Source organism: Asterias rubens, chromosome 16, assembly GCF_902459465.1.
Source record: "Asterias rubens chromosome 16, eAstRub1.3, whole genome shotgun sequence".
NCBI lineage: Eukaryota > Metazoa > Echinodermata > Asteroidea > Forcipulatida > Asteriidae > Asterias > Asterias rubens.
Genome location: NC_047077.1, coordinates 13,397,191 through 13,539,987, shown reverse-complemented (window position 1 = coordinate 13,539,987; position 142,797 = coordinate 13,397,191). Strand labels below are relative to the sequence as shown.

The following is a 142,797-nucleotide window of genomic DNA, read 5'->3' as shown; positions in this document are numbered from 1 at the left end:
TTAATCCATCCCAATCTACTGCCTTCTCAGATAACGCCTACGAGAAGCATTGCCTGTAAGTTTATAGCTTTCCTTGCCTTGTTTTTGGACTTCAAAGGGTGTTTTTGTGGGTATTTAGGCCTCGTTAATTCATGGGATTTGTGTTCACATTTAGCTTACATATCGTTTCTGGTTAAGGGGATATGCATGTGGGTTTTTACTGCACGGGTCACGCCCAATTTTCCATTTGTGTGAGGTCTAGTTCTGTGTATTATTGCATTTTGGCTTCAGCATTCTTTTAGCCATTCGTTACAACATGTAGTCATTATAGTTTTCCTATTCTTGTATTACAGTTTTACTCCTTGTTCATCACTGACGTCATATACCCCCAGCTTGAATAAATCACTACAGGAGCTTGGAGGCTATTTCCTGACTCTCATGTCGGTTATTAATGGAGTTTGGCTGGCTGTCTAATTTTGGTTTCAAACACCTCAAGGAGGACAGTACATGTCCATTGTCTTTAAACCTCTGCATTTCTAGGATGCGCAAGAGTTCCTCTGTCAGTGCCTGGATCAACTCAAAGACGACACCGAAAGGGCCAACAAGAGGGCGCTAAACTCCCCCTTGGACGAGACCCCAGGGACGGATGATGATAAAATGAAACTGAGGTCTCGCTATCCGCACGACTGCCCGATTGTCAAGAACTTTGAATTTGAAGTCATGCACTCTATCACCTGCAAGCAGTGCAGGGAGGTCGTGACCAAGGCGGAACAATTCTACGATCTCTCGCTGGACATGCCCAGAAGGAGGTTTGGCAATCATTTTTACTCTCTTGAGAATACTCTTTTTTTTTTTTTTACTTTCGGCTCTGGCTCAACAAAGTTCTAAAATATTTTTTCCGTTTTGTATTCCTCCCCGTTTTGTGGCCACATAACATTCAGTTGGGAGGGTTCTGATATTATGCTATGATATTATACTAGAACTCTTGTATATAAGATACTTTCGCATCTTGTATATAAACCTTTATGTTATTCCTGAGACGATGTGATTTGTTGGGCTGCTTCTAGTGCGGGTGTTGTGCTGACATTTGTTTCCTTTAGTCTTTAAGTGACTGTTTTATTGTGTCCTGTATTGTGCATTGTATTTTTATAATTGTGTGCTATGTTACTGGAGTGTTAAAAACAGTACAGGAGATCTTGTTAATGTCATAATGTATTCCCTAATTTTGAACGATATATTGTGTATTTTGAATGTCTTTTTAAGCACGAGATCCAAGGCAATATATCTATTGTAATCTGTACATGTATTGAGAATGTTCTCCTTTTTGGATTACTTTCGGCTCTGCCTCAAAGTTCTCAAATGTCAGAATTTTTTTCCCCACATGACAAGGTAAACTGGACTTCACTCAGACTCGACTGCACCTCAATAATTCTGTGTTAGCGAATGCATTTAATATATCTATCGCTTTTTCTATAATTTTTAATTGTTAATGACTAATGTTTTATCTTTAAATTATTCTAATATACATCATAAACTCTTGATGTCACTTTTTGTAAACTGAAAAATTGTTACCGGACTTGTTGTTTGGTATTTTTTAAAAAACCAAAAGGAAACAAAACTAATGTGATTTTTGGAGAAGTTTCCTTCTCTATAAAAGTAAATTCATTGCCATACTTTTTAAATTTTAAAATGTTAATTGTCACAATTCAATATTTGTATCAATTGTTTTAAACTTTTCCATATTTCAGTATTTCTAACCCTATCGGGTCGATCCAGGTTGAGGTATAAGGCCGTGTCCAAATTGGCGACTTTGGCTACAGCTACGGCTAGATCAGCGCGTCTGTCAGTGTTGAAGAATGGCCGTAGCCGAAGTCGCCAATTCGAACACGGCCTAACTTAGAGAGGTTTGCGGTGACAACATGTGAATATCTCTATGTGACTAGTGTTGGTTCCGAAAAGAACCGGTGGTTAGGGACTCCTATTAACGATTGTTATTATTGGTCCATGTTTCAGTCATTCTAACCCGATCGGGTCGATCCAGACGGCGCTGGAGCAGTTCTTCAGAGAGGAGGGTATAGAGTATGCCTGCGGAGAATGTGACTGCAAGCAGGCTATAGTCACGCATAAGTTCACTAAGCTACCAAGGTAATAGAAGTTTTTGTTGGGATGTGTTTTTTGTGATGCTGATTGGAAGCTGTTTGTTGCTGTTTTCTTAACAACTAGGCAGTGCACTCAGCTGAACTTTGACATGTGACTTATAGTGTATCAGACCTGCCAACCTGTACGCATTTTGCGTACCATGCACGCATTTTCACCCCTGATTACGGTGGTACGAGATATGCTGCAGAATGTACGCAAAAGGCTAAATCTAAATCGCGGTGTTTTAAAACTGCAGCACGAACGGACAATTTTGTTCTCAATTTAATCAACTGTTATTCGTTCAACCCCAAGTGCAAAAACAACAGATCAAAAACACCCCACATCTGAGTGATCATTATGCGCTTCGATAAAAAAGAGGTTGTGCTTAGAATTATTTTTAAAATTCTTACTCCCGCTGGAAAACTAATGAACCAATGCGTAACAGAGGGGGTGGGAATGGCGCATACCAGTTCGGTCAACCTGGTATAGTACATGTACAGCCTTATGCATGGATGTACATGTACGTGCACACAACTCGGCTCGAATTCGTTCGGCGTCGCCGTGTGTTTATATCTAGGGACTTTTCGTTTTCGACGACGGATGGTTCTGCGACGGTTGTTCACCTAAACGTTGTCGTTTTCAGCACAACGAAGAATCATCCAAAGTACTGTTGTAGAAATTGAGGGACGACCGTCCTCAAAGCCGACGCATGCGCAGATGACGCCAAATGTCATCTTACCCGTCGCAGAACCATCCGTCGTCAAAACGAAAAGTCCCTACTATGCAACATGGACGCCGATCGAAGGCGAAGTGTCAGTGATGGGGGAAAAAGTACTCCTTCACCCGGAAAAAAAGAGAATGCACGCGTGCACATGCAGTCGGCAGTCCACACACTTAATTTGATTTAGACATCTCACTCAAAGAGCGGCAGCAGTTTAGGTCAGGAGGTAGTCATGTTATTATTTGCGTCACGATTTTTCCCAACTCCCGAGAATTTGGGGAGAATAATGGGAAATTAATGGCCTGTAATCTTTGTATAAGCCTGATAAGGGAAACAAATGATGAATTGAAGCATGCCTGAATTGAAGTGGAACTGGAAAACTCTACGGTGGGCTTTCGTTTGTCCGCTTACTGGGCAACCAAAGCTGGATACCAAGTTATAATATTTGCATGCCGAGTTTAAGTTACTACTAATTTAGGAACATTGTTCAACAGAGCTTGTCAATGAAATTAATATATGTTATGGATCAGAAATATGTGAAAATGGGCTCACCGCCCATAGGGAAACCCCTGGCCAATTTTTTTGTGATATTAAAAAAAAAAAAAAAAAAAAAAAATATTTGCCCCTTCAGTTTTAAATCCTTGATCTAGGCATTTGGAACATAGTTTCCAGTCAACTGGTTATTTCTTTTTCATTTTTTTCCAGACTTTTAAGGTCACGAGCACAAAAAGTCAGAAAAGGCCACACAAACCACCCTAAGATAAACACTGATATCATGATACACCTTTTTTAATTTTATGAAGTAGCCTGTATTTTGTGTGAATATGATATATAATTACATTAAATGAATGGTTCATCTAAATGACGTGGTCCATGGTTTTTGCTGACTGACCGTAAGCATTGTGCCATATGCCGACGTGCACTGTTTGTTGCTGTTTTCTTAACAACTAGGCAGTGCATTCAGCTGAACTTTTACATGTGACTTATAATGTATATTTCTTTATAATTTTGCCTATAAATCAGCATTTAATGGACAAAACCCAATATGAGTGCCAGTGTCTTTAAAGATTGATAATATTGAAGAATTATTTATTTTTGTCATTTACAAAATATTGTTTTTATATTGGGTTATAGTAGCCCTATTTTGTACCTAGATTGAGGATTTATGTATATATATGTCTTGCCTTTTAAATACCTTTGTTCATTGGTGTTTGTGCATGTTTTTTCATGCCCTGATGTCCATCTGTGTACTGTTTTTTTTCACCAACTGTTACCACTGTGCAATTATCCTAGTATAATCCTAGGTAATCGAAGTAACAGAACAGCAAACCCTGTTTTTTTTACCTTCATTTTCCTCCTTGCTGAGAATTTCATGTTGTCAATAGTAATGATAAATTGGTATAAGAGTTGTCTTCAGAAAACCTTTTTCAATTTATCATCAATTGCAAAGCTTTTGATGGCAAATTGGTCCAATGGTGCTCAATCAAAGGTAGTGCTGTCTTTCATTTTCACCTTTTTTTCTAAAGAATTGATAAATTTGTCTTCGTAAACCTGTTTAAATTCATCATTGTCACTTACAAAGCTTTCAAATGCAAATTGGTCCAATGGTTTTCAATCAGACATGTTATGTCTTTCATTCTCGCCTTTCCAAAAACCGCAACCTTACAAGCGGACACTGAAGATCGCAAGAACTATGTTCGAGTCATTCTTAATTTCTGCAACCGTTATAAATTATAAGTGGTGACTGATTGTTTTCCAATAAATCGCAGAGCAAACCAATCAGCTTACAGAAAACATTTTCCCAACATGTATTCTCCTGTCCTTGTTTGATTATTTGATCATTCATCACCTCTGTCCGACCTGTCAAACCAAATGAGTTTTCTGGACTTGATAGTGGGGCAATTTATCTTGTTCTTTCAGGGTAATTATCATTCATCTTAAGCGCTACAAATTTGACGCCTGACGCCTTCCAGTACTCCAAGCTCCGTCGCCGCATCCTCATACCCAGGTACTTGTCCGTCCACTACCACTGCACCAAGGAAACCCAGAGTCCAACCTCTCTCCCAAAGTCATTAGTCAACGGGACGTCATCTCCAAGGCCACAACAACTCAATGCCGAGAGAACTCAAAGGTTGTCCCTCACAGCCCCGTCGACGAGGGAATCTAATTGGTCTTCAAGGAGCGAGTCGTTTAAGCCCTCGCGCTTCAGTTTTGCGCCCTCAAGAAAGAGGCTGAACTATGACGACAACAGGTACTTAAATATTTTCTCATCATCGATGTGATTTCATGTCACTCAATAACTATTTATCTACCAGCCTAATCAAGTCAATGAGGTTAGGTTGGGTTTTTGTTTTTGGTGTTGCCATGCAAAGTTCAGAATGTAACTTTTGCACTTACCGTATGCGAAGCGTGATACATTGACACTCACAGTACTCAGAGTGCAATATAAAAAACTGTGATTGGGTTATCGCCTGATATCACATTCTGGTTTGATTGGATTATTAGTGCATACTGGAAGGTAATATAGTAGAAACAATAATACATGGCACCCTGAACTAAGATATTGACAAAATGGAGAGCCCGCCAACACAGGGTTAGCAGGCCTGTATGCTTTGTTTGTGAAAGGGCACCGGCACCAAGGCATTTTTCCCTTGGTAATGGTGCACCTTATGTGGAAATTGTAAATTACTGGAGCATTTCAAAGGCAATGACCAGAGGGGCAATCGCCCTCGTTACCTTTCGTGAAGTATAAGGCCTTGAGTGCTGGCACGTTAATTTGGAGTTCGTTGGTTCAAATCCTGCTCCCGGAATCATTAAAAAATTTACCTGATCGGTTTCCCTTGTGGTTTATTATTTGATATTATACATGTACATTACAAGACTTAAAATTGTGGTTTTAATTGATCGTTGTTCATATTGTATACTTTTGTTTGAATATTGTTGAACGTTGATAAGACATTAATTTATGTAAAGTGCATGTCACATGTCATTTGATTTCTTGTTTATGAAATGTTTCTTATTTTGGTTTGTAAATTTATAGACATATTTTTCCCTCAATACTATTTAAATGGATGCTTTTATCTGTCACCCTCATATTGAAATATGTTTTTTTCATTCATTGTTATCTTCCAGATGATTTTTTGTAATTCAAAACCCATTGCAGACTTCTTATATGTTTAAGTTTTGTCCTTTCAGATGACTTCCTCTTTTTGGGTTTTGATTTTCCTCCTTTTTATTTCACTTTCTGTGTACAAAAGTACAGGAATATTATCTTTTCCTCTGTTTTTCTTGCCTGGTTTTCTCTTTTCCTCATTTTTGTCATGGATAGTTAATACTAACATGCCTGGGGTTGATTTCACAAAGAGTTAGGACTCGTCTTATCTCGAGTTAGTACGAAACTCGTCCTAACTTAGGATAAATGTAAAGGTCTGCATGCTACAGTGCAGGTTTGGGACTCGTCCTAAGTCCTAGGATTAGTCTTAAGTTAGGAAGAGTTTTGTGAATTCGACAGCTGGTATGTCTCGTGCCTCTTTATCAATGTTGTTTTGAGACTCGTATACGTAGTTTGCTTTCTATTGTAACAATTGCTTTGTGTATATTTGTTTATTGTTTTATGTTTTGAGTTGCGCAAATGTTGCCATATAAATGTCTCGTATTATTATTGATACTATAGTTTGGGTGTATTAGCTCATCAATTAGATTAGAATAGGAGCTTTTACATCATTATCCCCCAATTAGGCCTAGTTAGAGTGTAAGGTTAGACGTCACATTACATTGATACCACTGCTTATTAAGTTTTCTTCACTTTTAATACCTTTATACTATATCCGATTTTTGTTTTTGGCCTGTGGTGTCACTGTTGGTGAATTTATTGCCGCTTTGTAAATGATAAATAGGTTAAATATGTATTATGGAGTTTAATATATTTGTTTTCAACCCTTACCTGACAATATGCAAACAATTGCGATAGTAGAATATATAGCAAGACAAGTTCTCAACTTAATGTAATCATGTAACCAGTAAGTAGATTGTACACATGGTGTTACGGTAACCAAATATAAATTGAGAACAAAACATGTGACAATTTGTTAATTGATTATTTTCTCCACACTCTTTGTGGCAGTAAACAACCAAGCCAAACCATTCTCCTGGAAAGTAACACAGACTCAGACGGTGACGAGAACAAAAAAGTCTTAGAGATGAGTAAAAAAGAGTCGGAGAGAAAAAAGCGAGAAGCAGATGAGAGGTTGCGGCTTGAGGAAGAAGAATTGAAAAAGGTTTGATGTCCCCCCACCCCCCTCCAAGTTTATTTTTTGTGTTAGCAAGGCAGGTTTAATACCTTGAATAGGAAGAAAGTATCTGTTTTAGAAAGTCAGAATGTTTTTATGTGGACATTCATTTTTTGCCAGCAACCCGCTTGGGCTTGGGATAAGGCTCTGTTACTTGAAAAACATTTTACTAATATTTGAGATTGCCAAAAATTTCAACTAATATTAGTAATGAAAATGAGTATTTGACCCACTGCATCATTGTCATTTAAGGCTGCTGATTGCAGCATTTGCCATTATGGGAGTAAAATTGCATATGACTTTTATGGTAGGCATTTAAAAATCTGTTTAATGGATTGAGTGTCACCTAATATGTTCACTAACTGCACAATCATGGAGAAATTCATTGTACAACACTCTCAAAATGGCGCAACAAAGATTTTCCTGATCATCAAATTTAAGTTCTGGTGGTTAGGTCATCGGAGTGTGTATTCAAATTTCGGTCGCGACACTATAAGTGGGTACCAGCTAGGGTAGAGGTTGATACTGTGTATGAAAAGCCCTTAGAGCATAGGGTTGCCCAGGTTGTATACCCCCAAGGGAGCTGAGACAGATTAAAAGAATGTTATGGCCAATTGACCAATGCAATAATGTAAAGCGCCTTGCTCTATATAAGAACTAGTTATTACTACAAATATTATTATGACATCATGTCGTTTGGCTCAATAAGTTGTTTTATCATGTGTTGTATTCTTCATTTATTTTACTTATCAAATAATAAACCTTAAGGTAAACAGACTGGGCATTTTTTTTTTTTGCTTGTAGGAATCCATGAGAAGATGACACTCATGGTAAGTTGCAGTCAAGTTTGTTGTTATTCTATCTTTAAATAAATTAGCTTATGACAGGGCCCAATTTTATGGCTCTGCTTACCGTAAGGACAGAATCAAGGTTACGGAGGTTACGACACGCGTATTTCACGGGTTAGCGGTGAATTTTGGCTTCTGCGCGTGCGTACTCCCTGTTACTAGGCATTCTACACTTACAAGGCTAGGGCAGAAACTCGGCGCTTGCTCGTAAGCAGAGAATCATGATCGTTAGCACAGAATTCTGCAGTAAGTAGAGCCATGAAATTGGGCCCAGTACCGCTAACAAAAAAGTTTTACTGAACTCCTGTATTTGAGATTTGCGTCCAGAATTAAAACAGTTTTCATTTTAATGATTTTGTTGTGGCATTATACATGTATGGCCACGTTTCTGCGACTGCCTAGTGCCCAACTTTATGGTGTGTGCCAACCAATAATGTCTGTAGGTATGCATGAATATATTCAGGGTGTTTCATTGTCACCAATTGAATGATTTCACTGTTTTTCTTTATCAGAATGCCTTGTGCGATCATAACCCCAGCGGTGCGTTTTGGCGGTTGTAACCAATAATTTTTTGGGTTGAATTAGCCAACGGTTAATCACAGGCCAATAATCAAAATTTGTATTGGTTACTGTCGCCAAAACACACCCCTTGAAGTGTAACTTTGAAATATCCTATATTGCATATTTAAGTTAATCCTGTGATCGATCCATCTTATGGTGAAGACTATACAGAGCGTACTGTAAAAAGATGCATCAAGATAGAGCTACTGGTCCCCTCTCAATGTTTTTCGATCTTGCGGAATGCTAATTGCATACAGTTTTAGGTCATCATGTAAAAGCATGATTCATTTGAAATGTTTTGCATCGAAACACAGGAAATTTGACACCCATGTACTTTAAACATAAATGTTTTTAATAAATGGATTAAAGGAGCACGTTGCCTTGGATCGGTCAAGCTGGTTTTTGAAAAGTGTTGTAACCGTTTGTTATAAAATGCATTGATCAGAAAGATGTTTTAAAAGTAGAATATAATGATCCACACAAAGTTGCCTCGAAATTTCGTAGTTTTCTTCATACCTCGTCACACTTGTGTCCCTGAGCAAGACACTTAACTATAATTGCTTCTCTCCACCCAGGGGTAAATGGGTACCTGTGAGGGCAGAGATGGTTCTTGTGATTGATTTAGCCGAGTAGCGCATATTAATGTTGCACAGGCTGCATACTCCCCACCAGGGAGTTGAGATGGTTTAAGGAGTGAATTAAGGCCCAGTGACCAGGGGTAATAATGTGAAGTGCTTTGGGACGCCCTCCGGGTGTGAAAAGCGCTATATAAAAACGGGTTATTATTATTATTATTAAACACCATCGGCCATTTATGGGAGTCAAATTTTGGACTCCCATAAATGGCCGACCGTGTAAGTTCACAAAGTAAAAGGAAAACCATGCAACTTCGACGCAAATATGTGTGGATCATTGTATTCTACTTTTAAAACATCTTTCCAACAATATGCATTTTATAACGAATGGTTACAAACGCTTTTTATAGACCCACTCGTCCGATCAAAGGCAACGTGTTCCTTTAATGTGACAGCACTCTATACCAACTGAGCTATCTAGACCTATGTCGGTGTCCCTGTTTTGTACATACATCGTTTTAAACTGTCTTGTAGCCAGGGATCATATATGACACAGTTGGTAGAAATGTCTACACGTTAATCTGGAGGTGGTTAGTTCGAGTCCCACTCTACTCAATTTTGTTTTTCAACCCAAAATTGTTTTCTTTACAGGTCTAAAAGAGAAATGACAAGACAAGCACATAAGAAAATGAGATGATGGAAAACCTCTTTAGTTGTTTGTGTTCTGCTCAGATGTTGCCTAGCGACAAGGGATGCTCAGGTAATACTGCTCAGAATTATTATCACAACAAATCCTTATGTAAAAGATAAATCGAACATTGAAAGGGGCAGCAGTGTAGACCGACTCATGAGCAGGCCTGGAATTTCATGTTGGAAGGGCAAGGCCATTTGCATTTTGCAAAGGGCACTTCAGTGGGAAACTTTTGAAGGCACCAAGGCCAATACTTTGGGCAATGGAGACCGATGGTCTCCGTAGCAAGCATGTTATTCCAGGCCTGAGTGCAGATGCTATAGGGAAGGTATTTTGATGGTGTTTATATAAAACTTTTGATCAAAGTTAATTGCATCAGAACAACCATGTCAAATCTGCAATTAGATCCTGCAAATATTACGAAAGTGCCCCATGCCAAAACTGTGCAATTTTGTCCATACATTCTCATTATTTTAACCATGTCTGATGGTGTATAAAAAAAAAAGTAAAATCTTATTCAAACTAGCTTATGTTGGCCAACTTACAAATGCCCGGAACAACTCAGAGTATCCATTTTTTGTATGGTCAGTTGACCATATTATTTGAACCGGGAAATCTATTGTGCTGCATGCATAGGCTAGGCAGGCACCTATACCGTGCTATGCTTTGAATCCCTCATGAAAATATATGGAGGGTACTTTAATCTCCCTTTCTGGGGGATATTGTGTAATTCCGGATTCCAGACCTTTTGTCCTTAATTTACAAATGATGGAGCAGGTTGCCATCACTGTATTTGGCTCAATGAGAGGTTGTCCGAATGGTAAATTATTAGTATTAGATTATCATCCTTAGCCTTGGCCAAGGTTTTACGATTAAGAGTGAACTCATAGCTTTTTTTTAAAACACAAAACAGAAGTAAGTTCATTATGTTTCCATAATAAAGCTGAGGGGGTGGAAAGTCTCGATTACCTACAGAGGTGAGGTAACCAATAATTATTTCTACTAGTTATTTGTTTTTCTTTGATTTTTTTATTATCTTGCAGTACTTTGATAACATCTTCTCCACATTGGGGAGATTGAAAGAGAACAGGTGATGAGGAGGGTGACTCCAGGAATGCGGCCCCATTACAATGTGAGCATGAGGCAACCACGGACACATGTTTATGCCAGACTGCAACACTGTACTAATGAAACTCAATGCATGCATCAAGGACATTCACCAAAGAGCCACTGCAAACAAGATGATGCTTAATGCTGCAAAGCATTGGTTCTTCATTTTACATCAAGATTTTCACAACAGCCACTTCCAGTCATTTCCATCACGGTTGGTGATGTGAAACCACTCAACAAAAGCCAGAAATCTCTGTGCAGTCATGGATGAACATCTACATGTATCACTGAAGGCCCATGTCTCTACCCTATATGCCGCTCTTAAATTACTGTCATCCAAAGATGTTTTAAATTTAGAAAATAATGATCCACACAAATACACCTGGAAATTGTTTAGTTTTCCTTGGCCGTCTTGAACTAACATGATCTGCCATTTTGTTGAAGCAGTAGTTTGACTCCCCAAAATGGCAGACCATCATAGTTCACAAAGTATTTGGAAAACCTCACTGTTTTTAGGATCACTTCTTCCCTGACATGTAAAAAATTCCGAGATTAAATTTTGAATAGTCTACCAACTAGTAGTTTCAAAACTAGCTAAACTTAAAACGTGGTTTTCTCAAAAAAGACATATTTAGCTGCTTTTTTGGCCCTTCGTGAAATTGCTGACAATATGATTGAAATTAGAAAATAATTTTCCACAAAAATATACCTGGAAATCGTTTGTATTTTCTTGTAACCCTCCTGAACTATAACACAACCTGCCATTTTTGTTGAAGCAAATTCATGACTCCTCAAAATGGCAGACTATTTTAGTGCACAGTATAAGTATTATGGAATTTTTGACTCCACAAAACACAAAGTAAAAGGAAAACCACACAGTTTTGAGGCACCTTGGTGTTGATAATTACACACAAATCTAAAAGCAATGTGTCTCTTGAAGAAGGTTTTGATGACTATGTGATTGAAATTGTTGAAATTTGAGATGTGATGAATTTTCAACAAGGTTTGATAAAAAGTACCGAGTACGACTTTTTATTGTTGAATTATCCCACATGCCTAAAGGGGACACGTCGCTTTCGAGTTGGGTGTTACTGTTTTGGGCTTTAGAAAGTGCTTGCTGTGAAATGGATATGGTTAAAAATATGTTTTAAAATAAATAAATAAATGATCCACACAGATAAACATGTACCTGGAAATTGTTTGGTTTTCTTTTTATACTCTCTTGAAGTAACATAGTCTGTCATTTTGTTGAAGCAAATTATGGACTCCTAAAAATGGCGGACTATTTTAGTTAACAAAGTAAAAATAATTTTTGACTCCACAAAACCCTGTGGAGGGTGTGTCTTGTTAATTCTCGTTATTGTCACGAACCAAAAGGTCAGACACTTTTAAAGTGACTTTTTGTCGCTATTGGCTTTCCCTGCCAGGGTTCTTGTCTTTTGTTTTGTCTGTAGTGTTTTGTGTTCCACCCCCACTGGAGGTGTTTCCTACATAATCCTTATATCTGCCCGCGGCCAGGCCAGGTTTCTCAGTAATTTGCTAGTGTTTTTGCATATTTTTAGCTGTTCTCTTTTTATTGCCATTGTATTGCTTTTTCTTGTAAATCTTTGATGTGCAATTTTTTAATACATGTTTGTGTTTTTTCTTGTTTGCTGGCAAATAAAATGAAATGAAATGAAATGAAAGTATAAGGAAAACCACACAGATTTGAGGCACCTTTTAGTGTTGATAATTAAACACTACTTCCAAAACATGTTTCCAACCAAGGCCCTATTTCATAAAGCTGTTATTAGGCATGCAGAAAACACTTCTTGACAAACTTATTTGCTATGTTATTTTGGGTGGAAACCTGTTTCTGTTAAGCAATACTTTGCTGTGCTGAGCAAGTTGTTTTGCTTTTATGCTTTATTTAACTGGGCCCATATTCATATCATACATGTGGGCAATTCCACGATAATGGACCAAAGGGATAACTTTGTAAGACAGGCATCTTTTTTGTTAACCACAATCCTCATCTGCTTCTGAATGTACACAGACCAAAATACATGACAACATACTTAATTTTGTGACTATCCAACATTCCCTTTCCATGTCGCACTTTTTTGCCCATTAGTGTGGATATAATTGCCCATGTACATGTAACAAATAATGTCATAGTCCAAAGCGTTAAATCTAAAAGCAATGTTTCTCTTGGAGGTTTTGATGACAATGTGATCGAAATTTGAGATGTGATGAATTTTCAACAAGGTTTGATAATAAGTACTGAGCCTGACCTTTTAATGTTGAATTACCTCACATGCTTAAAGGGACATGTTGCATTTGGGTTTGGTGTTTTGTGCTATAGGAAGTTCTTGCTATGGAAAGAATAGGCCTACATGGTTGGAAAGATTTTTCAATTTTTGAAAAAAAATGACCCACACATAAATATACCTTAAAATTGTTTGGTTTTCTTGTTATGCCCTTCTTGGGCTAACAGTACAGTCTGCCATTTTGTTGAAGATTATTCTGGACTCCTCAAATTAGCAGACATTTTAGTTCACAAAGTAAATGGAAAACTTTGCAGTTTTGAGGCAAATAGTGTAAATGATAGTTTTAAAACATGTTTCCCAATTAGATTTATGTCCACAAACACTTCACAGTCCAAAGAGCCAAATATAAAAGCAATGTGTTTCTTAAAGGTTTTAATAAATAATATTATTGTTGAAAATTGAGATGTGATGAATTTTTACCAAGACAAATTTTGATTTGTGTACTGAGCCTGACCTTCTAATTGAATTGGGTACATTATACAGTTGTTGCAAGCTGTGACGGGTCCATGGCGTTTTGTACACCCGAGGGGGGAAATGGAATCCGAGGCGAAGCCAATCAAGTAAAGCAATACTTATAATGAGAAATATTTCATAAAAATTAAGAACCATAAAAATATGTTTGGGCTATCATTATATTTAAAAAAGAGGTATGATAAGATACAAGTAAAATTCCCCTATAATAAATAGTAGAAATTTTCTTACACAAACTGCAAAGGAAAGTTCATTTTCTAAAATTTTTTTGTTTCAGTTCAGCTGAATTATGCTTTAGAAAGATGTCTTTTTGAAACGGTGATTATTATTAACTTCTGAGATAATGTCCAAAAATCATTCTCATTGTTATTTTAGTTTTGCACTTAGAAACTCATTATTAAGCTTTCCACCAAGTATCCACTATAGAAACAGTTAGTCTACGATTTGTTGTAAAATGTTACATCTGTAATTCAGTGATTGCTATTTAGCCTATTAATATTATTTGTTAAAAAAACCAAAACAGATTTTTGTTTGGTGTTAAAATTTAAATTGAGCTACGTTAATAAAATAATTTACCAAAAATTTGAACTTTGTGCATGAAGTTTATTATTCTTGATGACTTTTTTCCTCAAGCAGACTTTAACTTATATTCTTTCCAATACAATAATTAAGCCATTACCGAAAGAACATTAATTTCCACAAAGTATCCACCATAGAAACAGTTAGTCTTACGATTTTTTTAAAATGTTACATCTGTAATTCAGTAGTTGCTAATTAGCCTATTAATATTATTTGTTAACTAGAGGTACATGTACAGTTTTTGTTTACTACAAAAACAAGGTGTTCGTGGTGAGTGAGTGAATGAATTGGTGACAACATTTTACCTCATCAATGCAATGACTGGTTACGGAGTTATGATTTTTTTACAAATTAAACACCAACTTCCTGTTTGCATCGGATAAAAGGTCAAATAGGGGTTACTTTTTATGTAGCGCGTGATAAGTTTATTAAGACCTTTTAAATGATGGATGGGTTGTAAAAATCCAATATTTGGTTTAGAAGTTATGATTTTTTCAAATATAAAGTTTCAACTTCCGTTTTGAACCGGAAGGTACTGTCAAATGAGGTCACACTTGGTAGCGTTGGTGATGTCTTTTGAGTTCTTTCTTTTGACGTATAGATGATAAAAAATATATCAATTTCCAACTTTAACTGGAAGTCAAGGTCAAACGGGGTCGCATATTGTATAGCACGTGATAGGTCTTTTAAGACCTTTCAGATGATGCATAGATTGAAAAAATCCAATGTATGGTTCAGATGTTATGATTTTTTTCAAATATAAAATTTAAACATCCGGTTCGAACCGGAAGACAATTTATTCAGGTCACAAATTATAGCGTTAGTAATGTTTTTCAAAGCCTTATCTGACGACGTTCAGATAATAAACAACTAATTTCTGGTTCTGGAGTAATATTTTTTCAAATAATTAACTGCATCTTCCTGTTTAACTGGAGGTCAAGGTTTAATAGTCAATGTTGTGTATCGTTTCTTAAGTTGTTACATACCTACCCAATGACGTATATAAATATATAAAAAATCATATGTGTGGTTGTGAAATTATTTTTCTTTGACCAATTATTTTTAACCTCTTGTTTGAACAAGAAGCCAAGTTTAAACTGATTTCATTTGTGTAGATCCTGACTAGTTCATTAAAACCTTTCAGCTGATGTATGACTTGTAAACATGTTATAATTATGTGATGGACTATCTGAAGGTGTATAATGTTTCTCATAACATCAATGCAAATGTATTCCTACTTGTAGTTTTGGTGCGAGACGTTGTTCATTATTACTCAACTATTGCGATTCACCGCGATTCACTCAGCGCTCGATGTACTAAAAACGTTACAGCGCCCTCTTTCGCTGGACTAAAGAGAGCACTTTTGGGAATTCCCCAAAAAACTCGGCGCTTCATGCACTGCATAGCGTACATAGCGTGCGTTGTTGATCAAAATGGGGTAAACGCGTGGGTCAGCAGGTGCTTTGACGTCCCTTTTCGACTGATGTACAGGTCAAAATTTTGTTATTTCTGTGCAAAAGATTGAGCGGGATTGCTGTTTTACAATCTGAAACAAAAATTACGTTGAAATGATCAATAGTTTTAAAAACATGAATACGATAAGATTTTATGAAATTTTCAAATTTCGTTTTGCACTAGAAGTATTAAAAATATTTTACGTGTTCTGTGAAGCATTTGTCCAGCTTTTAATGATCTATCCGATGATGTGTAGATTGTCAAAATCCGAATCATAGTTTTTGAGTTATGATTTTTACAAATATTAAACTTTGATCTAACGTAATTCAATTCCCGATGACGTCATAATGACGTAATTAAGTATGTGTTGTCTTGATACTGAGGTTCAACTATCTCTTGAGTTTCAACATTCCATTCAATCTCAATCTTGAGTTATTCCGTAGAAAAGCTCGAAAGTTGTTTTTTGACGAAAAAAAACCGAAGGTGAACTTCGACCCAGATGCTAAGGTCGTACGATTTTGGCGTTAACTCTTCAAATGTTGCCCCAGTCTTGGTCTATCAGATGCGAAAACTTTGAACATCATAGCTTTCATATTCGTTGAGATACAGCAAAACGAAAATGGTCCCTTTTCAACTTTAAAAACCTTGTAATTTGACACCTAATGACGTCATCATGACGTAATGAAAACTGTGCCGCTTCGTATTGAGGTTCAATTGTCTGGTGAGTTTCAAGGTTCAGTTTGGCTTGAATCTTGAGTTATTCTGTAGATAAGAGTTGACGGTGAAGAAGAAGAAGAAGATGGAGAAGAATAAAAAACAGAGCATAACAATAGGTGTTCGTGCTGAAATGCACGAACACCTAATTATTTTCTGGGGGCGACTTCGTAAGGGGGCGTCATTGGCCGGGGGTGACATTGTCAGTAGGCTCTACTTTATATTCTTTCCAATACAATATTAATTGAATACACACTGTGTACTACCGCAAGAATCCTTACTTATTTTCTGGGGAGACTTTGTCAGGGGGCGACATTGTTTGGGGCGACATTGTCAGGGGGCAACTTTGTAACGACCCGTGCGATGAGCCAGTTAGGGGGCGACTTTGCAGGGGGCGGTGGCGAGCTTGCTGGGTGGCGAGATGATGACCAGCATTCCTGAAGGTATACCTGCAGTCTACTATACACAGTATCAAATCCATGACAAACCATAATACACCATTTTTTATTTGCTTTTGAATTAATTGTGGCCATGGAATTGATGAAGTTTTAATCAATAAAGATTAATAAATACAATGTCAAAGACTTTATTTATGATGTGCTTATTCATAGAGCTGATTAAGCAGAAAATAATATTGCTTCAAAATTTACTGCTTAGCAAAACTGAACAGGGTCAGTACTTGTCACAAATTGTACACGTCTTTGGCATACAATTTTAGCTGGTAACCTTGTCTAGTAAGCTTATTTGTTTGTGCTTGGCTACTTTTTGTGCTTATCAGCTGCTTCAAGAAATTGGGCCAGGGTCAAACCAACAGAAGCAAAGACACCGCAGTCTACCCGCAGATGGTACGTGAGCAAATACCAATGCGCAAGCGCAGACTGTTGAATGAGGTGCATTGTGGGATAGATTTGGATCAAATTTGGATACCAGCAAGACCACAATGCACCTAATTCCAAGCTTTACGCGCGCGCCCCGGTATTTGCGAAAAGGTCTATAGACCTTATTGCAGATAGCAATTTTGAACAACTGCGCATGTGCGCGCAAAGGACTGTGGGAAAAATTTGGCACCTCGCTCAAAAAAGTAAACAACGTTCAACGTTCGTACACGATCGATCGGTTTGCAAAATGGATGTGGCAGGAGTGACAGAGAAAGAGCTGGTTGATAGAATTAATAGTTCTGGCATAGACAAACTAAGGTAATCTTTAGCTAAAGTGAATGTGACAAGACACAGTAGTTAAAGACAAACTCCAAAGGCGACATTTTTTCGCGATAAAATTACTGTTTTTAGGTTTGCCCGTCTAGGTCTGTAGGGCGTCGGAAGAAGACTGACATTGACAAGGTCAATGGCGAGAAGTTGCAACACGGATCAGTGACCCTCCCGCAACCATCAGTCACCCTCGAAGGATCGGAAATAACAACCAAAACTTCCCACCAGTGACTCCGATTTGTGCTGATAAATACTTCGACAAAAGCATGGACGACCTCAATGACAAAAGTAAGACATTTTTTTCTGTTACAAAACAGAGAAACATTGCCAAGGTCATGATGATCGAGGACTGTCATGACTGTTTTACAAAAAATAAAAACATTTCTTATTCCTGGTCTAGATAGAGTCTAGATATAGCTCTATGGATAAAGCCCATCAATGGTTACATTGTCTTGATTCGATTGTATCTGTAATACTGATCAGCAATGACGTGGACGTAAATAGAATAGCTTTCAATCATGGTAGTTGTACATTTTTAAAACTTTATGTGGCAGATGATACTTTTTCCTTATTTCTCACACCATCAACTTTTTAGGTCTACCACTGATATGGTTCAAAATTAAAGTGACCAAAAGTGACTAAGTAATTGTGGTTTATGTTTATATTTATTAATATAAATCTATTTCTACCTCCATGGTTATACCGTAGATCATGACATGACAAGTACGACAAGGTTCTGGTGTAGGTCCTAGCATACTTCTAGTTTCTAGAACTTAGAAGTAGTCCTAGCATAAACATGTTTTTATCAAGGGTTCAGTTTATACAAGTTTGATGTACACGTATTGTACGAACATGATTCTGTGCATAATATAATTACATACTTTGTGCTTTGTTTTGTGCATGTATTACAAAAATGATACTTTTAGTACACTGTACCATAAAGCATCAAGTTGTAAGCTTTATTGTTAGACCCTACTGGTACTGTAATAATGGTATGTTTGTTATGCCTATAATTTTATCATATGATATGAGACTATGAGTTTTTGTAGGTTTGTAATTCGAAAAGCAAGGACTAGGTCACATGAGCGAAACCCTTCTTAAGGTAGGAATTTGAAAAAAGAATATAATTTCTTTTTAATTTTTGTTTTCAAATAAGTTTGATTTATTCAACAACAAAAATAGATTCTGCATTGGGCATCCTCAAAAAATAAATCCTTTTGGTTTTACTTGGAAATTGTTACCATTTAACTTTATTATTTTGGGGGCAACTATCCCAATTAATACATTTTTGATTCTAAACGATTCTAAACTAATTATACTGATAGGTCTCATTTTGTAGTTTAAGTGGGTGAAAAGTCATTTCAAACCTTGCCATCAAAGAAGAAGTATTGTGAGCACTTAAATGTGATTCTCTGCAAACTCTGCATCTTAAAAATTTGGATTTAAATTAACAAGTAAGTTGACTGGCACTGTGGTCAGGTGGTTCAGGGCCCACTAATAATGGGTTCAGTACTGCCAGAGGCAATTTGTAATGTATTAAGCTGTCTCATGACTTCACAAAGCCAACATTAAAACAATTGATATTTATTAAGCTGCAGCCACCTTTGGCAAACACGGCATGCATGTCAGAGTCCTTGTTCACAAAAAGACTCTAGAAGAGGGATCAGACTATCTTCTACACCCACAGGTTGGAATGCAATCTAAAGATGACTGTGCCATGATAAAACTGCAGCTATGTATAAAACCTATGACAAACTCTAGTTTGTGAATGCTACATCATGCATGTTGTGAGTTTAACTCCCGAGGTTGGTGTGAAAACAATTGTTCACAATCTAACAAGCATCTGTAATTATTTGACCCATTTTATGGTGAGAGTTTAAAGGTTTCATTGATAACTGTGGGTACACATAATTTAACTCTTGCTGAAAATAAATCCAAACCTGTCACACTTTTTGTTCAATATATTTGTTTACAAACACTTTTATTTTATAATTTCCATCCTTTAATTTTGTTCTTCAAATATCTAAATTGGTAATATTAACTTTATAACACACTTGGTATTTTCATGGCCCCTTAAAAACACTTACATTGCAGTTTACTTCACTCAATTATTATCTACCCTTGTTTGCCTCAGGTATTGTTCATGTTGACTGTACTGAGGCGGTTAACTACAACCCTCTAGATCTTTGCAATTGCAACCCTTGGTATTATTTAAATCTTTGCATTATGAAGTATTATTGTATGATTTAAGTAACCAGAATAAATGAAGCTTTAAACTCTTCAAGACAGTGGAAATGGACGTTTGGACAGTGTTATTGTTTGTATTGTATTGTATTATTCTACTTTCTCTGAGAATTGTAGCCTACAACCGCAGGACGCCACACACAGGCATATTAAGAAGCATTTGCGATACCTTCGCTTGCGTCACAGTTCACTCTGCAATTAACATTTATCTTTTCATCGCCAATTTACGTGTCATCAGTCAAAAATGGCCTCAAGAGCATGAAGACACACATACACACACACAGCCTTTAGTCAATTCAGAAGATGGTCAATGAGCTCTCCTGCAGCAAAAGAAGTAGGATGTGGTTGGTCGAGTCCACAAAACAACAGTACAGATCACATCTTTGGAGTGAACACAGAACTGGGAGAATAACTGCTTCCAATATGAGTCCTGTCACGAAGCATGTTGATGCACAAGTAATTATCTGAAAGATAAAGCAGACAAAAACTAAGGGAATAAATGAGTGGTTACAAGTTCTTAAAAGGGCGTTTAAAACAGGCAGGGTCGTGGTCGTTCAGCCCTTGTTTCCTCTTTTACGTATCTTATTTGATGACCTGACATGTGTTGCATTTTAATGACTGAGACAGTTTTCGGATGCATTGTGTGGTGTGTGCGTAGTTAGTCTTGGTGCAAGACGTTTCTTGTTTTGCTTTCACACCCAGCGCGGCCAACTCACAAACATCACCCGTATCGGTGAAACATCGAGCACCAAGACCAGCACATATTATGCATCTAACCATATCAAAAACAACCGGTTATAAACATCTCCAGCTGGTCTTTATCACTCGTTAACTTTAAACACCCTGACCCCACGTGAAGCGCTCTCCACCACAACAGGAATGCAGATAGCGAAACTGATTGAGGCATTTATGAATGATCTTTTGCCTTGTAAATCATAACCAAACACTCTGCCCTGAAAGTCAGTCATGACTAATATGACTATGAGCTAATTAATGAGCAGTATCATTATCAGAATATTGATATTATATTCTGAATATAATATCAATATCTGTCATCTCTAAAAAATGTTGAGGAATATATAATTGAATAGGCCTATGTATGTTTCTTTTTTAGTTTCTACCACAAATCACACATAAATCTAGCCTATACAATACTCAAATTGTAGCCTACAGCTTGTTGGGTTTGACATGCTTGATGATTTAATCATGACCCGGTCATGATTAAATCATAAACAAGCTTTATTGATATTTTATTAAACTATTTTGTGTTCAATCAATCAAAGTCAAAAGAACATGCATGGACCTACCTACGTATGTACATACATGTACAGTCCCTCGTTCTTCCGTTGAGTCGCAAAGCACACACTGGCCTATGGCATTATTGTCGTAGTTTTTTATATTAATATTACACATCTGACTTGGCTAAATAAAGCATGGAGGTACACACATTCGTGGGTGAAACTGTCTTCCGGCACAGAAGCATGACCGTCCACAAAGAACAATGTCAATGTTTACAAACTTATTGTTTACAAAAAAACTTTGTAGAACACGTTACGTGACGACCGTATAACTGGAGGTGCAAAATATTTCCCACAATCCTTTGCGGGACGTCGGATTTTTGCTATCTGCAATAAGGTCTAGATCCGGAAATCAGAGCGCCCGCTAGCGTTCGTTCATTACAAGCGTGTACAGTTTTTGCCGTGCATAATCGGAACGTTGGTTGTGTGTGACCGACCGCGCAACACCAATGGTCTAGGAACCAAGACTACGCTCTATACAATGTCGGGGTTAATCCACAGTCAGTCACTTCTCTTAAAATCGGGTAGAAAATCACGAACCAAGTCTATACGCGACAGCATGTTGTTTACATTTTTGGTAGTGTGTACTATTATTACACAACTGAAGTGCAACGAAGTGAGACTGACTGACTGAGACTGACTGAGACTGCGACCGCTTCTTCCTTGCCCTGCAAACATTTCGCAGGTTCTTTCAACAACAAAGGTGAAACATCATAATGTAAGTTAAAGGAATTGTGTTTTGTAATGCCAAAAATGCATGGTAAATGAAAATGGGTTACTCCGAAAATGGTATTGATTTAGTCTGTCATTTTAGTTAGGACTGTGGATGAGTCAACTGTGTGTACTCCTAAAGTCCTAGCTAGATGTAGAACTAGTGTAGAACTTCTAAGAAACTATACTTAGTGAAGAATAATTAATTTCTGCATAGCAAGTGAAGTGTGCTTCGCTGGTTGACTTTACTCGTTTTAATCTTAGTTAGTCTTAGATTTAGAACTGTGACTGAGGTTCGTTCCGCTATCGTCTTTACGAACGAGACGATAATTGAACGATCGAACCTCATCAGAACCACCTAGTATGATGAGTTTTGTTCCGCTATCGTGTCGTTTGTGGAGACAATAGTGGAACTAACCTCATTGTTCTGACATGTCTAAATTATTCTTCACTAGACCACGCATTTGGTTCGCTCTGTCTTTTCCTTTGATAAGAAGTCTATACTTTCATGTACATTTTACAAACCATGACAAACCATTATTATTATTGATATTATTATAATTATTAATATAAAAAGATATTAAAAAACACACATGAACAGGACTGGTGGAATACAAACAATGATGAACTGCAATAATACAAAAAAGCACAATAAAAACAGTTAATTACAATATAGGATTTGAGGCATTGCATGGTGGGGTATCAATGTATATTTGGTTTGCGGTAACACCATGTGTGTATCTGCCAGGTAGAGTTTGTTCTTAGAGATCTGTCTTGCAGGACAGTTCTTTTCACAACTGAGAAGTCTCCCGAACCTCTGATTATCTACTCTGCGAGACAGTTCTCTAAGTAGATACATGTACACCTATGGTGTAACCGCAAACCAAATATAATTACAGTTTCAAAATCTGAGCAAACATCAAACGACCCTAGTGACTTATGTGGACAAGTTGTTACTAGTCTGTGTCGCAGGAGTCGCGGATTGAGTCAGAACGTTATATCACTGCCACAAGTGATCTAGTACTGTAAATAACCCATGTGTATTTTTTATGTTACCCTCATTTATTTTATTGGTCAAGAGTTTAGAGATCCAATGAATATTCAGTTAGTTCTGTGATGCAGTCAGTGAACTACAATTGAGTGAACAAGTCCTTATTTGGGAAGACACGAGTGGGCTGATGTAGGGTGTATGTGTGTGCATTGAGAGGTGACTATTGTTCTGTAGAGTGGGTGCCATGGTTGGGTGAGTTTTAGAATTCCTTGCAGCCTTAGATTAGGGTGTGGTTGGTCATTCCAAGATCTGCTATCAGGGAGATCAGACATACTGCAGGACCTTCATGCAGAATCTTTTTTGATGAATTGTATCATTGCGACAAGTTGAAGATTTTGCTGTTTCCACAGAAATCTATTGCAAGCAGACACCGTTTAAGTTTTAAAGGGAACTCCTAACCGTAAGTTGTGAAATACTTTGTGAACAAATATTGCTTTGAAATTCATTCTAAGTTTAGCACGAAAATGTACAGTTTGATAGTTTATGATTATAGTGCAAACCAAGTGTAGAAATTATTTGATTATAAGCATTTCCAGACAGAACTGTTCAATCATCATTGTGGTAAATCTGTGTGGTTGGTATTGATTTTGTAGATGGCACTGGTTCCGGGGTAAACATTTGCGACAGACATTAATCTGGATACTTCATTTTCCTACCACCCTACACTGGATGAACCATGATTGCGCTAACCATTTGAACTGTGGAATTTCGTCAAGAATGAAGACTGGGTATAGCTTCAAGCTTTTTATCCTCTGAACGGATTCCGTCGAAAGAACAGCTCGCCCGCTAATTTTGGAACACTGGTTCTGTATATAAAAAACTCTATGCTTATATAAATATATTTATCATAGGAAGATGGGAGCAATTTATTAAGTAATTTTTGTCTTCCATGAGAGTAAAGACACTTTTTGTAGATAGTCAGTAAAAGCCAGGTTGGAGTGCAATTTTGTATTTGCTGACATTATACATTTAACATTTGGGAGAATAATTTTCTTCTTCCATAGCCATAAATTTTGGTGAAGACATTTTGGATTTTGAGAAAAGGGAGTTGTTTATTCTCCAGTTGTGAAAAAGAAGTTGGGAAGAAATTTTGGATTTTGAGAAAAGGGAGTTGTTTATTCTCCAGTTGTGAAAAAGAAGTTGGGAAGAAATTTTGCTATTTGAGAAAAGGGAGTTGTTTATTCTCCAGTTGTGAAAAAGAAGTTGGGAAGAAATTTTGCTATTTGAGAAAAGGGAGTTGTTTATTCTCCAGTTGTAAAAAAGAAGTTGGGAAGAAATTTTGCTATTTGAGAAAAGGGAGTTGTTTATTCTCCAGTTGTGAAAAAGAAGTTGGGAAGAAATTTTGCTATTTGAGAAAAGGGAGTTGTTTATTCTCCAGTTGTGAAAAAGAAGTTGGGAAGAAATTTTGCTATTTGCGAAAAGGGAGTTGTTTATTCTCCAGTTGTGAAAAAGAAGTTGGGAAGAAATTTTGCTATTTGAGAAAAGGGAGTTGTTTATTCTCCAGTTGTGAAAAAGAAGTTGGGAAGAAATTTTGCTATTTGCGAAAAGGGAGTTGTTTATTCTCCAGTTGTGAAAAAGAAGTTGGGAAGAAATTTTGCTATTTGAGAAAAGGGAGTTGTTTATTCTCCAGTTGTGAAAAAGAAGTTGGGAAGAAATTTTGCTATTTGAGAAAAGGGAGTTGTTTATTCTCCAGTTGTGAAAAAGAAGTTGGGAAGAAATTTTGCCATTTGAGAAAAGGGAGTTGTTTATTCTCCAGTTGTGAAAAAGAAGTTGGGAAGAAATTTTGCTATTTGAGAAAAGGGAGTTGTTTGTTCTCCAGTTGTGAAAAAGAAGTTGGGAAGAAATATTGTTATTTGAGATTAAGGGAGTTGTTATACACTCCAGTTGTGAGCAGAAGTTGGGATAAGAAGTTGTTCTAAGACGTAATTTAGATTTGAAGTGAAGTGGAGGGTTTCTACTAGCCCAAGTTATTATATTGACATTTGAAGAAGTTTGTGGAGTTTGAGAACAGTATAGTTTTTCTTTATTGAATTTCATTGAATGAAGATAGTAAGTTGAAGTGAAGTTCACAACTTTTTGAGATTTGAAGTTTCAATTAGTAAGGATAGATACATCATTTTGGTTTAATTTTGGAGGAGATTTTATTTGAATCAAGGAATTGTAATTAGAGCCAAAGAATATTGGACATACATTTTGATTGATAGAGTTCGATGAGGAATTTCATAATTAAATATTGATGTATATAGTAAATTAGAAGTGTTTCTTTCACTGTTCATTTATTTCATGAGTGCATGGCTTGTTTGTCTTTCTTACATTTGTTGTATGGAGCCACCTCCCGTGGTTATGTGACAAATTTATGGGGGCTTGTCCGGGAATCGAAAACGAACATGCCAAGTATGTAAACTCAGGAAATGAATGGAAAGTGAATAGACCGAGTTATAGATTACCAGGGATCTGTTTGTTATTGGCTGCTTTATTATGCTTTTTGCTAGCGACAAAAATTGGACAGACATTTAACGACTTGTCAACAAGTATATAGTGAATTTTTGTGGATAAATTAAAACAACAATATTGAGGAAGCTTCAGCCAGCTATGTTGGGACCATCTGTATCAAAATATTAAGTCACCTAAAGGATTTAGATACTTGCAGCCATGTTTGGGTTAGGGTAGATACAGTATGCAGACCTTTAGAGCCACTGAGTTTAGTTAAGTGTGCTCCAGTGGTTAGACTGCAGGAATTGCGCCACTGAGTTTAGTTAACTGTGTGCTCCAGTGGTTAGACTGCAGGAATTGCAATCACAATATTGTGGGTTCGAATCCCAAAGCAAACTGTTGATTTCACAATGACCACTATGTAGAATCAATAAATTGTCGTTTAGTTACTGAATCGCATTGTATTTATTTGTGCGTTTCATAATCAGTGTTAAATGCAGTGGACACTATTGGTAACTACTCAAAATAATTTATTCGCATAAAACCTTACTTGGTAATGAGTAATAGGGAGAGGTGATAGTATAAAACATTGTGAGGAACGGCTCCCTCTGATGTGATGTAGTTTTCGAGACAGAAGTAATTTTCCCTAAATTTGATTTCGATCACTCAGATTTAGAATTTGAGGTCTCGAAATCAAGCATCTCAAAGCACACAACTTCGTGTGACAATGGTATTTTTTCTTTCATTATTATCCTGCAACTTCGATGACCAATTGAGCTCAATTTTTCACAGGTTTGATATTTTATGCATATTATGTTGAGATACACCAAGTGAGAAGACTGGTCTTTGACAATTACCAATAGTGTCCAGTGTCTTTAAAGGGTCTACTTCTTGTAGGACCAAAAACACAATGTCCACTGATTTACATTAAACATAGGTTTATACACACCCATGTGACGCGCTCTCCACCAATAGGAAGAGTGAAACTGTCTGAGCTATTTATGAATAATAACTTAAGGTACGCTTTCTACTATCATTATCTTTAAACAGTGTAAGTTTAATGTAAATCTGTGGACATCGTGTTTTTTGTACAAAAAGTACCCAAATTCTGATGTTTGTATTTATGCAAGAGAGACTGGCTGTTGTCTCCTCGTGGGAGTTTGCCAAGTTCCCTTGATTGAAGATTTTCCAAGCAAACAAAGAAACAAACACCCCAACAAACAAACAAATAAACAAACAAACAAACACCCCAACAAACAAACAAACAAAGAAAACAAACCAAAACAAAACAAACAAAAGTAAACAAAAAAGGGCCTTGATGTCAATAGCAAGCAAACACGGAGAACAAAGAAATATATTTTTGCCTCCAGCATTTAGGGAGAGGCTGAATGTAGTACGCCCACATGTTTCTTTGAGGTGCGATCAACCATGGCGGTTACGACCTGTTACTGTAATATAAACGCTGGCTGAATCTGTTTCATTCTCTCACTTACATCTAACACTAACAGCCAGCGGCACTATTTAGCCGTTTGTGAAGAATTCAATGAGTATTCCAGCACGTTAACTTGAGCTTTAGTTTCGTCACACAGTGGTGTTTCCATTTGGCAGTAGAGCTGATACAAGTAATAAGTGTACCACATAGTGGCCTACTTTTGTCACTTTTAAGAACCTGCCCTCTAAAAACACATTAAAGGCAGTGGACACTGTTGGTAATTACTCAAAATAATTATTAGCATAAAACCTTTCTTGGTGACAAGTAATGGGGAGAGGTTGATGGTATAAAACATTGTGAGAAACGGCTTCCTCTAAAGTGCCATAGTTGTTGAGAAAGAAGTAATGTTCCACGAATTTGATTTCGAGACCTCAGATTTAGAACTTGAGGTCTCGAAAGCAACCATCTAAACACACACAACTTCGTGTGCCAAGAGTGTTTATTTCTTTCTTTATTATCTCGCAAGTTTGATGACCGATTGAGCTAAGATTTTCACAGGTTTGTCTTTTTATGCATATGTTGAGATACACCAACTGTGAAGGCTAGTCTTTGACAATTACCAATAGTGTCCACTGCCTTTAAGGAAGGAAATGTTAATTTTTAATTGATTGTTTTAAAGGGCACCATAAGCACAGTGCAACACAATTATTGAAGGCCTGCCAGTTTTTACAGATGGAATTTGTTAAATTATTTTTCTGTTTTTTTGTGTTGCTTTTATATGAAAGAACTATGGATAGAACTGCCAATGGTGTTGGAGCTGTGAACAATATACAGGTTATCGAGAAAGATTCATCGAATATTCATGACACAGAGGTAACATTCAGCCAACCAGATGATGCTAATTCTAAAGCTCCGCCCTCTTCATCTGCCAATCAAAGGACAGTCATCGGTTCGACCAATCATTTGGAGGAAACAGCTGTCAATCACTCTATTGAGGATAAGGCTACTCCTTCCAAGATGACCTGGAATCAGAAAGTCACATTTTTAAGTGCTACTCTTGCAGCGTTAGCAGATAGTACTTCATTCTCCATAATGGCGCCGTTCTTCCCCCTTGAGGTAAGTTTAGACACCTTGCATGTTTAAAAGGTGTCATGGCCGATTGGTTGAGAGCATCAAATTCAAATTCTGGTGGTTAAGTCACCTGAGTGTGGGTTGGAATCCCGGTCATGTCACTTGTGTCCTTGCACAAGATACTTTACTATGATTGCTTCTATTCACCCAGGGGTATAAATGGGTACCAATGAGGTTAGAGGTTGATATTGTGAATGAAAAAGTCTTGGGAGCACTATAAACAAGCTAGGTTGTACTCCCCATATGGAGCTGATAAAGGGATGTTATTGGCCCAATGACCAGGGCCAAACTTCATAGTGCTGCTTAACGGTAATCAGATTTGCGAATACTGTAGCAGAAAAATTTGCTTAAGCCTTAGCATAGAAATCAGAGGTTAGCAGAAAAATTGGTCGCCCATATTGCGCATTTTCCATGGACTTGCATTGTGACGTGATTTATTTTCGTTTCGGTAAGCGCCGGTAGGTTAGCATGCCTTTTCGTGCGCTAACGGTTAGCAGCACTCTGAAATGGAAATCGGACAGTAAGCACAAAATCGGCCGCTAAGCAGCTCTATGAAATTGGGCCCTGGTGACTAATGTAAAGCGCATTGAGACAGTTATTGTGAAATGCGCTAAGAACTTGTTATTGTTGTTATTATTGCATGTGACAACAAACGCTCAAAGAAGTGCCCTCACTAGGCTCACTGGGGTCAAAAAGCACCCTAATTGGGGTCAAAGGAGGCAAGCGATTGGACGATAGCTGGTTTTTGTGCGTACAAATGTGCCTGTGAGCTCAGTATCCATGTAGCATTTCGCGTTAAATGCAAAGGAGTCTGTCTGTCAAGCTGTCTGTATCTTAATATTAAAAATTATTGTGAGAAATGGCTCCCTCTGAAGTAACATGGTTTTGAGAAAGAGGTAAGTTCTAACTCAAATAATAAAAGACTTCAGACCTGAAGCCTTTTATTAGGCATCAGAAAGCACACACTTTTGTTCAACAAGGGTGTTTTTTCCTTTAATTATTTCCTTGCAAATTCGATGACCAGGTGAGCCCAAAATTTCACAGGTTTGTTATTTCATGCATACATGTACGTTGGGATACACCCCAAGTGAGAATACATAACAAAGGTGTCCAGTGCTTATAAGTGAACCATGCCATGCATGTTAAAGCCATTGGACACTTTCGGTAAACAGTAAGGCCCACACTTCGTGTATCACAACTTCTAAATAAAATAACAAACCTGTGAAAATTTAGGCGGGAGAAAATAACGGGAAAACCCACCCTTGTTTCCGCGCGTTTCGCCGTGTCATGACATGTGTTTAAAATAAAGCCGTAATTCTTGATAATGAGAATTGCTATTGTTTTAATGTTTTCTCAAAAAGTAAAGCATTTCATGGAATAATATTTCAAGAGAAGTCTTTCACTATTACCTACTGTAAACCCTGTAAGTTATTTGTAAATCTGTGAACTTTTAATTTGTTTTTCTGTAACGAAAGTGTCCAATGGCTTTAACACCCTTTAACAGTCTTTATATTTTCCCCCAGGCTGAACAGAGAGGTTTGTCTTCATCTACTGTAGGCTTCATCTTTAGTATCTTCTCGCTGTCAGCTTTTCTTTTTTCCCCGCTTTTCGGCAAAATTGTAAGTACATCCTACTTCTTTACAAAACTCACATGCAATATACAGGCCAATCAAACCAAGAACCCCGGCGGTAGTCTGGCTCATTGTCTGGTTCACTGTCTTTATCCGCCAGGATAAGAACAAGTGCTTACTAACAGAACCGTTGATTTTATTTGACTCATCATTGGATAAATGTGCAATGACATTTTAAGCTTTCTATCTTAAAAAGTTTTTTTGTGGTATAATATACATTGTGATTTGCTTGTTGCAAATTATTTAAATGGCAACTAAATAATTTTTGAACATCTGCTGTCTTTTTGTCCCCAGTCTTTGCTACTGTGCATTGCATTTGTATTCAATGTTTTACATATTATTTCCATTGATATGGGGTGGGGGGGGCAACTAGGCAATAACCTTTGTTACCTTTGGAAGTATCAGACCAGGTCTTGAAGAAAGCAATTGGTATGGCTTAGCAGATTTGAGTTGGTAAGCAGTTCCAAATTTCTAATTTGAGATGGTTTTGCTTTTATTCCAGCTACCTCTTGTTCGAGCTCGATTCATGTTCTTGGCAGGGTCCTTTCTGGCAGGAGGGTGTAACATATTATACGGGTGAGCAGAACCAGTGGCCTAAAGCAGTCTAAGCTGCTTAGCGAAAACATCTATTAACGCTAAGCTTGAAAAAGTGGGAACCAGTTCCCAATTTCATAAAGTTTGTAAGCAAAATAAATGGTGGCTTGTGCGCGTGTGTATTTCACGTTACTAGGCATTCTACATTTACACAGCCAAATAGTGCAGAAATTTGGCACCTGCACGTAAGCGGAGAACGGTGATCATAAGTGCAGAATTTGGCGATAAGCAGAGCCATGAAATCGGGCCCATGTCTTTTACAAGTTATCAAATTGGTCCATTAATGCCATTTTTTTTATAACCCAACTTTGTAGGCTGTTAGATGAAATGCCCACCAAAGAGACGTTTGTTGCTTTTTCCTTTATTCTTCGTGCCTTCGAGGGTATAGGAGCTGCTGCCAGTATCACAGCATCTACGGCCATTGTTGCTCACGCCTTCCCTGACAATGTGGGAACGGCAACGGTAAGTTACCTTTTCGATAAACTGTTATGTCTGCACTGGACATCTTTATGTCGTGTATATTTATGGACCAAATTCTTCGCCCGGCTTATTGGTGAGCAACTTTCCAGGATTTCTGTAGCATAAAAGTTTGCTAAAGTTTTCAGGTTAGCAAAAAAATTAGGCGGCCATTTTGTGCATTCACCATGGGTTTGTATTGTTATATGTAATTCAATTTCGTGCTGTAAGCACCGGAAGTTTAGCATGCCTTTTTGTGTGCTCGCAGTTGAAATGGAATGGAAATTGTACAGTATAAGCACAACATTTGCCGTTAAGCAGCTCCATATGAAATAAGGCCCGATGTCCACTGGTCGTCTTTGTTTCATCTGATTATATATTACTAGTCATCCCCCTGACAAGCAGATCTTAGGGGGATGCTTTTCCAGGGGTAAAATTTGACACTGGAGCCCGAGCCCCAAGGCGAGTGTTTTTAGCATCATGCCAGTAAATTCATGACCAGTCACAAGTCCGGTGGTCTTGTGTTTTTCCCTTCAATTACAAACCAAATGCGCTCTGCTCTAGCAGCGAGGGTCCCTAAAGTGGATGATACCAATGCTTACATTCGTCGTAGACTGAAAGGGGTAAACCTGTTACAGCCTTGGCAGTAGGTTACAACGTGCCCCTGGTGGCAGTTGGTTGGTACATTGAGAGAAGCCCTTACCGTGATAAAAATCGCTTGCTCATTATAAAAAAATTTAAAAAAATGATAAAATATTTATGGAGATTGCTCAGATGGTTTAAGGCAGTGGACACTACTCAAAATACTTATCAGCATAAAACCTCAATTGGTAACGAGTAATGGGGAGAGGTTGGTAGTATAAAACATTGTGAGAAATGACTCCCTCTGAAGTGATGTAGTTTTCGAGAAAGAAGTAGTTTTCAACAAATTTTATTTCGAGACCTCAATTTTAGAATTTGAGGTCTCGAAATCAAGCATCTGAAAGCACACAACTACGTGTGACAAGGGTGTTTTTTTTTTCATAGTTATCTCTTAACTTCGATGACCACAATTGAGCTCAAATTTTTGCAGGTTTGTTATTTTGCGCATATGTTGAGATCCACCAAGTGAGAAGACTGGGCCCAATTTCATAGAGCTGCTTAAGCACAAAAATTTTGCTGAAGCAAAAAAAATCCTTGCTTAGTAAAATCAGATTCCTGTAAAGACTCCACTCGATTGTTATGCTAAGTAAACAACAACTAAATACCAGCCACAAGCAATGTACACGTATATGGCATGAAATGTTGGCCGGTAACATGTGTAAAATAAGCGAGCTATTTTCATGCTTTATGAGCAACTTTTTTGCTTAAGCAGCTCTATGAAATTGGCCCCTGGTCTTTGACAATTACCAATAGTGTCCACTGTCTTTAAGCAAAAGTCCTGAAAATAATACTTTGTTCATTCCAAAATAATATAATAGGTACACTATCAGTTTTCTTAATTGTTTATTACTTGTCGATATGGTTAGATGTCGTTATTTTTTCAATTTTTTTTTTCTTTTCAGAGTATAATTGAAATGATGTCTGGCATTGGTCTCATGTTAGGACCTGCCCTGGGTGGACTTTTATATTCAGTAAGTATCAGCTACACATGTACTAATCGTTCTTTGTGGGGTTTCCGTTGGACTGGAGGAGGCTGCACTAGCAAACTGATTAAAGGCAGTGGACACTATTGGTAATTGTCAAAGACTAGCCTTCACAGTTAGTGTATCTCAACATAAGCATAAAATAACAAACCTGTGAAAGTTTGAGCTCAATGGGTCATCAAATTTGCAAATTAACAATGAAAGAAAAAAACACCCTAGACACACGAAGTTGTGTGCTTTCAGATGCTTGATTTCGAGACCTCAAATTCTAAACTTGAGGTCTCGAAATCAAATTCGTAGAAAATTACTTCTTTCTCGAAAACAACGTTTCTTCAGAGGGAGCCGTTTCTCACAATGTTTTATACTATCAACCTCTCCCCATTACTTGCCATCAAGTAAGGTTTTATGCTGATAATTATTTTGAGTAATTACCAATGGTGTCCACTGCCTTTAACTGAAACTGATTGAAATGTGTTTGAAATGTCAATACCAAATAAACCAACTCGTTTCTAAAGAGAATTTGCATGGTTGTACACGCAAGTTAACTCTCATTTATAGTTTATTTCTAGTTTCGTGAAGATGGATATTCTATCATTTCAACTTATGTTAGGATTTGTATTCATTACAGTTTATCCATTCTGATTGGTCGAGAGGGCATCACGTGGGATTGTTTGAACGGATGATATAATTATAACACCAGTAAAAAGTGTTGAAACATGGACGTGACACGCACGCTTGCACCTGTGCTTATACGTAAGACAGTTTTTCATTTCTGTTGGTCGAGAGCATGTGGCTGAAACAGTTGTTTACCCAAGGGCCTTACCATTTCATAGCTGGAGGGGTGTTTGTGTTGAAGGAACTCATTAAACAATTATAATTTTGCATTTATTTTACCTTTTGACCAAAAAGTATTGGTGTTTTGTTTACCAAAAAGGTGTTTATGAATGGGAATCAAAGTGTGTTGAATCGGTTTTCAACTGGTGGTTTAAACCCGCCAAGGCCTAGTTCTTGTTAATTTACCTTGAACCAGGCCTCATTGGGTTTAAACCACTAGTTGAAAACCTTTTCACCACACATTGATTCCCTTACTGTAACCCAGTTTCAGACTTTTTTGTTACCATTAATAACTCTCACCCCTGGGTTCTACATGCATGCCCTCTAGGTATGCGTCTACAGGCATGATGCTAAATTTTTCAAGGCTATTGCTGGTGCACCATAAAAATCCAGTTAGCTTTGTTGACCCCTGGAGAAAGACTACAATATGCTTTGCACCACTTCACAATTAAAGCGAACATTGGCTTCGATCGCGAGATTTGGTCCATGAAAGGCCTTTGAAACCGTTTGTTTAAAAATTGCATTGTTTGGAGAGATGTTTTAAATTTAGAATATAATGATCCACACAAACATGCCTCGAAATTGCATGGTTTTCTTTATACCACGCCATGCCATTTTATGGAGTCAAACTTTTTACTCCACTAAATGGCCGACCGTGTTGGTTCGCAAAGTAACTGAAAAATTGCAACTTCGAATCACAATTGTGTGGATCATTATATTCTAATTTTAAAACATCTTTCTACCCATATGCATTTTATAACAAATGGTTCTAAATGTTCTTCATAGACCAACTCGCCCGATCCAAGGCAACTTGTCCCTTTAATCACATTAAAATAGTTTTAACTTTTTGTTCACTTGTTCTCACAGGGCCATTATAAGCGTGTATGTCCCATTGGAAATGCGCTTACAAGATATCAGAATACCTATTGTAAAAAAATTAGGGGTTAACCTTAGCCCTGGCAGGCTTACACTTTCGTATTGTACTACAGTGATGTCCTGGATATCAGGGTCCATTTCTGGGGCTGAAAATTTTCAAAGCTTCATAACTCAAATCTTACCTGCATGAAACCACAAATTTCAACAGATTCACAGTCCATGGCAGCATATATTTTTCTGAGGTGGGCTTTGGTCGTCATGTTATATTGTTCACAAACTCATAATTTTCATGAAATAATGCAGCTCCCAACGTAAAGAAATTCCCATTTTTGTTAATTCTCACAGGCTGCCGTGTTGACTCAAAACACACAACGCGCAAATCTTGCGGTTGCGTGTTAACACTGTGCAGTCAAGATATGGTGACCAATAATTCATGCGTCTTGCATCTTGCGTCTTGCACACGAATGTATACGCATACGCACAGCAGCAGACAACACTGTGAGAAAGCGATCAAAACAGGAATTTTTTAACGTTGGGAGCGCTGCATTATTTCATGAAAATGACGGATTTGTGTGGAATATATGAGGACCAAAACCCACCGCAGAAAAAAGTATGTCGCCATGGAAGGTAAATCTGTTGAAATTAGTTGCATGTTGCAGGTAATATTTGAGTTATGAAGCTTTGAAAATTTTCCGCCCCAGAAATGGGCCTTAATAGTTAGGACTCTGTAACTGTGTACAGAGGAAGAGTCCTATATAGGGTTAACCTCAGTGTCTTGGTCACATATAATAAGCAAGCAGAATTGTTAACAGGTTTCCTCAGGCTTGCGAGCTACAGTTATTATATTTATATAATCTTTTAAAGTTGTATTCTTCTATATAGTTTCCTTTTAACTGTTAATTGTATCAAATTTTCACTGGCTGGTCCAGATTTTTAAAACTGCCTTTAGGATTCGAACTGCCTCTATAGCTACCAGGCAATCTTGGTGGTCTAGTTCGTAAGACACTGCTCTAGAATTGCAAGGGTCATGGGTTCGAATCCCACCCGAGTAATATGCCTGTGATTTTGTTCACAAAGTTTGGGAAAGTACCGAGTATACAGTGCTAACACACATTGATGTGTATGGGTAAAACCAAAATTAATATTACTTATATTATCCTCAAAACTTTCATCAATTAAATCAATGTGGTACCCGCTGCTCAAAATATAGGGTTTGAACTGCCTCTAGCTACTGGGCAATACACAGTGGTCTAGTTGGTAAGACACTGCTTTAGAATTACAATGTACAAAGGTTCGAATCCCAACCGAGAAATATGCCAGTAATGTTTTTCACACAGAGCTCAAGGTACTGAATATATAGTGCTAACACACATTGGTGTGTATGGGTAAAACCCAAAATGAATATTCTTTATATGTAATAATAGAAATGTTATTATTTCAGTCAACAATTTTCCTGTTTGTTTTGATCTTCTCCAGGCTGGTGGGTTCAAACTTCCATTTCTACTGCTGGGCGGAATAGACTTGGCAATAGTGGCCGTTAATTACTTCATAATGCCTGAGCATGGTAGGTACTTGATATAAACAATACATTTGTATACATTTCATCAAGATACATTGCAAAAGAAACATGGGAACGTTACTGTTACAAAAATTATTATTAAAATCATAAACAACCAAACAATCGTTGTGAGAATTACATTGCTCTGTGATATTCACTAATTGTTAGCATGGAAACTTACTTGGTAATGAGCACTGGGGACAGCTTTTTTGTGACCAACGAAAGACTGTCAACAAGCTTGTATATGAGTCTAAGAGGACCTACTTTCTTGGTCTAATCGACGACTGCGGGACTGACAGTAAACGGCTATTTACTGTGAGCAACCAGCTACTTAACCGCACAAAGTCATCCCCCCTTCCTTCAAACAACACTTGTGAGGCCTTGGCTCATCTTTTTGGCACGTTTTTCATACTGTTGGTACCAGTGTGTAACCATGATTGCACAACAGTTTGATGTTCCCCAACAGTAAAGAAACAGTTCCCACTCCTGAAAATATTCCAAGTCCCCCAAAACAGGAATGAAACGGTGTCAACACTCGTCAAAATATTCTAAGTCCCCCAAAACAGCAAAGAAACAGTGAAACCACTCTTCAAAATACTCTATGTTCAGAAAAACAGTAAAAAAAACAGTCAACCAGTCTTCAAATTACTCTATGTCAAGAAAAAAACAGAAAAAAAACAGGTTTTTCCCTGTTTTTTGAGTTTAAAACGGGTAAAAAACATGCTTCTAGCAGGATAAAAACAGGTTTTTCTTTAAGAATTTTGGTGAGGGAAGACATGACAAGCCAGGCTCAAGAAGGCAACTTCTTAGTATACCAGCTATCTGGATTGTGATGCTAGCTGCGTTGTCGACTCAGTGTCATTTGGATTCATGTTTTTTGTTTGTCAAATAAATAGTAACAATAATAACAACCCATACTTTCTACTTTATGTAGGAACAAGACATGACAAGCCAGGCTCAATGAGGCAACTTCTACGTATACCAGCTATCTGGGTTGTGATGCTAGCTGTGTTAGTCGGCTCAGTGTCGCTGGGATTTATGGACCCAACTCTCTCACCTCACCTCAAAAAGGTATGAACTTTAGCCGAGTTTTGTAGTGTGTCGTGGCCGGGCGGTTTTTAGAGCACCAGACTCAAGCTCTGGTATTTCTGATCAGCAGAGTGTTAGTCCCGGTGTCCTTGAGAGAGAGAGTGTGATTGGTACTCACTGTCACCTCAAGCAATGTGGATTGGCTTAGATGTATTTGATGAAAATACCCAGGCAATTTGTTACTGTTTTCCAAACAAGTAGACAACTGTATTAAACTGAAATTTTCACCATGTTCACTGTTGAATTTTATTGTATCGTCTTGATAAATTTGCCTTTAAATCAGCATTACCTTTTTGTCTGTTGGAGTGTTGTTGCTGTTTAAAAAAAAAATTATGTGTCTGTTTTTTTGTTTGGTTGGTTGATTGCATGGTTTTGTAATTTTTTTTTTTTGAGATACATTTATTTCATGTCAACTCAACATCAATCAATACATTGTGATAACCTTTTTTAGAAAAAATAGAATAACTTGTACTAATAAGGAAACTTAATGTAAAGAGAGACGGGAAGGCGACAGAGCCGGTCCTGTAACTTAATAAAGGACGAACATTCGCCAAAATACATTTCAATAATGGTACAGTCAATAAGCCAGTGACGTTTCTATGAAAATCTCTTCTATACAGGTTTTAATACTTCAAACCTATAGAAAACATCCAAAATTGTTTAACACTACAGTATTCACTACATGTAGCCTACATAATACAGTGCACGAAGTTCACAAAAAGGTCAGCGCACACAGAGGCTAAAACGGACGCACATGTGTGACGGTGCTGCCTGGCATACACACATGGTTTTACAAATAAAATGATCCAAATGGAGAGCTACAAAATCACAATAACTTGGGCATTAATGAGGGTAAAAACACAAAATAATACTCACAAATATCTCTACAACTCTATTGATCCCATATAAATAGGTTTTTGGAGCATGGCCAGAGCCATGCTCCCTATAAAAATAAAGAGAATCACCGACCAAATAAATTAGTTACTCTTCCAAGTCGAAGCTATAGAAAAAGAGGGTGATTGTCAAGCGACAAAACCAAAAGTTAACTTTGAACAAGTCCAACAATGAGGGCGCACTTTGGATTCCTACATTAATTCAGTTTACAATAAATAGAAAATAGTTTGACATTGACATGTAGGAAAAAGAAGAAGCTAAAGCTTTTTTTTTCTCTCCTCCCTGAAGACAAAGACAAGTTACACAAAAACGTACACAAACAAACAAAAGGGATGCATGAGTGAGACTGGGCAATAGATAAATTATTACTAAAAAATATCTCTGTGACATAATAATAATATTTGAGTTTATATAGCGCTTTTTCACTCCCGAACGGGTGTCTCAAAGCACTTCAAATTATTACCCCTGGTCACGATGGGCCTTAATTCACTCCTTAAACCATCTTAGCTCCCTGGGGAGTATGGTAAGCTGTTGATATAATAATATTGATATCATTATAATATTGACAAACTTCAAATAATCATCCTACTGTTCCTCTCCTTTACAGCTAGGCTTAACGGTAGATCAAATTGGTCTGGTGTTCCTCAGCTATGGGGCAACCTATGGAATCTCTGCAGTATTATGGGGTTATGTCGCTGACAAGAAGGTAAAAACCAATTTGATGTAATAATAACAATAAATGGATTTACCAAAGGATGCCAGGAGTTTAAAGGCTAGTGGACACTATATTGGTAATTACTTATGGCCGAGTGGTTCAGACCGCGAACTTAAGCTCTGGTGTTTCTGACCAGAGTTTTCTACTCTGATGGTCGAGCTTCCTGTACTTTTAAATATTGATGTGCTGTCTTATATATCTTGTATTTTTATCATTGTGAATTGTCTGCTATATTTTTTATTAAGTATTGTTGCTTTCCTTGATTCTTTTTAATATTGTTAAGCGCTCAGTGACTGGTTTTATGTTGGGCGCTGTATAAATCCTGCTAACTATTATTATTATTGTATCCTTAAAGGCAGTGGACACTATTGGTAATTATACTCAAAGTAATTATTAGCATAAAACCTTACTTGGTGACGAGTAATGGGGAGAGGTTCCTGGTCCGATCGGCAGCAAATTGCGCCACAGCACCTTGTAAAAACATTACAAGGTGCTATCAGAATTAGGTCTCATAATTCAATATAGTCCCACATCTTCCTGGAAATACTGAATGTTACAGCGCCAGGAGCGTCACTGAGTGACGGATATGTGAGCTTTATAAGAAGCCACAATTATTATTTTTATAATTATTATTATTTTTATTTTTTTGAAAAAAAAATATAAATATTTTGTTCTTTCTTTTGTTGTTTGCTGAAACCTTTATCATCTCTCTGTCTTTGGCGTTTTATTAGCTTTTGTCTTTCTTATTTTTCTAAAGTGTACCCCTTTTCACTGTACTTTTTTCCCTTCTATTTCACCTAGAAATGTACCAGACTCATGATTGTGATAGGAAGCTATGGAGGCGCAGTGTCTTTCTTAATGATCGGTCCATCTCCGTACCTTAAGATCCCGGAAGCTTAGTAAGTCATGCCAGCTTTTACATGTAGGAATTTGAGAAAAATATTGCTTCATTATTATTATTAAATTTGTGTACTTGCTTGCTTTCCTCACACACTCCGAATTGTCATTAGGGAGGTTTAGCTGCACGTTACGTGAACATGAGCAAAAACGTGAACGTGAATGTCAGATTTGTTGTAAAAAAACTCACGTTTTAAGCATACATGAAGTTAACATTACTCACGTCAGGTATGAACGTGCAGAAGTCATAATTGAGCATGAGCCCAAAGTGGTGGCGTCGTCTAGAAATGACACAATTTTTGTGACGTTCACGTTCACGTATTTACTTGCGTTATGTGCTGCTACACCTCCCTATTGTTCTAGCTGCTCACGTGTCATCATAATTTCTAACTTTTACCGATCAGTCTGTTTTAGGGCTACGCCTGTACTTACATGTATGTATTGGCTTTTTTTTCTGTTTTGATTTTATAATTCATCATTACGCCTTGTGTTGTTGTTTTCATTGCCTGTTGTTGGTGAGCGCCATGATCAAGATGGAATGTCGCTATACAAATCTGGTTACTATTATTATTTTATTGTTTTCTTGAAGTCGAATGAATAGTTAAAGTATTCAATATAACAAAATTCATCTTCTTTTGGGTATGAAACTCGTAGTATTTTATAAACACTTAACCCTAGTTTTGATTGTTGTTCTTCTTTCTTATAAGATTCCGTGACAATCGTTACCCTCTTTGTTTGTTTTTGTAGCCATACTGTGGTAGTCCTCAGCGCGTGTCCAGTGGGGGCAGTATCCATGGCAATGGTCATAATGCCTACCTTCATTGATATGCTCAACTCCGCAGAGTAAGTAAACTTTACACCTCGGTCGATTTGTAGGATTTGAAAACTTTGTATGGTGGGAAAGTCATGTTTGTGGTAGCACCATGTGTAAGTCTTTTTTATTCAGTAGTGTTGCTAGAAGCAAGCTAAGCCAAGCCAACCAGTTAATCTCCAAGGTTGATAAACAAAAACACATGGGTCGGCATGGCCAGCCGAAGGTTCACAAAACATTCAATCGTGTTTGCTAACGGATATTTTGACTCTCCCATGATTGGTTGATTAGTTTCGAACAATTTGAATGCTGTATTTTGAATAGTTGTGTGACATTGTTACAAACTTTAGCCATCTGCCAAGCCCTTCCCTATTGTTGTTTCTGAGTTCATTGTGTGTGTTGGTCATGTGTGGGGCAGCAGGCTTCCGAGCAACAGTAATTTGGTTTACTTTTGTTACCCCTGACCCGCATGATTTGTCCTTGTTGTCATTCCCATTTGGTTTTGTTTTCCTCCCGCATGCTCCGCCCTCAGCCGCCCTCTTATTGTGTTTATTTTTTGCTTTTGTTTTCTTTTTCAAATAATTTTCCTTATTTCTTGCTTTTTTATAATTGTTTTTCCGTTAGTGTTCTGTCTTGTGCTTTTGTAACTTGATTGTTGTTACTTGTATTGGTCGAATAAATATTGATAATAATTATAATCTGTTTTTTGTTTTGCTTTTATGGCTTTCCATAGTTTTCCATCCAAAACTTGGGCTGTGGCGTTACGATATAATAATAATAATGATGAAAATTTATAAGGCGCCGGTATCCGCCATGACTGACGCTCATGGAGCACTCACAAAAAGAAAAGAACAACAAATTAATTACAAAAACGTGAGGAAAACAGGTGGGTTTTTAAGCAGGATTAAAATACAGTCAATGAAGAAGACTGACGAATTTCAAGGGGTAGATTGTTCCAGAGTTTGGGAGCAGCATGTGAAAAGGACCGATCTCCCCAAGAGTGACTGGTGCGGGGGACAGTCAGTTGCAGGGCGCTGCTTGAACGAAGGCTACGTGACGGTAGATGTCAACTGATGATGTCTGTCATGTAGTCCGGTGAATATAAAGGTCTATATTGAGAAAGTTGGGCAACTTGTGATTAGAAACCATTTTGCTTAGAATGGCTTACAATCAATAACAAGTTGAAACCAACTTCTTTTTGTTTGTTTCTTTTTTTTCCTCTTCTTATTTCTTTGTAGATGGTACGGGATTCCAAATAACTTTGCTTTAAACGGAATCATATCAGGATTGTGGGGTAGTCTCTTTTCTTTGGGGTAAGTCATTGTTTTGGTGTGTAACTTTTTTGCTTTATTTTATGTGGGCCATTGCTAATATTGTTATTTGTGTTACTGTTACCGGTCATTCAATTTGCATGTGACTATGTTGATCAATTATAAGTGCTTTGATGTTGAATTAAGGTGAAATTAAATTGAATGGAATTGAATAACCACTACTTGTCGTAAATGGGAGACTCGAAAAATGTTGGACATTTACAATAATAGTTGAAATGCACTTTCCTTTTTTTGAAATTTAACGTTTGTCATTTTAGAATTTCTAAAATACATTCCGTTTCATTATGATTATCATTCGAAGATACCTGTAATATAAATTTACAATAGTGTGTTTTGCTGTATTAACTTGAAAACTTGTTTATAATTTTCATTGATTTGTTTTGGACACTTTATTCCACATTTTGAACTTCTCCTTGATTTTTCTTTTTAAAGTTTTGTAAGTTTTTGCAATTTCCAAAGTACATTTCATTCCATTATAAATTTAAAAAAAAGTTTTGATAATTTTACAAGAATGGTTTTATTACCATATAACTGTATTTGACATTTGAAATGCTCTTTTTTGTTGTTGAAAGTTTTGTTAAATTTGCATTGGCGATAAAGAATTTTAATTTTGGTTTTTACCCATACACGGATGTGTGTAAGCACTGTATACTCAGTACTTTCCTGAGTCCTGTGATAAAAAAGGACTCGGGAAAGTACTGAGTATACAGTGCTAACACACATCTATCGTTGCGGTACCCGCTGCCAAAACATAGGATACGAACTGCCTCTAGCTACCGGGCAACCTCGGTAGTCTAGTTGGTAAAACACTGCTCTAGATTTGCAAGGGTCGTGGGTTTGAATCCCACCCAAAGTTTTGTTTGTTTACCATTTTTAGATTTTCTAAGTTACATTCTTCCGATAAACATCTTGTGATAACTTTCAAAATTGTGTTTACTTCATAACTTTTATACTGTATTTGACATTTGAAATACTCTTTCATTTCGTAAATGTTTTGTATTTTTACCATTTTAGAATTTCTTAAAGTAGGCCTACGATACATGAAATAAGGATTCCCATTCAAAGACGATACTTAGGAACTAGTCTTGATTCAGTCTTGGCACATTTGTAAATCTCCCCCCAAAATGAAGGGGCGGGCTCTGCGGGAAACCTACGCACGCGCATTATGTTTACCCCCGATTTTGGGGGGAGATTTAACGAATGTGCCAAGACTCTCCTGTGATAGCGGTTCTCAGGTGATAGCGGTTTGTGGTTGATAGCGCGTTGGGGGTGTTAGCGCGCCCTCTTGTGACAAATCCAGGAGAGTCTTGAACCAAGACTACTTAGGAACCTGTGATATAAATGTATAATAATGGGTTTTACTATTATAACTTGAAAACTTGTCGTAGTTTTCAGTCATGTGTTTTAATTTGAAAATGTTTTTCACATATGAAATGCTCTTTCATTTTTGTTCGTTTTGTCTGTTTACCATTATTAAGAATTTCTTAAGTATATCTATTCTGTTATGATTCCCATACCATTTAGTTTCACATTAGGGACCATCTCAAAAGTCAGGCCCACTCTAGGCACAAAACAACATTCCTGTGGGCACACTTTTGAGAGGCTTTCTTAAATTCACAAGGTTTAAGTCTTTGTTGTTTTGTTGACTGCTTCTTTATTAACATTTTTTAAAACACTGATAATGTTATTTCGCATATTTTTAGTCCTTTATTTCATCCAATGATGGTATCATTTCCAAAATATAATTTTATGTTTCATTATTTTGGATTTCTCTTTTGACAGTTCGATGGTTGGACCAGTTTTTGGAGGGTATCTAAGCGGAGGGTTTGGGTTTGAGAAAGCCACAACTGTTCTTGCCGGTTTCACTATTTTTGGCATGCTTGCCATGTGTTTTTTTGGAGTTTGGGAATATCGCTGTGGGAAGGGGTGAGTATTCTAATTCTTTGGAAGTGTCCCTTGCTCGTTACCAAGTAAGTTTTATGCTAACAGTTATGTGAAGTAATAAGTGCCAAGAGTGTCCAGTGCCTTAACTTATTTGGGGCAGTCAACCCAAATCAACTGCCACCAGAGGCTTGTTGTCACCAGAGGCTTGTTGTCACCTACTTCTGGGACTGAAAAAGGGTAACCCCCTTCACAGTATGTAAGGATGTAGCTCTGGGTAGTCTCCACTAGGAGCCTGCCGTCAATTTCACAAAGAGTTAGGACGAGTTACCCGTCCTAACTTGGGATGGGTTCAATGCGTCCCAACGTCTTCGGATACGGAACTGAACTCGTCCTAAAGTCCTAAGATTAATCCTTCCCAATGCATTTCAAAGCAATAAATGACAAGCATCATGACCGAGTATTGAACCTACACTCTTCTGTTGACAACACCAGAGCTTGGGTTTGGTGAACTAGACAATTACCTCACCGTCGAAATGGCCGTCGGATGTATAAAGGCAATCTCTCTTAAAATAATTTTTGTTTGATTCATAATCACATACATTGAACCAATTAATGTTTGTATAAGAGAGATTGTCATTAGTATCTCTTCATAATAGCTTTGTCAATTTGCCTTGTTTTAAAAAGACACTGGACACTGTTGGTAATTGTCAAAGACCAGTTTCACAGATGGTGTTTCTCAACATATGCACAAAATAACAAACCTGTGAAAATTTGAGCTCAATTGGTCGTCAAAAATGCGAGATAATAATTAAAGGAAAAATACCCTTGTCACACGAAGTTGTGTGCTTTCAGATGCTTGATTTCGTGACCTCAAATTCTAAATCTGAGGTCGCAAAATCAAATTCATGGAAAGTTACTTCTTTCTCGAAAACTACCATATTTCAGAGGGAACCGTTTCTTAGAATGTTTTATACTATCAACCTCTCCCCATTACTCATTACCATGTAAGGTTTTATGCTCATAATTATTTTGAGTAATTACCAATAGTGTCCACTGCCTTTGATATCTGTTAAAACAGGTTTTTTGTTTGTAGTTTTTTTACAGTGTACATACCCAAAATTATTGCATCTTACTATTGTTACTTTTGTTTGATGTATATTTAAGTAAATTTAATGTTGAAATGTTCATTTCAGTTTGTTTATTTTAATTTAAAGACAAACAAGGCTTGAACTGGAAAGAGTCTCTTGGAATTACCGACATGAATTTATCTTTTTGAAAGGATAGTTTTGTTTCTTTTTTCGTCAGACTAAACTTGCTATAACGATAAATTAACCCTTTTCCCTCCTTTTTTTCATCCAGAAAGCGGATTCCATCCTCCAGAGCTACTCTCCTTGCTATTAATTCAACGGATGAAGAACACGCACCCCTGCTTGGAAGCCAAAAACCAAATGGCAGTAAATAAGAATGTAAGTTCAACTTTTGGTTTGAAGAATTGGCATGAAGAATGACACCCAAATGCCAACTCTCCTGATTCTGCTGAAAGTTCCCTGAAAATACACAAAATTTGATCATTTTCTGATGAACAACTCTCCCTTATTATGGAGGTTCGTGTCCAGTCATGGGGTGTCGTGGCCCAGCGGTTAAGAGCACCAAATTCAAGCTCTGCTGATCGATTCTGTTCAGCAGAATGTGGGTTCGAATCCTAGGCGTGACACTTGTCTCCTTGAGCGAGACAATTAACTATAATTGCTTCTCCCCTAGCAGGGGTAAATGGGTACCTGTGAGGGCAGAGATGGTTCTTGTGATAGATAAAGCCGAATAGCGCATTTGTTGCTGAGATGGTTTGAGGAATGGCGTAAGGCCCATTGACCAGGGGTAATAATTTGAAGCGCTTTGGGACACCCTCGGGAGTGAAAAAGCGCTATATAAAAACTTTAAATTATTATATTGTTATTATTCTAAAAAATATCTCTCATTGCAAGATGCAAATAACTTTGGCTGCTCTGATTAGAAAGAGAGAGTATTTGGATTCAAATAATAATAATAATAATAATAATAATAGTAATAATCAGTAATAATCAGTTTCATATAGCGCTTTACACATCAAAAGGGCATAAAGAGCTTCCAACATTGTTACCCCAAGTCACTAGGCCATTATAATGAACCATCTCAACCATCTTAGCTCCCTGGAGAGTAAAGCCTGTGCAACAAATACGTGCTGCTAAATCAATCCAAAGGGCATAAAGAGCTTCCAACATTGTTACCCCAAGTCACTAGGCCATTATAATGAACCATCTCAACCATCTTAGCTCCCTGGAGAGTAAAGCCTGTGCAACAAATACGTGCTGCTAAATCAATCACAAGAACCATCTCTGCCCTAACAGATACCCTTGTACCCCTGGGTGGAGAGAAGCTATTGCTCATGGACACAAGTGTCAGGCCCAGGACTGACTCAAACCCACACTGTGCTAAACAGAAACACCTGAGCTTGAGTTCGGTGATGTTATCCTCTCGGCCATGACACCCCAGATAGTCATTTGTTAAGATTCTTTGGAACTTATGAACAAGTTGGCTCTCATGATTATACCCCTTGGAAAGTTGTTTGCAATATAAACAAAATGAAATTAGGCCCCGATCTCTTGTTGCACATCTGTGACAGGTCAAATTACTCCCGTACTACACAACAATAATACAAAGAAATGTGTGTGTTTATTAGAATGTAGGGCTACATAATGTCCTGGATTGCAGATCAAGATCAAGTTAGTTGGGCCTGTATGACCCAAAAGGTGTCAAAATTACCCATACATGGATCAACCTGACACATAACGAGATAAAAACCCACTTGGATCAGCCCCCATTGGAACCCTGATAAGTTCTGCATTGGTGATTACTCAAAATAATTATTAGAATAAAACCTTGGTTGTGGTAGAGAGTAATAGGGAGAGGTCGATAGTATATAACATTGTGAGAAACGGCTCCGTCTGAAGTAATGCGAGAAAGAAGTAATTTTTTCACAATTTTTTTCTTTTTTTTTTCTTTCATTATTATCTTGCAACTTCGAAGACCGATTTAGCTCAAATTTTCACATATTTATGCATATGTTAAGATACACCAAGTGAGAAGACTGGGTCTTTGACAATATTACCAATAGTGTTCAGTTTTTGGTTCTGTGCTACATTCATTTATCAGCTGCTTTTACATGATTGTACAGTTGATTAATATCTAGGCTATTGTATTCTGTTGTGTTTGGTTTCCCATGATGGGCATTATAATACCATTATAGTATCCAGCCATGACATCCAGCCTACGGAGCCCTGGAAGTGCCATCTAGCTTGTAGTGAGAAAGCTGTTGTGGGATGACGACGCCATTCATTTATCAGCTTTAACATTTATATTTAAATTATATGTATATAGCCTATTGTATTCTGTTATGTTTCCTTTACCATGATGATAATGGTATGTCGCAAGATGAAGACAACCGAAGAGTTTTTGCAGCTAAATGAGATTTTCAAGATTCGTTTGTACTTAACGAATGTATATAATTTAAAATTATAGGATTATATAAGAATATACTTAAATTACGAGAGAGATCATGTTTTAATGTCGAATTACAGATGTTGTATACACTTATATTTCAAAGGGAAATGTTTTTATACACTATTTTTTATGTACTGAAATTTAATAAAGATTGCGTTTTTCAATCACACTATATTATTTTGATTCTGTTGTTCTTTAACCCGTTTGAGTACAAGGTTTCTATTGGTGGAAATAGCGTAAAGATTCACCCTAGCCGCCTAGAGCCACCGAAACGTGATTAGTTGTGATTTGTTTTTACCGACGGTCATTTTGCGTGATGTCAATCTCTGTGCAATTGATGCCACAGGAACTTAAAAAAATGTAATCTGTTCTATATATTGTAAAAAAAAAAAATGCTTAACTCTAAATTGGGCACAGCTCTTTCGACAAGGCATGGTCTGATTTCCGATTGTTTTGCCCTTGGACAAACCCGAGTACAATTGCCTTAAAACCTAACATGTAGACCTACCATGTGTACCATTTTGTAGGTCTGTACTTGAATTGTACTCGATATTCATACTTTTTCTCGAGGGGAGACTAAACCCACCATACGCCATACGAAAGTAGAAACGGTATCACGTGGTGGCCTAGCCAAACAAAAGTAAGCAGCGCGCGCTGCAGCCCTCTGACATCCCTCGCATAGTCTGAAAAATCTGACGTCACACTTGATTTCTGTATTAGATATACATGTTGTACTTGTTTATGACACTGCATCCCAATGGTATCACTGGTTCTACATGTATTCTGTAAAACCATGGAGGTAGGAATACCAACACATATTTTATGATAGCTTTATCCTTGTGATTGAAGATAGGGACCAGTCTTCCCCGCGTACTGCCGGTGCTACGTTGAGCCACTGTGGTTATTTGAAAGTTGGTCTCTACAGTTGACGGACGTTAGAACACAAGGCGGGAAAGAATGAATAAAGCTACGCGTTGTTGTTGTGCTGTGTTCTTGTATCTGCTGGGCTGTGTCTTCATTGGTCCAAGGTTGTCTGATGCTATTGAACAATCGTGTACCGTTCGCAGTAAGTTTATTAAAAGTGTTTTATTTCATCTCAACCGAACTAAACTCATTTAAATTTCTTCTATTTTCTTCAAATGTTGAATGGTATGAATGGATCAAGCATGTGATTTACCAGAATTGTCCATGGTTTCAGGATTTTCTCAGAATATCATTGTGCTTTCAAGCTTTCTTGAAATAAGTAGTTCACAATTGTGTGAACTCCTGTTTGTCTTTCTGGTGATGCACATGCTGGGTACAGGTGGTTATTCTTTGTCACTTTTACAATTTTATTTAAAGACATCTGGACACTGTTGGTAATTGTCAAAGACTAGTCTTCACAGTTGGTGTATCTCAGCATATACATAACATAAAAAACCTGTGAAAGTTTGAGCTCAATCGGTCGTCGAAGTTGCGAGATAATGAAAGAAAAAACACCCTTGTCACATGAAGCTGTGTGCTTTCTGATGCTTGATTTCGAGACCTCAACGTTTAAATTGAGGTTTCGAAATCAAATTCGTGAAAAATTACTTCTCGAAAACTACGTCACTTCAGAGGGAGCTGTTTCTCACAATGTTTTATACTACCAACCTCTCCCCATTACTCGTAATCAAGAAAGGTTTTATGATGATAATTATTTTGAGTAGTTACCAATAGTGTCTTTAAGTAACAGCAGGCATAGCAAAGTAAGCGTTGACTCGCGCTTTCATTTAAACGGTTAAAACAAAGCTCAAAAACCTTTGCTGATATTTTCAGCTCGTATGACTGGTCCGTGACGACGTGAAGGATTGCCGAAGGCATTTTGAACAATACGCCAAATGTTGAATTTACTGAGTGGTGGGCAGACGTGCGTTTTAAACTTTGTAAATATTTGCACTAGACACAGGCGACCCGTCTAAAATAAATTCAGCAATGAAGTTACTGTGATATTTCACAATAAAATTATTACTAACTGAATCATACACGTGTTTTTATGTCACTTTATGTAGTTCAGCATTATTGGAGCCCGTTGTGAAGTAACTTGCACGATTTTCTTAATTGTTTTGTCATTTAAAGTCGTAGGCCTACTCTCGTTGCGTATTCACTTTGTGACAATATTCGTTGTCAAACAAGGAAATGTCCGACATAACGCAATAGTACGGCAGTATAACGCCATAGTACGGCGATTGAACGCAATAGTACGGCGATATTACGCTATGGTGCGCCATAATAACACAAAAGTACGGCGATATAACGCAGTAGTACGGCAATATAACGCCATGTACGGCGATCTAACGCTAAAGTACGACGATTTAACGCAAAAGTACGGCGATATACGCCGATATAACGCCATAGTACGGCAATAAGTATATGTTTTGTTTTACTATATAGTACGGCGATATTACTCCGTAAAAAAAAACCATGAGTTCTCCAGGAATTTGCGGATTTGAGCGACCGTAACGTACACAACTTCCTTTACGGGACATCATGAGCGTAGATCATTAACCACAGAATGCAACTAAAATAGAAACCGAAACATTCTGAAAATGGTGCTGTATAGCTGAGTTTGGGTCTATTTATAAGCGGAAACTGCACAAGTCAATAGATGATCAAATAATGCTTTACATCGGCAAGGTAATTTTGTCAGAATTTCAGAATTTACTTTCTGCTTAACTCTAAACATTATTTAAAAGGTAGATTATATCAGGCAGCCATGTCAGGGAAATTGCATAGATTGTCGAGGAAGGCATTCAACTCCCATAAAAAGAGAAAAGAGAATAGATTTGTGCAAAAAACTATAGGCGCAGGTATACCGCACCGACCGCAGCATGGCGCGCAGCGCCCAGGACTTTCGCGCTCGGATTGGTGTATAATAATCACCTAAAGAGAAGCACCTTCAGTATTAATTTTGGGGACGTTCTCTGTAAATTAGCCTTAAAAAAAAAAAAAAAAAACATTTGACATTTGAAATCACCTCAACACTTTTCAAGCAAAACTGCCACATGCAGGTCTCTTTTGAGTCGAATTAACAAGCCAGTGGAACATAGGCAAGTCTAATTAAGGTTGAAAAAGGTAGCGCAAGACCACGGAATGGTTATTATAAAACCTAAATTGTTGTCACCTCGATTGTTTGCAGTGTACATGGCTTAAAGGCAGTGGACATTTTTGGTAATTATTTAAAATAGTTGTTATCATAAAAACTTATATGCTAACGAGTAACGAAGAGCTGTTCGTGGTATGAGCCCATTGTGAGACACGGCTCCCTCTGAAGTAACTAACGTAGTTTTTGAGAAAGAAGTAATTTTCCACTATAATATTTGAGTTAGATTTTGAGGTCCCGAAATCAAGCATCTAAAAGCACACAACTTCGTGTGACATGAGTGTTTTTTTCTTCCATTATCTCGCAACTTCGACGACCAATTGAGCTCAAACTGTCACAGGTTTGTTATTTTATACACGTCGAGTGACTGTTAGTGTTCAGTGTCTTTAATTAAATCGCAAAAGTAACTAACGCTGGCCCTGTAAAACCTTCACCTAAAAACATTCACCCAACCGTGTGAAACCTTCACCTAAAAACATTCACCCAACCGTGTGAAACCTTCACCTAAAAACATTCACCCAACCGTGTGAAACCTTCACCTAAAAACATTCACCCAACCGTGTGAAACATAAACTCCTTAAAACAGCTGAATTCTTTAGATGAGTTGTGGTCGCGGTCTTTATTGCTGGATAAACCAGTTCAATTGCTGTTCCTTCCCGATTGATGCAGGAGTCCAGACGGAAGCGTTCCCCTGTTGCAATATTTGTTTTGTATCAACATTGCCATCCTCAAAAATCTTCCTGGTGTTTTTTATATGACTACCTTTTTTGAAAAAAAAAACATCCTTCAACATTTTCCTGATATATACAGACACAAAATTGCTCCCGTGGGACTGCTGTGGTGTAAACTTCATTATTAGAGTGCCCATCTGTCCCTCCCCTAATTAAGAATTACGTTGTTTGTTCTTCTTGTATGTAAAATACGATTTAATATGCACTGTTTGGATGATGTTCAAAATGTCTTCTGTCTCGACTGGCACTTAAAACAGTAATAAATCAAATATTGAAGTTCTCCCAAAACATGGTTAACAGCCATTCTTGGTAGGAGCTACAAGAAGAGAACAATTTCACAGGGGGACTTAAAGGAACACGTTGCCTTGGATCGGTCGAGTTGGTCTTTGAAAAGCGTTTGAAACCGTTTTTTATAAAATGCATATGGGTAGAAAGATGTTGTAAAAGTATAATATAATGATCCACACAAACATGCCTTGAAATTACACGGTTTTCCTTTTACCTCGTCGACCAACACGGTCGGCCATTTATGGGAGTCAAATTTTTGACTTTAAATTTATTAACAGTCTAGATTGTAGGATTGGGGGGGGGGGGGCTATAATGCGTACAATAATTGAAATAATGGATAAACGCTCAGCTAGTGACACACAGGAGACATTATACACGTGGTTTCCAATTCCTGGAATAATTATTCACACTGTTTTTTTTTTTAAAGTTGCGGTTCAACATTTTGGCGACATGGTCCACTCTTGTTCAATGAATTTATAGCTTTTCAGTCTCCATACGTCATGGAGTCGGATACTAGTGAAATCTAAACACATAATAATTAAAGAGACTTTCTAAATTAAGTTGTGCATCTATTCACCTTTGATCCCCCTTGCACACACCCTTTGAGATCGCAGGAAACGTTTGTTGTTGCTTTGGTCTTCGGAATTTATTTATTTAGTTAGGCCTTATTTATTTATTTAGTTAAGTGGAAAATGCGTTGGTTATTTATCAGGCTCCCAACTCAAGTCAGGAAACAGCATTATCCCTCTAGTTCCTGCACCGCCCGAGTTTGCCGAAATGATTTTTCAAGATTCTTGCAGTAAATTAGTGGAATCATAGTTCAACATTTACCAAGGCTGATTATTTATAAATAAATGCACAATTTTTGACCCTTTCAGTGATATTTGTACAAGTCCTTATGGGGGGGGGGGGGGGGGCACACAATAAACCCCCCTCGTTAAACGCCTACGGTAGTATTTGTGGCGATTATTTTTGTATAATGATAAAAATGGACACAATAGCTTTTCCAGGCTTCTATCTGGCTCAGTGCTGATTATTTGCGAAGGCGTTACTTTTCGACAATATCACCATAAATGATAAATACCGTTTCCTTTGTGTTTACTAATGATCGTTTTGTTGGGTAAGAGCTCAAATTATTTCATCATCATTAGCTTCGACAAGTCAACTGTGAAGGGATGAATCAATAATGATCTATACAAAACTAGATGGATTTACCAATGCGTAGACCTACTAATGACTATCTAGTTTTATTTTGATGTTTCTTTTTATTCTACAAACAAAAGCTATAGCGAGGTTTCCTCCTTCCGCATAATACAGTGTATCGCTTTAGGTGGCCGGGCGGTCCAGTGGCTAAATGGTTAAGATGAAGATCGAATGTGTTTGATTTCCATTTTTTCAACTGTGTGGAAATCGCACGCAGCCATCAGCAGTGATGTGTAAATCTAGATCTTTAAACTTTACTCCTTATTTAACTTGCAGCCATGCAATTGGACTTAGATTATGAAAACAAGGCGCCACGGGAATCCATCCTAGGCTATGACCATGGCCAATAAATATACATTAAACACTACAATTTCAAGGGAATTATGCATATGAGTTTAACTTGTGATTTCTCAAGTTCCAACAAAGAATAACTCCCTGAGAGTCTCTGGTGTGCATAAAATTACGATTGACTGAAGTACTTTCCCTCGGTTCCAATAAGCTGTAACTTGAAATGAAATGGCATAAATAGAAAAAAAACTATACCCGTGTGTCTCAAAAAATGTATACATTTTTGAAATGGCGCCGAATAAAAATATAATGATTATGGGCGGAAATGTTTAGATGTATGGGTAGCTTATGGACTCAAACATATGACACCAAAACGTCCGGAAATAATTCATGCTTGAGTGATCACTGCTCACTTTTGTAAAGGGTTTGAAAATTAGGTTGCGCATGAATTTGCGAAAACCTTTGGAGCTTACACAATTCAATCCAAGATGTCGGCTACTTATTTTTCAAGTCAATAGGTAGCCTGAAGAATAAGGAGCCAAACCGTATTTGAATGATCAATTTATATACATAATCCCCATCTGGTTATTAAGTAAATTAGTGAGGTGATGTTCAACTCATCTTCCAATAACTGAAATGTGCACGGGCTGAAGGTTTTCATTCAAAGTCACAGATGTAAAAAAACTCACAGATCACAGATTCAAAGTCACAGATGTAAACAGTTTGTAATGTATGGAAATTGCAACATGTACCATCACCCCCCACCCTGACTCCCTTGAACACACCACTGAGTCTACCAGGGAAAGTTACAAAGCTACAATAAAAAAAAATCAATTACTGTTCACTCATGCATAAACGTTTGGTTTATAAACCATAATATCACTCATCAAACAACTGAAATGTGCACGGGGTAGGTTTTCATTCAAAGTCACAGATGTAAAAAAAAAACAGTTTGTAGTATGGAAATTGCACCACCCCCATCCTGACTCCCATGAACACACCACTGAGTCTACCAGCGAAAGTTACTAGGCTACAATTATAAAAAAATTACTGTTCACTCAAGCATAAACGTTTCATAAACCATAAAATTCACTCATCAAACAACAACAACAGAAACAACAACAAATTCTTATAATATAGCGCATTTCACAATAAACCGCGCGAATCAATGTGCTTAACATTATTGTGCCCTGGTCATTGGGGCAATAACATCCCTTTACTTCTTTTTCAGCTCCCTGTGGAGTATTATACAGCCCCGAGATGCCGTGGCGCTCCGAAGGCTTTTTCGTTCACACTATCAACCTCTACCCTCGCAGGTACCCATTTGTACCCCTGTGTGAAGAGAAGCAATTATAGTAAAGTATCTTGCTCAAGGACACAAGTGTCGCTACCAGGACTCGAACCCATTGTCTCAACCACCAGAACCACTCGGCCATGACACTCTATAGGACCCAAACTGATCGCAATTTATCATGAATTTCATATCACCCTCAATTTTGTAAGCTACAAAGGCTCCATGAATTTTCAATTTAATTCAATATACATTTATTTCCACAAAACATTTCCACAATATAATAGTAATACATACAAGTACATACAAATGAAAACTAAATGAATAAATAAACTGGCGGAAAACGCGTGGAGGCAAAGCCCAAAATAAGCTCCAAAGGACTTACCTCGCACAAATTGGAAGGCTAATTCCTTCGCAACCTAATTTTCATACCCTTTACAAAAGTGAGCAGTGCTAACTTGCTCATACCAACTCGTCCTAACTTACTCATACCAAGTTATGACAATAACTCGTCCTATACTACTCATACCAAGTTAGGACGATAACTCGTCCTAACTTACTCATACCAAGTTAGGACGATAACTCGTCATAACTTACTCATACCAAGTTAGGACGTGACTCGTCCTAACTTACTCATACCAAGTTAGGACGATAACTCGTCATAACTTACTCATACCAAGTTAGGACGTGACTCGTCCTAACTTACTCATACCAAGTTAGGACGATAACTCGTCCTAACTTACTCATTTCAAGTTAGGACGATAACTCGTCCTAACTTAGGATGGTTTCAGAGTGATCTAAGTCCATGGTTACGGAAATTAACTCGTCCTAAGTCCGAAGATTAATCCTATAAAGTTAAGGAAGAGTTTGATGAAATTGACGACAAGTAAAGGGCGGTCTATTTGGTCTTTTACAGATGCATGATAAACGTAGCCTCGAATATAATCACCGATAAATCACTGTGAAATATAAGATGCCAAACTTGTAAATAACTATGTTTACCGACTGACAGGTACTTTATGCCTGTTTCAATGTAACATTAGCCTCGTAAAAGATATGGATTGTCTGTTATTTCATCTTTTCAAAATGTGTAAACTTACACAAAACGTGTGGGAAATATACCATATGGGAGTTAATAAATAGTCGTATATCTAATATTTGGGTTGCCTTAAAACGAATTCTGAGTTCAACTCATTTTATGGCCACTGTTTTACGACCAGTCTTAGATAGGCTTAAAAACCTTGTCACATACGGCAACTTTAACAGGCAGCTCGGAGGCAACCAACTGCAGTGCATGCTGCAGGACCACTTTGGTAGCACATGATTTTTCAAAAAAGGTCTTTCAATTCACAAACACAATTATTTGAGCATTTTAATGTGAATGGATTCTGTTTATGTTATTTTTTACAAACCAATATATTTTACCGTAAACGCAGTGCTTCGAAGTGAAAATTTCCTCAAAATGCATTTTCTGTATTTCCATATTAGTTTCCACAATAAACAAACGATAAACCATTTAAAGGCAGTAGACACTATTGGCAATCCTTTAAAATAATTATTAGCATAATTATAAACTTTTATTGTTAGTTTAATTATATTTTCAATGCATTTTTTTATATTTCAATTTCATTAATTAACACAATTATTTAAAATTTCAATGCAGTAATTTTTATTGTCCAATAAAACTTATTGTATTTCCAAGAGCTGTTTTAATGTTCAGATAATTTAGGAAACGCAGTTTTGGTCGCTGGATATGGTTGTACCCGCAAGTTTACTATTTATTCATAGTTTCTTCCTAGACAGTATTATACTATTGGTAATTACTCAAAATGATCATTGACATAAAAACCTTACTTGGAAACGAGTGATGGGGAGAGGTTGGTAGTATAAAACATTGGGAGAAACAGCTCCCTCTGAAGTGACGTCGTTTTCGAAAAAGAAGTAATTTTCCACGAATTTGATTTCGAGACCTCGGATTTAGAATTAATTTGAGGTATCGAAATCAAGCGTCTGAAAGCACACTACTTCGTGTGACAGGGGTATTTTTTTTTTTCATTATTATCACACAACTTCGACGACCAATTGAGCTCAAATTTTCACAGGTTTGTTATTTTATGCATATATTGAGATACACCAAGTGACAAGACTGGTCTTTAAAGGCAGTGGACACTATGGGTAATTGTCAATGCCTTCACAGTTGGTGTATCTCAACACATGCATCAAATAACAAACCTGTGAAAATTTGAACTCAATCGGTCATCGAACTTGCGAGATAATAATGAAAGAAAAAACACCCTTGTCACACGAAGTTGTGTGCGTTTAGATGGTTGATTTTGAGACCAAGTTCTAAATCTTAGGTCTCGAAATCAAATTAGTGGAAAACTACTTCTTGCTCGAAAACTATGGCACTTCAGAGGGAGCCGTTTCTCACAATGTTTTATACCATCAACCTCTCCCCATTACTCGTTACCAAGTAAGGTTTTATGCTAATAATTATTTTGAGTAAATACCAACAGTGTCCACCGCCAATAGTGTCCAGTGTGTTTAATTCAACCAGTGTGCTGATGGTCACACTTTGGTATTGTCACTAAACTCGGTTCAGTTTTGTGCTGTCCGATACACTCCAAAATTATTTAATTATGAATATCGTTTTCTGCGTTATGGTACGCTGAATGTAAAGTGGACGGTTGTGGCTCTTCTCGCGTAGCTATATGTTCAAAAAGTGAGCCCAGTATAACAACAAAATATTGCACATGTATACCGTACATGTAGTTTGTGTTAGGAACCGGTTTGTAAACAGCTATTTCTATTATTATTTTGAAACGAAGTCATAAATTAATGAGTTTGCGTGTTACATAAAAAGAAAAAAATGAGGTGATGCCTGAATATATATTTTATACGAAGGTCTTTTAAAGGCACTGGAAACTATTGGTAATTATTCAAAATAATTGTTGGTAAAAAACATTACTTGGTAACAAGCAATGGAGAGAGGTTGATAGTATAAAACGGCTCGAGCCCTCTGAAGTGACGTAGTTTTCGAGAAAGAAGTAATTTTCCACGAATTTGATTTCGATACCTCAGAATTAGATTTTGAGGTCTCAAAATCAAGCATCTGAAAGAACACAACTGCGTGTGACAATGTTTTTTTCTTCTTTCATATAGTTATCGTGCAACTTCGAGGACCTATTGAGCTAAAATGTTCACAGGTTTGTTATTTTGTGCATACTTTATGTTGAGATACACCAATCTGCTCGTCTCCTGAAGTATAAATGTTCATTGAATTGAAAAACATTAAGGGTCCTGAAACTATTGACAAAAAACTCACCCAACTGTTTTAAAGATGCTATGTCAGATTTTTTGCCCCAAACATTAAAACAAATTTTTTTTTTTAGTGAATGGTATTTCAAAGAGTATCACCCGCTTTAACGAAAACAAAGTTAAACTTTTACTTTTAATGGTCAGGAACCATGACAAAAATTTAAAACGTTTCTTATAAAACACATAAGAATTGGCCACGTGATATTATTGTCGGGATCCCGACAAAAACTAAATTTGAGCACTTTATTTTACTGCTACTAACAATTGGCGGACTTTTTCGAGCAATGGCTCAAATGAAGGCTTGTAACTTTCTCGACCCCCATCAAAATACCTATTGAATTTTAAATCAAAATTGTTGGGTCAAATCGGCCAAAAATCTGACATAGCATCTTTAACTGCCAACCCATAGTCCATTTTGCGTCTTTGTCACGTGTCTGTGCATGCCTACCACAAACTTTGGCTTTTATGGTTATGCCCCCCCCCCCCCTGCATTTCCAATTCTCCTCAATATTGTTCTTTGTTTTTGTTGTAATTTTTATTATCTGTTATGGAAATAAATGTCTGGAAATGAAATGATGGTTGTTCACCGCCCAGGTGAACAACCATCACCAAACGTTGCCAAGAACCCTCCCAAGCTGTTGAATCTGAGACACGGTCAACAAATCTAAGAGATAATACAGAATTACAATTTGAGATAATCATCTGTAATTAGTTCCCTCATTGAAGTTTTCAAGAGCTAAGAAATCTCAAGTTACAATCTTGGAGTACCCGTCAGAACGAAGAATGCTCTCGTGAATAAGAGCACGGTCTAGTGTAATACAGATTAGTATCCCAACGAACCAATTAAAAAGTGAGACGCGGATAGACGAAGTTTAAAACAGAACAGGGTGGATGTTTTCCCTGTGGGCAGAATTATTGGTGATCCACAGAATTACAGCAATCGTGGCCGTGCAGACTAGTTCACTGGACCCATGCTTTGGTGTTGTTAGCAGCAGTAGTGGTTTCGAATCCCGGTCATGACACTTGACCACTTGTTCCCTTGAGCAAGCCACTTAGCCATAATTGCTTCGTTAAAAATGTGGGAAGGTAGTGTATTCTGCTCCGTCAGCCAGGCGACGGTCCTTATAGAGGATGAGAACACCCCTTACAAATATTCTGCTTTTTCATTGGTTTAGAGCACGTCACATGATATGTCTTAGTTTTACTAGACGGCGGCCGTGTGATGTACATCGTTTGCCGTGTGATAGTCCGACGACTATCACACGGCGTGCAGTACCCAGGCGTCTTTTTACCCACCTCGAACCCAATCAGTTGCACATCTGTGTATCTGAAACGCGCGTACCAACGTTACGGGTGCGAAGATGATAAAATGGTCTGTTGGTGTGTTATAAAACAAACATTGACTTCTTTAACTCGTGATTGGTTAAAACTACGACTCCCTCGGTGATCCCCGGACCGTTCCATTACCCCTCGGCTGCGCCTCGGGAAAATAGAAGGCTCCGGGGATCACCTCGGGAGTAGTAGTTTTAACCAGAGCACTCGAAGCAGTCAATATTAATTGTGTATACTATCTTTACGGACCTTTATAAGGGGGTAACCCTGACGGTTAAGCCCCAAGAGTATAGGTGGCAACGTGCCCCGTGTGACAGTTGATTAGGGTCAACCACAGGGTAAGGACAGAGATTGTCAACAGCCCATCAGTTCAGTTGTGTAGCCATCACCTTTGAAGTGGGTGTCCAGTCTTGTGATACAAGGCGATTTCTCATAACAAACATAAATTCGTTAAGTGTGTCTACCGAACGCAAAGACTTCTGTTAGGTTTGGAGTCAGAACTAGGTCGACCCGGAGAAACTATAACTCGAACACACTAGGGTCAGACCTGGGTCAACTTGGGTAAGCTATATCGAACACACTTGGGTCAGACGTGGGTTGACTAGGGGCAGCTAATCGTACAATGGGGTCAGACCTGGGTCAACCCGGGGAAGCTGTCGGACACACTGGGGTCAGACGTGGGTCTACTAGGGGCAGCTAATCGAACAATGTGGTCAGACCTGGGTCAATCCGGGGAACCTATACTCGAACACGCCAAATACACCAGTACACTTAATAAAATTGTCCATCTCAGGAAATAAGACACCAATGTAAAATTGCCGTAGTATTCTTGAAGATACCACACGAAAAGATGTCCCCTTTTCCCTCGTTTTGGCCACTCTAAAACAAAAAAACCGCATCGGCTGAAACTAATTTTCAGAGATTAAAAGTAAACACAAAGTGACGTGCTCAAATATTGTTTTCACTGTGTGTTGACAACGTCACGCGTGTTCGTTCGGTCCCCGGGCAGCCTCTTCTTAAATAATCTTACAATTTGACCACTTCATGTATCGATTTATAATTAAGATAGTCTCTAAGAAGGAGTCGAAGCTTAAGACATTATCTTCTGTAATAAAAGTTCATCTCCGAACACTTGACAATTTTATTGTTTGATGAGTGGCGACGGACGATTGCCGTAAACCACTCACAGCCCGTGTTCTTGGAATAATTACGGTACGACTTGAGTGGTTTCTGAGCGTCACTCGTCATGGAAGAAACACTTGTGTAAACTTGCATTGGAGCTAGCTTGGATGCGAAGGGAAGAATTGTTAAAAATGCTTTAGATTCGAGAAAGTTGTGTGCTTTATTTTTTTATAGGAACTGGACACTAATAGTAATGCGAATTTATATAGACGTCCTGGGGCTGTTTTCGCAGCGACTGTTTGCCAGGAGCATGCATGTCAACATTTTGGGAGAATTTTGCGACGTGAAAATCCGTATCGCCTTCGCATTCGCATGGACCGGGCTTCATGCTAAAACCATGGAGTTGAAAATTAGTATGTGTGGCAACAGCTCCCAGATTTGTTTTGTTCTCGCTTTCAAACATGATTAAGGCACCGAATATGAGCTCACGCATACTCAAAAAAGATTGGAATCATTTTCAATTCGTGTGTCCAGTGGATAAATGAAAATATGTTTGTGCAATTGTGGTAAAAGCATGAAACTTGGCACACATGTACTTATACCGACACACAAATTGTGCCATCTCTGAGTTCCGTTGCAGTCATTTTTCAAAATGACCGCCAAACCCTTCGTATATATTTAACGCATTATGGTCCACCATTTGCCAAATGGCGGTCTAACAGCCACAAACCTCCGTAAAAAAATCAGCGGCATCCGTTCTGGAAACAAATTATATGTTATAAGGGTTATTCACTATAAAATATATTATAAATACCTCTGGAGCACAGCTCCTGCCATTTTGGAAGATGGCGTCCTGTTTCTCAATGGTGGCCCTAATAGTTAAAAACGTGTAGAAAATACTTTCGTTCGTAAGTTTTCACAATGCTAAATATTTATGTCAGATTATAGGCCAAATTACATTTATATCATTTTTGCGGACGCCTCAGTTTGGTTACCTTCAAGCCTCGGTTTGGTTACCGTTCAGCCTCAATTTGGTTCCCTTGTTCTGCTTAGATTTGTATGGTTGTATTGAGCAAAACCATCCAAGAGTGACCTGTGGTTAAACTCTGTATCCGCGTTCTGTTACACACATTCATTATTTGATAAATATTGCGATATAACATTCTTTGGGTATTTTTTTTCGTGAAGAATTCGATACACTATGGTAATACTATGACACGTACTATATCTCAGCTGCACAAACAATCGCTATCAATCCGTGTCTGAATCTCGCGCCTAAAATGTATTGCTTTATCTGAAACTTCATTACCTCGGTATTTATTATGAAAGTCGAGTAAATAGACTGAATCAATGTTTTGTTTCATCAATTAAAGGCAGTGGACACTATTGGTAATTACTCAAAATAATTATTAGCATAAAACCTTACTTGGTGGACGAGTATAATGGGGAGAGGTTGATAGTATAAAACATTGTGGGAAATGGCTCCCTCTGAAGTAAAGTAGTTTTCAAGAAAGAAGTAATTTTCCACGAATTTGATTTCGAGACCTCAGGTTTAGAATTTGAGGTCTCGAAATCAACTTCGACTACCACTTGAGCTCAAATTTTCACAGGTTTGTTATTTTATGCATTTTGTTGAGATACACCAAATGAGAAGACAGGTCTTGACTATATAATTACCGAAAGTGACCAGTGTCTTTAATGTGAAATTTGGAACTTGTAGGGAGCAAAGGTAGTAAAAGGAGGGAATTTGTAATGGAATGGTTTAAGTTTTGTTTGTGGTCTATTTATCGTATAAAGGATGTTATTTCATACACACAAAGAGATCAATACATACAACACTAGGTACCAAATCAATCTCTCTTCGTTTGCTTTACCCCTTGCTAGGTGTTGAGTTTATCAGAGACATATATCCTGACACCAGTGTGTACTGTCAATAACTATTATCAACCTTCTTCTCAGGTCAAATAATGAATGACTAGTGCCCTTATTTGCCATTGACCTTTCTATCGTCACAGCCCGAGTTTTTGCCAACCAAAGCTGGAAAACTATGGGAAGTCATTATATGGGAAGCAGAAACAAATAGGTATAACAAAATATAGTCTGTAGAAAGGCTACACAAATAAATATATCGTTCAAGCTGATCAAGAAACTGATTAAAAACATGGATTTTTTCCAGTTTGACCCATTCTGGGTCATTTTTGTTTTTGTAACAGACCCATAATCAGCACTGACCCAGAAATAAGCCAGTCAGTGGTAGATTTCTCAAAGTTAACTGCTATAAAATAAGAACTATAGTCTCTTAGGACTCGTTGGGAGTTGTTAAAAAAAATTAAGGCTGGTGACGAGTGGTCCTAAGTAAGGACGAGCAACTCGTCCTAGTCCTTACTCTTTGTAAAAACCAATACAGCAGCCGATTTCACGAAACGTTAGGATTAATCCTATCTCGAGTTAGGACAATTAGTGTCCTATAACTTAGGGTGGGTTCCATGTGTCATAAACTGTAGTGCTTTAGGAACTCAACTCGTCCTATAAGTCCTAAACTAGGAAAAGTTTGGTGAAACCGATGGCTGGACCTTTAAGAAACGGAACCGGTCAATTCTGACCACTTTTTTTATAGTGTATCGCTCAAAGAATTTAGTTTAAACTGTTTTCATAAACAGTTCCGAAGCCGCTTGATGGGGCGTTCCCTGCTTTCGCCATTGACACGGTGGGTTTGCTCGATGCGAACATTAAACTTAGTTCAAACAAAGTTTCAAAACCGCATGATGACGAGGCGTTCCCTGCATTGGCTGTTGATATCGGTGGGTTGGCTCAATGCGAGCAACAGCCCGAACAACTCTTTGATTATTGTTCGTTTTTTTCCGGTTTTTTTTCCATTTTTATTATTCTTCTCCGAGTCGATTGTCCGCAAGAAAAAGCATAGTTGCGAAGCTTGCATTCAGTTAAAACTTTGCACAATAACCAGTAGATGATACACAAGTTGTTGACCCCACTTTGACCTTGTCTTCCGGTTCAAATTGGACGTTGAAATTCAAAAATTCATATCTAAAGAACTACGCAAAGATTGTAAATGTACAACACGTGTAGTATAGTGTCACGCTCCAGTGCTCAGCCATAGAGCGCCCTAGCTTCGTGTATAGTCGCGTTCAAGGCGTTTTCAAAATACATTTCCCCCTTTCAATAAGTAAGTCTCTTCTACAGTATTTAATAAGTTCATATTTCCTCAACCACATAAGCTATTTTGTCAATCTTTACATCATATGAAAGAGCTTTACGTACTTTATAAAAATGAAGATGTTGGTGACCTTCTCTTGACCTTTTGACTTGTCTTAAGCAAGGCTATGAATTGAAAAATTTGCTAGGTACGCAACAAGCACAAAATCGACCGTTAAAGGGTATAATATGTACTTTTTCCTAACAAAAAACACAATGTCCACAGATTTACATTAAACTTACACAGTTTGAAGATTATGGTAGTAGAAAGCTTCCCTTGAAATTTTACTTACTGAGGTGCTGTAGTTTTTGAGAAATGAGTAAAAGTAATAATTTGTGTCTCAGTTTTAGCATGTAAAAACGTATTAACCAGTTATGCTATGGTTTTGGTATAATATGATAACTGGTTTTACTCATTTCTCAAAAACTACACAACCTTAGTTAGTAATAATTGAAGGGAAGCTTTCCACTATCATTCTCTTCAAACCCTGTAAGTTTAATGTAAATCTGTGGACATTTTGAAAAAGTACCCGAATCCTTTAAGCAGCTCTATGAAACTGGGCCCTGCTCTAGCAGCGGTAAGAGATCTGCTCCAGTAGCGCAAACCTTGTAGGTTCGAATCCCAACCATTTTATAAAACACAATGGGTTAGGATTAAAGGGGTTAAGTTTTGATTTAAAAAAGTAGGTGTGCACACCGAACAATTAGTGTTTGTAAATATACAACCACTACATGTAAAGTTTTTCTTTATAAATCTTTTTCGAAAGAGCCATATACCCGAAGACACTCGTGTAGTGGTTAAGAAATGGCAGTTTTAGATGTGGTAGGCAACCATTATAGAGGGAAACCCCAAACAATTACGTAGGGTCTCAACAATCAATCCACACGATTCAAGCCTTCGTCCCTAGATTTTAACTGGAGTGTGTACTAAAAGTTCACATGCTTAAATTTTCACCTTAGTTTGTATTTGTGAATTATTCATGTTTGGAGCATTATCAAGGGTTTTTTATTGTCATTTATGAGCTAGCAACTATTAGTGCAACTTTTGACATTACAAACAATATTAGCTCCCCATTTAACTGTTTACATCTGTTTTCATATATAAAAGTCATAAAAAAACTTAATAATTTTTGTTTATGACTTTTATATTTATGAAAGCAGATGTAAACAGATGGAACCCTTAAAGGCAGTGGACACTATTGGTAATTACTCAAAATAATTATCAGCATAAAACTTATATTGGTGACGAGTAATGGGGAGAGGTTGATAGTATAAAACATTGTACGATTATATATAAATAATTGTGTAAAGATTAAATAATGGTTAAATAATGAATTATATATAAAATAATGAAATATTTGTAAATAGTTGCGTTAAATAATAAGTTTACACTTGGCGCCTCACAAGGGAACGTGTTCCTTTAATTGTTAGTTGTTCGAGCAACAGCCGTTTTGATGCTTTACCATAATACACATCGAGAAAAAAAATTCTTTGCATTTTGACGAGCTATTAACAACACTTATTTCATTGACTCAAACACTGACCCGACGATATCCGAACACCTTGTGTTTGTTTCTACAAACACTAATGTAGGGATTCGCAGGCGGCGCGGTCCCTGTTTGGCTACGGTTAAGCGTTGCCGGGTTTTGGGGGAGTGTTCCCCCGGTCAGGAGATCAATTCACCACTCGTTTACACCAAGGTTTAAGAACTCTCTTCATCAACCTTTATTTATTAATCCTCTTGAATTCGAAATATGTCTCTCTATTTATCCATATCTTTATCCGTTGATTATTCTTATATATATCTATCCCCAACACCGCCAGTAGACTACTGACGACAAATCAATGACATCAAGTCAAGTCCAGTGTATAGATTGCAACTGCTGAAAAGAGTACACAACGATAGTGTTTTATAAAATAAAGTAAACAGTCTTGCTACCTTTATGGGGTCATAAACGTATAGTTATTAACTCTTTATAACCTCTTTATATTGAATGTAGAATCTTATAAGATTACAATAATTATGTCAGTGAAGATTTACTCACCAACTGCCAGCAGTAGAAAATGGTGTGGTTACATCGCACGCCAAAATAACAGTGTCACCCCAACTGCATATAGCTCGCAGACGGCCTACTCACACGTTCGCTTATTAATGCGCGAAGCCTAGACAAGGGCATAATGGTCTCCACAACGGCAGCTGGGCAGTAATACTCACATCAAAAGTTACTGAACATAATTAAATCGTTTATACATCATGAAATGGAGATTATTATTTTAATCTACATGTTTACCAACAGGCAGTGACGTCCTGTTTCCATGGCGGACGATCACAGCAACCACTGACGTAAACAAACTATTATTTAAAGGGGCAGTATCAGGGACTATTTCCAAGTTCCCACACTAAATTCTAGTTAATCTTTAATTTTAAACTGTTTTCATACACAGTTCCGAAGCCCCTTGATGAGGCAATCCCTGCATTCGCTGTCGACATCGGTGGGTTTGCTCAATGCGAGAGCCAGTTATTAATTTGCTCCACTGGGAGTGTTAACGGAAGCGACTGTCCAGAACCATGCATCAAGTTGACTTCCACACAATACTGCTGGTGTGACCAGGGATGCCTTGCTTACGGAGACTGCTGCTATGAGTCCTCTGCAGACGCCTGCTACCAGTCCTCGGAGGAGGTCCATGGGGAGCTCTCAAACGCCGGTGGAGGCAGCGGCCAAGAAGAGGAATGCATCCGCACTTCCTTGATCGATGTGAATGGCAGACCACCATCAAAGCCGGACTACCGTGGCCATTGGCTGGTGACTGGATGTCCTACTGGTTATCGAAACCATGAGGTTGACTCCAGATGTTCCTCGCCGCAGCCTTCCTTCGTAGGGCTGAAGATTGCCAGCAATGACAGCGACGAGCTTGTTCATTCAATACCGGTGTCAGCACAGTCGGCTGATGGTGTGTGGAGGCACTACGCCAATATGTATTGTGCGTTCTGTCAAGGAGTCAAGCTCCAAGACCTGATACCGTGGAATCTCACCAAGAAAGAATGCAAGGACGTGTCATACGACCCGATATCAGGGAGCTTTGTGGATGTAGAATGTGAGGAGGTGGTATACCAATTTCAGCCAAGAAGGTGGACTGATGACTCCGTGACCTTAATCACGCTGCCACGAAGTTGTTTCCCCGATGTGATTGAAAGTTGTCCAGGAGGGGGCTTGGGAGCTTGGGCTGCGGATCTCTGCGGTGCCTACCAAGCAGCGATTAACATCGATGGCGTGTGGTATAAAAACCCACACTGTGTTGTATGTAACAATCAATGGTCAAACATCAATCCTTACTGTTACGCCCCACGGGCTGTGATCGGGTCAACAGGCTCACCCATCTCTATTCCCTTTGACTTCCCTTCGCTCGCTGACCACGCCTTTGACTCTGTCTCACTGATTCTCCAATGTCCCATCGGCTTCAACTTCTCGTTGGATACTCAGACATGTATCCCCAGCGGTGGGGTTAGTGGGCTCTCATGCAGTGTAGACGTGCCTGTTGTTAACGTAGAGGTATCATTCTCCATTAACGAAACCATCATTGGTAACAACACCTGGTTAGAAGCGTTCCTGTTGCTGTTTGTAGACGCCCTCTATCTCGACCATCAGGCCATTGAGGGCGTCCACGAAATCCAACAAGACTCACAGTCTAACAGTTTTCCTGCATTAGACCACATCATCGCATTCGACATCATCAACATAAGCACGGTGTGGACAGCGTTTAATTCGTTGACTAATCAAATGGCTTCGATGGGTAGTATGGTTGCCGACAGTATCCCGGGGCTGATGGTCTTGCGTGTTAACCTGACAGAGACCTGTTCAGGTAATCTGTCCCTCAACGAATGTTCAGCAACTAGCTTCGATGTCGATGACGTCATGTTCCATGTAGTCGATGGTACCCCGTATTTCTACCAGAACGACACACCAGCTCTACATCTCGCCGAGGGCATCATACTCCACGTGGTGTACACTCTACAGAACGACTCCTTCTTTCATGGAGGTGTGTCAAGACAGCTTCTCTTTTGCAACATGTCAACCACGCTGCTCTGCTATCACATCAAGCTGTCGAGTCCCTCGCAGTATATCGTCCAAGAGGGCGTCATTAAGTTCAAAGTTGACGGGAGGGTCTATGAATCCACCGAGTATCTCATCTTCCCAGATGGCAGTGCTCAGGTCTGCAAGGATAATTTCAGGGACCCTTGGTTAGCGTATTCGCGCCCGCAAGAGATCATCAACATCGTTGGTACCTCCATTTCATCACTGGCTCTCGTCTTAACCTTCGTCACATACAGCGTGTTTCCGAGTCTGCGCACTGTGCCCGGGAAGGCGACCATGAACTTTGTGGTTGCGCTCTTTGCAGCTGAGATTTTACTCCTGGTTGGTGGATACATACCACGTGACTCAACGGGAGTTTGTACTGGCATGGCAGTCGCGTTGCATTACATCTGGTTGGCTTGCTTCTTTTGGATGACGGCTCTTGGGTAAGTAAAGTGTTTCTCTTTATGGTGTGTCGCGGCCGAGCACTCTACATCGGACATGGTGGCCGAATTAGCGGAGTGTGGGTTCGATTCTCTATCCTTGACCATGCATAAATGGAACACTCCAGGACTGGGTTTCACAAAGCAATAGAATCCCTTAAAGACAAATTGTCAATATCACCACAGTAAATTGCATTGTTGCGATCAACCTAAGCTCTTTGTGAAATCGGCCCCTGAAACTTTCTCAACTGATTGAGGCAATCCCAAGATACTTATTGGCGCATGGGGAATCCAACACATCCCCATAAGTGCCTTGCTCATTGACACAGTGTATGTCATGACCGGGATTTGAACCCTCACTCTGATGAATCAACCAGTATTACCTGAGTCAGATGCAGCAGAGCGTTCAGCCACGACAAACCATCTAACTTTTGATGTTGTTCACAGAAGATGACATCTTTGCATTCCAGTCTGCGATTTTCGTAAAAGGATTTTTAACATAAACTTTACCCAATAGTGTGCAGTTGTGTTCGATACCACGTGCTTTTTGAGGAAAATGTAATAGTTTATTATCGACGAGAGGGTCTGGTTTAACACATCTTTTATGTGAGGACAGTTTAAAATTAATATACTTTTGAATAACTTTGACTGCATCCCCTATCAAACTTGTAATACTTGTATGTGCTGTGTGCTAAAGATGAAATCAAATTTAAATAAATAACATTACCAGTTCCACTGCTAAAATATTTCATAAAAGCCCGTTTTCTATATTTTTGTTCGACGTATTAGATATGACGTCAGTCGCACATTTTCCGTTCGGGCGGGGCCTAGATTGACTGACAGCAGTAGCCACGCCCTCTTGTGGATGTGTCTCTTTAGCTGGGGTACCCCATTGCTCGCCCTCGCCGCCTGCCTTCCTGTGCATTTCATCTCGCCCTCCACCCCCGGGGTCGACTTCTCCTATGGTCGAGGTGGAACCTGTTGGATACGCCCGGAGATGGCGAACCTGATGGCCTTCGGTTTGCCGGTGATGGCGTCCTTGATCGTTAACTGTGTACTGTTCATCAATACGATTATAGGCTTGCGTGCGTCGAAGAAGATCACTAGATTTATTGAGAGGGATAAGTCGGCAGTGCAGAGGGCTAGAGATGAGTTTTTCATCTATCTGAAGGTACGCACATCATGAACAGCTGAAAGAGAATAGTCATTCTTGAATAACGCCCTAATGTTCAAAAGTTCATCATGACTGTTTCAAAATTATTTTGCTCTTAAAAAAGTGTTCAAGGCAGTGGACACTATTGGTAATTACTCAAAATAATTATCAGCATAAAACCTCACTTGGTAACGAGTAACATTGTGAGAAACGGCTCCCTCTGAAGTGACATAGTTTTCGAGAAAAAAAGTAATTTTCCACGAATTTGATTTCGAGACCTTAAGTTTAGATTTAATTTTGAGGTCTCGAAATCAAGCATCTAAACGCACACAACTTCGTGTGACAAGGGTGTTTTTTTCTTTCATAGTTATCTCGCAACTCCGACGACCAATCGAGCTCAAATTTTCACAGGTTTGTTATTTTATGCATAGTATTGTTGATATACACCAAGTGAGAAGACTGGTCTTTGACAATTACCAATAGTGTACACTGTCTTTAAGTGCAATGGCATTGACACAAGTTAACACAAGGTTATAGAGACTCGTTGTTTCTTATACCACTTCCATGAGGGCCTTATCTGTTGGAAACTATATATTATTGCAAAATATTTGTATAAGGATGTGGTTTTTATTCTTTACCAATCCAGTATAAATTGTATTTGGATACCGGAAAAACTATAGTAGTGGACACACAAGTATCAGGCAAAGTTATTAAAATTGTACAAACAAATACCAACAAGTTTTTACCAAAGGTGACAAGATGATTTTATTGTGAATTTATTATTCCATGTCATATCGTCTACTAAGTTTCTATTCAGATGGACACAGGGAAAGTAGTGTACTTTCAAATGGAGGTTTTTACAAGAAGTTTCAGGTTTTTCTTCCATGCTATATCTATCATAGGTTTCTGTCAAATTAGTGTACAAACATAAGAAGTATTTTCAAGAAGATTTGTTTGTTTCCATGCTATATCCGTCTATAGGTTTCCGTTTTGATGGGCTTGACTTGGGTGTGGTTTTTCCTGGCCGGTTTTACCGGAGCAACCGTCCTTCTCTACATAGCCACCATCCTCAACGCATTCCACGGTGTGTTTGTCTTCGTCGCATTCGTCTGTACACGTCGGGTCTGGACCATGTGGCGACGAAAGCTCGACATTGGAGGGCGCAAAGCAACCTCCACAACGACGAGCACTACGAACACCATCTCAGGGAAGAGAGGAAGGTGTTCGGACGGGGCTATGACCAAGACGTCTTCGATTGGGACGGCAGAGGGCCTTGCGAGTGGTAGCCCATCACGTGAGGGAAAGAAGTTCAATGGGACCCGTCTGTGATGAATGAACAAACGAACAAGCAAACAAACAAGCAAACAAACAAACAAACAAACAAACAAACAAACAAAAAACAGAAAACAAACAAACAAACAAACAAACAAACAAACAAACAACACCAAACAAACAAACAAACAAACAGAAACAGACGATGATATTTTTATTTTTATTCCAGTAAAAAGACAAAAGTCGCAAGCTAAACAAATAAAATTCCATTTCATAATGGGTCAGACATTGTGAACTTGCACTAACTATAAAAGCTCCCGGTCAGAATTGACCCGGATCTTGGTCACGCGAGGACTGACGCAGAGTCCGTGTCAAACCGGCCGGAAAGTTTCCGCGTCAAACTGACGACCCTGAAACACGGTAAAAATATAATTGTGTGGTAAATTTGAATAAAGAAAAATAGTCCAGCGTTGTGTGACACGACTGATTTTAATGTTTGTACGCTCCTGTTTATAACCCTAACCCTCGTAGCCGGCTATAACTATGTAAATCATAATACGATGGGTTTTCGGAACATTATGTTTGCCAACTAAACGATTTAGACATTATTGTGACTAGTTAAATTAGCCTTGTGAGTAGACTAATGGTGTCTAATATAATAATGTGTTGATTAGTCCAGTGATTTTTGTTTTCTTGATCTAACGGCCTCAAACCTTTTATTAGTCTCGTGCAATAGACGTTCGATTGAATGCGAACAATGCGCTTGCGGCTTGTTTGCATCTCAATAAAGAATTACTAGTGATCACAGTGAATTTGTAAATATTATTTGAATAATGAATTAGTATATATGGATCAAAATAACTCAAATATAATAGAAACTAGTATGAAATAAAAGGTTCTGTGCATGTAATTGTTTAGTGATGAATACCTAGTTACTTGTGTTATTTCCCAAACGCGTTTTGTAGTTTTTCGCAAATTCTGCCTATTAAAGACGCCCAGCGCCCTCTGCGGTCGGAACTTGTCCATGTAAAAGCCAGTCGAGTCTTTTCAAATAGGAATGAAGATTTTTCAGTATATAGTGCCCGGAATCCTTGCCATTTCTTGAAGTTTGGTTTTAAATCATAAAGCCATTATACACTTTCGGTACAGAAAAAAAAGTTCACAGATTTACAAATAATTAACAGGGTTTACAGAAGGTATAATGGTGAAAGAGTTCTATGAAATATTGTTCCATGAAATGCTTTACTTTTTGAGCAAACATTAAAACAATATTAAATATCGATAGCGAGAATTACAGATTTATTTTAAACATAAATTATGTCATGACACGACAAAACGTGCGGAAATAAGAGTGGGTTTTCCCGTTATTATCCCCCGACTCCGATGACCGATTGAGCCTAAATTTTCACAGGTTTGTTATTTTTTATAAATAAGTTGTGATACACGAAGTGTGGGACTTGGACATTACTGTTTACCGAAAGTGTATAATGGCTTTAACAGGGGAGCATTTTAAAATTAAAGTAATCGTTTGCCTCAAACTTGCTCAAGTCGTTCCGAGTGTGCATTAGTAGGCCCCCTTCTTCTCAAAATAGCTCTTTAGCCCATGCCCGTTCAAATGGTCCTGGATGAGACGTACCGGTGGGTGACTAGCGAACGTCTTCTTCTCGTATCCATGCTGCTCAAATGCTATCCCTCCAGTAGTTGGCACACTGAAGGGCATTGTTGGTGGCCTCAGCCAGGTCATCAGTAGTGGTTGCTGATGGCAGTAGGGGGCAGGTAAGGAGATGATCCATGGTCAGCCACTCTCCGCATTCACAGGTGTCGGAAGTGTATCCCCACTTCACCTGGGGACAATTTCATGGCTCTGCTTACCGTAGTAGTAAGCACAGAATCGGCGCTTACGGAAGCAGGGAATTCTGTTTCACGGGTTAGCGGCGAATTTTGGCTTCTGCGCTTGCGTACTTCACATTACTAGGTATTCTACGCTTACAAGGCTAGCGCAGAAATTCGGCGCTTGCACGTAAGCGGAGAATCGTGTTCGTAAGCGTAGAATTCGGCGGTAAGCAGAGCCATGAAATTGGGCCCAGGTTCGCTTTGCACCTTCCGACTCTTGTGCACAACCGGTTATTAAGAGTCTTCCAAGTGGTCCATCCAGTATGAGCGCCACCAGGGAGACTCTCTGTCGCTGGAATCTTGAAGTCCAATGTGTTTTGTGGGGCACCAAGGCACTAGCGAACTGAAACTCTAGTAAACTGTGGTTGTTGCAGTGTAAATGTAACTATTAAATGTAACTGGTACTGTGTACAAATTATAGGCTAAAAAGCGTTTTATTGTTTCAAAATTATACCTTATATTATTTAAAGACAGTGGACACTATTGGTAATTGTCAAAGACTAGCCTTCACAGTTGGTGTATCTCAACATATACATAAAATAACAAACCTGTGAAAATTGAGCTCAATCTGTCGTCAAAGTTGCGAGATAATAATGAAAGAAAAAACACCCTTGTCACACAAAGTTGTGTGCATTTAGATGGTTGATTTCGAGACCTCAAGTTCTAAATCTGAGGTCTCGAAATCAAATTCGTGAAAAATTACTTTTATTCTCGAAAACTATGGCACTTCAGAGGGAGCCGTTTCTCACAATGTTTTATACTACCAACCTCTCCCCATCACTCGTTACCAAGTAAGGTTTTATGTTAATAAATATTTTGAGTAATTACCAATAGTGTCCACTGCCTTTAAGCCTTTTATTTAGCAACGCCTTGATTTGTGTCAGTTGATGTTTAAGCTAATATCGTATGTAAATAATAATGTGGACTACTGAAATGTTAAATAAAAAGTTAATTCAACACTGTCTTGATACTCTTCATGGTTTGCTGTCGTGAGTGTCTCAAAAAGTGAACCGGTAGCCCGCGATTATTTTATGTATTTATAGCCTACAATTAGCAACATCAAAATAATAACTTAGACTTACACCACAAACCATAGTAGGCAACTACATTCGTGCCTGTGTGCTAGTCGTGGTGTTGGATTAGAATTGCTTCAAGACGAACAGAAGTTTGGGGCAGGATCTCATGCCACACCGGCAAACATGCTTCGTAAATTGCACATTGATTTGATTAAATTAAGATGGCGGCACCATGATAACGGTATGTAGGTGGGCGCGATTCATGCGTGTTGCAAAGGGTGTAAATGGAGCAGGCACTGGGGATGATGTTGATTTTGAATGGGTTTGGTAAAAGGCCGTGTTTTCTCCCATGATAACATCAATTTAAGCGTAAAGTGTGCTTGTATTTAGCATTTTTTTTTGCCTTGATTTATGCCAGTTGATATAACTATTGTTGTATGTATATATGGAGTGTGGTCTACTAAAAATAATGAAAAATAAAAAGTAAGTCTAACAACTGATACTCTTCATGGTTTGCATGGTTTCGAGACCACAAGTTCTAAATCTGAGGTCTCGAAATCAAATTCGTGGAAAATTACTTCTTTCTCGAAAACTATGGCACTTCAGAGGGAGCCATTTCTCACGATGTTTTATACCATCAACCTCTCCCCATTACTCGTCACCAAGAAAGGTTTTATGCCAATAATTATTTTGAGTAGTTACCAATAGTGTCCACTGCCTTTAATTTAAAAAGTTATAAAAGCAAACGATAGGCATATACCTTTCCTTTTTATAGACCCAAGTATCAAATCGCTTACAGCATGCAGAGACAAACTGCAAAGATAAGGAACTTCCACCCCAAATTGCTGTAGGCAGCATATAGTGGCCAGGCCGAACTTGCGTTCAATAATACCAAAAAGAAGCAATTAATGAACTATGTACACAATTTTAATATAAAACTTTAGGTATAACCACTACTAATAATAATAAAATGCGTTAAACCCTGTAATTTCGTCCAGAAATAAAGACAATTGCACATAAAACAAACTCTTGTTCACAGTGAGTAGTTGGAAGCATTGTTTTCTACTGGAAGGTATTTATTGAGTGAAAAATAAGTGACAAGCTGAAATGAATATAGGAGACATACGTCTTTTGGCGATAGTTATTTTTTTTTTACTTTTATGCTCTCCTGGGCACCCCACTGTTGTTTTACTTTGTTTTCTTAAATATGTTTAATGTATGTACATGTGCTTGTAAATGTGATTGCCCGAATAAAATATTATTGTTATTAAAATAATTGTTTTATCAACAATTTTCATGCAAGTTAAAGGCATTGTACGTACACGCTTAGTATAATTTTGTCCAAAACCAGAAGGGCGTTCTCACTTGATATATCCCTATACATTGTGCCCTAAATTAATAAAAAACATAAGAAAATTTGGACTCAATTGGTCATCGAAATTAAGAGGACAATGAAAGAAAAACACCCTTGTTGGACAAGTTTGTGTGCTTTCAGAAACATTTTAAATTACGGAAGCCGGATAGTGCCAGGAGATAAGAAGTGAAATGTTTTTTTCATGACGCGAGAATATTTTTTTGTACCATTTATCTGGCGGCCGCCACTTATTATCTGGCGGCCGCCACTTAATTAAGTGGCGGCCGCCACTTAGTATCCGGCGGCCGCCACTTGATTAACTGGCGGCCGCCACTTAATATCCGGCGGCCGCCATTTAATTATCCGGCGGCCGCCACTTAATTATCTGTACCACTCATTCTTTATTTTGCGGATTTTGAGTGCGTGCGGGTGTGTTTTGTATGCCCCTTCCCCCGAGTACATCACAACGGCTTGCTCCACATGCTCACTCCTGAACATTGTATTTTGACACTTGGTCATGCTAAACGTATACAAAATAAGGACTTAAAGGAGATTAAAGGTGATTTTTACCTCATAAAGCGGAGCAGCAGGATCAGGGTGGAGCAAGTCGTCGTGGTAACACGAGAGCATCAAAACACGCACTCGAAATCCGCAAAGTAAAGAACGTGTAGTCCAGAATATTATGTGGCGGCCGCCAGATAATTATGTGGCGGCCGCCAGATAATATGTGGCGTCCGCCAGATAACTAAGTGGCGGCCGCCAGATAATTATGTAGCGGCCGCCAGATAATATGAATTTATATAATATTTATTTTTGCATAAAACCTCACTCAGTAAAGAGTAATAGGGAGAGGTTGGTATTATAAAACATTGTGAGAAACGGCTCCCTCTGAAGTGACGTAGAATTTGAGGTCTCGAAATCATAGCATCTGAAAGCACACAACTTCGTGTGACAAGGGTGTTTTTTATTTCATTCATATCTCACAACTTAGACGACCAACTATTGATCTAAAATTTTTACAGGTTTGTTATTTCATGCATACACCAAGTGAGAAGACTGGTCTCGGACAAATACCAATAGTGTCCATTGTCTTTAAACCATAGAGAAAGATAACTTGAATAAAACTCGCTCTTAAATGAATCGACGAAGGAGAAGCTGATGCTTGTTGTTTCCCTTCCCTGTCAATATATAATTATGAAAAGCCTTTGTAACTTTCGTTTGTTCTAAAATGTACGGTTAGAAAAGTGTTTAAAAGGTAGAATATAAACCACTCAAATATGCATCGAAATTGCGTGGTTTGTTTTTTTACTTTGCGTACTAAAACACTGTCGGCCATTTTGTGGAGTCAACATTTGTCTCTAACGTTTTGTGTGCCGTGTTAGTTCACGACGTAAAGGCAAACCGTGAAACTTCGAGGCATATTATACGTGGATCATTTTATTGTACTGTTAAAGTATCTTTCTAAATAAATCATAATGCAATTCCTAACAAACGGTTTAAATTACTTTTCACCAACCCGCCCGATCCAAGACAACTGCCCCTTTAAGTAATGACACAAGAGGATGTGTATTTCCATGGTGTATGGAAAGGTGTGCGTGTGTGTGTACTGATAAGCATAGTTGTCATGGATACGTATTACATTAAATCATCAATTCATTTACACTCCATTAGTAAATCTTATTAATTTACTACATTAGCTATCGATGCACAGAGTGATGGTAAAGTATGTATATTTCCCCGTGGTATACACAGTTTTGTTTTAACATGAGACCTATACCGAGTATTTTTTTAGAATCACCAATATGCAACTCACGATTGCTATATAGGAAGGCATGAAAACATGTTATTGCTACAAAGAGAAGATAATATGACCACAAAATAATATCCTTGCGGTCTCTCGTCAATTTGTCGACACAATTTGTCAACCTGTTCTCCTGGTCCAAGTTCGTGTATTTTCCCTGTTGACCTGACAAAAAGCTACAAATTAACATAATAACCAGACGATAGACCCTTTCCACAAAAAGTGTATTATTGAATTTACAGTTTTTGTGTAAATCTCAAGTCAACAGTGTTTGAGTGTCACCGATTTGGACAGCACCATAATTGTTTTCAATCAAGCATAATTATAGTCTACAACTATTCTATTTTTCCACATTGACCCTTGTCTCCCCACCCAGGGGAGGATTGGAACCCCGTTTGATCTTTAACCCTTGCCACAATCGGTCATATGAACACGTTGCTTTGGATCGGACGAGTTGGTCTATAAACAGCGTTTGTAACCGTGTGTTATAACATGCATAATATGGTTGGAAAGATTTTTAAAAGTAGAATACAATGATCCACACAAATTTGCCTCGAAATTGCGTGGTTTTCCTTTTACTTTGCGAACTAACACGGTCAGCCATTATGGAAGTCAACAATTTGACTCCCATAAAAGGCCGACAATGTAAAGTCGACGAGGTAAAAGGAAAACTGTGCAATATTGAGGCATGTTTGTGATGTGGATCATACTCTACTTTGACAACATCTTTCTACCCATGTGCATTTTATAACGAACGGTTACAAAACGCTTTACAAAGACCAACTCGACCGATCCAAGGCAACGTGTTCCTTTTAGAGTTAGACGGTCAACGTGGATTTTCGAACAATTTCGTCAGGGTTAGAGAACGTTACATGCGTACACAGATGAGTTTGCGAGCTGGAAAATCGTTTGAAACCGTTTTTTTATGAAATGCATACGACACCATTTTAGAGTCACCCACACACAACTGATGATTGCCAGGGAGGCATAGAAATATGTTATTGCTATACAAGGAGAGGAAACAAATATCATCAAGGTCTCTCATTAAAATTCATTTGCTGACACATTTATCAACGGTTCTCTGGTCCTCTGCAAACCATGACGTATGCTGTCCATGGGGTCAGTCTGTGTCAATTCAACGCGCTTTTTAGACCTGACCGTCACATTCAAATGAAATCTGGTGTGCTGCTCGGACAGCCTGATACCCCCCCCCCCCCCCAGATCAAAAATTGTGTGTAAAATTGCACCAATCCAGCTAATGTTGTTTCTTCAAGCAGTGTCTTTCGTGGCAAGTTCTTTTGAGGAAGTGTATTCAAATGTGTTTGTCTCGAATTCTATCGAATTCTATTCGAGTTAACAAACTTTTGACTATTTATTACGATCTGTTGTGTTTGGCCAATCATTGTTATCTCCAAAAGTAGAGCATCTAACCCAGATTTTTTAACCAATTTTTGGAGGGCAATAACTGTACAGTGTGTTTTTAATTATAGTTTTTGACGATTTTACTGTTATCTGATCACTTCAGTGGAATAAGGAGAAGAAAAAAAAACCAGCAATGCAGTAACACAAAAATAAGAGACCTTTAACTTTGGACCGTGATTTGTGTAACCTTCAAGTCAAGTGATGCACCTCGTAGATCAATATCAACACACAAGCAAAATAGTCAATAGCTTGACATTTCCACTCTAGCTGATAAAAAAAACAAAAAACAAAACCCGAATATTTCAACAAAATAAAATCAAAATTTCAAACAAACAATTGCGACCGTTTATTTTAATCAATTAAAGGCAGTGGACACTATTGGTAATTACTCAAAATAATTATTCGCATAAAACCTTACTTGGTAACGAGTAATGGGGAGAGGTTGGTAGTATAAAACATTGTGAAAAACGGCTCCCTCTGAAGTGGAGTAGATTTCGAGAAAGAAGTAATTTTCCACAAATTGGATTTCGAGACCTCAAGTTTAGAGGTCCCGAAATCAAGCATCTGAAAGCACACAACTTCGTGTGACAAGGTTGTTCTTTCTTTCATTATTATCTCGCAACTTCGACGTCCAATTGAGCTCAAATCTTCACAGGTTTGTTATTTTATGCATATGTTGAGATGGAGAAGACTGGTCTTTGACAGTTACCAATAGTGTCTTTAATGGTAATGTCCAAAACAACACGGAAATTGTTTGAGCTGGTTTGTTTTATACAATTCTTACGTTGTTTTTATTGGAAGTCCGCTCGTGGATCCAGGATGTAGCTTTAAGCGGCTCGCATTAAGACTACACCTCTTCCTCCACACTGCTTATTGACAAAATAATGTAGATTTACCTGCTCTAACTAAACTTGCGTTGATTCCCTTGGAAGTCAGCCCATGTATCCAGGATTTAAAGCGGTTCGAATCAAGATTACCTCTTCCTCCACACTGCTTATTTGCAGTTAGAGGTAATGGTTACCCGGCCCCTACATGCAACTAACCATGGAGGAAGAGACTATATTTTCTTCCTCCATGAACTAACTAAGTCAGCCCGTGTATCCAGGGCTAATGATATGCGGCTCGAATCAAGACTATACCACATCTTCCACACTGCTTATTTGCAGCTAGAGCTAATGATTACCCCTGCATGCAACTAACTCAGTCATCAGCCCGTGTATCCAGGGTTTATGATATACGGCTCGAATCAAGACTATACCTCTTCCTCCACACTGCTTATTGACAATTAGAGCTAATACTTACCAATGCAACCAACTCAAAATTGCGTTGAGATTTTTGCTGGCTACCAGTATCGTTGTCCCCACTGCCAGAACTTGATAATATTTGAGCAACCTTCCATCAGGCACAGCTTCAGAAAAATCTGCAACCATACACGTCACTTTTGGTGAGTATGCTTCACAGTTTGTTTGAATTTACTACAAAATGAGTATGTAGTTATTATACGCATACTGCAATGTTTTAAAGGCAGTGGACACTTTTGGTAATTACTCAAAATAATTATTAGCATAAAACCTCACTTGGTAACGAGTAATGGGGAGAGGTTGGTGGTATAAAACATTGTGAGAAACAGCTCCCTCTGAAGTGCCATAGTTTTGGAGAAAGAAGTAATTTTCCACGAATTTGATTTCGAGACCTCAAGTTTAGAACTTGGGGTCTCGAAATCAACCATCTAAACGCACACAACTTCGTGTGACAAGGGTGTTTTCTCCCTTCATTATTATCTCGCAACTTTGACGACCGATTTAGCTCAAATTTTCACAGGTTTGTTATTTTATGCATATGTTGAGATACACCAACTGTGAAGGCTAGTCTTTGACAATTACCAATAGTGTCCACTGCCTTTAACATGTTTAAAATAAATTGTCGCTCACAACGGCAGTAATTTTCTGGGTGGCACCATCTATTGTGTCGTGGCGAAGGATACAAGGTCCATTCTTGGTACTCAATATTATGCTATAAATCTCATGTATACGGAAATACACACCATTTGGGGAAAAAAAACATGTATTTTTTTTCTACTGCAACCTTTGGGTTTTGGACCCTTTCGGTTGTTTTGATACTATGTACATGAAGATGTACGATAACATCGACCTGTGACAAACTGGTCGTGTGTTTGACATATTATAATAATTATCGCCGAAAAACCGGAGCGATCAGTGTCCATGCAGGAAGAATAATCTCTATAGAAAACACAAGCCGTTAAAACTATCTGAATCCATTCTCAGATTCAATTTGTTGGATAAAAGTAATATATTTGTCCATAACCACATTACTTCGAACTGAAATGATTCTCAAAAGGTTGTGAATAGGCCTACTAACGGAAGCTGATGAAGGCCTACTTCAAACCAATTATGGATTTAATAATTGCCATTAATTAAGGAGTGATTACCAAACATTCACTGTCATGGAAACACTTATAAATGGCAGGTTAGTATTTGAACGTTTTAGTAAATTGATGACAACATTTAAAGACACTGGACAGTAATTACTCAAAATAACTGTTACTAGCATACAATTTAACTTGTTAAGAGCAATGGAGATATTGTGAGAAACAGCTTACTCTGAGGTAATTTCTCACTCAAAATAATGAAAGACTTCAGCTGAAGCCTTTTATTATGTGCCTGAAAGCACACAAAGTACTGTAACCAGGGTGTTTTTTTCTTTCATTATTTTCTTGCGCAAGTTCGATGACCAATTGAGTCCGATTTGTCTCGGAGTTGTTGTTTTATGCATGGTGGAATACACAAAGTGAAAATATACTGGTCTTTGACAATTACCAAAGGTGTATCCTTTAAACACGTGTCACTGTAAGGCCATGGGAATGTTTAGTAAATGTTAAAGACCATTTAATTCTCACTCGGTGTGGCTAGATACATACAACAAACAACCTTTGAAAATGTGGGCTTAATTTGTAATCGAAATTGCAAGAGATTAATGAACGAAACACACCGTTGTTGCACAAATTGTTACTTTGAGTGACACAATTACCTGTTTCTCGAAAACTACGTTACTTCAGATGATGGTAGAGCCGTTTCTCACAATGTTTATATTGTCAACAGTTCTCAAAATGGTCATTATCAAGTAAGTTTATATGCTGACGATTATTTTGAGTAATTACCAATAGTGTCCAGTGCCTTTGAACGCTTGTCACTGGTAACAAAATGACAGCTAAGCCTTTGAAAATATTAGTAAATTAATGTCAACGTTAGAGAAAAACAAATCAATTAGTCTGTTTCAGTGATTTTGTACGTATATAACTATCAATCTGACACTGTTTTGGGGTGCCCTTTGTATCAAAGCGTTTAAAGACACTGGACACTATTGGTAATTGTCAAAGACCAGTCTTCTCACTTGGTGTATCTCAACATATGCACTAAATTACAAACCTGTGAAAATTTGAGCTCAATATTGGTCATCGCAGTTGCGAGATAATAGTGAAGGACAAAACCTCCCTGTCACACAAAGTTGTGTGCTGTCCGGTGCTTGTTTTCGAGACCTCAAATTCTAAATCTGAGTTCTCGAAATCAAATTCGTGGACATCAACTTCTTTCTCGAAAACTGCGTCACTCCAGAGGGAGCCGTTTCTCACAATGTTTCTTACTTTCAACCTCTCCCCATTACTTGTTACCAATAAGGTTTTATGCGAATAATTGTTTTGAGTAATTACCAAAACAGTCAACTGGAAATAAATGAAAAGACGAGAGGCAGAGAGACACAATAAAAGCATAATGAATATCAGAACAAAGGCGGTCACCGTTCATCTGTGTTCAAGGTCAAGGTATTGTGTTTAAGAATACATGACTCTGGACAATCTATTCTATTTTGTTACGTTGGCCTCAATTCTGCATTTGTATTATTCATCAGATAACCATTGTCTGGTTCCATCCGCATCGATTGAGGCAACCAGACGATCGATCAATGAAGGGGCAGTGGTGACCACGGAGCTATATAGCCCCATGGTGGTACACAGGAGCTGGTAAGGAAAACACCAACGGAACAATGTGACTTCGTACTACGCACAACACATGACAAGTTTACTTTGGTGTTTACACGAAAATTATGCAATGGTCATCTCACAAGACGTCTTGAAGTCAATTCAATTTGAAAAGCTTCTCGTGGAGTAGAAGATGCTGAAAGTACAAATCTCCGAATGGAACAAATTAGAACTGTAATTATTCATAAAAAGACACATTGGACTTTTGAGTGAATGCTCAATGTGATTTCGTACTTCGCGCAACACGTCATCACAAGTTTACTCTCACTGGCGTTCCTCAAGAAAATGATGCAACGGTCATCTCACAAGACGACAAGACGTCTTTGAAGTAAATTCAATTTGAAAAGCTTCTCATTGAGTAGAAGATTCTGAAAGTACAACTTACCGAGTGGAACTAAGGACTGCGGTAATCCATCAATACACCGTATTGGACTTTTGAGTGAATGCTCATTTTGGGCCAAGTTGATAGAACAATTCTCCAAGTGGAACCAAGGAATGTGACCTAATCCAGCAGCACCGTCGTAGTAGACGTCGAGTGACTCCTCATTTTGAGCCATTGAATGAACACTCTCCAAGTCAAACCATAGAGAAAGATATGGAAAACCAAAGACTGAAATATCCACCAACAAACACAGTGGTACATTTGAGTGACTATACCCGTAGACCGAGTTGAAAGTACAATAATTCTTCGAATGGTACCAAGGACCGAACATCCACCAAGAAACTCCCTAGTTGCATACGTTTGTGAGTGACTACCCATTTTGAGCCAAGTACCAGCACCCTTTGCATCGCACATAGCACGACATTTCGGTGTATCCGAACTTCGAAGAGGAACTTTACTTGAAGGAAGATAGATAAACAGATAGAAAGATAGACTGACCATGGAAGTAGAAATTGCGAACCAATATCATGTTGTGGACGTTTGAGTGACTCGTCATTCTGGGCCAAGTTGTTATAGTAAAATTCTCCAAGTGAAACCAATGAATGCCGTAATCCACCACATAACACCGTGCAGTGGCAGACGTTATAGGTAGATCATCATTGAGCTCATAATCACTTTTGTTTCGAAGGAAGATATCGTAATTTACATCAGTCTGTATCCTTAATTTGATTTAACGATACACAACTTGTTTTATTCAAGATCAAAATGTAAAAGTGAGCCGCTAGGCAACTCTAACACGGATGCGACTGACGACAGAATGATTGTACCAACCACGCAAGACCATCACCGATCATGAATATGCATCAACGAATACAAAAAGTTTATCACCAATCACGTAAGACCAATCACCGATCGTGAATATCAGTGAATCATGAGCTAAGTCCTTACTCCTTCCGAAAAAGAAAAAAAAAACAATCATGACTCGGATATCCAGAATATGAATTATTGACACACAACTCGTGTTTCACTGCTGACACTTTGAGCCACTTTGCAACCTAAAACTCGAGCGAGATTGCCAGAATGAGAAACAGTGGTCGGTACCTTGGCCTCAACAGAGGAGCTCCCGACCGGCGTTACCAGTCGCTGAGACCACCACCGCCCCGTGTTCCGGGTAACACTGTGATCACTACCATCTGCAGGGTGCTTACTCCGAGCCGGAGATGTCTGAAGACATGGCTTCTGCTCATCTTATCCGTATATCTTTTCCTTGTGTTGATCTTATTTCAATCGATCGAGCTTACGAATGAGACTTCGAAGGTAGTTCCTTCTCGTGTGAACGGGAGAAATAATAACATGGATGAGAATAGACAGGCGTACGCGTACTCGATTGGGCCAACAACGACCCGGCAGTCATCGTCTGATAGGAGCAGTCACCAACCAACCAGGTCTAGAACTGCCCAATCAAACATCACTGCCCAATCAAACATCACTGCCCAATCAAAGTTTCTCTCGAATTTGACCAAGGACGATTTTGACAAGATAAACGAGCCACGACATGAGATGGTGAATGCGTTAGGGGAGAGCAAGAACCATACGGGACAATCTGCTTCGCATGACGGTAAAGGTTTGGTTGGGCTGGTGAAGGCAGGCGCGAGTAATAAGACCGGTATACAAAGAACTAATCGGTTTCTTAAAAAACGGCATATATGGAAACCCCCACCAGCTCCGAAATTTAAACCTTTTTACTTGAATTACACATCGAACGCAACTGCCGGTCCCTTGTTTAGTGATGGAATCATTAATCCACACCCTTTTTATTTTACTTTGTCGAACCAAGACGCTTGTGACAACAGAGGGAACCGTTCCAATAATGTATACGTCCTGATCCTTGTCAAATGTAGACCCGGTGAGAAAGTTGACCGAATGCAGATTCGACGAACCTGGGGTGGCGTTACGGAGGTCCACGGCCGCAGGACACTAACGATGTTTCTGATTGGTCAGACGGGTAACGTTGCAACGGACGCGGCAATCGCCAAAGAGGACGCGCAATATCACGACGTCATCCAAGAGAATTTTATTGACTCGTACTATAACATGACGCACAAGAACATCATGGGGCTTAAATGGGTGCAAATGCACTGCTCAAATGCATCCTTCGTGTTGAGTATCGACGCAGACATGATGCTAGGTATCTACAACCTCGTACTCAGACTGGAAAACAGTAGCACGTCCAAATTCGCAGAGGGTCATTTACGCGTCGATCCCCTCCCACACAGAAGCATTGAATCGAAATGGTACACGCCAGAGCAAGTTTACCCGGAATCATCTTACGCGCCATTTTTAAACGGTGCTTGTTACGTCATGTCGGGTGACGTAGCAAGGTCACTGTATAAGGAATCTGCGCATGTCCGTTACCTACCGTGGGATGACGTGTACATTGGACTCGTAATGAAGAAAATTGATGTCGTTCCTAGATACTCTGCACTGTATGAACAGTTTATTTCTAAAAGTAAAGCGATTATCAGTGGCATAGCTGTCGATATAGGCCACAATAAAAGAACTGTTAACGTAAACATGGCGAGGCTATGGGAAATGGTGCATGCAAAGAAAGGGTTATTACCCGTACATCAAAATAGGTATAATCAAACTCGATTTAACAATAAAAATTAATTAAATTTTTCAAATGCACTGGACACTATTGGTGATTCATAAAAACAAAATTGTTTCAATTAAAACTTACTTGGTAACGAGCGATGGAGAGCTGTTCATAGTATAACACATTGTGAGAAACGGCCCCTGAAGTATCGTTTTTAAAGGCAGTAGACATCACAGTTGTTGTATCTCAACATATGCATAAAATAACAAACCTGTGAAAATTTGAGCTCAAACGGTCATCGAAGTTGCGAGATAATAATGAAAGAAAAATAACCCTTGTCAAACGAAGTTGTGTGCGTTGATTTGAGACCTCAAGTTCTAAATCTTAGGTCTCGAAATCAAATTCGTGGAAAATAACTTCTTTCTCGAAAACTATGTCACTTCAGAGAGAGCCGTTTCTCACAATGTTTTATACCATCAACCTCTCCCCATTACTCGTCACCCAGAAAGGTTTTATGCCAATAATTATTTTGAGTAATAACCAAGTGTCCACTGCCTTTAAGAAAGAGGTAATTTTGTCACTCAAATAATAAAAGACTTTAGATGAAGCCTTTTAAAATGTTTCTGAAAGCACACAAACTTGTCCAACAAGGGTGTTTTTCTTTCATTGTCCTCTTAATTTCGATGACCAATTGAGTCCAAATTTTCTTATGTTTGTTATTAATTTAGGGCACAATGTAGAGGTATATACCAAGTGAGAACGCCCTTTTGGTTTTGGACAAAATTATACCAAGCGTGTACGCACAATGGCTTTAACTTGCATGAAAATTGTTGATAAAACAATTATTTTAATAACAATAATATTTTATTCGGGCAATCACATTTACAAGCACATGTACATACATTAAACATATTTAAGAAAACAAAGTAAAACAACAGTGGGGTGCCCAGGAGAGCATAAAAGTAAAAAAAAAATAACTATCGCCAAAAGACGTATGTCTCCTATATTCATTTCAGCTTGTCACTTATTTTTCACTCAATATATACCTTCCAGTAGAAAACAATGCTTCCAACTACTCACTGTGAACAAAAGTTTGTTTTATGTGCAATTGTCTTTATTTCTGGAGGAAATTACAGGGTTTAACGCATTTTATTATTATCAGTAGTGGTTATACCTAAAGTTTTATATTAAAATTGTGTACATAGTTCATTAATTGCTTCTTTTTGGTATTATTGAACGCAAGTTCGGCCTGGCCACTTTGCGGCCTGCAGCAATTTGGGGTGGAAGTTCCTTTTTTCCCAGTTTGTCTCTGCATGCTGTAAGCGATTTGATACTTGGGTCTATAAAAAGGAAAGGTATATGCATATCGTTTGCTTTTACAACTTTTTAAATTAAAGGCAGTGGACACTATTGGTAATATTACTCAAAATAATTATTGGCATAAAACCTTTCTTGGTGACGGGTTATGGGGAGAGGTTGATGATATAAAACATCGTGAGAAACGGCTCCCTCTGAAGTGCCATATAGTTTTAGAGAAAGAAGTAATTTTCCACGAATGTGATTTCGAGACCTCAGATTTAGAACTTGTGGTCTCGAAATCAACCTAAATGCACACAACTTCGTGTGACAGGGGTGTTTTTTCCTTTCGTTAATATCTCGCAAGTTCGATGACCGATTGAGCTCAAATTTTCACAGATTTGTTGCATATAATGATGAGATACACCAACTGTGAAGGTTAGTCTTTGACAATTACCAACAGTGTCCACTGCCTTTAATGGCAATATAAAATTATCCATACTGAGTAAGTTTAATATAAATTATGTGGACATTGTTTTGCGTCGTACAGAAAGTACCAAAATATCCTTTAGATGGACGCAATGTTGGATCGGGTGAGTTGATCTAAGCGTTTGTAACCGTTGATATATTATGTTTTAAAAGTGTTCATGTTTTACAAAGCCTCGAAAGTGCGTGGCTTTCATTTTTAACTCATTTTCCAACACTTAGCATAGACCAACTTGCCCAATCCAAGGCAACGTGTCACTTTCGTTTTTTTAATTTGTTTATTATGCAGTTCACGATTAGTACTTTCGGGTGGATGGAAGCAATAACGCTCCACGATCAAATGACGAATGGCTTTTTCATTGAAAACCAATACAAACAATCAAATTGAAAGCTTACATTGTTCGCGACGGCAAACAATGTTTAATGACAATAAAAAAACATCTGAGCTGGTGTCTAGGGAAATCCTGTCCTGTGGAGATTCGGTCCCCTGGGAAATCAACTGGGGGAGGAGGATTCAAAAGAGGGCGCTTTCAGAAGACGTTTGTACACAGTTTTCTATGGGTGCGTTCGTTTAGCTTCCCTGGGTCGACCCCGGTGTGTGGCGGTTTGTTTTCCCAGGACGAACGTGTGCAGATAATTACCCACGTTCGTCCTGGACAAAAAACCGCCACACACCGGGGTCGACCCAGGGAAGCTAAACGAACGCACCCTATGAACATTTCGCAGACACAACATAATACAATGTTTACGATTTGTCCAAGGTGTGTACGTTGAAATAAAACTACATCTCTCTGGAACAATTATTATTGTAGTAATGACTGTATTGATATTGTGAATAGCATTAATATTCATGTTTTACAACCTCGATTGGAAATAATTTATGACTTTTGGATTTATCACCCGTTCATGGATGATCTCCCTTTTTCTGAATTGTCCCCATTGAGATCATTTTCAGCCAATAGTTGTTTAAGCATGAGACATATGGACTCCTTTGGGTTTATGTGGATTGGTCCAGTCTTTTAGGCACCGAGGATGGCTGCCCATCCCATTGCATTTTGGCAGAAACCAAACTTTTAACCACACGTGAGAGGGCTGATGGAGGAGGTCGAGCGCACGCGTAAGTGTGACGCAGGGCTAGGGATTCATTTGCAGCTGGCTGCACATGTCAGATTTCAATTCCACATATAGCTTTTCAATTAGTAACTATAACCCCTTGCCCTTTTAATGCAAATTGATTAGTGCCTTCCATGACGAGAACGCAATAATATTAATTTCCAGCAGCTGCTAAACGACGAATAATTAATAATTACAAGTAAAGAGAAACGTGTTTACATTAAAAGGAAAGTAAATGGGCCTTGAAAATCTGAAACTTTGCTGATGTAGCTAGAGGCCTTTTGTTTTCATGAACATGATCGTACATATGGAGCAACTCTCCGTTCGGATATAACACTTAATATTGAATGAAGTTGAAGTTCGTTCTCAGATACAATTATATAGGACAAGTAAGTTTTGCTTGGATTAAACAAAACGGGACGAGATGATCAATTCATAATATTTTATTTTTAGGAGATCTACCTATAGGCCTCCATGGTTCTACCACATCAGTCTTTTTGGGGGTCACTGTGTCGTTATAGCTATAGGCTATTAATTTTTGTTTATTTGACAATACATAAAAAACCTTGACAAAGACAGTATAAGAGGTTAATTGTAATGCATTGAACCTTAGCCTTTCAAAAAACGCCTGTCTATTTCAATATTTAACACTTGGCCATGTAGCCTATGACCCCCCCCCCCCAGAATCACTCAAAAAAAAGGAGATTGAAAGCGAAATTGTTTGCAATTACCAAACGTTGAGGGCGTTTTCTGCCAGAACGCTCAAAACAAAAACATCATCTACACTTTCGCTTTGCAGAGCTGCATGCACGATGATGACTTCGACTTCGAGTGTCATGAGTGGCTGGAGGTAAAAGCTCCATGGTAAGATAATGTGTGAAATTGTTATAATGTTAGTCTTAACAATATTACAATTTGAGAGCAGTAAAACGTTTGTTTAATTTTGAAATAAATTGTCAAGCAAGAGTGTTTTGTTATTGATCATGCACTGGCATGAGTCTTGAGTCTTGAGTATCCTCTGCTTACCAGTTTTCACGCTATTTTTATGCCTTTTTCTTTGAATTGGAAAAAAAATAATGATGCCATACATCAACCGATGCCCTAGTTATCTTCATTTGTTAATATTAAGTATGAAAACATGTATTAAAACTTGATGAACATTGAAATGTTCAAACCACACACCGATCTTCGATAACTTCAACTGGCCCCATTTGTTTTGAGTTTTTCTAGTTTTCACGGCAAACGAGAAAGTATGGTTTCCCGGTGAAGCCATACATGGAAGAAACATCTGCAGTGACTACAAGTGTTCTTTGAGACTCTGTGTATGACTGTATAGCCAGCAGTTGCCTTCATTTTATTCAAAATATTTTTTTTATAATAAATTTTTAAAATTACCATGGGCATGGAAACTTGCAAAAAATAAAAAAATATAAAAAATATAAAAAGTGTGAATAATTACTGGCTTCCAAATCTGATTTTTATTTATTTTTTTTCTATTTTTTTTCTTAATATCTATAATAAAGCGTATAAATAAACAGTGATAATTGAATCAACAAGCTGATGTTTAAATTTTAATGTTAATAATAGTATTGATATGAGGGTTACAAAATAAAAATCTCCAAAAATATTAGAAAACGATATAAGGCACATGGCTTCTTTAAGCCTCAGTATTTTTTTTCCAGAATGCTCAGCAAAATATTTAGTCACATGATTTGACCATCGTGAATTGTGAATTGAAATAGTTTGCTTGGCAAATAAAACCACACAATATCTATCTACGGACTGTTTACATCGCGCACAGAGAGGTAAAAGATTTGCCACAATTTTAGGGACACCTCGAAAACAGGACCTCCTACGATATCCTCCCCTTACCAGTTTTCACGCTATTATGCCTTTTTCTTTGAATTGGGAAAAAATAATGATACCTTATAATTATATCAACTGATGCCCTAATTACCTTCTTTTGTTATAGGGAATAACAGTTCGAGTACCCGGTCTACTGCGTGGTATTGTGACCGGGTTGGTGGCTGGCGCTGTTAACGGACCGAGCCGGAGGTGAGGTCCGTTAACAGCGCCAGCCACCAACCAAGGTCATTACCACGCAGTGAAGACCGGGTACGAACACTGTTATTCCCATTAGTAAATACCTTTTTAGCGAATTAAACGGCTACAATTTTCCAAATTTTGTGACTTTTCTCTCTGCGGTACTTCCAGACATGTTCAGGGGCCATATTTGAGCTTTTGATGGTTCCCATCTCTTTCGTGCGTTAATCACATTAATACTGATCTTTGAGACCAGTGACTCTTTGAAATAATGATCTGTTCAGTGCCTTCACTGGGGTCAAAGGAGGCAAATGATTGGACGATAGCTGTTCCTTGTGCTTTAAAACGTGCGCATGAGCTCGGCGTCGTCAGTTTATAAGCGCGCACATGTTACACGCGCGCACTCTAGATTGAAACATTTTCAGCGCGCGTACGCATAGTGCGCCAAGTTGCAATGAAACTAACAGGGATATAAATAAGCATGCGATATCAGTGCAACGCGCAAGGTTTACAAAATTTATGCTGATTAAGTGGCCACTTATTCGCTATTTTCCAAAGCCGGTCTTTATACCACCGTTAACACTCCCACACGTGACTGGGTTTTGACCAATCAGAGACTTGAAACCGTCCAAGGTATTTATTAATATGAAATATGCAAACATATATTAAAACTTGATGGACATTGAAATTTTCACACTACACACCGATCTTCGATGACTTCAACTGGCCCCATTTGTTTTGAGTTTTTTGGTGGGCAAATATTTGTATATGGCCTCAACATAATGACATATTTTTGTACCTTGTAGAAATGCCTAAAATACCAAATATTTTGCATTTACAAGTGCAAATATCCAGTGGAGCCTTACGTGTTTCTAAGTTTTGGTCAAGGGAGAGGAGACTCTTTGCTTGGCAAATAAAACCACATAATATCTAGGGACTGTTTACATCGCGCACAGAGAGGTAAACTATTTGCCACGATTTTAGGGACACCTCGAAAACAGGACCTCCTACGATACAGTAGTGTGATCCCTTTGCAGCACAAATTTGGCTAAACTGGGATGGGTGCAGCGTGGCGTCACAGCCGTAAGGTGCAAGTGAAGAAAGAAAATAGACAAAGTGCAGACAAAAGCACAAGAAGTTGACAAAATCCTTGGGTGTAGGTTAAAAAGCTTCTTGCCATTTCTTTTGATCGAGAAGGATGACACTCCAATGGCGCAGGCACAGTCTACCCGTAGGTCTAGCCCTATATTAGTTGCGATAACGTAACCCTCCTCGCCTGGCGAGGAGGTACGTTATCGCAACTAGCCCTATATAGGACTCTTCCTCTGTACACAGATAAACGGTAAACTCTACTAGGGTCGAAACGTCAGTCCATTAACTAACTTTTGCATACCATAGGTCCTATTAAGCTCGGTTCATACTTCATGCGAATGCAAAGCGAATTTGTCTTGAATTTTACGTCACAACTCTCCCCTCGCAGCGATATTCCCAAGTGAGTTGAGCAGAGTTTAACTGCTGCAAATTTTTTTCTTGCGAATTTGTGACTTCATTATTTGCCTCGCATTCACAGGATCAGGAAGTATGAACCCTGGGGCTTTAATTTATAAGAAGTTTGCAGCAGCTAATTCTGTTTTCTCGTTTTTAAAATAATTTATGTACCAGAGTCAATTTTTTGTCTTTCTTTTTCATTGTCAGATGAGGCGACATTGGAGAAAATACCTTAAAATAGTGGTTCTAATAGTGCTGACCATCCTCTCATTGGTAACTTACATGAATCGACGAAAGTTAGAAATCATTTACACAAACACATTTGGAGGAAGACCGAATTCCTACTGTGAGGGGGTAAACTGCCACAGCCTCGCCAGGTATTTCCAGTTGCCTATCAGTGATGTTGACAAGAGCTGCAACAAAACGTGTAAGAGACTGTGGCAACCAGGGTCGTCAGCGTGGTTCGACAGCCGGTTTAATAACAGCATAAGTCCAGTCTGGAGTAGACGGAATGAGGAGCTGAGTAAGGACATAAAGAAGTGGTGGCTGGTAAGACAAGGTTAAAGGCAGTGTACACTATTGGTAATTACTCAAAATAATTATCAGCATAAAACCCGACTTTGTAATGAGTATTGGGGAGAGGTTGATAGTGTAAAACGATGTGAGAAACTGCTCCCTCTGAAGTGACATAGTTTCCGAGAAAGAAGTCATTGTCCACGAATTTGATTTCGAGACCTCAAGTTTAGAACTTGAGGTCTTGAAATCAAGCATCTGAAAGCACAAGACTTTGTGTGACAAGGGTGTTTTTTCTTTCATTATTTTCTCACAACTTCGACGACCGATTGAGCTCAAATTTTCACAAGTTTGTTATTTTATGTATATGATGAGATACACCAAACGAGAAGACTGGTCTTTGACAACTACTCATAGTGTCCACTGTCTTTGAAGCTGGAACTTTCAGATAATAGGCTACAATTTTAAGAACCTTTCTGCCTGGGGACAGTTTATAATACAGTTTATTCCTTTTTAGGAATAATTTTCATAAAATTTCCTCCCACATCTAAAATAGTTCCTTCTTTGGGTGCTTGGCTATAAATAAGTCTTGACCCAATTCACCTGACGTCATCATCAGAATAATCTTTTAATGTGCCATTTTGGTGGTCAAGTGAAGTGCGCATTTTAGGCGTCGCAGCGTTTACATGTAAACCTATTGACCACCAAAATGGTGAGCGTGGCATCCAGTCGCCTCGTGTGGTGTGTACAAGGGGTCAATAGTGTTTACACGTATGTTCGCTTTCTGAGCACCCTTGGCTCTGCAACCAGAATTAATACTATACTTATCAAATTGGAAAACAGAATTAGTTGTTGCAACTGCTCACCAACCCAAATGACCTACATGTAAAAAATATAAAAATGCAAACAAAAGTTAAAAGGCTTGACATTTCAACCCTAGCAGAGTTGTTCTCAAACATGTCAAAAGCTAAAATGTGAGTAGCTACGTGAAAATGAGTCAGATGTCGCCCAATGCATTATTAAGTTATGGACAGTTTAATGTGTGAAAAAAAGCTATAAAGCTATGAATACAACAATTTTGATCATACTTATGTCTAATTTGTATCCTTTCGCGCGAAATGGTAGTTTAAAACATCCCTTTACTTGTAATTCATTTTTCAGAAAAAATGATGTATTGGCTAATTTCAAACGGGAGTAACTCAGCAACGGGACACAGCCCAAAGCTTAGACAATATACCAATTTACTGCTGCTGGTGTGTTCTTTCCAGCCATGCATACAACTCAACTCTTGAAATTGTCAACATCTGACTCATTTTCACGTAGCGGGTCACAAATAACAATGCAACACACCTACACTTTAGAAGTGTAACATTTGTAAGCAGTGAAGTGGAAATTTATACATAGATAGATAGATAGATAGATATAAACGTTTATTCAATGTTGCAAATAGTGTATAATACAGAGTAATATGGACAAAATAAAAGTAAATATAAAATATATTAAAAGATGAAACAATAAACAAAAGGCAACATCTAGGTCCGGGGAGAAGCACAGCTTTTGTTCCCCAGCCTATGAACAGACAAACTAAAAAAACAGACAGACATTAAAAATACAGGACAAAACTAACGGGACAAAATTGACAGATAGATAGAGAGAGATAGAGAAAGTCGGAACACACAACAAGCATACAATTGAATTGAATTGAAATTGAATATAGGGGAGGCAGAGAGTGGCAGAAAGATTTGGGGGTCGGGGTCAGGCTGGTTTTACCCCGATGCAATCACAAAGGACAGAGTCAAAGGTGGCAATGGGGAGACAAAGTAATAAAATAGTGAATGTATTTGGCAAGCTGAAAGTGGGATATCTGTGGGAAAAGGCACAGACAAAAGTTTATTAGTCATAAATAAAATAAAGTAAGGGATTTAAGGCATTGCATGGTGAGGTACATGTATCAATAGGCCCCATATAGGCCTATCATGTTTAGTCTGTTGGTTCTTTCTCTTTGGTGTGGTTACTTACCGTACATGGAGGTTTCAACTCGACATGAAACTAAATCCGCATTACTAAAGCAGCATGCAGCATCAGAGTCCGCCTTTCTCAAGAAGATGATCAGAGCATTATTGTTTTGTTTAGCATTCACTGGATATGTACATGTATTTTTGTGTTTACATTGTCTCTGCTTGCACCTTGAACATCTGATCTGTAAAGATTGATTTGGCGCATTACAAATGCCTACTATTATTTTATTATTATTATTATACTTATCGAAACAACAAGTATAAACCTAACAGAAAAGTCATTTAGGGATTATCATTACATGGTGTTATCGCAAACATTACTACATGTAAACTTAAAGTTGTCAGTGTGTTTTTAGCACGACAATTTTTTTCAGAACTGAGAAATCTGACGAATTCCGAAAGTCTTCTCCGCGGTAGTAGAGCAAGACAAGTTCTGAAAAGAACAAAATCTACCTGCTAGGTAGATTTTGTTCTTGACGTTTCGATAGGTATGCTCTTATCATCTTCGTGAGAAAGCTGGACTCTGATGCTGCATGCTGCTTTAGTAATGTGGATTTAGTTTGATGTTGAGTTGAAACCCACGGTTCTTTTCAGAACCACCCCAACTCATTTAGAGATAATATCATTACATGGTGTTACCGCAAACTACATCATTATTCCACCATGCCAAGTTTCAAATCTTACTTACTTTTCTCCTTCAGTCAATTCGTAACCAAGGTGAGAACATCTCAGACGTCCTCGACAAAGTCTTCAAACTCATCCCTGAGAAGCAACCGCTTAACCATAGACAAGATGAGTGCTGCATCAGATGTGCTGTCGTTGGTAACTCGGGCAATTTGAGAAATTCAAAATATGGAAAACTCATTGATTCTCACCATCGCGTTATAAGGTAATGAGTATTCAGCAAAGTTAGTTTGATTGTTCACCAATGTTACTAGGCATTTCACGCTTACACAGCTATTGCAGAAATTTGAAGTATGCCGTGCGGAAGATGGTGATCATCATAGAACTCTGCGGTTAGCAGAGCCATGAAATTGGGCCCAAATCTTTTAAGTTACTTGGATTACTTCCACGACAGCATTGAAGTGTTTAGAGGAGAATCTTAAGCTAATTCGAGCAGGAATAGGAAGCCTTTGGAGTGCTAGTAATGTTCGGAGAAATGGGTTCATGTTTTCTTGACCGAGTAATGAATCTCTGTGGTCAATTTCACAAAGAGCTAAGATTGATCTTCATTCATTCATCCATTCATTCATTATTGGTTTATTATTTTTAAAACAAATTCCCATGGCGACCGGAGGTCGAATTACAGGAAAATATACAGAGATTAAAAATAAGAAAAAATCACACTATTTCACATTATTTAAGAAATAATTGATTAAGGAGAGACAAATATTTACAATGTATAAAACAAATTGTTCTAAAAATTGCGGGAAAAAAAAACCTGGATAAAAAAATATTGCTGCAAATCGGTCGTAGTTGCTACTGTGAGTGTAAGTAAAGTGTGATGTCACAATAAAAACAACTCTGGTAGTACTAGCCTTGATTAAGGCGCTCCAGCCAGCCGTGACCTGCCACTGAATTCCGCCAGCGCACCCCCCATACAATAACACAAAGCGTGCATATACAATACATGTACAGCGTATGTACACATACTATACATGATACCATCTGTACAGTACACGTACTTTACATGTGTACTAACTTGCACGTGACATGTATGTATGTTGTTCGTGTATGCAGAATCGTGCCGCACTGGGCCAGGGCACACTGCGCCAACAGCCTTGAATCAAGGCTATGGTAGTACCAGTTTTATATTTGATTATTTTCTTGTACTTTTAACTCTTTGAAATTGGTGTATTACATGTACATTGATATCTTTGCTATATGTCTGCAATTCAGCCTTTGGCTGCAATGGTCTTTATTTGTTTAAATAAACCATTTCAAATATAACAAATGCAATTTACAAATACTGGCAATTTGTTTTGGTCGTGTTTCAGAGTGAATTATGGCCCAACGGAGGGCTACGAGGATGATGTCGGGTCTAAAGAAACTCACCGCTTGGCGTACCCAGTCAGTTTCAATAATGTAAAGAAAGGAGCCCATTTTGTCATGGTGCCTTTTGGGATCAATGACATTAATTGGTTGATCAGCGCTCTCACTGATGGAAAAATAACCTGGTGAGGAGAAAACTATACCTTTAAAGGCACTGGACACTATTGGTAATTACTCGAAATAATTATTAGCATAAAACCTTACTTGGTAACGAGTAATCGAGAGAGGTTGATAGTATAAAACATGGTGAGGAACGGCTCCCTCTGAAGTAACGTTGTTTTCGAGAAAGAAGTAATTTTTCGCGATATTGGTTAGTGTCTAACCATGTTAACTGATTTGAGCTGTCGGCCAAACTAATTGTCAACACAATTGAAAAAACACCCTTGTCACACGAAATAGTGTGCTTTCAGATGCTTGATTTTGATACCTTAAAATCTAATTCTGAGGTCTCAAAAATCAAATTCGTGGAAAATTACTTCTTTCTCGAAAACTAAGTCACTTCAGAGGGAGCTGTATCTCACAATGTTTTATACTATCAACAGCTCCCCATTACTTGTTACCAAGTAAGTTTTTATGCTAACAGTTATTTTGAGTAATTACCAATAGTCAGATACTGGGTCCACTGCCTTTAAAGCAGAGATCAAAACATAGCATACTTGCTCATCCCATTTTTTATATTTTTCTATATTACGTTTCTTGGTTGTATACAAGTGTATTTTTATGAGTGTTTGTAACATTTTTGTATGTTTGTTATTGCTGTTTGTATACATGTATTTCAATATTTATATTTGTGCGCTTTAGGACCAGCTGCAGAGGAGAGCCTCTCGACAGCAACTGGTTTTCTTTTAGGCAATCCTTTCAGCTCCAGCTGTTTATTTTTCCTTCCTGTATTTAAATTGCTCATTGCTATATAGCTGTATATTGTTATTACCTTATTTCTGTGCATTATGTTAATTTGTGTGTACTGGAGAAATGACATAAATATGAGATACAAATAAAAATATAAATTATATAAATACATAGTTTCAGGCCTGGAATGTTCTAGTTAAAATATGGACCAGGCAAAGTAAAATATATAACCAATAACATGTTGCTCGTCCGGACTTTTTGAAAAAGTTGGTGAGGGAGGTCCTTGTTGGTTGTTATTTTCATTTTTTATTTTTTTGTTCAAGATGGCAACCATGTCTAAGATGTCCGCCATATCGTATTTGAAGATGGTTTTATGGTTTTATGAGTATGTTCTGTATGTCCTCAAATGCTGTGTGTGTTTCTGTGTCCATTCTGACAGTTTGATACATTGTTATTTTTTCCAAAGAGTTATTCTTGCTTTTGCTCTAAAGTTATTCTGTGTGTGTGGCATCATGCCCTGGTGCATAGAACTGTGGCATGCAAACGTGAAGGGCAAAACGTTTCAAAGTAACAAGTTTCTCATTATGCATTGTGATTTTTTTGTATAGGCCTACATGTAAGAAAGATGATGAAATTGCTCAATAAAAATGAAGGGTACATTTGAAAAAAATGTAGCTATCAACAATATGTTAATTGATTTCAATGATTTTTAACTTTTTTATATTTTTTGTTTTATAAATAGCAATTAACAAAGAAATCGGTGCAACCGCCAAAAAAGAGGCGGGCGGGGACGAGCAACATGTTATTTGGTTTACTTGGCCTTAAGTACAATCCATACTAAGTCCCTGTTTGTGTTCTAGCTCATTACTTGTGTGTATATTCACTAAGTTTTCTACGTCACTTTTCTAGTCAGGTTTTGAAATAAGTCACGTGGTTAATGGTCTTGGTGCCGTTTTCTTTAGTTAGTTTTAGTGTTTTACAATTTAAAACATGGTATAAAATAGACGATGTGACCTCTGACGTCACTCGAAAATCATAACATAATTTTGTGACATACTGCCGGGCAAAACCTTTGTGTTTTGGCAGCCAGCTAGAAAGTGTATGCAATCTTACCATGACTACGCGTCTTTTTGCCCGACAAAACATGACGTATACAGTGTTTTTTCAACAGAGGGCAGTTTGAATGTAAACATGGGTCACATCGTCTATACAGCTGTTCTTTTTGTCTCTAGTGTAGGCCTATCTTTTGTAAAGTGCATGGGATCCGTGATCCAGAAAGCACTATAAATGCTGTTTTATCATTTGTATTATTCTACTTGAAAAACCTAACCTCCTTATTATTTAATTTGTCAACAGGACTTATGCTCCGGTGTATCGTTACATTGACGTCGATAAATCAAAGGTGAGTCATACTATATTTCAATCATTTCCCATTCATGGAAACCCTGGGACAAATATCCGTTCGGGGCCCAATTTCATTGAGCTGCCTATTTTTAAGCACAACCAAAAATATGCTAAGCACAGTAAAATTATGCTTATCAGAATAAGGTTAGCAGCCTGCACAGTAGTACTAGTAGTTTATTTTCTGAGTGTAGCCCCTGACCCACATAGCTGAGTTTTTTTCGGGGGTTGAACATTATTTTATTCATCCAAAGTTAGGGGTGTGTTTTGGGATTTTAAGATGTTTTCTTTTGTGTTTATTGTTACATTTCTTGTTTTAATTATTACAGCATGCATTTATTTGTTGTTTGTTTTATTATTTTTTAGCATATGCTGATGTCTAACATGTCTAACTGATTTTTTTAGCAATTATTGGTAAGGATAATATTAATTGTTTTCATCCTTACCTCGTAGGTTTTACTCTTTAACCCTGCGCTGATGTACTACGCCAAACAAAACTGGATTGGTGACAAGGAAAATTGGCCGTCGACAGGATTTATGATGTTGCTTTTTTCATTCCACATTTGTGATGAGGTAGGTTGCTAGACTTGAAGGGCCATGTTGCAAACATCTTCTTTGCATATTTTCAAAGGGACACTTTGCTTATGGATTGGGCTAACAGTGGGCTTGAAAAAGTGTTTGATATGAAATGAATATGATTGGGAAGGTGTTTTAAAGGCACTGGCCACTATATTGGTAATTACTCAAAGACATTATTAGCATAAAAACTTACTCGCTAACAAGCAGTGGAAAGCTATTGATATAAAAAAAAAAGTTATGAGAAACGGGTCCCTCTGATGTGGCGTAGTTTTTGAGAAAAAGGTATTTTTCACTCATTTTTAAACGACTGCAGGCCTGAAGCCTTTTTTAGGCATCTGAAAGCACATAAATTGTGCACTAAATTGTGTTTTTTTCTCTCATTCTTGCAACTACAGTATGATGACCAATTGAATACAAATTTTCACAGATGTGTTATTTTATGTATACTTAGGGATACACCGAGTGAGAGTACTAGTCTTTGACAAATAATTACCAAAGGTGCCCAAGGCCTTTAAAATATGTTGATCCAAGTTTAAAATAAAATTATATTGCTATCAAATTAATATCATTGGAAAGCCATTAAAAAAACAAAAAAAAACAATGATTCACAGATATTGATCGGAACAGTGTTTTGTTTCTTAATTTTGCTCACAGGTGAATGTTTTTGGTTTTGGTGCATCATCATACGGAGGGTGGGACCACTACTGGGAGCCAGACGCTGGGCCCTGGAACTTCATCTATCAACTCGTCTCTCCTCATAAACACTCCTTTGAGGAGAACCTACTTGAGCGTCTTAGCGAAGAAGGAAAGATTAAGATCTATAGGGGTGTAAGATAAGAACATCAAGGAGTCTGAATGTTATACTCATATTGACTGACAATGAGTTAATTAGTGTACGTATATTCCCCAGAGGGACTTTGAGTGACCAGAAGAGGGACGGCCTCGAGAAATAGGTCCCTCTTCTGGTCATTCACAGGCGCGAGTGGGTATAGACTTATGCCAGTAAATATGTGTTTTATAACACACCTCAGTCTTAAAATGTGAAATAAGAAAAGAAATTGGAAAATAAAGGAAGTGTTGTAGTTGCTGTTCACGGTTCTCGTCAAGAGAGGGCGCTTTAACCGGGCACTATTTTCAAAGACTAGTGCCCGCTCGGGAACTAGTTCTCGCAAACGCGCGCAATCACTAGACTATATTTAGCTCATCCCACGTCACCGTGTTTCAGCCAACCAGAAAACGGAACTAGCAAGAGGTGTGTTTCGATGGATAAAACTTTTTTGTTTAACTATGAAAGTATAAACCACAAAATGGTTTTCGGTAGAGGCTGAACTCGTCTTGCAATTGCTATTTTATACTTTTTAGTTTATTAATACACTTGTGGAGAATTCTGAGTTGTTGACTATCATCTTAAAAGGAATGATACGTGTACATCATAATGATGGATACAAAACAATATTTTTTTTTTATTAAGATATGTTTTGGGACGCAGCTGTATTCGCTAGTGCAATGGCTATTTTATACTTTGTTTTAATACTACACTAATATTGTATTTCACACGACACTAGAGATCCACGATGGCTGATTGGCGTGTAGCCTTGTCCACAAAATGTTTTTCGGTAGAGGCTGAACTTGTCGTGCAATTGCTATTTTATACTTTTTATTTTATTAATACACTTGTGGAGAATTCTGAGTTGTTGACTATCATCTTTAAAGGAATGATACGTGTACATCATTGGGAATGATGGATACAAAACAATATTTTTTTTTTATTAAGATATATTTTGGGACACAGCTGTATTCGCTAGTGCAATGGCTATTTTATACTTTGTTTTACTACACGTTGTATTTCACACGACACTAGAGGTCCAAGATGGCTGATTGGCGTGTAGCCTTGTCCAAGGCTCTTTACGCAAGCACCGGCCTGCTCTGACTTCACGAAATGCATACTGCACGGCTAATAACAGTTTTTTGATACCGCGGGGTCGAAGCATGGCTTTTCGAGGTATCAACGAGATTACAAAACGATCGCAGTATAGTATCTATGCATTGCGTGCCGGTGCTTACGTAAAGAGCCTTGGACAAGGCTAATTGGCGTGTAGTGGCCGTGCGGTCAAGCTCAATGGCTCCTATTTCATGAAGCTGTTAAGCAGAAAATACTGCGTGACAAATTTCCTTCCATAGCCAAAAACTGGTCGAGCACCAGCCACAACAATGCAAACTTCTTGTAATTTGGGCTGGTAACTTGTTTCTGCTAACCAATACTATTCTGTGCTTAGCAAAATTTTGTGCTTACAGGCTTTATTAAATTGGGCCCTGAACTCATGCTCATGTGTTACTGATTGGCATAGTGTTGGTTCGAGTCCTGGTCTTGACACTGGTCAGCAGCAGGTTGTGGGTTCAAATCCCAGTCATGACATTTGTGCCCTTGAGCAAGGTTCTTGCTTGATAAAATCGTGGGAAGGTATTGCATTCTCTACCATGTACATATTTAGGCCGTGTCCGAAACGGCGACTTCGGCTACAGCTACGGCTAGATCGCGCACCTCTGCCTATTCTTCAACACTGGTAGATGCGCTGATCTAGACGTAGCTGTAGTCAAAGTCGTCGTTTCGGACTCGGCCTTATCTTTCATTTTCTTGTATTTATTTTGACATGAATTGTTATATATTTTTATTTCTCTACTCGTATTCCAACCAGATGTGGGGGAGGCAGGTCTATGGACCACAGTAATTACTTTGCTTTTGTTTCTCCTAGCCCATCTGGAAGTATTGGTGTATGTCTTGTATCATTGAAATGGCTGAACAAATAATCCCAATAACTAATTGTTTTCTTTATAATGTTAATAAACAAGATACTTTACCATTATTGCTTCATCTTTCAAATGGACGTACAACTTCAGTTGCCGGTCATTTGACTTCATCATAACTTATTTAAAATTTATATTTAGTATATAACTCCTTATTGGTTGAAGCTTCAAAGCATTACTAAAACCCATCGACGGAATTACAGTGTATCTATTTTATGTAAGGAGACTGCTGTGTTTATTCGTTTATTTTTATGGTTTAATATATTCAGATGTTTTTTCTCCGGTGTGGGCTCTCAGTATTTATGTATTTTAATTTTTCAACTTGCCATTTATCTCTGATAGATCAGATAATTTTTCTTAAAATCACCATGGATTTTAAATATGTATAGATTTTCCAACTTGCCATTTATCTCCGACCACAGATACAGGCATGTGAGACTTCCACTTTTGAGCTGATTTCTCTTTTGGGGTTCTGATTTTCCTTTTTTGTTTTCCTTCACTTAAGTGTACAAAAGTATAGGAATATCTTTTCCTCGTTTTTTTCTTGCCCGGTTTTCTCTTGTCTTTTTTTTCGTGGATAGTTACTCACATGCCTGCAGATATAAAGGTTTTTTTTTTTGTTTTTTTTTACAGGGTGTTTCAACAAATTACCATAAATTTAAAATATTTTGAGATTCTTCAGCTTGCCATTCATCTCTGAGCACAGATAAGATCATTGTACTTTTTATACAGGGGTACATCACAAATCGATCACCATAGATTATAATCTTTGTCATGGCTGAGTGGTTTAGATAAGTTCAAGCGGATTTTTTTTTTTTTGGGAGGGGGGGGGGTTTGGAGCTTGGTGTCAATGCCTAGTGTTTATAATGGCATCTCGGGGCAAAGCGGTCTAGTTCACCGGATCGACGCTTGGCTGTTGTCAGCAGCAGAGTGTAGGTTCGAATCCCAGTATGTATGACACTTGTGTTCTTGAGCAAGATGCTTTGCTATACAACAGGCATAAAACACATTGTATGATGAACCAGCTATCTTGGTGTGTGGTGTTGCTTTTACAGTCGGCTCTTATCATCATCATCCTTCCTCCTTGAAATGAATAGTAGAAGCAGCTCTAATGAAGTGGTGCCAGGTTGCTTTATCCCTCATAGTTGGGTCTCTGTTCGATTGAGATTTGTGTCTCTGGTGATGGTGTCTGGGTAGCTCATTTTCCTCCCGCCGCGATTTGGATGTCCGCCAGGAGGATTCCAGAAGATCAGGTCAGCTGTACGCAAACAGTGACCAGAATATTGTTTTACAGCTTTTTGTTCTCAATGAAATATTCCTACTTTTTTGTGTAAGAACCAAATATCATGTCTGCTATAATTGCTTCTCTTCACCCAGAGGTTTTAAATGGGTACTTACGAGGGTAGAGGTTGATATTGTATATGAAAAAGCCCTCGAAGCGCCACGACAGCCCCAGGGCTGTTTACTCCCTAGGGAGCTTAGAAATATTAAAGCAAATGGGATGATTTTAAGACCCACTTTCACTTCTTAAGTCAGAAGTAAATTGTTATTGCTTCGTCAGAAACAAATCTGAAGGTCTCCCCCCTTGGCTCAAAGGTCATGGACTCGACTACAACACTGCCAGTTTTATTTATTTTTATGATCTTCCTGGTTCATCCTTTAAGTTTATGAGAGGTGGTGATATTACTTTTAATTTTGTGGTTCAAGAAGACTTCTGATTTTTCTCAACTTGAAATATTGTTACTGAAGTTATAACTGCTGCCAAGGATGGTTTTGTGTTTGCTCATCGATTGAACCCTTTGATGCACATATTAATTTAAAAAAAGCAAAAAAAAAGAACATGTTCAACCGTGTTTTTCTCAACAATATTTCAATAGCTCCCCCTGTTGAACATCACACCAAACGAAAGCTCAACACTCGCTCTAAACAATTGAATGATGGAAGTATATTTGGGGGCTGTAACTTTTAAGGTATGACTGTTTATTAAAGTCCAATTTGACATGTCTATGGTGGTCGCTAGCTACCGCCTTAAACTGACCACTCATTTGGGAACTCATATTGCTTGTATTTTTCACAATTTTTAACTCTGACTGCAGGCTTTGGTGCTCCACCATAGAAGGTCAGTCCGTCTCTGGGTGTCATCCCCATTCATACTTTATTGTATTTTTCTAAAATTTATGACACATTTTGTACTGATAATTAGTCAATATTTATCTGTATATGTATGAAAGTAAAAATGGAAACAAAACAAACAAACAATGTATCCTGTGTGCAATGCGCAAAAAAGAACCCAGTGTACTTCGCAAAATGAACAAACAAGATCGTTTGTGTTGGGCAATGCACATAAAATAAACCAAGTTGCGCTTTTCGCGAAGAGGTTTGCAGTGTTTCTGGCAGTTGCTGCCGATTGTGCCACAGCACCTCGCAAAATGTGCTACATAAGATGGGCTCATTATAGATAACTTCTAAACCCTGTTTTTGTTCAAGGTAATTAGTACCCATAGAGCTATATATATTGACTAGAGCGCTAACAACCCGTTGTACACGCACTAAGGTTTTGAAGCTGTATGGGCGCATCCATGTTTATGTACAAACCAATACAAAAGCTTGAAATTTTGTACGGCAATTGTACGGCTATTTGCATGATAGTGCGTTTGTTCTTTTTTATGTGTTATCGAACCCAAAAATGCAGCAAATGTGAACGCACAATCGGCTGATGAGCGTACAAACTGCGAGCGTCATGTGCGTCATGTTTAAAAGGCGCGTATACTTTTTTTAGTACGTCAATCAAGTCGAACTTACGGTTTTCGTAGCGCGGACGTACGCAAATGGGCAGTCGTGTACGTAAGCGCACACGCCGAATGTAAAAAAATCGCGGCAATGTGTGTTCTTCAAAATTAAAATCATTCCGTAGTCACGCAACACATCAAACATGTCTGCGCCCAGGGTGGCTTCAAAACGCAGAGCAAGTTAGCGCTCTCGTCAATATATATAGCTCTATGTTAGTACCTTACATTATTTGTACATGTGTATGCACTATCTCATCATTCAGATGGAACGTAAAGGTATTGGTCCTGTGTGTTGTGTAAGGCACGTTAACAAACCAGTGCACTTATCGTAAAGAGAAGGGGTTCACCCCAGTGTTCATGGTTTGATTGGCTGTATATTGCGCCAAAGCACCTTGTAAATCATTACATGGTGCTATCATTATTTGCAGACAATTATTTACTTAGCAAGAAAATCAGATTAATTAATATTGATTAAAACAATGTGTTTTTTTTTGTAAATATTTATTGACATAAATTTTTGTAAATTTTTTAATTTTCCACAAGACTACATGTCTTGTGGCTTAGAACTTTCACTTGAAGCAGAATGTTTTGTTTAAATCTAAACTATATCGTGTATTTGGGCGAAGGTTAATGGCAGGGTAAACTTTTGGTAAATGTCATAGACCAGTATCCTCAATTGGTGTATCCCAGCATTTGCATAAAATAAAAAATCAGTGAAAATTTGCACTCAATTGGTCATCAAGGTTGCACGTAAATAATGAAAGAAAACCCACTCCTCTTGAATAGAACTGTCTGCTTTCAGTTGTTTGATTCCAATGTGTGAAAAATTACCTCTTGCTCTCAAGATCCCCTTTGTGTTCTTCAATGGGGTCGTTTCTAATGTGTCATAGTATCAGGCATAAAAGGAAATCGGCTGAAACGAGGAAGTCTCACATTGAAACGAGGAAGTCTCACATGCCTGTAGTATCGACAGCTCTCAAGTGGTCTTTACCAAGCAAGTTTTTATGGTCATTCAAAGTTGGAGATTTAGCAAAAGCATACCCTCCATACAAGGTTTTGTTTGTTCAAGTGCCTTTAGTACCTGATGGTAAATACGTGTGCTATATAATACTACATTATTAATGCCCCCAACAAAATATTTCAGGAAGTAACAAAAAAAAATTACCGATAACATAAACATTTAAAAGCAGCACACTAAAAAACAGTAAATTGAAAAGATTCTTTTTTTTTAAATTGGTGTAAAGCAGGCCTGGAATTTCTAAATGTTTCTTTTTAAAAGGAAAGAAAAAAAAGAAAAAAAGGCATTAAAAGACACAAAAAAAGACTGAACAAATTAAAGACTTAAACAATAATATAGCAAGTATCGTCTATTATCATAAAGGCAAACAAAGGCTTACTAAAATATCAACAAAGTTGTACCCCCTAAGGTGATCCCTGGCTGCCACTTCCCAGGTTGTGCTGTTAACAAAACTTGGGTGTGATCCCTGGCTAAATTAAAGTTGGCTATGAATGTCATGAGCTGTTCTTTGCATTTCAATTCCAAAATAGACCCCAGAATATTAGGGAAAAATAGGTCAAATATTTCCCAAGCAACCCAATTTTACGGCTTTTAAAAGTTGTGAATACATTTATTCTCGAATAGACGGTCAGAGCACACTGATCGAAACATTGAGCAGTACAAATCTGCTCTTCTCAGCGTCACCACTAGTAACTGCTCACAAAGAGATGTTTACATAGTGTCACGGCAAACCTTACTTACTTTGTATTATCCTACACTGTGCTGGGTCGAGGTATCCGAACTGAGCTATGTGTACAATCCCAGCTAAAATGCTTGGGCCACCCATTCACAAGGTTACAATAACCAGTACCTGTCCAATTTCCCTGTAAAAAAATAATTTTGTTCCTCTGCCCCCCACGCTCAATGATGATGGGAGCGCTGAGACCGCGTAAGGAGGCATGGGGGCCGTGGTGCGGGGGCCCAACGAGATATGACCGGGATTGTAGACTGTACATTCTCTTTTAGGTAGGCCTAATGAATGAAAATGAGTGAAATTGTTCAAGTTATTTCCTCTGCTGCATATTGATTGTGTTCAGCTCTTTGGCTTTAAGGCACGCTGCTTCCACAGCTTCTATGAGACACTTGCGGAACCCTCCTTTCTCAAGTTGGTGGATGGCATCAATGGTTGTTCCTCCGGGGGAACAGACGTCATCCTTGAGCTCGGACGGATGTTTGTCTCCTTGTAAGACTAGCTTTGCTGACCCCTGAAACACAATGATGCGCGCAGAGACAAATATGTTGTAAAAGAAGTTGTCAAAAAAACAAACATTAGGGGCTTTGTTCTACAATCACCATGCTCCTCAACATCCCTCAATCTAAACACAATATACCGATCCATTAGGCTCCGCCCACGACGCACGTGTGAGCAAGAACATGTGAGCCTCTCCAATGCCTTTCTGCACAACTCTGCCGTGCCTGCCAAGCATACGCGCACGCATGTCAGACCTTATTTGTCGGACCTTTGTTGCGTTGTGATTGGTCAATAAGCAATGGGGTGGGGCTTAATGGATCGGTCTATTGGGGAGACAGTTCATGTTAGAAAGAATAAGCCCTTTAGGAATACATAATCTTAAAAGTAACGCTTCTTATTTCGATTTTTTGGGGACTAAAAGTGATATCTTATCTTAACCATGACCATAGTACTTTGACAATGTTTGAATTGAAATATTTCTCAACATGCATTATACTATCAGAAACCGCTGTATACCATGACAGTTTTTGTTGCCACTAATTTACCAAATGTATACGGCCCCTCGCAACACATTGGTGTATGAGTAATTACTAATACCATACATCTTATCCTCAACAAAGATATGAAGTAAATTCATATTTAATTCAAATTTATTATGTAAATAAATTGAAAGTTATAACCCAGGACCCAACTCATCAACTTCACTCATTCATTCACATTCTCCCATCAGGAAGGTACCGTTCTCTCTCTACTCGCACAAACCGGTTCAGACTATCTTTTTTACCCAGTGCTATTCATCTTTCTAACTTACTTTTTATAAAGTAACTTAGTTGTTGTTTTTCCATTTTAATCAGTGATGATGAGATTTTGATAACGTTTCTCTCTTTTTAAAATTTGAACTAGCCTATTTATTGCTTATACTAAATTTTTGTAATTAATTTTTTTTGTTTTAAATGTAATGTTTTTAGTTTTTCTATAAGTATGAAATTTGAATCTTTTTAGTGCACACAGGAAAAACAAATTTCATTTTTTACTAAAAAATTGAATTGAATTGAATTGAATTGAACAAAATAGTGGGAGTTCAGGTTGGAAGAGAAACGTTCGACAAAATATTTACCAGTAAAGTCTGTGCTGCCAACTTGATGGCAATTTCTCTGGGTAGACCCATCTTAACCCCTCCATCGGCTAAAGCATCTATGGCTATGTATGCCTGTAGTGAGACAAGGTACAGAAAAAGTGTTCTTAGTTATAACAATAACAATAATTAAATCTAACATAGCCAAAACAAAACTGGAAGAAATCTCGGTGCAAAACTGAAAATAACAAAGAACGAGAGAATGCAAGTTGAAATAGTTGGGATTTGAAGTTGGATTTTAAATTGTCCAGGGTAGCAGAGCTGTTCTATGGACAAGCCTTGGAGCCATATGGTTTAGTCCTTGTATTGTCAGAGTGGTGAATATGTTACATAATCATACTGTATCCTGTACGGAAGTTTGAACCTGGTTCTTGCCCTATGGTTTGACATCTACTGTAAGCCATGGCCACTTCACACAAACTGGCTCCACTGATAACCAGAAGCTCAAAGAGTATGCACTGACCTGTATTTTTTTTTTTTTTTTCAGAACAATGCAAGAAGAATTTATAAATTGGACTTGGCTTTTACGTTTTTCAAAAACTAGGGCCTTCTTTGAATTTTGGTACAATTGCACAAAAATGAATGCCAGCTCTGGAGGTGGAAACAACAGAACATTTGGGCATGCAGCAAATATATTACGCCCAGGTGAGAAAAAATGACATTACGGACTGGAGTACAGGACTAGTAGATGTACTTGGTTCTAATAAGGGGCCAAGTGCAAGCTTGATTTGCATCAAATTATTTTTTTTGTTAAATATTATTTCTGGTGCTGAAACCAAGGAGGCCTCAGAGAGTGTCATCGTAGAGTGTCGTGGCCGAGTGGTTAAGAGCATCGATTTCAAGTTCTGGTGGTTTAAAGACCCTGGACACTTTTGGAAATTGTCAAAGACCAGTCTTCTCACTTGGTGTATCTCAATATGTGAATAAAATAACAAACCTGTGAACATTTGCGCTCAATCTGTCATCAAAGTTGCTAGATAAGGGGACAAGAAAACACCCTTGTCACACGAAGTTGTGTGCGTTAAGATGGTTGATTTCGAGACCTCAAGTTCTAAATCTGAGGTCTCGAAATCAAATTCATGGAAAATTACTCTTCTTTCTCGAAAACTATGGCACTTCAGAGGGAGCCGTTTCTCACAAAGTTTTATACCATCAAAATCTTTCCATTACTCGTCACCAAGAAAGGTTTTACGCTAATAATTATTTTGCGTAATTACCAATAGTGTCCACTGCCTTTAAGTGTCCGTGAGCAAGATATATAAATGATAAATGGGTACCTGCGAGGGTAGAGGTTGATATTGATATTGAAAAATCCTTCGGAGCGCCACGGCAGCTCGGCGCTGTATACTCCACAGGGGAGCTAAGAAAGATTTAAGGGATATTATTGGCCCAATGATCAGGGCATTCATGTGAAGTGCTTGCTTTGTGAACCAGAAACACCGGGCCTCACACGTACTCTTCCATGATAAGTGTTCTGGGGCGGGGGGGCAGTATACTGTTCAGACTACCAACTTACGTATGCAGGTCCGCTGCCACTAACAGCCATCACCGCATCAATCATCGTCTCATCCCCTTCCATACAGTAACCTAAACTGCGGAAGTATTTCTCTGTTAATATCTTGTCCTCTTCCTTGACGGCACTTCCGCATGTGAACATGGTTGCTCCTTCACCGATTCCGCACGGGGTGTTGGGCATGGCCCGGATCACGCGGGCACCTACCGGAAGTCTCTATTAACATAACACATATATTTTGTTAAAAAACGGGACAACGCAGGAACCTGATGGAAGTCTGTCTTATTAAAGGCACTGGACAATTTGATTGTCAAAGACCAGTATTCTCACTTGGTACAGGTGTATCACAACATTTGCATAAAATAACAAAACTTTTGGACTCCATTGGTCATAGCAATTGCAAGAAAATTATGACAGCAAAACACTCTTGTACATATTTGTGTGCTTTCAAGAAAAGAAATTTAGAAATAAAAGTCTTTTAAAGGCAGTGGACACTATTGGTAATTGTTGAAGACAAGCCTACACAGTTGGTGTATCTCAACATATGCATAAAATAACTAACTGTGAAAAGTTGAGCCGATCGGTCATCGAAGTTGCGAGATAATAATGAAAGAAAAAAACACCCTTGTCACACGAAATTGTGTGCATTTAGATGGTTGATTTTGAGACCTCAAGTTCTAATCTGAGGTCTCAAAATCAAATTCGTGGAAAATTACTTCTTTCTCGAAAACTATGGCCCTTCAGAGGGAGTCGTTTCTCACAATGTTTTGTACCATCAATCTCTCCCCATTACTCGTCACCAAGATAGGTTTTATGCTAATAATTATTTTGAGTAATGTCCACTGCCTTTAATACTTGTGTGAGAAATTACCTCCTTCTCAAAAACTACATTAATTTAGAGGGAGCCGTTTCTCGTAATGTGTTATACTAGCAACAGCTCTCCATTTCTCATTACCGGGCAATGGAGAGGGGCTATGTGGAAAGGTGTTTGCAAAGTAGAATACGATGACCTAACTTTTTTTGATACCTCATGAACTAACCCAAGTTGTTGGTCCAAAATACAAATGAAATTCACTCGTTCATACTTCACACGAAGAAGACGTGAACAATCTTGCATGCTCATTTCACGATTCGTGTGAAGTACGAACCAGGCTTTCTACACTTACACTCTCAATAAACTCAACCGATATTCCCGCAGCGAGTGACACCAACATGTGATTGTGGGTGACGGCCGGTGAGATTTCTTTCAGCACATTGGAGACCATGTTGGGCTTAACGGCTATAAATATCGTCTGATTCTTAGTTACTATCTCTTTGTTGCTATTGGTACAGTTGACTCCCATCTCTTTGATGACCTTGAGATTCCTTGACGTGGGAGCGCTCGCCGTCATTTGAGCGGCTGGAATGATATCGGCCAGTAAGAAGCCCCTGACGATGGTCTGCGCCACCTTCCCGGCACCTAAGAATCCGATCGACATGATGAAAAGTGTGGACTCTGATGTCACTCGTAAGGCTATGTCTAGCTCCGCAAATGTCAAAGTCTTAGAACGACAACATAATCTGCTGTCGACTGTGACCTGTACAGAATTAGCAATTAAAAAAGGTAATTGTAAACAAACATCAAATAAATTTACATATTAAAAGCAATACCAAAATAGTTTACATAAAAAACGCCAGGTTTGATTTTTTCTTCTTTGAAAAAAAGAAAGAAAGAAAGGTATACCTGCTGGGAACTTTGATTGAAGCAAGAAAACTAATTTAACTTTTTGATGGAACTTTTGATGGAACCTACTTAACTTGTTACTACATGTATAGAAAATACACGAAACGTATCCAATATTTTATATAGGGCATACTACACAACACAGACCATGACAGAGTGTCAAAACCTGTCACAACATTCTACATATACCTATATAATATAGTATATAAATAACCTCACCCACAAAATACAACTTACTTCACTGATTGATATGATGACGACCGGATGGATGGGTAGCGGCTGGATGAGTCCACCGAAGCAAGAACCTGCGTCTTTAAATCACGAAACTGCAATCTAAGCACATTCAGTCAACAAATGACACAGACGTGTTGGTTCCGTAAATAGATCAGAGAAGAACCTGGCTGGGATGCCCTAAAATTGACAGTACACAAATTCAACAATAGCGCGCTTGATGATGCAATCAACAAAAACACATGTGCCGCGTGGCAAATAAAGGTATTTAGGCTAAATGGTTACCAAAGTAAACCATTAACAATACACGTGATGACAAGGGCACCAATCAACAACACCTTTTTTCATAACACTGCCACTTGGTGGCGCTCTATGACAAACCATCACTTTTTATTTTTTTATTTAGGTAACTAATAGAACTTAGAAGCTTATCACGCGTAGAACAACGGATTTTAACATCATTTAACGGTCGAATTATTTCCCACAATTACAAGCTCGTCTGTGTCGAGGTTGATTTGATAACCAACATACCTATGGCGCGGCTTTTACCGCGCTTGGTCGCCAATTTTGGACGTTATTTGACGGGAAGAAGTGCCAACTTTCATACTCGAAACCACAAGTTATTTCCAGGCACCACTGGGCCAGTGAGTTGTTGTGCGGTATGCAGCCCGGAAGCCCCGGGGGGAATTGTGAGCAATGGACGGCAGGGCTTCCATACTTCATCACGGCGCTTACACGAAGAATTTGAACAGGATGAAGGCGCTCTTGTTCCTGACAAAAAAGACAGCGGGTAAGAAAGGATTTATTAAGACAATAAAGGGACACCGGGCAGTTTAGTTTTGTTTTAAATTTAATATAAAAACAAAATCTAAAAATTTAAATGTAACGTTAATAATATAATAATATTAATAACATTATATTATAATTCATTAATAATAGGCCTAATTATTATTAAATTATTAGGAAAAGTTTCCGTATGGCGCCACCACTTTTTCATTCGAAATAAAATAATATAGTATCTAATTTACCTGATTGATATATCCCTTTTTGTAAAAATGAGTGAAAAAGTGGTGGCGCCATACGGAAAGTTATCCAATTATGATTAATATAAAAATAAAAAATTCAAAAAATGTGCAACATACAAAAGGCAAAGGGTGCCGTTTTTCCTTCAATATTCTCTGGCAATTCGATGTAAATTTGAGTAAAAATGTTCACTGAACATGAGAATCTGTCTTTGTTGCGTGTTAGTTACTGTAGTGTACTGTTAGACCCAGTAACTGGGGCGCTGTACTCCTTTTTTCGAAATTTTGACAATCGGTCGAGTACAGCGCCCCAGCTACTGGGTCTACTGTAGTGTTAGATTTGACCATGATTTGACTATTGTCTGGCAGTCTGGTGCATTGACGTGCTTGATCAAAAAAAGCATAGTTACTTACCACTAAATTTGAATTCCTCCAACTATCGAGACAGTTGCTACGTCACATGATCAGGGGCAAGCTATTGCGTAGTTATGTAAGAGACGATGAACTACTCCTAGAACTATGAGGTTTGTTCCGCTATCGTCTCCGAGATGATAGCGGAAAGAACCTCAATGATAATAATTCTAGGAGTAGTGAACACCCCATCGAAACTCTGAATGCGGCACAACTATGGTTACCAGGTTTGCTCATCTGAAGGTTGCTACACAAAGGCTTGCCTCAAATAAAAACCTGAACGATTTCACAAGGCAACTGTCTTAGTTTGAAATGTAAGCGGTACTTTGTGTGACTAAAATTAAGCACGTAATTGTACCAGACACATTAAAATGTAACAAATATTAAAATTATAACAAATGGATTATTTATTTGATTTTTATGTATTTTTTTTCTTCAGTCTGGTGAGCCTTGAGGATCTTGTGTTTCGCATCCTGAAAAATGAAGACGATAAGGTGGCAATACGGGATTTTTTCTCAGTAAGTAAAACAAATTTCAATGAGATAGCTCTTTGAACAACACATAGGCCTTAGTATTAATTTAATAAAATAATGTTTTTTAACCACTTCACGCCAGACGACGTCTTTTCTCGCCAAACTTCAAAACAAAAATATGGTATAATACAGTTAAAAACGTCTAATAGCGTTTTGGTTGCGATCTGTTGAAACAACTGACATACGCCCCTCAAGACAATCTATTGTGTAGCGTCATGCACAGGCATCCACCAACCATGCTTCATTTTCCGTTGTATATAGAGGGACAAAGAGTTGGAATTCATAACCAAAATCTCCCTTTTTCTGGAGTTTATTGTTTAGTCTCTATTTCCAGACCTTCTTTATTTTGTTGTACATTCAAGGAGGACAGTTCTTTTCAGAACTGAGAAGTCTCTCGAACACCCGAACAATCTATTAACTCCGCAGTAGAAGAATAGCGCAAGACAGTTCTCTCTAAGAACAAACTCTACCTGGCAAGTAGATACACACATAGTGTTACCGCAAACCAAATATTATCATCAGGAAGTCTGTTCAAGAGAGGAGATCCTGCATGATCTCGATCCCATATGGTGTAAGGTTTGGGAACAACAGGTGAAAATGAATTTGATGATGGAAAACTCCTAACTATACAATACAATACAACTAAATATTTATAAAGCGCCTTTACATGTACGTCAAGATCAAAGCGCTGGAAAGAGCAAAACCAATGTAACTATAAATACAACAAATTACATCTGATACAAGTTAGTTTTGAGAATTTTGTTGAACAATGGCAAAGAGTTACAATTTCTGATGCGCACTGGGAGGTTGTTCCATATTTTGTTGATTAATTAATAATCTAAACTGTTGTGTCTTGAACAGGTGTTAGCGTCTAAGGGGCTGAGACAGCAGGACCCTCGTCTGAAGGAGTCAGTGGATAAGATCACGCAGCAAGTCATGAAGTTGTACCCAAACAACATCGGAGAAAGTGTACTGGCTAAAGAGGACTTTGAAAAGTAAGTTTGGACCCTGTTTTAACGGGCATGATTATTAGCTGTGATTTTGTATGGAGTTGTTTGTATCCATGGATGGAGATGGCGCACAAGAAAAGTAATAAATTATGATTACGTAAGTAGGACTTAAGTATTACTTTAGTCTGTGTTTTCCTGAGTTGTTGCCTTTGGAAAAATCAGATTTGTTAAACTAATAATGTCCTTAAATAAAGATCTATTGGAGCCTAGTATGTATATGACAATTGTTCAGGTCACTTCTTTTTTCCAAAGACCAAAATATCATTCCTGGTTTAAGTTCATCTTGAATAGGGAAGACAATCTCATTTTGTCGAAGGGCACTTCCATTGGAACATCTTTTAGTGTTGGGGGAAGTGTTTGACCAATACTGTGTAGTTAGAGCCCTGGAATAATATTGACAGGTTGGTCAATTATTACGGGAATCAATGTGTGGTGAAGAAGTTTTCAACTAGTGGTTTAATCCCAACGAGGCCTGGTTCTTGATAATTTTACCGAGACGAAGTCGAGGTAAATTATCAAGAACCAGGCCTTGACGGGTTAGAACCACTAGTTGAAAACCGATTCAACATACTTTGATTCCCATTCATAAATACCTATTCGGTCAAAAAAACATAACACTTTTGGTCAAAAAGTTAAATAAATGCAAAATTTATAATTGTTCAATGATTTCTTTCTACACAACACCCCTCCAGCTATGAAATGGTAAGGCCCTCCGCCGCCCTCGGTTAAACAACTCCTTAATAATAAAAGCAACCATTCATATTTTCCAGTGAATATTATACAAATAATGAATGTTTTGAGTGCAATGGTGCAAATATGTCCATGAGTTGAAAGCTGGAATGTCCGCCTCGTTGAATGGAACATTCCAGCTTTCAACATGAAAATATTTGCACTGATGCACAAATGAAAAACATTCATTATTTGTTTATATATATAACATCCAAGTAGATCTATGTCATTTTGATTGGAAATTACAACTTTCAAAACAAACAAAGCGTAGGCCTACAATTTTTAATTGTGAAAATTACACCCGTTTCTTTTGGGTCGGCCTGTTGGATTCAACCGTGACTATGTGGGTTCTGTACAGCTATTTTGAGACACGCAGACACTGAATGTATGTTCCTTGCACCATAGATTATAGAATATGACCTTGCAGTAACACTGCGTTACCAAAGACACAGCACGCAATGATGTTTTTACTTGGGGTGCAATACATGTAGTATTTTTCGGATGGAACGAAAAATGCACAGTGAGTGACAGAGCGTGCAATAGGCCTAGTACTTTTATTTGCTATCACGTGACAGTCGAACCTCCTTTTTCCTGGTTAAAAAAAATAAAAATAATAATAATTAATTTACCCTTTTTAATTTTTTTGATGAGGCGGCTTCTAAAATGGAAGCAGGCGGGGATGCTACATGTGTATGTTTTTATTATTTTGACCTTGTACGCCTAATTTACCTATACTTCAAACATTGCTCAGCTTGCATTGTAGACAAATTGTAATGAGCGATTTTAGGCACCTTCCGGTAAGACAAATCATGTGAATATAAAAACTGTGTACTTTATTATTTTATTCTGTTAAATCCACTGGTACCTTCAGAAATTTACTGGTGAAAAGTTTCATATTGTACACAAATGTAGACCTGTCTATTACTTTATCTTGGGTTATATGTTAAAGACAGTGGACACTATTGGTTATTGTCAAAGACTAGCCTTCACAGTTGGTGTATCTCAACATATGCATAAAATAACAAACCTGTGAAAGTTTGAGCTCAATCGGTCATCGAAGTTGTGAGATAAATTGAAAGAAAAAAACACCCTTGTCCCACGAAGTTGTGTGCGTTTAGATGGTTGATTTCGAGACCTCAAGTTCTAAATCTGAGGTCTCGAAATCAAATTCGAAATCAAATTCGTGGACACTATTGGTAATTACTCAAAATAATTATTATCATTAAACCTTTCTTGGTGACGAGTAATGGGGAGAGGTTGATGGTATAAATCATTGGGAGAAACGGCTCCCTCTGAAGTGCCATAGTTTTTGAGAAAGAAGTAATTTTCCACGAATTTGATTTTGAGACCTCAGATTTAGAACTTGAGGTCTCGAAATCAACCGTCTACGTAGGCGCACACAACTTCGTGTGACAAGGATTTTTTTTTTTCATTATTATCTCGCAAGTTCGATGACCAATTGAGCTAAAATTTTCACAGGTTTGTTATTTTATGCATGTTGAGATACACCAACTGTGAAGGCTAGTCTTTGACAATTACCAATAGTGTCATCCACTGCCTTTAAACTTTTGGTTTTAAAACTCTTTCAAAAACATCCATGGTCATATTATGTACGTACAACCTATTTTGTGTAATCCGAAATTGCCATCGCGTAAAATCTTTTTTGTTTTCAAATAGTGTCGGTCAATCAAGTGTACATGTATGACCCTTAAAAATGTAATATCGGCCAGGCATTACAGGTAGCCAAGAAATTCGTTGGGGATTTTGGGATGTACAAAGGGAACACAATTCGCACAGTTACACGCACTTTGTTTTCATAAAGTATTGAAATAAATATATAAGTTTGAATTGAATTGAATTGAAATTGTGTTCGCTGAAAAAGACTAGCTTATTTTTGTTTCACACAAAATAGAAAATCCTAAATAAGTTTTGAAGCTCAAAATGCAAAAACAAAAGCAGGCACTGCAAGAGTACTCGGGTTAATTCCACAAGAAGATAAGACTAGTCCTAATAGAACTAGTATTAGGCATGTAAAGATGAGTAACTCGTCCTAACTCAAGATTTTCTTTGTGAAAATCTACCTCTTGTAATCTATTAGTTCTACCTTAGGAACTTGTCACACGAGGCTCACCAGCAACCAATTGCATCTAGACTTGGTTCCAAGTCTTTGATCGTGGCTTTTTAGTCGTCCTGATAGCCGCTACAAGTGATCAACCTTAAGATTGCGAGTTAGGGCGCGTGATAGCTAATAATGTGGGGGGATGTTTTTCGTGGCTGAGATGCAGAAGAACAACCGCTATCTAAGTAGAACTAGATTTAAGACTTGAATCAAGTTTACTAATTGCAACGCATACCAACATACGTGTAGTCATTCAGGTTGGCTCAGTCTGCCTGTCACCTCTGTGACCCCAGATCAAATCCCAGGAAGCCTTTCCAGGTGTGGCTTGGGTTTCCAGTCCCTACCTACAGGGTTCAAATTTGGGGGAAATACACCCACAAGACTGCTGTGCTTTTACTGTGTGTAGTTAAAAACTTGACTAGAACATTGATGCAAGACCAGGGTTAAGAACACTATCTACACAATTTCCCATTTGAGCTGTTCTTGGAACAAGCACTAAGACTTGCCCTTCAGGCCCTATCCCATTTTTTCTTATGGGTAGGCCTATTCAGACTCAACAGAATCGTTTCTTATGGGTAGGCCTATTCAGACTCAACAGAATCGTTTGTTATGGGTATGCCTATTCAGACTCAACAGAATCGTTTCTTATGGGTAGGCCTATTCAGACTCAACAGAATCGTTTCTTATGGGTAGGCCTATTCAGACTCAACAGAATCGTTTCTTATGGGTAGGAATATTCAGACTCAACAGAATCGTTTCTTATGGGTAGGCCTATTCAGACTCAACAGAATCGTTTCTTATGGGTAGGCCTATTCAGACTCAACAGAATTGAAAGATATTTGTAATTATTAGTTTAATATAAAAATGCAGCAAAGTGTTTACTTAAAGAGCTATGTACTTTTCGTAACGTAGGACAAAAAACACAATGTCTACAGATTTACACAAACTTACATTATAGATAATGATAGTAGACAGCTTCCCCGAAAACATTAGTTGCTGAGGTGCTGTAGTTTTTGAGAAATGAGTAAAACAATGTCATGAAAATAATTTTCGTCTCACTGATCATGAGACGAAAATTATTTTAGCTTGTAAAAACATATTTTCATGACATTGTTTTAATCATTTCTCAAAAACTGATATTTTAAGGTACGCTTTCTACTATCATTATCTTCAAACGGTGTAAGTTTAATGTAAATCTCTGGACATTGTGTTTTGTGTTAAAAAAGTACCCAAATCCTTTAAAAACACGAGACTGCTGGATTTGTCCGGTCTTGAGTTTACTTGCCCGACGCTTAAATCACTGGCTTCAGGCCTGATGCGTTCGAGTGTTAGTTTCAAGCCCTGACAGGCTGACCTACAAACATTATACCTGTGCTGGGGTTTTCCTTAGTTAGGGTTTTCCTCCCCGGCAGCATTTACAATCTGACATCTAAATTTCTTCATCATCTTCTCTGCACAGGATACTTCAGGCCTATGAGTCACAAATGCTAGTAGTTTCTTAGGCTACATTGGATTTCATTTACCAGAAGGATTATAACATTTAAAACACTGTTGCTGTGGTTCAGCGAAATATGACCCAAACACTTAGACTCTAATGTAAAATTCCTAGTTTACTGTATGTATGTATAGACCCATGGTAGACCTCAATCCAACACAGAATCATAGCAAGCACGCAGTTTGATTCAAACATCTACAATTGTACACACACATTTGAGCATCAGTTGTGAAGTTTGCTTTCACTGTGGGAGAAGATAAATAAACAAATATTTAAAGTCTGTTTGAGATTTGTAAATACATGAAAGGAGGTCTGTGAACAAAAGTGCTTCAAGGGTTTCCAAGGTCAAACTTAGTTATGTGATGGACTCATTTTCCAATAAAAACAAACTTTTTTGAATGTGAGAGAACAAAATTAACCTTAATCTAACCTCATGTTTAAAGGGTGTAAAACTTTGTTGTTGAAACTCTTTCAGAGCAAAACTCAAAACCTGATCACCTCACTGGGTTAAAGCCAATTTAGGCTCAATCAGTCATCGGAGTCGGGAGAAAATAACGGGAAAATCCACCCTTGTTTTCGCAGGTTTTGCCGTGTCACGACATGTGGTCACTATAAATCCGTAAATCTCGATGTCGAGAATTGATAATTGTTTTTATGTTTTCCCAAAAGGTAAAGCATTTCATGGAATAATATTTCAAGAGAAGTCTTTTACCATTACCTTCTGTAAACCCTGTAAGTTATTTGTAAGTCTGTGAACTTTTGTTTTTGTTCTGTTCCGAAAGTGTTTAATGGCTTTAAACAGAAATGGGTCTGTGAATTCCACCGAGGACTTTGTTGTCACTGAGAACATCAATTTCATTGCCATTGTTCATTAAATATCATCAATATTCATTGAAGTTGTAATATAAAGTGTAAATTAATGTGCATCAGAAAACTGTAGGCCTACAATGTATGCTCCAAATTGCAAAGAAGGGCTTTAAAACCAAGTAGAAAACAATTCCAAAACCTTTTTTTTCAAATGCAGCGTGCTTTGGCAAAACATCAAACACTTTGATCCAGAGTCCCCCCCCAGATGTTTGAAAATGCCTCGGTGAACCTTGTGTTAAATTGTGTTTTTCTTTCTATTTCTTTTTTCTTTTTTCAGATGCATATCAGAGAATATTGTACTGATAGGCCGAGCTCTTCGCAACATGTTCATTGTGCCAGATTTTCAGGATTTTACTGCTGAAGTAGACCAATTATATGAGAAGATTAAATTAAATACCGACGGGAAGGTAAGATTATTCAATTCCAACAGAAGACATGAAACTATTTAGGGCTTCACTTTTAAGAAACTTTACTCAAGCTGGACTTGAACCTTCGACCTCCGGATTAACGTGTCGTAGAAGGTCACCGGTTGAAGTACCACTCTAATAAATCTTTCTTTGTTCAACTTAAGTTTGTTTTAAATTAACCCAGTCAGCTTCCCTCGCGGTTTATTTCTTGTTAATGGCAGTGGACACTAATTGGTAATTGTCAAAGACTAGCCTTCACAGTTGGTGTATCTCAACATATATGCATAAAATAACAAACCTGTGAGAATTTGAGCTCAATCGGTCATCGAACTTGCGAGATAATAATGAAAGAAAAAAACACCCTTGTCGCAGTTGTGTGCGTTTAGATGATTGATTTCAAGACCTCAAGTTCTAAATCTGAGGTCTTGAAATCAGATTCGTGGAAAATTACTTCTTTCTCGAAAACTATGGCACTTCAGAGGGAGCCGTTTCTCACAATGTTTTATAACATCAACCTCTCCCCATTACTCGTCACCAAGAAAGGTTTTATGCTAATAATTATTTTGAGTAATTACCAATAGTGTCCACTGCCTTTAAATTACATCAAGTGTAGGCATTCATCAGGTGCTTTTGAACTCTTGTAAGTTCAAAAGCATTAAGCCCTGTTTATAATAATAATAATTTGGGGGGCGAACCATCCTTACTCGCAGCTAAGAGCTTAATTGCAAAGGACGCGGCTACAACATGTTCGAGAACCAGACACTCAAGGGCGTCTCTTGCTGCCAGCCACATCAACCCATTATGACCACGGAGCACAGCCACGATCGAAAGTGTTTGATTTTTCCCGAGGGAGGAAAACTGGATGGTTAGTGGCACAGCAGAGAACCAACGCACAACTCAACTCCAGTATACACTATGGCCCTGGCCGGGAATCGAACCGGGGTCACCTTGGTGAGAGGCGAGCGCTTTACGCACACGCCAACCATGCCACCCTTGGGCCTTAGGCATCACTGAACCATCTCAACTTTGGAGTTTGCAGCACCGGCAAATTGACACTTTCGATCGTGGCTGTGCTCCGTGGTCATAATGGGCTGATGTGGCTGGCAGCCAAAGAGATTCCACTCTCATCTCGGGTACCAATTACTCCTGGGTGTTGAGAAGAAATTATAGTTAAAACTTTGCACTTATACCACTGTCTGGAAGGTAGTGTATTCTGCTGTACCAGCCAGGCTTCTAGTGGATGATATTCATGCCTACATTCTTATAAAAACATTTTTATAGAAAGCTTGAGGTGCACTACAATTTCCAACAGTAATGGTTTTTGACTTTGTAAACATTGGCTGAATATTGACTAAAGCACATTGATACCGTAATTAAAAAATGCTCTATTAGAACTAGTTACTATAATTAATATTCATAAATACCTCAGACAGGTTTGCTATTCCTATTGGTGGAGAGCGCGTCACGTGGGTGTATATAAACTTTTGTTTATGACCAGTAAAAAGTGTTGAAACATGGGCGTGACTTGCCAGCTAGCACCTGTGCTTATAAGAAAGTTTCTTTATCCTATTGGTCGAGAGCAACGGCTGAAACAGTAGTGCCACATCACGCGATAAGCGCGACGCGCACAGCATTTCTTTATAAGGAGTTGGTTACACGAGGGCCTTACCATTTCATAGCTGGAGGGGTGTTGTGTTGAAAGAAATTATTGAACAATTATAATTTTTGCATAAATTATTTACTTTTTGACCAAAAAGTGTTGAAATGTTTTTGACCGAAAAGGTATTCATGAATAGGAATCAAAGTGTGTTGAATCGGTTTTCAACTAGTGGTTTAAACCCGCCTAGGCCTGGTTCTTGATAATTTACCTCGACTTCGGCTCAGTAAAATTATCAAGAACCAGGCGTCACTATAGCCCTCATGGTACATGTAATGTGGCTCTCTGGCCTTGTGATGTTACTGTATGTAGGTGACATCTCATTAAAAAAGAAAATTCAGAATTATTTTATTGGGTTTCAAAACTACACCCAGATAACTCAGCCTTCATAGCTTTATTATCTTGACTGCTTGGCAACAACATGTGTTAAGTTTTTTAAAACTCCACGCAGTTATTATGTTAAATGAAGTGGACACTATTGGTAATTGTCAAAGACTAGCCTTCACAGTTGGTGTATCTCAACATGCATAAAATAACTAACCTGTTAAAGTTTGAGCTCAATTGGTCAACGAAGTTGAGAGATAATAATGAAAGAAGAAAACACCCTGGTCACACGAAGTTGTGTGGGTTTGGATGCATGATTTCGAGACCTCAAGTTCTAAATCAAATTCGTGGAAAATTACTTCTTTTTCGAAAACTATGGCACTTAAGATGTAGCCGTTTCTTACAATGTTTTATACCATCAACCTCTCCACATTACTCGTCACCAAGAAAGGTTTTATGATAATAATTATTTTGAATAATTGCCAATAGTGTCCACTGCCTTTAAAACAAATTCTGACAAAGTTTCCAACATTTATCTCTCTCCCTCTGTCTCCCCCCTCTCTCTTTCACAGTTAGCAACGTACATACCTCAACTAGCGCGACAAAACCCCGATCACTGGGGCGTGTCACTCTGCACCATCGACGGTCAGCGCCACTCCATCGGTGACACCAATATACCCTTCTCGTTACAGTCTTGTAGCAAAGCACCCATCTACGCTGAGGTTCTGACTAAGCATGGTGCTGATTACGTTCACAGGTTTGTTGGGCACGAACCCAGCGGCCGTACCTTCAATGATCTTTGCCTTAACGATAATAGTAAGTATTGTAAGAATAACAATAGCTAGTTGTTATGTAGCGCACTTTACAATAATCTGTCAATGTGCTTTATATGGTGCCCAGAGCCCAATTTTATGGCTCTGCAAAGAATCCGCTCTTATAGTAGCAGATATGGAAGTGACGTGGCCGAGCGGTTAAGAGCACCAAATTCAAACTCTGGTGTTTCTGATCAGCACAGTGTGGGGTCGAATCCCCAGCCGTGACACTTGTGTCCATAAGGAAGACACTTAACCATTGCTTCGTCCTTCGGAATGGGATGTAAAGCCGATGGTCCCATGTACATGTAAAAGATGGTAGTGGCTGCTGAATGCGCCGTAGCACCTTGTAAACCCTTATAAGGTGTTAAGTCTCAGAATTCATCACTGCAATAACCTATCTTTCTGAAAGTTTGTATATACTCAGCGACTTTGATATGTATCGTTATTAATTCAAGCTATTGCTCTTGGTGCATAAACAAACTTATGGAAGGGGTCTTTCAAAAATAAATAACATGCAGTGTGTGTCTGTTTTTTGTACGCATGCAAAAGTGCTAAATTGGAATCCAGTCATCTGGTGTCAATGGACCGAGCATACATGTACTGTCCGAAACATGGAGTTCACAGGTTCATGTGGAACCACACATACTCAAAATATACACGTGTCAGCGCAAATTCTTCATGTTCTTACTTATTTATTTGTCCACCATGTAAACCATCAATTCAAATCGCACATAAATTTGTCATAATTGTTATGGTTATGGTTTGCGGTAACACCATGTGTGTATCTACACACCATGTCAGGTAGAGTTCACTCTTAGAGAACTGTCTTTCTTTATTCTACTATCTACCGCGGAGTAGATTTATCAAGTTGTTATGACTATTTTTGATTTTTTCTTTTCTTATTGCAGATAAACCTCACAACCCTATGAACAATTCAGGTGCAATATTGGTGTTATCACTGCTCAATGTAAGTCACAGTTGGTTGTTTGTTTGTTAATATAGAAGATTATTGTATTTTGTTAAGTACAAAAACATGAGCAACGATGATATAAAGTTTAATACTAGCCTACTGTAAATTACTCGGCATGATATTTGGTCCTCAGAAAAAAAAAGTTGAAAAAGGGCTGACCTACATGTTTACATGGTTTAGACTTAATTGACTTTTCAGGCTATTCTCACAATTTGTTCAGATTTTATCAAAGGTAAATAAGTTGGAAATCCGACAGAAATCAATGAGAACGTAAGAATTTGTTTTTACACACCGCCCCACACCAAAAGAAAAAAAACAAAACACTGACAATGTTTTTTGTTAATTGTCGGATTATTTTCTCTAATTTGTTATTGTTTTGTTGGTTATTCAAAAGCATGCTAACAACATGGCGGACCGGTTTGATAACATTATGCAGAGATTCAAGGAAATGGCAGGAGGTGAATTTGTTGGATTCAGCAACGCAACGTAAGTCATCACCAGGCAAGCTGGAGAGTCTTGTAGTTCATTTGTCTAGAGTATAAAAAGTCACAGTTCTTCTTACTTGACAGGGCCTATCAAGACAGGGGTGGATTTCCCAAAGAGTTAAAGCCAGCGGACACTATTAGTAATTACTCAAAATAATTATTAGCATAAAACCTTTCTTGGTGACGAGTAATGTGGAGAGGTTGATGGTATAAAACATTGTGAGAAACGGCTCCATCTGAAGTGCCATAGTTTTCGAGAAAGAAGTAATTTTCCACGAGTTTGATTTCAAGACCTTAAGTTTAGAACTTGAGGTCTCGAAATCAACCATCTAAACGCACACAACTTCGTGTTGCAAGGGTTGTTTTTCTTTCCCTATTATCTCGCAACTTCGATGATCGATTGAGCTCAAATTTTCACAGGTTTGTGATTTTATGCATATGTTGAGATACACCAACTGTGAAGGCTAGTCTTTGACAATTACCAATAGTGTCCACTGCCTTTAAGACTAGTCGTATCTCGAGTTGGGACGGGTTATCCATCCTAACTTAGGACTAGCTGTACATTTTTGATATCTCTTAGGACTAGTCCTAAGTTAGGACTAGTCCTAACTCTTTATGAAATCGACCCCTGAGATTATAGTAATAGACCTCACTAAGAGGTCGTTCAGACATACATGTTTTAAAGTTTTGGTTCTCAGTTCAGTTATGGAACAGTCTTCCAGAGGTTGTTAAACAGGCTGAGACATCAGATCAATTCAAAACCCGGTTAAAAACATATCTGTTTACTTTGTACAATAATTGTTGATTTCCTTTTACATGTACAGCGCATAGGGACCTCACAGTGATATATGCGCTATATAAGAATGTTTTTTATTATTTTTACTATTATGTATTACTCAAGTCGGTTTAGTAGTTTGAACTCATTTGGTTTTAACTTGGTGTGTCTGAGTGCTCTTAAAATCTTAAAGGAACACGTTGCCTTGGATCGGTCGAGTTGGTCTTTGAAAAGCGTTTGTAACCGTTTGTTATAAAATGCATATGGTTAGAAAGATGTTTCAAAAGTAGAATACAATAATCCACACAAATATGCCTCGAAAATGCGTGAATTAAGTTTAGCTGTTTTAAGTTAAATCGGTCAGCGTTGAATAACGCTTAGCTGCTCCGGTTTTATCTTTTAGCACGTGTTTGGACAGAATAAAAAGGCTTTTTCAAACACAATATCTACCCTCGCAGGTACCCATTTATACCCCTGGATGAAGAGAATCTATTTTGGGGAAGCATCTTGCTCATGGACACAAGTTTCATGACCACGATTCAAACCCACACCCGATGACTGAACCACAAGATCTTCAAATCGATACTCTAAACATGGTTGTTCCTGCAAGCTTACTACTTAAAGTTGCCTTATCATCCACACCATGCAAAGCTTCAAACATGCATTATACTTCAATAATTGTTTTTTTCTTCTTTAAGATTTTTATCCGAAAAGGAATCTGGCAACCGCAACTACGCCTTGACCTATCTGCTGCAGGAGTATGGGTGCTTTCCAGAGGGAGTAAATCCAATGGAGACACTGGATCTTTACTTCCAGGTACATTTAGGTTGTGTCTGAAACGGCGACTTGGGCTTACATTTACGGCTACATAGCGCGCGTCTGCCTAAATAATTCAACACTGGCAGGTGTGCTGATCTAGCCATAGCTGCAGCCGAATTGGCCGTATCGGACAAGGCCTTATTGGCCCAATTTAAAGGCAGTGGACACTATTGGTAATTGTCAAAGACTAGCCTTCATAGTTGGTGTATCTCAACATATGCATAAAATAACAAACCTGTGAAAGTTTGAGCTCAATCGGTCATCGAAGTTGTCAGATAAATTGAAAGAAAAAAACACCCTTGTCCCACGAAGTTGTGTGCGTTTAGATGGTTGATTTCGAGACCTCAAGTTCTAAATCTGAGGTCTCAAAATTAAATTCGTGGAAAACTACTTCTTTCTCAAAAACTATGGCACTTCAGAAGGAGCCGTTTCTCACAATGTTTCATACTATCAACCTCTCCCCATTACTCGTCACCAAGAAAGGTTTTATGCTAATAAATTATTTTGAGTCATTACCAATAGTGTGTCCACTGCCTTTAACCTTCACAGTGCCACGGTCGTATGTGTACGATCTTCTTTTTTTGTATTGAAAGTACATACATGTACAATTCTGTGTACTCAAGTTTTATCAATAGTTACGGTTCGACTTAATTTCTTAAAGCCTGTAGGCATAAATATGTGATAAAGCACAGAAAAATCTTGCTTGGTAGAAACTGGGTCAGGGCTCGATCCCAAACCAATTAAATTCATTGTTAGACAAATTGACAGTAAGTGCTTATAAAGCGTATATCCTAGACACTAGATCAAGGCGCTGAATAAATAAAGAATTAACAATAAACAAATGAATGAGCTCTGAACAGTTAAATCTTAAAGGAACGTTGCAGAATTGGTAAGAAACAAAAATCGTGAAGATCACAGATTTACATAAAACTTACACGGTCTAATGATGATGATAGTAGAAAACATCCCTTGAAATATTTCTGTCTGAAATTTCATATTTGATGAGAAATAAATAATCTAATTTCGCGTTTGGAGTTTATCGCACAGTGAGCGATTTATTCATTTTTGTTTTGGCATCGATGCAATGCAAAATTTTTAATCGGTTTTTCACTGTTCTCTCGTGACCCAGATGGCCAATCGATCTCAAACTTCTACAGGTGTGTCAGTTTATGTATTATGGTGGATTACATAAAGTGCTTACACTGCCAGCAACTGTTTTGTTAGCAAAAACCAATTCTGTAATGTTCCTTTAAACAGTTTTTTTAATTTAATGATTGAGTCAGACTGGCGGATTTCTGGAGGTAGTTTGTTCAATAGGCGGTGGCCGCTTTAACCAAAGGCAACCTGACCAACCCATTTTCTTACAGATGGTGGAAGTAAGTGGTGTTGTTTATACAGTTTACGTCATCCAGTTTACAAGCGATTTGTATTGTGACATCACACTTTACTTGTCAACTATGATTGATTTGCAGTTAAGATCAATCTTAGCTCTTTGTGAAATCAGCCCCAGGTCTGTAATAAATTGGTTTTGGGATAGAAAACTAAAACAAAACAAAAAACATAACATTTTTGGTAATTCATAATCCTGTATTTTGTCTTGAATGTTTGTACATGTAGGTGTGTTCGTTGGAAGTGACGTGTGAGTCTGGAAGTGTCATAGCAGCCACTTTGGCCAACGGTGGCATTTGTCCAATGACGGGAAAGAAGGTGTTTGACTCTGCAGCGGTGCGCGACGCATTGACTGTTATGTCATCATGTGGGATGTACGACCACTCAGGACAGTTTGCTTTTAAAGTAAGATTCATCACAAATATTTTGTGTATCAAGTATCTGTATCTGTCGAATACTGCAACAAACTCCTCATAGGATATATAAGTTGCAGATGTGGTGTGGGCAAGTGGACAAAAATGAGTGGTGAGCTCCCCTTATGAAAGTGCTCATTTGGATTTTATCTACATGTAGCCTAGTTGTGAATGAGTCTATTGAAGGAGCTTTTCTTATACATAATGGTAGGCGGTTCCATTCAACGAGGGTTCTTGGAACAAAGGAAACTTTGTAACAGTCCTTATTGGTTGAAAGGTGGGTGAACAAGATTAATGATGATTTCCTAGTGAGTAGGCCTTAGAGGGTGTATGTACTTTTTGTAGGACCAAAAACACAAATGTCCACAGATTTAAACTAAACGTACACAGTTTGAAGATAATGATAGTAGAAAGCTTCCCTGAAAATATTACGTGCTGAGGTGCTGTAGTTTTTGGGAAATGAATAAAACAATGTATTGAAAATAATTTCGTCTCATGAGACGAAAAATATTCTAAGCATTTACAAACAAATTTTCATGACATTGTTTTACTCATTTCTCAAAAACTACAGCACCTCAGTAAGTAAGATTTGAAGGGAAGCTTTCCACTATCATTATCTCCAAACCCTGTAAGTTTAATATAAATCTATAGTCATTTTGAAAAAAGTACCCAATCCTTTAACATTCAAACCGGGGACAGTGGAAGACAATATGTCTATGGTTCAGGAAAGGTCCACGGTTGGAAAACGTACAAAAACCAATGGGAGCTGTTGGAAAAAAAGTTAGTAAAAAAGCAAAAGAGGGACAGTAGGAGGTCCCAGGTTGTACTCACTTGCGTGCTTTTCAATGAATTTTTTTTACCTATGGCTTTTACTGAATGAATATCTCGTGCTTCGAGATCAGTGCTGAACTTCAATGATCTACGTTAGAGGCAACATATCTTGCTCAATGCTGTCACAACAACTTGGCAGAGAAGCAGATCATCACACAGTGTTGGTACCCATGATGATGATGATGAATTACATACAAATTGCATATATAAGCTTTCGTAGTACTTGTCATCTGATGAAGTAGTTGTTCCTATAAAATAAAAAACACCCTTTTTGCACAAATGTATGTGTGTGCTTTCAGATGGCAATTAAAAGCTCCAGGCCTGAATGGTCTTTTAATGGTGAGTGAGAAATTACCTCCTTCTCGAAGACTATGTTACTTTAGAGGGAGCCCTTTGTCACAATCGTAGACTGGTAGAGTGTCGTGGCCGAGCGGTTAAGAGCACCGCCAATGAACTCAAGCTCTGGTGACTCTGTTCAGCAGAGCGTGGGTTCGGGAGTTGAGACATTTGTGCCCCTGAGCGAGACACTTAGCTATTGCTTCTCTCCACCCAGGGGTAAATGGGGACCTGTGAGGGCAGAGATGGTTCTTGTGATTGAGTTAGCCGTGTAGCGCATATTTGTTGCACGAGGCTGTATACTCCCAAGGGAGCTGAGATGGTTTAAGGAATGATTTAAGGCCCAGAGACCAGGGGGAATCATGTAAAGCGCTTTGGGACGCCCTTCGGTCGTGAAAAGCGCTGTATAAAAACTAACTATTATTAATATTATCACTATCAGAGGCTCTCCATAACTTGTTTTTAGCCATACAAATATTTAGATTTATTACCAAAAATGTCCTGTGCCTTTAATCTGATATTGGCATTTTTTTATTATTTTTTTTTTTATGGAGTACCCCATGAAAAACAAGCATAATATCCCTTAGGGATAGCTAAGTGCTCATTTCATCAGACCATCCTACGATGAAAATCAAGAAAAAAAGAAATGAAATAATAGTTATTGGACTATGCCTCACTCACTAGAAAGAGATGAGAGACACAACAACTAGCATCACACTGCAATCATAATTGCCGTAAAACAGGACATTACTTAAGGTATTTATTTACTCTACATTTGAATGACTATTTCTTTATTACCATAGGTTGGTATGCCAGCAAAGTCTGGTGTGGCAGGTGGTATCATGGTGGTAGTACCGAACGTTATGGGCTTCATGCTGTGGTCACCCCCATTAGACAGGTTCGGCAACAGTTTACGAGGTCTCAACTTCTGTGATGTAAGTATGATACAGAGGAACATTTTTCTTTACTTTGTTGGAAATCTGACATTGCCATTTTAAAAATGTGACTTGAAATTTCACTGCCATTTTTGTCTGCCTTACACAGGCATGGCATTTTTCCTACTTTACTCTAATTGCCCGAAACTTCTATTAAAGGGAAGGTACATGTTTGGTAATTGTCAAAGACCAGTCTTCTCACTTGGTGTATCCCATCATAACCATACAATAAAAATATGAATTTGTGTGCTTTCAGATAAGAATAAAAGACTTCTAGCTAGAAGTCTTTTATTACTTTAGTGAAAATTACCTCTTTCTCGAAAAATAAGTTATTTCAGAGGGAGTCATTTCCCACAATGTTTTATACTTCAACAGCTCCCAAATGCTTGTTACCAAGTCAGCTTTTAAGTTAATATTTGTTTTGAGTATTTACCAAACGTGTACCTTCCCTTTAAAGCCTATTTACCATAATGTACATGTCCTGTGAACTCATTAAATTCTTCCTACTTTATTCCTGGGAGCAAATACTGTGGATGCTTAAATTTTTATTCTTAGAAATCCAATCTTTTGTCATGTTGTTGTTTTGAAAAAGCTATTGTCAAAGTATTATGAGTTAAATAATGAAAGCATCATCAAGGCAGCTAGGCAGCAGACGTTGTAAATGGGATGCTAAATACCAAGTAAGGTTTTATGCTAATAATTATTTTGAGTAATTACCAAACGTGTACCTTCCCTTTAAGCAGGGCATAATTTGAGGAGTGTAACCACGGCAAATGCCTATGTCCAAAATCTCCTCCTGTGAAACCTCCTCCTTTTTGAAAAACAACACATTGTTTCCTCTAGTAATAATTGATATTTGCGTGCAAGACAGATTTTAGGAGTTCTCTCTCTCTCTGTTTTTTTTCTTTGCTTCAGGATCTCATCAGTATCTACAACTTCCACAACCATGATGACCTTCTCCATGCTTCTTCTAAGAAACGAGACCCAAGACGACAAAAACGTGAAAGCAAGGCGAGTCAACGTCATGAGTCTATTTCTTATTTTTATTTTTGTATAATTTTTGTTGTTGTTGACCGAGACAAACAAAACAAAATTGCAAAGGAGCAACTACAAGAAGATGAGTAAAAAGTTATCCAGATGTCGCATTCAAAAAAGAAAATCCTGCTTTCCTTCTAATTTGTGTGTGTGCAGGCTGTCAAATTAATAGAGCAAATTTCATACTTATTGGACTTTTAGTTTGAAAATTTGAAAGGACTGGCAAATTGATCCACATCCGTTCTGTGGCATGGCCTAACGGCTAAGAGCACCGGACTCAAGCTCTGGTGTTACTGATTAGCCAGACTGTGGGTTCGAGACCCAGTCGTGACACCTGTGTCCTTAACAAGACACTTAACCACTTTGGATAAAGCCATTGGTCCTGTATGTTATGATACGCATGTAAAAGAACCCAGTGCACTTATCGAAAAGAGAAGGGGTTCACACCAGTGTTCCTGGTTTGATTGGCGGCATATTGCGCCACAGCACCTTGTAAAACCATTACATGGTTCTATGTAAAAGGAGTAGGTCTCATAATTAAAAAGTAGTCCCACATACCTTGCAGGAAAATACTGAATGTTGAAGTGCCATCAGCGACAGACATATGAGCGCTTTATAAGAAGCCACTATTATAATTGTTATTTCATCTCTGTTATCTTCAGGCATCACGTGTGGTGAAGCTTTTCTTCGCTGCGTACAACGGCGACGTTAGCGTCTTGAGACAGTACCTACTTCAAGGTGAAGACATGGAGCAGAGGGATTACGCTATGAGAACGGCGCTTCACGTCGGTGCTTCACAGGGACATGTTGAAGTTGTGCGATTCCTTTTGGAAAGGTGTAGCGTTCAGGTCAGCCCAAAAGACAAGTAAGTTAAGACATGGTCTTGTGACTTTTTAGTTAGCAAGGATGATTTTTAGAGCTATTTGAGGTTTTTTTAGGCCATCGTTATATTGAGACCGCGCTCTATCTCTGGCTGTTTGGTGCATTTCAACTCACCAAGTTGTAAGTGAATGAGTGAAGACATGGTCATGTTACTTTTTAGTTATCAAGGCCCGATTTCATAAAGCGAAATGAGTCTATTTTAGGCCATCGTAATATTGAGATTGTGAAATCTACATGTATGGCTATTTGGTGCATTTCAATTCACCGAGGTAAAACTTAAGATACATCTTGTCAAACTTGCGGGTTTTAGGAGTAATGGGTAGGGCAGGGGTTGTGGGTTGTTTGAGGAGTAATTTGTTGTTCATTTGCCATTTTAAAGATTGTATAAATCAAATATAAATCATCTTAAAATAATCTACGCATTTCAACCCCCCTTTCTTTATTTCTGTCCAATTAATTTCATTTTAAACCATTTACCAGCTACATGTACATGTACATCAAATACATACATCGTGCTACTACTAGTCTGGTTCAATTTAAACTTCTCAAGTAATACACCCTAAGGGAAACCGACTTGGTAAATTTGTGATTAATTTAGAGTTTAACAAGTAAAAGTTGAGCGGAGCTTGTTTTGAAACAACAATCACCGGATAAATGTGGCGGCTCTCTAAAAACTGAACAATCTAGTGCTGAATTAGTGGTCTCCCTATTTTGTCAAAACTGCCTGTCGTGACCGAGCAGTCTAGTTCTCTGAACCCAAGCTCTGGTGTTGTCAGCAGCAGAGTGTGGGTTCGAATCCCGGTCATGACACTTGTGCCCTCGAGCAAGTAAGTGCCTACATCCTTATGGACTGTGAAGGGGGTAACCCTGTTCCATCCACAGAACTAGGAGGCAACATCATAACATGCCCCTGGTGGTAGTTGATTTCAGTCAACAGCCAAAAATCATTTAAATACGCTGGACACTAATGGTAATTATCAAAGACCAGTCTTCTCACTTGGTGTATCTCAACATATATGCATAAAATAACAAACCTGTCAAAATTTTTGCTCAATTGGTCGTTGATGTTGGAAGATAATAATGAAAGAAAAAAACATCCTTGTCACACGAAGTTGTGTGCGTTTAGATGGTTGTTTTTTTATTGATTTTGAGGTCTCAAAATCAAATTCGTAAAAAATTACTTCTTTCTTGAAAACTACCTTACATGTACTTCAGAGGGAGCCGTTTCTCAAAATTTGTTGAACTCTCAACAGTTCCCCGTTGCTCTTTACCAACTAAGTTTCTATGCTAACAATTATTCTGAGTGGTTACCAATAGTGTCCACTGCCTTTAAAGTGTAGCCCTTACCTTGAAGAGGCCATTTGGGGCCTTGTGATGTTAGGCGATATCTCATGAAAAAAAATCAAACATAATATCTTTGTAACCTTGTATAAGAATGTCTTCTGTTTCACCCCTCCCCCCCCCTCCCCCACAGATGGGACCGCACCCCTCTTGACGATGCCGAGAAATTTGGTCACACTGAAGTCGCCGAGATACTACGAGACTCAGATCTGTACAAAGATGTCTGATCGCCCTAATCAATGGGAGAGGTTAGAATTGGACAAATCCTAGTGGGTGATGCAATAGTGTGATGGAGGGGGTGGGGATGGACTTTGAATTTCCTAATTTGAGAATCAAGTTTGATACCTGGGCCCATTTTCATAGAGCTGCCTTAAGCAGACAAAATTGCTGAACAATTTTCTGCTTAGCTAAGTCTTGGTGGGAAGTGTATTTTATTTTTCAAATAATAAACAAACTATGAGCAAGTTCGAGTGCACACACTGACACACTCACTCAAAATGACTCGTTTGGAAACCTACTCAACCATCGGTACCACGGTATTCAACACTCCATTTTTGCTATAGTGCGATTGTTTCCCCACTGCGCTTTACACATGTTGGCATGGAACATACTGTTGGCACCAGTGAAGAAACCATGGTCATGAGGCTGGTTCCAAATGGTCGACCACAGTAGTCATCCAATGGTCGACCAGCCTGGGTCCGAGTCAAAATGGTCAATAGTTAACCATGGTGCCAACAATTCAATTTTTTCTACACGCTCACTTATGTCTTTAGTCTTAAAGAATGTTTTTGTTTTTGTTTTTTATAACTGTGTTCGTGTCATAAAAAACGCGGGTGTGATCAACAAACAACTACACGTGCATGCACTTGACATAATGCATAACCAAATTCCTGAGCCAATCAGCGTTGTTTCCCAGTACATCCCTACCAGGGGTTAGTGACGAGAGGTATCGATACGGCGCACTGCCCATAGTAGCGAAGCTGCCATGGTACACATTCGAAACTTGCTCTTTGTTGAATTGATGTTGTAGCCCCCTCTAGAGCTGAATTGTATAAACAAAGGTAACAATATTATATCCGATTTTATCCATATAATTATTGTTGAAACAAATGGTGTTTGTTCCCTGGAAGATCATGCAGTTATAACTGAAATGAGGTAGAGTAGAGGTAATTGCTTTTAAAGAAAATTTACTTTGGAGATTTAAAAGAAAACATTTAGTGTTTAGCTTCGACAACCAAAGAGCAAGGAATTTTTGTTCATTTTTAACACAGTGCAGATGTAACAGGGTATGTGTAGTGTTATAAGTATGGGAGAGTTAAAAAAAGACTGCTACATTTGTACCTCTAGTGAAAATGGGTAGGTTTATTATAGCAACATAATGTTCTTTTATAGGCAAAGTTATAAAGAAAGATACAATGAGAGTACCATGTGAAAGTATCAGCTGAATACAGTGTCTACATGCAAAAAGAAAACAGTACGAAACAGCACAAAATTACTGTCACAGTTTTTTCACAAGAATGTCAAATTCATCCACCGAGGTTCCAAGCGCAGCTTTCAGAAACAGACACTGCCTCTCATTAAAGCTGAAAGTCTACTTTTTTTAATGAGATGTCCAACTTGTTCTTTCGTTTTTTTCGGCAGCTGTTTTTTTTCCTTCTGGTTTTAAAACTGGAATATTCTTTTTAAAACCATTATTAATTACTATTCAAGCATTGGTTCTTGGTTTTGTTGCAATATTTCTGCTCAGAAGGATTTGCCTTGCATAGGCCGTGTTGAAATTGGCGGCTACAGCTTTTGGCTATAGCTGGGTTGCTTCATCATCATGCATTGAAGCATAAGACTACCTTAGCACTAGTTGTAGCTGTAGCTGTAGCCGTAGTCGTAGCTGCCAATTTGGTAAGGGCCTTATATTATTAGTGCCTGAATGGCTACAGTTATGGCTTTGGCTGGATGGCAGTTTCATCATGCATTGTAGCTGTAGTCAAAGCCGCCAACTCGGATACAGTCTTGTGCTTATTTCAGAGCAAATTTGTTGCTTTTCATGCAAAATTTGATAAGTTCACAACGCTATATATAGCCTTGTGCTTATTTCAGAGCAAATTTGTTGCTTTTTCGAGCAAAATTTGATAAGTTCACAAGGCTAAAGCCTTGTGCTTATTTCAGAGCAAATTTGTTGGTTTTGCGAGCAAAATTGATAAGTTCACAAGGCCTTGAGCTTATTTCAGAGCAAATTTATGCTTTTCAGAGCAAAATTTGATAAGTTCAGAAGGCTATAGCCTTGTGCTTATTTCAGAGCAAATTTGTTGGTTTTGCGAGCAAATTTGATAAGTTCACAAGGCCTTGAGCTTATTTCAGAGCAAATTTGTTGCTTTTCTGAGCAAAATTGATAAGCTCACAAGGCTAGTTCACAAGACTATAGCCTTGTGCTTATTTCAGAGCAAATTTGTTGCATTTCAGAGCAAAATTTGATAAGTTCACAAGGCTATAGCCTTGTGCTTATTTCAGAGCAAATTTGTTACTTTTTCGAGCAAAATTTGATAAGTTCAGAGCAAAATTTGATAAGTTCACAAGGCTATAGCCTTGTGCTTATTTCAGAGCAAATTTGTTGCTTTTTCGAGCAAAATTTGATAAGTTCACAAGGCTATAGCCTTGTGCTTGTTTCAGAGCAAATTTGTTGCATTTCAGAGCAAAATTTTATAAGTTCACAAGGCTATAGCCTTGTGCTTGTTTCAGAGCAAATTTGTTGCATTTCAGAGCAAAATTTGATAAGTTCACAAGGCTATAGCCTTGTGCTTATTTCAGAGCAAACTTGTTACTTTTTCGAGCAAAATTTGATAAGTTCAGAGCAAAATTTGATAAGTTCACAAGGCTATAGCCTAGCCTTGTGCTTATTTCAGAGCAAATTTGTTGCTTTTTCGAGCAAAATTTGATAAGTTCACAAGGCTATAGCCTTGTGCTTGTTTCAGAGCAAATTTGTTGCATTTCAGAGCAAATTTTATAAGTTCACAAGGCTACAGCCTTGTGCTTGTTTCAGAGCAAATTTGTTGCATTTCAGAGCAAAATTTTATAAGTTCACAAGGCTATAGCCTTGTGCTTGTTTCAGAGCAAATTTGTTGCTTTTTTGAGCAAAATTGATAAGCTCACAAGGCTAGTTCACAAGACTATAGCCTTGTGCTTATTTCAGAGCAAATTTGTTAATTTCAGAGCAAAATTTGATAAGTTAACAAGGCTATAGCCTTGTGCTTATTTCAGAGCAAATTTATGCTTTTGCGAGCAAAATTGATAAGTTCACAAGGCCTTGTGCTTATTTCAGAGCAAAATTGTTGCATTTCAGAGCAAAATTTTATAAGTTCACAACGCTATATATAGCCTTGTGCTTATTTCAGAGCAAATTTGTTGCATTTCAGAGCAAAATTTGATAAGTTCACAACGCTATATATAGCCTTGTGCTTATTTCAGAGCAAATTTGTTGCATTTCAGAGCAAAATGTTATAAGTTCACAAGGCTATAGCCTTGTGCTTGTTTCAGAGCAAATTTGTTGCATTTCAGAGCAAAATTTGATAAGTTCACAAGGCTATAGCCTTGTGCTTGTTTCAGAGCAAATTTGTTGCATTTCAGAGCAAAATTTGATAAGTTCACAAGGCTGTAGCCTTGTGCTTATTTCAGAGCAAATTTGTTGCTTTTGCGAGCAAAATTGATAAGCTCACAAGGCTATAGCCTTGTACTTATTTCATAGCCTTGTGCTTATTTCATATCAAAATATTTCACACTTTGCTTTCTGTTTCTGTAATAAACTGCAGATAAGTCTTTGCAATAAAACCTACTTGTAACGCATCGATATAATGCGCTATATACTGTTAGTATTTTATTATATTAATATAGTGCAGGTAAATTTATTTTTTATACCCTTTACAACAGTTTTACTAATGTGTTAAAACTAAGTTTAAAATTAAATTTAATTTTATTTTTTTGTGTTGTATAGCAATGTTTGTTGTCATAAAATTAGTGTGTTTATTATTTTATGCTTTAATTTGATGTCAGTCAGAGGAAAAGTTATTAAAATTATGCAGCTATACCATGGGAGTGTCTTTATGCGATGAGCAAATAAACGTGCTGTCTTTGTCTATATCCATTTTTATTACAGAGTTATGGAATTTGTCAAATTTACTCCAATCCTAAGTCCCATTTTGACTTGCCTCAAACAGTCAGAATTTCAAGTTCTAAGTCGTTATTGATTGAATAAAATATCACAAGGGGTAGTAAGCCTTGCATTTTCTTCAGAATTTGGCAGAAAATTATTTTTAAAGTTATTTGCCCAAATTCAATACAAATCAAAATTTTGCAAGACATTTCAGTGCCAAAATGTAACAAATCATAATGGCCAAAGTTTGAATCAATCATGATAAGATCAAAGAAACAAATTTAATATAAATCACAAGGGGTAACCTTGCATTTTTCTTAAAATTAGGTTGAATATTCATCAGCGGCCATCGCCTTAGATGCACTGCCACCAGGGGCACGTTGCCATTTACCACTGGGGCTGAAACAGGCTTCAGCTTTCACAGTCCATAAGGATGAAGGCATGGGTTTCATCCACCAGGAGCTTCCATTATTTTTAAGCAATTATGGTTTAGTGCCTTGCTCAAGGGCTAAAGTGCCTTGACCGGGGTATCAAACCCACTCTCTGCTAGTATTGTTTGAAGCTTTGCATGGTGTTGAGACATAAGAAGAAACTATAAACAAATAGTAAACTTGCGGGTACAACCATGTGTAGTTGAGCCAGTTGGGTCTCGACGTTTCGAACAGTATACTCTGCTTGCTTCAGGAGAATGCTGGACTGCTGGCGGCTGTGAAGCCTAAGTGTAAGTAGTGCTGGATGAATGAGCATTCGGGCGGGAAGGATCGAGGCTGTTCTTGGGTGGCGATGCGTTGAGGAGAAGAGTTGTGAAGGTGTCTGTCGGTGTGTGTTGGCTTGCGGTGTACCGTGCAAGCTAGAGTGCCATCAGCTTGTCTTGTGACTTGTACATCGAGGAAAGAGATAGTGTTGTTTTGTTCTTGTGCCATGGTGAATTGGATGTGTGGATGTTCACTGGTCAGGTGATGGAAGAACTCTTTGAGTGCTGTGTTGCCATGGGGCCAAACCACAACGGTGTCGTCAACCAAGCGGAGCCAGAGGTTGGGGCGAAGATCGGCGTTCTCGATGGTGTCTAGTTAAAATTCCTCCATGAAAAAATCCGCCAGGATCGGGGATAGAGGAGATCCCAGAGGTTTGTTCATAGAATTTGTCTCGCCACCTGAGGCTGGAAGCGGAGACACAGGTGATGAGGAGGTCGTGGACTTGTTCTGGAGTGAGGCTTGTGCGGTCTGGCTGTCTTTGATCTGCTTGAAGGCGTAGTTTGGCGATGTTGCATGCTTGGTGTCAAAACTGACATGGATATCAGTTGGACGGAGATGTATGTTATTCATGATGTTGACGAATTTGCTGGAGTTGTTGATGTGATGTTCTGTGAGGCCAACTATTGGATGGAGGATCATGGTGAGGTGTCTAGTTGTGTTGTAGGTGGGTGAACCCGGGACGCCACGATGGGGCGGAGGGGAACATCTGGCTTGTGAATCTTGGCCGAAGGCGCGAGGGCAGGCGGATGCAGATGGCTTGAGGTGACGGTACGTAGTGTTGTTTATGACTTGCGCTTGATAGAGTGTATGGAGCTCGGTGGTGATGATGCGCTCGATGGCTGGGATGGGGTTCTTCAGCAGGCGTCGGTTGGTTTCCGTTGACAGGATGTCATTTACCTTGTGGTCATAATCCGTTGTGGACATGATCACGGTGGCATTGCCCTTGTCCGCTGACATGATGTGGATGGACTGGTCTTTGTGCAGGGCTCGGATAGTGGCACCCTACTTGCTTGCTTGTGTTCGGTCTTGGTAACTTGACGTGCTTGAGTGTTGGCGGCTGTCTTGTCTAGATGTTTGAGTGCGGCTTCGGCTGACTGGATGATGTCTTTGACTGGAATCGTGCAAGGTGTGAGGGCGAAGTTCTCTACTGATGCTGACAACACATCAGCTTGGGTCCAGTGCAGTTGACCCCTCGACCAAGACACGCCATGTTGGGTTAGGTAAAACAGTTAACAACAATTGACATTTCAAACCATATTAAAACCAAACATTTGATTTGTCTTTTAGTGTAACATTTTTTATTGCATTTCATTGTTTTCCATAACATTTGAATTTTTGTAGGAATTTCATTATTTTTGTAGTTTCTTGTATTAAAAATTAGCACGTTTTTATAAATTCATCATTTTAAATTGGCAATGATTTATAACATGTAATTAACAACATAATTTCGTTACTTTTCTTAATCGAAATTCAACTAAGAATCAGGTAAAAATCATGAATAAGAAAAAGGACAAGGTAATAGATAAAATAAAATGAACAACCTTCCTAAGCTTTTGTTCCTTTTTAAAACGATGGGCACCGTAACGGAAACCATGTTTGAGTTCAAACTAATTGCACATAAAATGACTTATACAGTGTGTCGATAAAATAACCTCAAGTAAACTTTACAACTTGCTACTTAAATCCACATTTCAAAAATCTAGCAACGAACCTAAAAAATCCAAGTGACTGTTAAAATGAAGAAGATAATAAAATAAAAACATAAACATCAACGCTTTAAAATATACCACAACATTTTGTGCTTCAGAAATTGTCTAATGATACAAAGAATGCATCACAACCAAACTGTTTTGGTTAAACTGAGAACTGTATTGGATATGCTTCGCAAGGGACCTAATTTTGACAATATTTATGTCAATACAATTACTTGCGGTACACAGCTATTGTTAGTTAGTTTGAAACCTGTTCACTGTTTGACATTTGGGAGTACTATCGGGGGAAGCAGACACGTTGAGTAAATCCAACGATCTCAGGAATGTGGTCGGCTAAGAAATACATACAGAACATAGAGCACAGCACTAACACTCCGTTATACAGGCACTAAGGTTTTGAAGCCGTGTGGGTGCATCCATGTTTATTACACGACAGCCATTTAACTGACAGCCATTTAGCTGACGTCCCTTGCTTAATTTTACTTGGTTGTAAAATGTAGCAATGATTTTGCAAAAGAACTTTGGACAGTAGAAGCAATTGTTGTCCTTTCACACAAGGTACATTTTGTAACATTTAACAACCATGCAACAATTTAGCAAGGGATTGCTCTCTTGTGAAAGGGGCTTTAGCGAGCTTAACCTTTAAAGGTATACTACAGGAGTGATAGAGCTGACAAAATAGTCGCAGGCAGCGTTCACCTTCCTTGTGATCAAATATAGAGGACATAACAAACCTGTGAACATTTGGGCTTAAACCACCTTCTACAGTAATTAACAAGTTTAAAGGCAGTGGACACTATTGGTAATTACTCAAAATAATTATAAGCATACAACCTTTCTTGGTAACGAGTAATGGGGCAAGGTTGATAGTATAAACAATTGTGAGAAACGGCTCCCTCTAAAGTAGTGTAGTTTTCGAGAAGTAATTTTCCACAAAGTTGATTTCGAGACCTCAGATTTAGAATTTGAGGTCTCAAAATCAAGCACCTGAAAGCACACAAGTTCGTATGACAAGGGTTTTTTCTTTCGTTATTACCTCGCAACGTCGACGATTGATTGAGCTCAAATTTTCACAGGTTTGTTATTTTATGCATATATGTTGAGATACACCAACTGTGAAGACTAGTCTTTGACAATTGATTACCAATAGTGTCCAGTGTCTTTAATAATATTTATTTAAAAAAACATGACTAACATTTTTCGAAGGTTATTAATAAAATTGATCTCCACTTTTAGATCGTTCTAAATTCATTTGTAAATGACATAAAAATTCAACAAAAAAATCGTCATAATTAATTATGGAATGTTAAATTCATTATTTTGATTTTGTATACAAATTTGTCATTTTTAAATTGATTAAAATGAAAGCCTTCTTCAATACACTTGCATTTTGTAAGAATTTTGTGTGTGTAGCTGCACCAACATTTCTGGCTTAATAGCTGAAAATGTTAAAGTTCATGCAACAACAAGGCAATTAAAAAAACCTGTTTAATTTAATTTTAATTTTGTAATTTAAATTCATTTTCATTTCATTTATTCTGATTGTTTATTTCGGTTGTGAAGCAAAGAACTCCCAGAAAAGTGAACTTAATCTCAGCCAAGAGACCAGTGGGGAGAAGAAAGGGAAGCAACTTTTATTTGATAAGATGTGGGGGACAAAAACCAGAGAATTATTCCAAGGAAAACCCCACACCGTACACTCCAATCAGGGTAGGGATTATACACTCCGATCAACGTATTACCCCTTGGGCGGGATTCGAACCAGTGTCATAGAGGTGGAAGGTGAGGAAATACTGGAGGTCAAAGAAACCATGGACTTTGTTGCCCAGGTCTTGGTCTGTGTGCCCCATCTGGCCTGTGTGCCCCATTAAAAGGTTTTCAAATTAAGCACTTCTTTCCCAATGCAAACACTCTCTAGAAAAATAAAAAAGTGGTAAATTTCACATCATTTAAAAAAAATGTACTTCAGAAAATAGAGATAAAAAGTCAAACATTTATGGCCAAATATTGAAAGGTGACGTATTTAAATTGTTTTTAGATGAAAAAATGGCCTTGCCCCTTCACAAAGATGAAATTTATAATTTGTATTTAGCAAAAGAAAGTTGGATTTGCTTGTACGGTACCCAGCAGTATTAACTATGCATACATAGCTACAATGTGAAAGGTTTAGCACATACTAGAAATTACATTTTACTTAGTGTCCATTAAAAAAAATCAGATCAAGAAATTATTTTTCGAATTATACCAAGTTATTTACACAGTAGCATTATTAAAATTAAAATAATGCATCATAGCAAAATTATATAGCACCGTTACTGGCATATCAATAATTGTATGTAAGTCCATTGGAACAATTTCATGCGCATTACAAAACAAAATAATTTACAAATACAATCTTTACACTCTTACAAGATTCTTCACCTTCTCACCGTAATTATTATTATTTCTTACAAGACTTTATTTCTTACGATACTTTTTTCTTTTTTAGCCCACGCCTAAACTGAGCAGTGTTTACTTTTAGTTGTTTATTTTTTTTTTAAACAACAACACAGCCTACTGTGCTTATTGTGATTAATGGAAAAACGTACTGGAGAAATGATGTGGTAATTTTTACATAAATTATGAAATTCCACTTCAGAAAAACCAAGGAAAAATCGAACCGCCATAATATTTAATGGCCAATAATAATGAAAGGGACACCAATTCATGCTTTTCAACTATTTGTAGAAAGAAAGAAGAATGGATTTTGTAATGTTTTCCAGACTTTTGTTTCTACTGTCATGACTGTGAAATAGTCTCACTGGTGGGAATCAATTTGGGTTATTTCCATAATTAATTTAGTTCAGGATTTTAGTACCAAACATGTCATTACTCATGAACACCGGCCATCAGTGCCATTATTTGGAATAGCGCCCTCATTAGTTTGACAAAGAATAGTCACAGATTGCATATGTGGAAAGGATAGACTTTTAACACAAGTCATGTTCACCGAAAAGAGGAAGAACCTTGAGTGTGTCTGATCATTGTCCCATTAGCTTATACTTAGACTTGTCTCCTGGAAACATGACTAGCTAATTTGCCAGTGTTCACTGAATGGTCTAAAAATACACCCCTACTAGTGCAAAATGGACTATCCACATTCACATAAACTACATTATGAGCTGTGGAAGGATCCACTTTTTAGAGGTATTCTGTACTGGATTTTAATACTGGCTGCGATTCGATTCAAGTTTATTTCCATACAACATGAAAACAAGTAGAAATACCGTACTGACGCTCTATAGTACAAACTTCAACCAATCTCATTAAACTGTATACATGTATGCTGTAGTCATCTACACCAAAAACATTAAATAAATATTTTGACTTACTTTACATAATGTATGTTTAAACCAACAATACATAATTCTAAAATGAATATAAATAATAAATAGATTGAGTTGGTTTCTCTCTGTACCTATAAATTTACCAACGCAAACAAAAATAAAACAGTCCCCTACTATTTTCAACTTTGTAACTTATCTACTAAGATCTGATCCCCCCCCCCCCTCAAAAAAGAAACCAAGGAAGAAATGTTCTTTATACTCTACATGTGCAGTTGTGGCCCCGCCCTCCACAGTCTCTCAAGTTAACCTGCACAGACTCTCAAGGTAACTGTAAATAAATATGCCCTATTTACAAGCTAAATGACAAAATGAAGACCAATGTACATTTCTGTGCTTACTCTATGTTTATAATAAGTGAAATGAGCTTAAGGGTTTGGTCAGGATTGGTAGGCATGACAGTAGTCACAGACAGTGTTTATGTTTTGTGTGATCAACCTTATACAATAAACCTGAGGAAATTTGGGCTTAAAGGCAGTGGACACTATTGGTAATTACTCAAAATAATTATTAGCATAAAACCTTACTTGGTGACGAGTAATGGGGAGAGGTTGATGGTAGAAAACGTTGTGAGAAACGGCTCCCTGAAGTGACATAGTTTTCGAGAAAAAAGTAATTTTCCACGAATTTGATTTCGAGACCACAGGTTTAGAACTTGAGGTCTCGAAATCAACCATCTAAACACATACAACTTCGTGTGACATGGGTGTTTTCTCTTTCACTATTATCTCACAACTTCGACGACCAATTGAGCTCAAATTTTCACAGGTTTGTTTATTTTAAGCATATGTTGAGACACACAAAGTGAGAAGACTGGTCTTTGACAATTACCAATAGTGTCCAGTGTCTTTAATTCATAAAAATCTACTCCGCAGT

The 142,797-nt window shown here is 38.1% G+C and overlaps 6 protein-coding genes across 9 annotated transcripts in view; 5 read left to right on the top strand and 1 right to left on the bottom strand.

Annotated features, from left to right (window-relative positions):
• LOC117300688 (ubiquitin carboxyl-terminal hydrolase 37-like) overlaps positions 1-11,326 on the top strand; it is a 35,641-nt gene extending 24,315 nt beyond the window's left edge. For 2 of the 4 annotated variants that reach the window (XR_004520200.1, XR_004520201.1), the window contains exons 7-11: positions 1,993-2,124; positions 4,760-5,090; positions 6,963-7,116; positions 9,764-9,872; positions 10,847-11,326. Coding sequence is in view for 1 of the 4 variants with exons in the window: in XM_033784418.1 (XP_033640309.1) it covers positions 697-788; positions 1,993-2,124; positions 4,760-4,802 (267 nt within the window). In the remaining 3 variants the exon portion in view is untranslated. Of the gene's footprint in view, positions 1-696; positions 789-1,992; positions 2,125-4,759; positions 5,091-6,962; positions 7,117-9,763; positions 9,873-10,846 lie in introns of those variants that run through there. The other 2 variants (XM_033784418.1, XR_004520202.1) reach the window with 2 other exon arrangements.
• A 10,332-nt stretch (positions 11,327-21,658) lies between these two features.
• Positions 21,659-45,048, top strand: LOC117300835 (MFS-type transporter SLC18B1-like). The gene is made up of 14 exons (XM_033784680.1): positions 21,659-21,909; positions 27,604-27,934; positions 29,473-29,568; positions 30,083-30,156; positions 30,489-30,636; positions 32,175-32,243; positions 35,442-35,529; positions 36,458-36,594; positions 38,114-38,212; positions 39,023-39,120; positions 39,866-39,961; positions 41,168-41,242; positions 43,043-43,186; positions 44,504-45,048. The coding sequence occupies exons 2-14, from the start codon at positions 27,608-27,610 to the stop codon at positions 44,604-44,606; spliced, it is 1,554 nt and encodes a 517-aa protein (XP_033640571.1). The 5' UTR covers positions 21,659-21,909; positions 27,604-27,607; the 3' UTR covers positions 44,607-45,048.
• An 8,567-nt stretch (positions 45,049-53,615) lies between these two features.
• LOC117300833 lies at positions 53,616-69,666 on the top strand. Its single transcript, XM_033784679.1, has 4 exons — positions 53,616-53,628; positions 65,034-67,107; positions 67,894-68,275; positions 69,239-69,666. The coding sequence occupies exons 2-4, from the start codon at positions 65,564-65,566 to the stop codon at positions 69,584-69,586; spliced, it is 2,274 nt and encodes a 757-aa protein (XP_033640570.1). The 5' UTR covers positions 53,616-53,628; positions 65,034-65,563; the 3' UTR covers positions 69,587-69,666.
• Positions 69,667-87,716: 18,050 nt separating this feature from the next.
• LOC117300860 (CMP-N-acetylneuraminate-beta-galactosamide-alpha-2,3-sialyltransferase 2-like) lies at positions 87,717-98,964 on the top strand. The gene is made up of 7 exons (XM_033784713.1): positions 87,717-87,806; positions 90,681-91,022; positions 93,706-93,893; positions 95,002-95,181; positions 97,262-97,307; positions 97,760-97,879; positions 98,540-98,964. The coding sequence occupies exons 1-7, from the start codon at positions 87,804-87,806 to the stop codon at positions 98,720-98,722; spliced, it is 1,062 nt and encodes a 353-aa protein (XP_033640604.1). The 5' UTR covers positions 87,717-87,803; the 3' UTR covers positions 98,723-98,964.
• A 6,045-nt stretch (positions 98,965-105,009) lies between these two features.
• Positions 105,010-110,415, bottom strand: LOC117300714 (pyrroline-5-carboxylate reductase 2-like). The gene is made up of 5 exons (XM_033784469.1): positions 110,337-110,415; positions 109,543-109,953; positions 108,380-108,592; positions 106,846-106,938; positions 105,010-105,741 (listed from the first exon to the last, which is right to left on the bottom strand). Exons 2-5 carry the CDS (start codon positions 109,852-109,854, stop codon positions 105,541-105,543), a joined length of 819 nt encoding a protein of 272 aa, XP_033640360.1. The 5' UTR covers positions 109,855-109,953; positions 110,337-110,415; the 3' UTR covers positions 105,010-105,540.
• A 343-nt stretch (positions 110,416-110,758) lies between these two features.
• On the top strand, positions 110,759-132,759 carry LOC117300713 (glutaminase kidney isoform, mitochondrial-like). The gene is made up of 13 exons (XM_033784468.1): positions 110,759-111,120; positions 112,203-112,281; positions 113,158-113,291; positions 118,794-118,923; positions 121,477-121,720; positions 122,628-122,686; positions 123,084-123,175; positions 124,648-124,765; positions 126,386-126,562; positions 128,541-128,672; positions 129,588-129,683; positions 130,370-130,572; positions 132,064-132,759. Exons 1-13 carry the CDS (start codon positions 110,864-110,866, stop codon positions 132,155-132,157), a joined length of 1,815 nt encoding a protein of 604 aa, XP_033640359.1. The 5' UTR covers positions 110,759-110,863; the 3' UTR covers positions 132,158-132,759.
• Positions 132,760-142,797: the final 10,038 nt, after the last annotated feature.

What these genes read in the sequence shown, in the direction of transcription:
- LOC117300713 (XM_033784468.1), top strand. Translation starts at nt 110,864, where the DNA reads ATGGCGCGGCTTTTACCGCGCTTGGTCGCCAATTTTGGACGTTATTTG. An exon ending in GCTAAAGAGGACTTTGAAAA is followed by an intron (nt 113,292 to 118,793) that starts GTAAGTTTGGAC and finishes TTCTTTTTTCAG; the next exon opens with ATGCATATCAGAGAATATTG. An exon ending in CAGGACAGTTTGCTTTTAAA is followed by an intron (nt 126,563 to 128,540) that starts GTAAGATTCATC and finishes TTATTACCATAG; the next exon opens with GTTGGTATGCCAGCAAAGTC.
- LOC117300860 (XM_033784713.1), top strand. An exon ending in ACATAAAGAAGTGGTGGCTG is followed by an intron (nt 91,023 to 93,705) that starts GTAAGACAAGGT and finishes TTTCTCCTTCAG; the next exon opens with TCAATTCGTAACCAAGGTGA. An exon ending in TCTCACCATCGCGTTATAAG is followed by an intron (nt 93,894 to 95,001) that starts GTAATGAGTATT and finishes GTCGTGTTTCAG; the next exon opens with AGTGAATTATGGCCCAACGG.
- LOC117300833 (XM_033784679.1), top strand. Translation starts at nt 65,564, where the DNA reads ATGTATTGTGCGTTCTGTCAAGGAGTCAAGCTCCAAGACCTGATACCG. An exon ending in TTTTGGATGACGGCTCTTGG is followed by an intron (nt 67,108 to 67,893) that starts GTAAGTAAAGTG and finishes TCGACGTATTAG; the next exon opens with ATATGACGTCAGTCGCACAT. An exon ending in AGTTTTTCATCTATCTGAAG is followed by an intron (nt 68,276 to 69,238) that starts GTACGCACATCA and finishes ATCCGTCTATAG; the next exon opens with GTTTCCGTTTTGATGGGCTT.
- LOC117300714 (XM_033784469.1), bottom strand. Translation starts at nt 109,854, where the DNA reads ATGTCGATCGGATTCTTAGGTGCCGGGAAGGTGGCGCAGACCATCGTC. An exon ending in CGGTTGAGTTTATTGAGAGT is followed by an intron (nt 108,593 to 109,542) that starts GTAAGTGTAGAA and finishes TTATGTTAATAG; the next exon opens with AGACTTCCGGTAGGTGCCCG. An exon ending in GTGGCAGCGGACCTGCATAC is followed by an intron (nt 106,939 to 108,379) that starts GTAAGTTGGTAG and finishes GTCTCACTACAG; the next exon opens with GCATACATAGCCATAGATGC.
- LOC117300835 (XM_033784680.1), top strand. Translation starts at nt 27,608, where the DNA reads ATGGATAGAACTGCCAATGGTGTTGGAGCTGTGAACAATATACAGGTT. An exon ending in TCTCACCTCACCTCAAAAAG is followed by an intron (nt 36,595 to 38,113) that starts GTATGAACTTTA and finishes TCTCCTTTACAG; the next exon opens with CTAGGCTTAACGGTAGATCA. An exon ending in CTTAAGATCCCGGAAGCTTA is followed by an intron (nt 39,121 to 39,865) that starts GTAAGTCATGCC and finishes TTGTTTTTGTAG; the next exon opens with CCATACTGTGGTAGTCCTCA.